Source organism: Triticum aestivum, chromosome 5D (genome assembly GCF_018294505.1).
Source record: "Triticum aestivum cultivar Chinese Spring chromosome 5D, IWGSC CS RefSeq v2.1, whole genome shotgun sequence".
In the NCBI taxonomy this organism is placed as follows: Eukaryota; Viridiplantae; Streptophyta; class Magnoliopsida; order Poales; family Poaceae; genus Triticum; species Triticum aestivum.
The window spans coordinates 23597970-23742148 of NC_057808.1; the positions used below are offsets into that span (position 1 = coordinate 23597970).

At 41.4% G+C, this 144179-nt stretch overlaps 1 protein-coding gene across 1 annotated transcript; it reads right to left on the reverse strand.

Moving 5' to 3' along the window:
- Positions 1 to 11477: 11477 nt before the first annotated feature.
- On the reverse strand, positions 11478 to 14480 carry LOC123119179 (phytoene synthase 2, chloroplastic). Its single transcript, XM_044538887.1, has 6 exons — positions 13989 to 14480; positions 13184 to 13234; positions 12883 to 13055; positions 12511 to 12746; positions 12036 to 12228; positions 11478 to 11884 (listed from the first exon to the last, which is right to left on the reverse strand). The coding sequence occupies exons 1-6, from the start codon at positions 14377 to 14379 to the stop codon at positions 11735 to 11737; spliced, it is 1194 nt and encodes a 397-aa protein (XP_044394822.1). The 5' UTR covers positions 14380 to 14480; the 3' UTR covers positions 11478 to 11734.
- Positions 14481 to 144179: the final 129699 nt, after the last annotated feature.

A 144179-nucleotide genomic window follows, 5' to 3' on the forward strand; every position in this document is an offset into this window, starting at 1 on the left:
AATTGTTGAGGGAAACAATAGTCTCGACTTTCATCTATGTTACCACGCCCAATGCTCTTAGGTGCTCATTTTCTTTCTCTTCCTTTCTCACCTTTACTTCCTCATCATCTATATGTGCATAACATTTTGTAAGATAGTTATGCAAGTTAAAAGGAAGAGGAAGGAGCACATAAGAACAATAGACATGGGAGACAATGGGAAAACACCAAAACAATTCTTGACCCCTGAATATAGAGGGGGAAGAGTTTGGCCTCTCCCCCATGTTATGATGCCTACTGCCCTTAGATACTAATTTCTTTCTTTTTTCTAACTCACTCTCATGGCCACATCACCTAACTAATAGTCTAATGCATGAGTACTTTTTTAGTTTTAATCACTTAGAGAATTGTGTGTGGTAAACTAATTGGGAGAGGAAGGAGCACCTAAAAATGATAGGAATGGGAGGCATTACAAAGCACGGGAAAAAAATCCACATCAAGTTCTAGACTTCTGGATGGATACCTTGGGACTTCCTCCATGTTCCCGTTCCTAATGCTCTTAGAGTATCTCTTTTTTCCTCTTCCTGGCTCATCTTCAAGACCTGTGCCTATGCTTCAAAACATTTCAGAGTAAGAAGCCTGAACTAATGAATGATGTGTGATGTGTTTCGATGTTTATAGTCCCCTTATGATGTTCAAAAGATATTTGCTTGTTACGCACTAGTTCAGTCTACTCTAGATTTTGTTAGATGTGTCAATTCTCTATCTAAAGCATTGATATAGACTGCACAATAATTTTAGGGCTCTCTCAAGACTAATTATGAGTTTGTGACAAGATTGATATACTAGCTGCCTGAGTTCCTACCTTCTTTTTTGGTTGGTTAAAAATATTAGTTTGAACAATCTGATCTTAATTTAGATCTCACCAGACTAATGCAATTTTCTTTCCACAATGGAGCCTTTCCAACGGTTGAAATGAGCTTAAAGCTGGATTGAAGCCCGTGCGGGGACGGCAAGGATCCCCTTCCATGGCGGAGGCGAGGATCTCCCCCATCGTGGCGGCGGTGGATCATGTTCTTCTACGGTGGCGTGTGGATAGGCGGTGATGTCTGATCTGGAAAGGCGCCTGTGAGGGACGGCGGCATCCGGCGCTCTTCGACTGGGACTCCGTGGCTGCTGCAGCCTCGCTCTGGGATGGGCTTGGGCGAGCCTATGGAGTGACGGTGAAGTGGCCGACAGTGCGGCGGTGGCGGTTGCCTCCTACTGCACGCTTGCGTGGTGGTGGCCCTAGCAGATCGCGGCTAGTCTGCCTTCTACTCTGTCGGCCATGCTGCTAGTGGGGAGATTGGGAGGCCGATCCCATTGGGAGCTAGCAGTTGGTGGCCTGGGGGCTTGTGTGGCTTTGACAAGACCATGACGCGTGGTTGGTTCAAGATGGTGCACATGGGAGTTTCAAGTTGATGGGGCGCCAGGGTGGACTAGTCATCTACCATGGAGTACGTTCAAGGTTGAGCTGGAGTCTGGTAAAGAATTCACTCGGTCTAGATTGAGGGGCTACGGTGTAAGGATCCGTAGAATCGTAGCCTATTCAACGGGGAAAAAGAGAGACACGTGGTTCAGACTGGAGCCCACTAGTCTGATGGAAATGTGGAACTCATCATCGATCGGTGATGATCGGTTGTACTTTGCAGTAAGGGTCGAGTGGTGTGGGTTCGTGACCCTTGAGACTCGACTAGGACAGCAGGGGCCTAACGCAGTAATAGCGGCAAGGCATGCTGTTAGCATGGGACATGGAGACGAGCCAGAGCTCTAGTGGTCATACATGTGGTGAGACAACTACGAATTTAGTTCGGGGTGACTACAAGCAATGGTAAAATTCCTTTAAGTTTCAGACTCATGGTCAAGAAAGAGTGAGATGTTGAATTCAGCTAACTCTAATGTGTGACACCTGATAAGTGAGTTGTTCACATTCACGCAGATCAGTGGTCGCTGTGTGATGGTGTTGAACGGATACTCCGGAAGTGAAGAGCATAGATTTTATTCTAAAAGAAGATCAGTGAAAATTAGCTTAGTTACATCCCCATAAAAAAGCTTAGCTTAGTTACATTATTTTGCAACATTCAGCGCCAAAAAAACTGTTTGCACTATAGTATTTTTATCTCTATACTACCAAAAAGAACCGTAAGGTTCCGTTTCCTGTCTTACATCGCGCGAATTGCCAATCCCTCCGCCCACCCGATCGCGTTCTCACCCACGTTGGTTTTCCACTGAAAAAATACTGAACGTGAGACAATGCAATCTCGCTCTCTCTCGCTCCCAAACGTACGCACTCCAATCGTTTCCCCTGGCCCTACCCCTCCCGATCTCGTCGCCGCCGAATCCGGTGTCGCCCACCCCCTTCTCTTCCAATCCTATGCTGCTGGTGAGATCGATCTGCCACTTGCGACGGACCGAGCCCGCCGAAGCGGGCGACCAAAGGATTCGAAGCAGGTTCGCCCTCGACCGTCGAGGAGGGCGTGGACCTGAGCTCCTGGCCTCCCAAGGGTCGCCGCCGTTCGGAATGGCTTGTCAAGGAGCATTTCTTCAGCGAGGAGTTTTTGGTAATTTCTCATGTTGCCTCTTAATTTTCAACCATTTGTGCAGTTGACAACATAATCCTCTATAATTGTAGAAAAAGAGCAATAGAAACACCCAAAACAAAGCTAACTTCAAAACGCTTCATTGATCTAGCAATAAACCCTTTAGGTAGATAATTTGGGACATGGTATATGCTTTAACTTATCTTGTTTCTGATTTCACATAATATAAAATCAGTCTGAATTGTCGTGCCATTTTATTTCAACCAATAATAGCATGTAAGAAGGGTACAACCTTTGCTGATTCCACAACCCCTGCCAAACATGTAAGACTTAATCTAACTGGTATACTTGTAGAATGAACAACAAGTGTACAATTCCTCCTTGGAGATATAAGTTGATGCAAATAACTTACTGTTGGCGCTTCAGGTACAAATTAAGAACATAGTTCAGTTGAATCCTGGTCTTTCAAATGATGAAGTCATGCCGAAATGTGACTCATCTAAGCGGTGTGATCGTGTAGTTGACTTTGGTTGTGGAATTAGAGCAAGAGTTTTGTGAGGACCAACATTAAGTAAGGTTGAATTTATTTATAAACTTCAAGCTTCCGAGCAAGTGAAACAAGTACTCAAAGAAAAGTTCAATGGCACGGTGCAAGAAGTCTCAGAACTTTAGCGTCTTGTGTCTGGTAGATCTCTAAGTGATAGTTCTCATGAAATGCCAACATGATCAAGTTAGTTGTTCCCATACATTGTTTTTATATGTTACTATACTTTGTGCCAATTTATTTACATGGACTGACTTACATAAACTACTCAACAATTTGTAGGACTAATGGTCCACCTTAATATATAGAAGTAACAGGAGGCATTGTAATCGCTGATCTAGAATGATATCGGCTCAAACAGTGATGGTGTCCCTTGATTGAAGATTAACAAATATTATATTTTCCAGTTGTCTCATTTTCCAGATAGATATGATCAAGTACATTGGTCATATAAAGAGTGCTTTGACTCAAATTTCTTAAATGATTTTTTTCTAGAATTGTATGTCTGAATATTGGTATTTCCATTAATAAAATAGGCTATGACCCTTTCAATTCAGATTCTCTTGTGTCTATATTAATGTGGATGTTAATATTGAAATGTGGGATGATGCATAAAGTGATCACTAAACGAAAAGGTATACTAAATATAAGTGGTTCAGAAAGATAAGTGTGAAGAGAGTGGTCGGTAATGATACTATGGTCAGCATGATAACATTATTAGCAATGGCAAAAATGGTCGTTAATACTATATTGTGGTCATTATTGCCTTGGGATTGACGACGACACACCATCCCGTCGTTACAAGAATGACAACCACAAAAGGTGTGTGGTCGTTATACTATTAAAGACGGAGCCTACAACGACTGGCAAATTGTGGTCGTTAATGACCATTAACGACCACAATCCGACCTATAACGTATATCGTAGTTAAAGATCATTTTCCTAGTATCACTTGTTCTTTTCTCCATTATCCCATTCCAACAACTCTTGGACCCGGTTTTCTTCCTCTTCCTTGCCTATCGTCAAGGTCATGTCATCTAAATTTACACATAGACTGTTTGCTTCCCCTCTGTGCCATAGCCATCATCGACGTACGCCCCAGGCTAGCCTTATGGACAGAGTAGGAACTGTAGCTACAGTATGCTACTGTAGCTGCAGTCAACAAAGAAAACACTATCCCCGTCACAGGCCATGGCCTTGGTAGCCTGGGCCTGGCTACACCCCTGCTTCCCTTAGTATTTAACATGAATGTGCAAGCTAAAAAGAAGGGGAAGGAGCACCCAAGAACAATAGGAATGGGAGGCATCGGAAAAACACAAAACTAGATCTCTCCTCTGTTAGGAGGGTATATCTAGAAAGCTCATGCTTTCCTTGATGTTCCCATTCATACTATTCTTGGGCACTCTCATTCTTCTTCTTCCTAGCCCTCCTGCCACAACTAACTATAGAAACTTGAGAACTTGGTAAAGCATCTTGAGCTGTTGCACGATAGCACTGGAGTATATACATTGATAGAGGTGCATAGTTATTGGTGTAGGTGTTTATATGAGTTATGCACACACCTACAAGGTGCACCATGGGACACAACACTAAGTGATAGTGGGGCCATGGAACCTGAGTGCTTTGTTCTCGAGACACATGGAACATGTGTTGTAATGGTGGACCAACACTTGTGGTTGTAGGGAGTTGATCTTCTTCAATTGCTTATATATCAGCATATCCAAAAACCCAACAGTTTAACAAAGCCATGATGTGATAATTTAGGAAATGGGAAAGAAAACGTGGCCACATTCATCATTCATGTATGGAAAATGTAGACTGTCACATCTGAGGTTACTACCATTATCATTTGATTGGCGCCTAGAAGATGAATACCCATGTAGTGCAGTAACAGTGATGCTCAATCTTTCTCTACCCACTACCCAATAAATTCTTCAAAAAGCAAAACTCTACCCAATAATTGATGGGAAAGGAAAAAACTAGGTACTACGAGGAAGTATCATGTTCAAATACAATCCCGTGGAGGAAAAGAAATTTCTTATACTGTATAATCCATGCTAAACTCTTTCATGTCTGTTCAGCATGCTTGAAGAGGCATCTTCTGCTAAAAAACTTTTCCTAGAGAGAACACAGAGCCAAATACGTCTTCCTAGTGCCACTTAATTTCCTTTTTTTGTTACATATATGTTTTTTATTTGCACACACCATGATGACCGTAGTGTCAAGGTATTCCTTTCCAAGCTGAAGGAACATTGTGAAGGAAGTATTCAACATGCAGGTAGTTAAATGAAGTTAGATAATATTAACCGTGTGTTTGGACTCTCCTTTACAACAATTTATATCTTATTCTTTTTTATAAAAGGGAGAGCTTTACTACACCATGGACTGCATCCAAAGCACACAAGTGTATATTATTTTACTTAATGGAATGTAAATGGGCTTCTTTGCTTAGTGTGATCTCAATAAGTTAATTTTGGGACTATGTGTCCATTTGAAACTAATAAAGGAAGGTGAACACAATTTAGTATTTGTTTACATGGGTTTTACTAAAAACTGTTATTGAACACCCTTGGCACAATTTTATAGAGGTTGTGCATGTATATGTGTAGGCCAAAGGAAAAGGTAAAGAGCATCCACAGACAATTTGAAAGCTGGTTTGTAGATACGGTCAGAGTCGGTTTGAGTTCAGAGCGTTGAAAGTGTTGTCCATTTATTTTAGTTTGGTAGTTATAGTTTTGGAACTAATGAAGAAAGGTGGACGCTACTTACAATTGATTTCATGGGTTAATCAAAACTAGTATTGAACAACCTTAATCACAAAGTATTAAAGATGGTGTACATGTGTATGTGCAAGCCAAAAGGAAGAGAAGGAGCATCTAAGAACATTATGAATGTGACATGCATAAAGAAAAATACAATGTTATATCTCAACTGCAAATTGTAGTGGAGGAAAAAGAATTATAGTTTTCCTCGTGTCCATTGATTCTAAATTTGTCCTCCTTCCGACTCACTATTGAGACCCCTCACAACCATCCATGTAGGATTGTTTGTTCTCTTTCTTTCTTTTGTAGGGAGGATTATTTTTAACCAAGTAACTTATACGAGCAAAGAGTAAGAGGAAGGAGAACCGAAGATCCATAGGAATGGGAGGCATCAGAAACATCAGACCATTTCTCCCCTCCAATACTAGAGGAGGCATTACAGTTGATTTTCTTCATGTTCCCATTCCTACACTTCTTAGACCCACTTCTTTCTCTTCCTTGCTCGTGCTCCTTGTGTACGAGTACAAGATTTCTTATTTGGAAGTGTGGATCGTCGAACAATTTATAGAGATATTTGGTGTACCACATACTGACATCCATTGTCCAAGTGACATGTTGTGAACAATGAAGTTCACGTGGGGTGGTGCCTTGAGGGCACACACAAATGCAAGTTGGTTATATGTGGTTTTATTAGAAACATTACAACTGCCCCCACAAAAAAAACATTACAACTGCGCAGTTTTTCAGCCCTCTCAGACCACTAGCAATTTCAATCATCGGATCCACCGTATTGAGCATTTTCAGCTATCATATACTCTTCCAATCCTACACAGAGCGTTACACATCATAGCCCGATGCTCCCATAATGATTTCAGGCAGCTTCTATTTAAATTTGGCCTAATGGGCTCGCGTGTGTACATCCTTCTCCGTTCACTAGATTGGTAGAGGAGGGAAACAGTGTCCTTGTTTTGTCCGCCCAAGTGCAGCCTTTGAGCGACGCGAGCGACAGAGTCACGGGATGGTGGGGGCGAAGCAAACCGTCGGTTGTCGATTGAAATCCACTCGCCGTCGATTGACTGATTGAGGAAGTGAATCACACATCATTAATTGCAATTGAGGTGCGCCACTCACAGGTCAATTATCATGTTGATCCATGCTTTTCCGCGTGCATATAATCCATGCTTTTCCTGTACTCCATGCCTAATGCTTTTAGGTGCTCATTATCTTTCTTTTCCTTACTCGTCATTTCTTCCTCGTCATCTATATGTGGATAACATTTTGGTAAGATACTTATGCAAGCAAAAAGGAAGAGGAAGGACCACATTGGGAAAACACTAAAACAAAATTTGACCCTTGAATATAGAGGGGAGAAGAGCCTGGGCTCTCCTCAATGTTACAAATTCAAAAAATGTTCGTGAATTCAAAAGATGTTCATGGTGTTTGTGAACTTAAAAATGTTCATGATTTTAAAAATATGCTCATGGATTCCAAAAATGATTTTGAATTTGGAAACTGGTCACGAATTCAGAAAAATGTAGTTGAATCTGAAAAGAATGTTCGCGAAAAGACAATCACAAATTGAAAAAATGCTCACCAATTTTAAAAATGTTCGCAAATGTGTTAAATGTTTGTGAATTTGAAAAAACATTCACAAATTAGAAAGTGAAAATAAAATTATAAAGGGAGAATAAAAACAAAAATAAATAAAAGGAAAGAAATGGAGGAAAACAGAGAACAAAAAGGCAAAAGAAAACCTGAAAACCAGGGCAGAAAAATAAAGAAAAAATAATAAAAGGATGAAAAAAATAAAGTACCAAAGAAAACGAAAATAAAAGTAACAAAAAAATAAAATACCAAAAAACCAGAAAATCAGGGAAGAAAAAAAGAAAAAAAAAAGAATGAAATAAACCGGAGGGAAGGTTCAGAACCTTCCCAAAATTAGACGGAATGTTGTGAAAACAACCTTTTTTTAGCAACAGTGATAACTACCTAAAACCACTTAACGCTTCTGTGTGAACTTCCTCTAATGGGCCGGCCCAAGAGTGCGCCCGGCGTAGGCGAGCACTACATTACTGCTCGGAGCATGCGATATATAGCAGTCCCATAACAAGTGTTTCGATGACGAGCACTCGTGGTGGGTTTCCCGGCGATGCGTTGAACACGTCCTCCCCTTTCTCGCTTCCTTAAGACTTTTGTGCTGGATTCGGACGGTTGTATTTTTGTTATTCAGTTAGCAGAAAGGGGTTATGCCCGATTGAAGAAAAAAATTTGCTATTGAATTTTAACCCACCACCTTCCAGTTTTATCTGGCTAATTGTTACTTTCATATCCGCCCAAAGAAAGGTGCCTAATATAAATTAAAAAAATCTAGTTCTGCTCCCTATATATGAGAACTAGTTCTGTTCTCATATAAATAAAAAAAATCTAGTTTTGTTCCCTAGATAAATAAATAAAAAATCTAGTTCTCAAAATGAAGCAACGAAAACTTATTGTAAAAAAAAGATGAGCGGAAAAACTGTTTGCACTATATAATATATATATATATATATATATTGATTGATGAAGAACTATGTATTGTTTTGGGGAGCAATCCGGTGGGGCACTGGATGACGAAGGCTGTACCTCCGCTTTGATTTTGCCGGGCGTCCCCCCAAAAGACGAGCATAGAGTAACTCGGAGGCATCTTGGAGATTTAGGTGCTTCATATATCCCATCTATTTCTCGCACCGCATCGAATGGACCGCTCCCAGGCCTAAAAAAACGAAAAATAGAGAGAGTGTCGGGGATGAAAATGCACAGGCAGAGGGACAAGAGGCAGGTCAGCACCACGGTAGAATCGAGACGACAGCGAACGGAACCAAAACTCAGATCGGCTTCTTCTTCTTTTCCACTTGTCCCATGTTTGCATTGCAACAGTCCAGTCCAGTCCATTGCAAACGCAACCTGAGGTGGAAAGAAGGTGTGACTTGTGAGTGTTATCACCATCTCGTATAGTTTTCCTCATGTCCGTTGATTATAAATTTTTCCTCCTTCCAACTCACTATTGAGACCCCTCACAACCATCCATTTAGGATTGTTTGTTTTCTTTCTTTCTTTTGTAGGGAGGATTATTTTTGAACCAAGTAAATTATACGAGCAAAAAGTAAGAGGAAGGAGAACCTAAGATCCATAGGAATGGGAGGCATCAGAAACATCAGACCATTTCTCCCCACCAATACTAGAGGAGGCATTACAGTTAATTTTCTTCATGTTCCCGTTCCTACACCTCTTAGACCCACTTCTCTCTCTCTCTCTTCCTTGCTCGTGCTCCTTGTGTACGACTACAAGGTTTCTGATTTGGAAGCGTGGATCGTCGAACAATTTATAGAGATATTTGGTGTACCACATACTGATATCCATTGTCCTAGTGTCATGTTGTTAACAATGAAGTTCACGTGGGGTGATGCATTGAGGGCATGCATAAATGCAAGTTGGTTATACACGGTTTTATTAGAAACATTACGACTGCCCCCGCAAAAAAAAAATTACAACTGCGCAGTTTTCCAGCCCCCTCAGAACCCACTAGCAATTTCAGCCATCGGATTCACCGTATTGAGCATTTTCAGTTGTCGGATACTCTTCCAATCCTACATAGAGCACTACACATCATAGCCCGATGCTCCCATAATGATTTCAGCCAGCTCCTATTTAACTTGGCCTAATGGGCTCATGTGTGTAGTATATCCTTCTCCATTCACTAGATTGGTAGAGGGAAAATCAATGCCCTTGTTTTGTCTGCCCAAGTGCAGCCTTTGAGCTACGTGAGCGATAGGGTCACGGGATGGTGGCAGGGGAAGCGAATCGTCGGTTGTGTACTAGAATCCACTCGCCGTCGATTGACTGATTAAGGAACTGAATCACACCCGATTAATGGCAATCAATGTGCGCCACTCGTAGGCCATGCTTTTCCTGTACTCCATGCCTAATTCTTTTAGGTGCTCACTTTCTTTCTCTTCCTTACTCGCCATTTCTTCCTCATCATCTATATGTGGATAACATTTTGCTAAGATACTTATGCAAGCAAAAAGGAAGATGAAGGACCACATTGGGAAAACACTAAAACAAATTTTGACCCTTGAATATAGAGGGAAGAAGGGCCTGGGCTCTCCTCAATGTTTCAAATTGAAAAAATGTTCGCGAATTCAAAAGATGTTCATGGTGTTTGTGAACTTAAAAATGTTCATGATTTTAAAAATATAATACTCACGGATTGAAAAAATGCTTGTGGATTTGAAAAATGGTCACGAATTCAGAAAAATGTTGTTGAATTTGAAAAGAATGTTGGCGAAAAAACAATCACAAATTAGAAAAATGCTCACTAGTTTAAAAAATGTTCGTAAATGTGATATATGTTTGTGAATTTGAAAAAACATTCACAAATTAAAAAGTGAAAAATAAAATTATAAAGGGAGAACAAAAGCAAAAAAAAGGATAAAAGGAAATGGAAGAAAACAGAGAACAAAAAGCCAAAAGAAAACCAGAAAACCAGGGAAGAAAAATAAAGAAAATATAATAAAAGGATGAAAACAAAAACTAAAATACCAAAGAAAACCAAAATAAAAAGGAAATAAAAGTAACCAAAAAATAAAATACAGAAAATCAGGGAAAAAAATAGAAAAAAAAATAAAGAATGAAAAAAACCGGAGGGAAGGTTCAGAACCTTCCCAAAATCAGACGGAATGTAGTGAAAACAACCTTTTTTAGCAACAGTGATAACTACCTAAAACCACTTAATGCTTCTGTGTGAACTTCCCCTAATCCCATCTATTTCTCGCACCACACCGAATGGACCGCTCCCAGGCTTCAAAAAAAAAAAATGGACCGCTCCCGCACACATGCATACGGCGAAAACGAAAAATGGCGACCGCGATGGGCAAGAAAATGCAGAGGCACAGGGACAAACAGGCAGGTCACCACCACAGGCAGAATCGAGAGGACAGCGAAGGGAACCAGAGCGCAGATCGCCTCACTCTTCTTTTCCACTTGTCCCATGTTTGAATTGCATTGCAAACACATCCTGAGGTGGAAAGAAGGCGTGCGTGTTATCACCATATCGCCGGGATGTGGCTCAGCTTCGCCACGGCCGCAGGAGCTTGCTGACATGGCCGCTGGCCGCTGCTAGGAACGAGACGACTGAGTCCATAAAGCGTCCAAAAGGGCTGCCTACAGGACCGCAGGCCGGATGTGGCTATCCTTCCTTCTTCAGGCCTCACACACAAGATGATGATGCTGAGCTGATGCCACTTGTACATGCACTTGGCCAACACTTGCTCACCAGAACATCATCATCACCATCACCAGTTCAACAACTCGAGGCGAACTCCGTTTACCGACGACGGTTTCGGGATCGGGATTACCTCCCAAGCTTTACTGTACCACTGACTCCCATATCGAGTACTGTATGTATTAGCAGCATCAGAGAGGGCTCTGGAGCAAGCTCTGCTCAGCTCTGGGTTCAGTGTTAGCCTCCTAGCCGAATGCAAGTATGCCTGAAGATTGTTAATTTGTAACCAAAAAAGAGAAAAGGATTTGCAGAGGTGAACTCTGAATCTGAGTGATTTTGATGGTCCTGCTCTTTAGGAAGAAAGAGTGTTTGTTTCTTCTTCATTCAACTGGAGCAATTTTGATTCTCCACTGTGTGGTAACAACAAGTGTTTCAGACTTCAGTACAGCGGGGCCCGACGTCGGTCCCTTGACCTAAATACCGCGGCGGGCGTATGGCAAACATATAGCTGAGTATATACAACAGCCAACAAAAATCATTGTAGGGTGACAGGACAAAAAGAAAGAAAAAGAAGAAGAAAAAACATCTGATCTACGGGATTGCTTTGCTCATGGCGAGAGAGCCGCCCTCGCGTACGCGGCCGGTAGAGACAGGAACTTCTTTGCCTTGCCCACGTACGCGCGCTTGGTGAAGTTGTTGTAGTCGTTGGCCTCGATGGCGTCCAGGATCTGCCTGTACAGCCACAGCGATGCCAGGACCTGCGAGGAAACAACAGTCCCATGGTACTTGAGTCAACAATGCTTGCAATACATATTTTGCAATGATAATTTTCTTATTTTGCCCCGCAATTTTTTTTTCTTATTTTGTTTGACAGCATCTCAAAGTGCAGGATTCTGTAGCCTCTCTTACCGGCCATCTGCTCGCGGAGTCTAGATGCATGACGCCCTTCTCGGCCTCGTCAAAGAAGAGCCTGGCGCGCTGGATTTGCCCCTTCATGAACCTCCTCCATTTATCCGTCACTTTCCCTCTGAATATGTCCTCTTCTGTCAGACCCGCCTGTGCCAGTTCGTCCAGTGGAAGGTATATTCTCCCCCTTCTTGAGCTGCAATTTTCATCCATAAAGACAAAAACATTAGATTACAAACTTACAAACAAATAACAACAAAATATTCTGAACAGTGACAGGTTGGTTAGCCTGATAGATACAAGAGTAGTAAAATACAGTAGTCCTACTTGCAGCCTAAAAAATGATGCCTTACTTGGTACGTTTTACGCAAGATTTCAAAGGACAGAGTGTTTAATGTATTATTAGTTTCCACATCCAAAACTTACTGAGACAGGAATACACGTGGCTTGTAATAATGGAGTAAAAATTGGTGCTTACTCTTCTCCTACGTCTCGGAGGATGTTTGTGAGCTGGTTGGCAATGCCAAGGGCCAGTGCGGCATTGTACACGCTCTCTGCTGAGGCCTTTGAGTCCGGAGCAATCCCCATCACCGGTACCGTCATGAGACCGACAGTGCCAGCGACGTAGTAGCAGTAGAGGTAGAGCTCGTCAAAGGTCCTATACCTCGATTTCCAAAGGTCGAGCCTCATCCCTTCAATCATGTCTCTGAATGGCTGTAAAGAAAAGAGGTCATGATGTTACAGAAACAACGGACAAAAATGAACCTTGCTAATTTACTGTACAGTAACTTCTATCCAGCGGCGTTTCATACACCATTTCACAGTAACTTATCTCTTCAGCTTATCTTACCTGGATATCAATTGGAAACTTTGACGCTGTATCTGAGAGGGCTGCATCATACATATCATATGGGCGGCCTTCGAAGAGATCCTCTAATCTCTTCTCCCACCGATCGAGCGCCTTGGGCGTGATGTAAGATGAGTTAGGGCCATCCACTAGCTCATCAGTTCTCCTGCACCATACTGCAAAAACGCAAAAGGAGAAAGTGTTAGTTACGAATCGGTAAGGTCAGAAGCAAAAATTTCATATTCAGTCACATAAACTGCAGTAATAATAATAACTAAAACTGCAGTTCAGACTTCAGACGTACCATAGATTGCCCAAACGGCTTTGCGCCTTTCAGGAGTCATAAGCTGTGTGCCTGCCACAAAAACAAACATCTGGGATGAGAAACAAAAGACCATAAAGTCGACTTTTCGGATAAGATCTTATCAGCGATCCATTAAGCTACTACCAGCTCAGCTGTAGGCTCATACCAATAGAGGATGATTTCTCACAAGTTAAGAGATCCATGTGTGGGAACAGAAACACAAATTAAGTAAAGCTAGGATAGAAGCCATCTGTCTTAAATCAAGCCCTTGGATCTCCACATCATGTCAACCCCACCACCAACTAGTCTATCTAGTTCCCCTAACCTCCATCCAAGAAAGCTATAACTAATTAATATCGGCGACGATTCTCCGTGGTGGACGACGAGACACCGCCTTTACTGATTGCTTCCCTGAGATTGGCCAAGATATGCATGGCACGTAGCATCTTCACCTACCAAAGTCGGCAGATCCGATCGCCTTTTATATCCGTGTATGTACTACAGCTGCTGGTTAGACTCTAGATAAGCTTCAGGCTGTGGTTGCCTGGCTAGGAGTCATCCTCTCGTGAGGATTCTGGAGCAGAAGAGCTGCTGCTCAGGTAGTGGGAGGGGAGCATCGTGTTTTCTATGAGATGATGGAATATCACGAACGATCTTTTATTCGTTGAATTGATCCTACGCTTAAATTACTCGTTGCAATTTTGAACTGAATGTGGTGAGACGGATGGTTCAACTAGTACAGTAGCATCATCAGAGTTGCAGAGTAGTGAGTGACGGACGGACGGGGCGTGAGGGAGGGGCTCACCGAGGTAGAAGGTCTTGGCGTACTCGGCGCAGACCTCGCCGCAGCGGTCGTAGGCGTCGTCGAGGAGGCCCCAGCCGAGCTCGGCGTCGCCCTCCTGCTCCACCTGCTCGTCCCGCCAGCGGCGGCGCCGGCCGGCGTCGGCCTCCCGCCGCCCCTGCAGGTCCTCCACCAGCGCGGCCTGCCGCAGCACCACCTCGTACACCGCCTCCTCCGTCGCCGTCCGCGCCGCCACCAGGCTGGCCCTCGGCACGGCCGCGCCGCCCCTCCTCCACGCCGCGGCGGGGAGCAGGCCGGGCAGCCCGCCGCCCCGCTGGGCCTGGTCGGCCGGGTGGTGGTGGAAGGCGCGCGCGTGCGGCCTGCAGGAGGTGTACACGGCGGAGGATCCCGCCATCGGTTGCGCTCGCCGCTCGCTCGGATGGGTGGATTGGTTTTGGTGGGACGAGAGAGAGGCGAGCTGCTGCTGCCGTGTGTACTCGTGTTGGAGCAAAAGGGTGTGGGCTGGGCTTTTAAACGGGGCGCTCGAGCTTTTTTATCAGTAGCCGTTTTGGCGTGGACGTGGCCCCGCCAAGCCCAAGCAACACTTTCCACTCTACAGTAGGCCAGCTACTGGATGTGGATGGTAAAGAATTCGTCAATCTCAACCGGAAAATGAAGACACAACTTGGCAGTCTATGCTCTGCGTCGTGTACATTATTTTTACCGGTGCTTATCGAATCGACCACTACCTTTTACATAGATAGTGGAGGAGCTGCTTAATTTCTCCTTCATCCCTCTCTTCGGACAAAGAGTTTTACCTAGCCTCTCCTAGTACATCTCAAAACAACTTTGTTGCTAGTGCCGCGGTGCTCGACATGTCCCATGATGGTTGCTTCGGTTTCGTTCAATTATCGTTTACTATTTAATTGTGTAATGTTCCTCTCCCCTCTTGTAAATAAATGGAGACCCTTTGGACTCCAATTTTTAAGGAAACAAAAAACTTTACCTAGTCGAGCCGTATCCTTTCCACGTGGTCATCTAGGACCACAAGGCGTGGACGGCGGTATAGTCATCCATCTTACCGCTCCACAAGTCTACGATCATATATGGTTCTAGACGGTGGTTTTATTAATATTTGGCATGTTGATCACACAACGAAATGTACCGACGGTTCGTGAAGCATCAGGCTTACCAGTCATCTAAAGGCTAGGATGAAATGAGTAAGAGCAACTCTAGCAGACCCGCATCCGTCCCCGACCCGTAAAATAACGGCCAAAATGCGGGTAGGGGCAAAAAAACCTGCCCGTTCAGACCCCGCATCCTGCCCCGGCTCGCAAAAAATTTTGAGGGACGCGGCAAAATCCCGATCCCAATCCGGGAATACGCGGGTTTCCCCCTCGCGGCTGCGGTGCCCTGCATCACAGAGAAGCAGTTGGCGGGAGGGACATTTTAGCCCGCGCGCTTTCCCCCCTCGTTCTGCCGCCGACCGCCCTTGCTTCCGCCCACCCGCCGCCGGTGATTTCGGCCAAATCTGCAGGCGGAATCGGTCCGCGGGGCCGCCCCACACCCTCCTTCGCCGAGACGCTGCACCGACCCTCCCAGATCTGGCGAGAAGAGCCGCCCTCGTCGCTGCCGCCGACGGCCCGCCACCGGCGATTCTGGCCAAATCTGCGGGCGGAATCGGTCCGCGGGGCCGCCCCACACCACTAGTAGAAAAAGGACCTAATGTGAGACACATTAGTCCCGGTTTGATTTTGGCCCGGTACTAATGGTACCATTAGTGCCGGTTCGTGTTGAACCTTTAGTACCGGTTCGTGCCACGAACCGGTACTAAAGGGGTGGTGGCAGGCTAGCGTCAGGCCGGGACCCCACGATCACCTTTAGTACCGGTTCGTGGTACAAACCGGTACTAAAGGGCTAACCTTTAGTACTGGTTCGTGCCATGAACCGAGACTAAAGGGGTCTGACCTATAGTCCCGGTTGGAGACACAAACCGGGACTATAGGGCAATTTTCAAACTCTACCCCCCCCCCCTTATCGCCATTTCAGTTTTGAAAAAATCAAAAGAAAATGATAAAAACTTCGACAAATAAAATCCTTCGAGAGGTAGTTATATTACTACATCTACTAGTTAGGAAAATTTGAAAACTTCAATTTGGACATGTTTTGCAAAAAGTGTAGGGAAAATGTAAAACGGCTATAACTTTTGCATACGATGTCAGAAAAAAACGTATAATATATCAAAAAATTCAGCACGAAAATCCGCCTACGGCCTGTTTGCAATTTTTTAGAATCCACAAATTCCAAAAGGAAAAAAAGATATGCTCAAATTTCAGTTTTTTTGGTTAAATCTGGTCAAACTATGGTCAAACTACTTATTCAAGAAGTATTAATGTTACTACATAATTATTCAAGAATATTAGTGTTACTAAATAATTATTTCAATTTTTTGAATTTTGGTCAAATCTGGTCAAACTATGGTCAAACTTATTCAAAAAATATTAGTGTTACTAAATAATTACTGTTTTTTAGGATAATAGTTTCAAACACAAACGGTGAAACGTGTGACCTAATGCTCAAGCTAAACTGCTGAGGGTTAATAGGATTGTCAGCTTACATTTGTCAGGAAAACAACAAGTGCAGACTTGGAAAGTAGAGGGAATAGAACTTCGAAGTTAAGCGTGCTCAGGCTGGGGGAGTGAGAGGATGGGTGACCGGCCGGGAAGTTAGACGATTTAGAATGAGTGATCCACACTTGAGTAGTTAAGAGGGGTGATTAGAGACTAAATCATCAAATAATTCAGAAAATTGAAAATCAAAAAAAATTCAAAAAAAAAATTCCAAAATTTTCAGAAAAAAAACTTTAGTACCGGTTGGTAACACCAACCGGTACTAAAGGTCCCCCATACCACAGCGCGAGCTCACGCCACGTGGTGGGCCTTTAGTGGCGGTTCATGCCGAACCGGTACTAAGGGGGAGGGGCCTTTAGTCTCCACTCTTTAGTGCCGGTTGCAGAACCGGCACTAAAGGCCCTTACGAACCGGTGATAAAAGCTTCGTTTCCTACTAGTGCATCCTCCTGCGTCGAGACGCTGCACCGACCCCCCGGATCCGGCGAGAAGAGCCGCCCTCGTCGCTGCCGCCGCTGGGGATCGACCACCATCGGGCCCGCCTCTTCGCCGTCGCCCGAGATCACCCGCCTGCGTCTGCCACCGGTTAGTGCGTTTTTGTTGTGATTTTTGCGAGCGGTATAGTTAATTTGACGCGCTGGTGCGCATGTAGATGGAGTTGAGCCCGTGCGAGAAGTTCTTACTCTCCGATTCGTCCGAACTCGGATGTTGAGACCATGCTTGCGAACTTTCGACAGCAAACATTGGTCATGGCACTTGCCGTGAAGGAGCACGAAGACGAGAACCAGAAGAGGAGGCGAGGATCGACCGTCGGGCATCTTTGCATTCCCCGGAATCGTCATCTTGGGAACGAGATGTTGATGCAAGACTACTTCGCGGAGAATCCTACACATCCACCGCACCTCTTCCGGAGAAGGTACCAAATGCACCGATCCCTCTTCGTCAAAATTGTTCAAGCTTGTGAGGCAAATTGCCGGTATTTTACTCAAAGAAGAAATGTTGCGGGCTTAAAGGAATTTAGTGCATATCAAAAAATCTCCGCGACAATGCGGGTGATTGCATATGGTGTTCTGGCTAACTATGCCGATGAGTACCTTCGCATTGGTGAAGATACTACAATTGAGTCTGTGCGTAGGTTTGCAAAGGTGATCATCCATGTCTTTGGTCCTGAGTATCTTCGGGCACCCAACGAAGATGACACAAAGAAATTGATGGCAACTAATGAGAGGAGATGTTGGCCTGGCATGCTAGATAGCATTGATTGTACGCATTGGACTTGGAAAAATTGCCCCAAGGCATGGCAAGGAATGTATTGTGGCAAGTCTCGTGATGCAACAATTGTGCTAGAGGACGTAGCATCCGAGGATTTATGGATTTGGCATTGCTTTTTTGGTATTGTTGGGGAACGTAGTAATTTCAAAAAAATTCCTACGCACACGCAGGATCATGGTGATGCATAGCAACGAGAGGGGAGAGTGTGTCCACGTACCCTCGTAGAGCGAAAGCGGAAGCGTTATGACAACGCGGTTGATGTAGTCGTACGTCTTCACGATCTGACATATCCAAGTACCGAACGCACGGCACCTCTGAGTTCAGCACACGTTCAGCTCGATGACGTCCCACGAACTCCATCCAGCAGAGCTTCGAGGGAGAGTTCCGTCAGCATGACGGTGTGATGACGGTGATGATGATGCTACCGACGCAGGGCTTCGCCTAAGCACCGCTACGATACGATACGATCGAGGTGGATTATGGTGGAGGGGGGCACCGCACACGGCTAAGAGATCAATGATCAATTGTTGTGTCTATGGGGTGCCCCCTGGCCACGTATATAAAGGAGTGGAGGAGGGGGGAGGGCCGGCCTAGCTATGGCACGCCCTGGAGGAGTCCTACTCCCATCGGGAGTAGGATTCCCCCCTTCCATGTAGTAGGAGTAGGAGAGAAGGAAAGGGAAAAGAGAAGAGAAGGAAGGAGGGGGCGCCGCCCCTCCCCTTAGTCAAATTCGGACTAGGCCTTGGGGGGGCGCGCAGCCTCCCATCTCTCTTTCCCCTAAAGCCCAATAAGGCTCATATACTCCCCGGCGAATTCCCGTAACTCTCCGGTACTCCGAAAAATACCCGAATCACTCGGAACCTTTCCGATGTCCGAATATAGTCGTCCAATATATCGATCTTTACGTCTCGACCATTTCGAGACTCCTCGTCATGTCCCCGATCTCATCCGGGACTCCGAACTACCTTCGGTACATCAAAACACATAAACTCATAATACAAATCGTCAACGAATGTTAAGCGTGCGGACCCTACGGGTTCGAGAACTATGTAGACATGACCGAGACACGTCTCCGGTCAATAACCAATAACGAAACCTAGATGCTCTTATTGGCTCCTACACATTCTACGAAGATCTTTATCGGTCAAACCGCATAACAACATACGTTGTTCCCTTTGTCATCGGTATGTTACTTGCCCGAGATTCGATCGTCGGTATCATCATACCTAGTTCAATCTCGTTACCGGCAAGTCTCTTTACTCGTTACGTAATGCATCGTCCCGCAACTAAATCATTAGTTACAATGCTTGCAAGGCTTATAGTGATGTGCATTACCGAGAGGGCCCCGAGATACCTCTCCGACAATCGGAGTGACAAATACTAATCTCGATCTATGCCAACTCAACAAGTACCTTTGGAGACACCTGTAGAGCACCTTTATAATCACCCAGTTACGTTGTGACGTTTGGTAGCACACAAAGTGTTCCTCCGGTAATCGGGAGTTGCATAATCTCATAGTCATAGGAACATGTATAAGTCATGAAGAAAGCAATAGCAACATACTAAACGATCAGGTGCTAAGCTAACGAAATGGGTCAAGTCAATCACATCATTCTCTAATGATGTGATCCTGTTAATCAAATGACAACTCATGTCTATGGCTAGGAAACTTAACCATCTTTGATTCAACAAGCTAGTCAAGTAGAGGCATACTAGTGACACTCTGTTTGTCTATGTATTCACACATGTATCAAGTTTCCGGTTAATACAATTCTAGCATGAATAATAAACATTTATCATGAAATAAGGAAATAAATAATAACTTTATTATTGCCTCTAGGGCATATTTCCTTCAGTCTCACACTTGCACTAGAGTTAATAATCTAGTTCACATCGCCATGTGATTTAACACCAATAGTTCACATCACCATGTGGTTAACACCCATAGTTCACATCGGCATGTGACCAACACCCAAAGGTTTACTAGAGTCAATAATCTAGTTCACATCGCTATGTGATTAACACCCAAAGAGTACTAAGGTGTGATCATGTTTTGTTTGTGAGAGAAGTTTAGTCAACGGGTCTGCCACATTCGGATCCGTATGTATTTTGCAAATTTCTATGTCAACAATGCTCTGCACGGAGCTACTCTAGCTAATTGCTCCCACTTTCAATATGTATCCAGATTGAGACTTAGAGTCATCTGGCTCAGTGTCAAAACTTGCATCGACGTAACCCTTTACGACGAACCTTTTGTCACCTCCATAATCGAGAAACATATCCTTATTCCACTAAGGATAATTTTGACCGCTGTCCAATGATCTACTCCTAGATCACTATTGTACTCCCTTGCTAAACTCAATGTAGGGTATACAATAGATCTGGTACACAGTATGACATACTTTATAGAACCTATGGCTGAGGCATAGGGAATGACTTTCATTCTTTTTCTATCTTCTGCCGTGGTCGGGCTTTGAGTCTTACTCAATTTCACACCCTGTAACACAGGCAAGAACTCTTTCTTTGACTGTTCCATTTTGAACTACTTGAAAATCTTGTCAAGGTATGTACTCATTGAAAAAACTTATCAAGTGTCTTGATCTATCTCTAGAGATCTTGATGCTCAATATGTAAGCAGCTTCACCGAGGTCTTTATTTGAAAAACTCCTTTCAAATACTCCTTTATGCTTTCCAGAAAATTCTACATTATTTCCGATTAACAATATGTCATTCACATATACTTATCAGAAATGTTGTAGTGCTCCCACTCACTTTCTTGTAAATACAGGCTTCACCGCAAGTCTGTATAAAACTATATGCTTTGATCAACTCATCAAAGCGTATATTCCAACTCCGAGATGCTTGCACCAGTCCATAGATGGATCGCTGGAGCTTGCACATTTTGTTAGCACCTTTAGGATCGACAAAACCTTCTTGTTGTATCATATACAATTCTTCTTTAAGATATCCGTTTAGGAATGTAGTTTTGACATACATTTGCCAGATTTCATAAAATGTGGCAATTGCTAACATGATTCGGACAGACTTAAGCATCGCTACGAGTGAGAAAATCTTATCGTAGTCAACACCTTGAACTTGTCGAAAACCTTTTTCGACAATTCGAGCTTTGTAGATAGTAACACTACTATCAGCGTCTGTCTTCCTCTTGAAGATCCATTTATTCTCAATGGCTTGCCGATCATCGGGCAAGTCAATCAAAGTCCATACTTTGTTCTCATACATGGATCCCATCTCAGATTTCATGGCCTTAAGCCATTTCGCGGAATCTGGGCTCATCATCGCTTCCTCATAGTTCGTAGGTTCATCATGGTCAAGTAACATGACCTCCAGAATAGGATTACCGTACCACTCTGGTTGACCTACGAGGTTCGGTAGTATCTTGATCTGAAGTTACATGATCATCATCATTAGCTTCCTCACTAATTTGTAGGAGTCACAGGAACAGATTTTTGTGATGAACTACTTTCCAATAAGGGAGCAGGTACAGTTACCTCATCAAGTTCTACTTTCCTCCCACTCACTTCTTTCGAGAGAAACTCCTTCTCTAGAAAGGATCCATTCTTAGCAACGAATGTCTTGCCTTCGGATCTGTAATAGAAGGTGTACCCAACTGTCTCCTTTGGGTATCCTATGAAGACACATTTCTCCGATTTGGGTTTGAGCTTATCAGGATGAAACTTTTTCACATAAGCATCGCAACCCCAAACTTTAAGAAACGACAACTTTGGTTTCTTGCCAAACCACAGTTCATATGTTGTCGTCTCAACGGATTTAGATGGTGCCCTGTTTAACGTGAATGCAACTGTCTCTAATGCATAACCCCAAAACGATAGTGGTAAATTGGTAAGAGACATCATAGATTGCACCATATCTAATAAAGTACGGTTACGATGTTCGGACACACCATTATGCTGTGGTATTTTAGGTGGCGTGAGTTGCGAAACTATTCCGCATTATTTTTAAATGAAGACCAAACTCGTAACTCAGATATTCTTCTCCATGATCAGATCGTAGAAACTTTATTTTCTTGTTACGATGTTTTTCCACTTCACTCTAAAATTATATGAACTTTTCAAATGTTTCAGACTTATGTTTCATCAAGTAGATATACCCATATCTGCTCAAATCATCAGTGAAGGTCAGAAAATAACGATACCCGCCGCGAGCCTCAACACTCATCGGATTGCATACATCAGTATGTATTATTTCCAATAAGTCAGTTGCTCGCTCCATTGTTCCTGGAGAATGGAGTCTTGGTCATCTTGCCCATAAGACAGGGTTCGCAAGCATCAAGATCAAGTGATTCATAATCAAGTGATTCCAAAATCCCATCAGCATGGAGTTTCTTCATGCGCTTTACACCAATATGACCTAAACGGCAGTGCCACAAATAAGTTGCACTATCATTATTAACTTTGCATCTTTTGGCTTCAATATTATGAATATGTGTATCACTACGATCGAGATCCAACAAACCATTTTCATTGGGTGTATGACCATAGAAGGTTTTATTCATGTAAACAGAACAACAATTATTCTCTAACTCAAATGAATAACCTTATTGCAATAAACATGATCAAATCATATTCATGCTTAACGCAAACACCAAATAACATTTATTTAGGTTCAACACTAATCCGAAAGTATAGGGAGTGTGCGATGATGATCATATCAATCTTGAAACCACTTCCAACACACATCGTCACTTCACCATTGAACTAATCTCTGTTCATTCTGCAACTCCCGTTTCGAGTTACTAGTCTTAGCAACTGAACTAGTATCAAATACTAAGGGGTTGCTATAAACACTAGTAAAGTACACATCAATAACATGTATATCAAATATACCTTTGTTCACTTTGACATCCTTCTTATCCGCTAAATACTTGGGGCAGTTTTGCTTCCAGTGACCAGTCCCTTTGCAGTAGAAGCACTTAGTCTCAAGCTTAGGTCCAGACTTGGGCTTCTTTACTTGAGCAGCAACTTGCTTGCCGTTCTTCTTAAAGTTCCCCTTCTTCCCTTTGCTCTTTTCTTGAAACTAGTGGTCTTGTCAACCATCAACACTTGATGCTTTTCTTGATTTCTACCTTCGCCGATTTCAGCATCACGAAGAGCTTGGGAATTTCCGTTATCCCTTGCATATTATAGTTCATCAGGAAGTTCTAGTAACTTGGTGATAGTGACTAGAGAACTCTGTCAATCACTATCTTATCTAGAAGATTAACTCCCACTTGATTCAAGTGATTGTAGTACTCAGACATTCTGAGCACATGCTCATTAGCTGAGCTATTCTCCTCCATTTTGTAGGCAAAGTACTTGTCAAAGGTCTCATACCTTTCGACATGGGCATGAGTCTGAAATATTAATTTCAACTCTTGGAACATCTCATATGCTTCGTGGCGTTTCAAAAACGTCTTTGAAGCCCCGATTCTAAGCCGTAAAGCATGGTGCACTAAACTATCAAGTAGTCATCATATCGAGCTTGCCAAACGTTCATAACGTCTGCATCTGCTCCTGCAATTGGTCTATCACCTAGCGGTGCATCAAGGACATAATTCTTCTGTGCAGCAATGAGGATAATCCTCAGATCACGGATCCAATCCGCATCATTACTACTAATATCTTTCAACTTAGTTTTCTCTAGGAACATATAAAAAAAATAGGGAGCTACATCGCGAGCTATTGATCTACAACATAGATATGTTAATACTATCAGGACTAAGTTCATGATAAATTAAAGTTCAATTAATCATATTAGTTAAGAACTCCCACTTAGATAGACATCTCTCGAATCATCTAAGTGATCACATGATCCATCTCAACTAAACCATGACCGATCATCACGTGAAATGGAGTAGTTTTCAATGGTGAACATCACTATGTTGAGCATATCTACTATATGATTCACGCTCGACCTTTCGGTCTCAGTGTTCCGAGGCCATATCTGCATATGCTAGGCTCGTCTAGTTTAACCTGAGTATTCTGCGTGTGTAAAACTGTCTTACACCCGTTGTAGATGAACGTTGAGCTTATCACACCCAATCATCACGTGGTGTCTCGGCACGACGAACTTTGGCAACGGTGCATACTCAGGGAGAACACTTTTACCTTGAAATTTAGTGAGAGATCATCTTATAGTGCTGCCGTCAAACAAAGCAGAATAAGATGCATAAATGATAAACATCACATGCAATCAATATAAGTGATATGATATGGCCATCATCATCTTGTGCCTTTGATCTCCATCTCCAAAGCACCGTCATGATCACCATCGTCACCGGCGCGACACCTTGATCTCCATCATAGCATCGTTGTCGTCTCGCCAACTATTTCTTCTACGACTATTGCTACCGCTTAGTGATAAAGTAATGCAATTACAGGGCGATTGCATTGCATACAATAAAGCGACAACCATATGGCTCCTGGCAGTTGCCGATAACTTCGTTACAAAACATGGTCATCTCATACAATAAAATATAGCATCATGTCTTGACCATATCACATCACAACATGCCCTGCAAAAACAAGTTAGACATCCTCTACTTTGTTGTTGCAAGTTTTACGTGGCTGCTATGGGCTGAGCAAGAACCGTTCTTACCTACGCATCAAAACCACAACGATAGTTTGTGAAGTTAGTGCTGTTTTAACCTTCTCAAGGACCGGGCGTAGCCACACTCGGTTCAACTAAAGTTGGAGAAACTGACACCCGCCAGCCACCTGTGTGCAAAGCACGTCGGTAGAACCAGTCTCGCGTAAACGTACGCGTAATGTCGGTCCGGGCCGCTTCATCCAACAATACCGCTGAACCAAAGTATGACATGCTGTTAAGCAGTATGACTTGTATCGCTCACAACTCACTTGTGTTCCACTCGTGCATATAACATCTACGCATAAACCTGGCTTGGATGCCACTGTTGGGGAACGTAGTAATTTCAAAAAAAATCCTACGCGCACGCAGGATCATGGTGATGCATAGCAACGAGAGGTGACAGTGTGTCCACGTACCCTCGTAGACCGAAAGCGGAAGCGTTATGACAACGCGGTTGATATAGTTGTACGTCTTCACGATCTGACCGATCCAAGCACTAGTAGAAAACAGAGCATAGGTCACAGGGCAGTTTTCACATTAGCCCCGGTTCAGTCACGAACCGGGACCCATGGGGGCATTCGTCCCGGTTCGTGAGCCCAGGGGGCCGGCCGGGGCCTCGTGGGCATTGGTCCCGGTTCGTATGGAACCATTTGTCCCGGTTCGAGCCACGAACCGGGACTAATGGTCCTCGCTCCTGGCCCACAACCATTTGTCCCGGTTCTTGGCATGAACCGGGACAGAAGGCCCGGATTTAGTACCGGTTCATGCCATGAACCGGGACAAATGAGGTGCCTATATATACCCCTCGCCCGCGAGCAGAGCACTCCAGTGCTCTGTTTTTCTCTGGCCGGCGAGGGGAGGGCTTTGTGGTGCTCTAGCTCACCTCCTATGCACATGAGGTGTTCGATGAAATGCCCGAGCCACACTAGTTAAGCTTTGTCCTCTCGAAGCTCGACCTCAAAGCTCCATTTTCCTCGAGATTTGTCTAGGTTTAGCGGCCCGTCACGTCCCATTCCCGTCTTCACCGCCATCGACCGCCCGCGCCGATCTCGTCGCCGGCAACACCGTGGTGAGCCTCTTGTTCTTATCTTCTTTTTGAAAGAAAAAAATTCTTACTTTAGATAGATACTTGTCTAATTTTCTTACTATTTTATTCCTTCTTATTACATAGTGCGATGGTTTTGGTATCCGCCCCCGTCGGCCCTCGTCCTGTCTATGATTCGGATGTGGTATATATTATCTTTTTATAACTATTTGATTCATTTATTGTTTATGACAAATATACCGACCAGCGTGACATAGATTTTAATTATCTAGGAGGTGGTTGAACCAGAAATTCTAACCAACCCTATTGTCGAGAGGTTAAATTTAGTTGAAGAAGAAAACAATTACTTGAAGGAAAAAATAAAAAAAAATTGAGGAGGAGAAGATGATATTGGAGTTGCATGTTGCGGATGTCGTCGATGATCACAAGATCAAGATGGATGCAATGCGCTTGAAGATTAGAAAGATTAGAAAATATGCCATTCATACCGAGGCTTGGTATCATTATGCCGTTGGATCAATTGTTACCTTGGTTGCGATTATGATCGCATTTGTTTTCGCATTGAAATGTTTTACATAGTTTCAATGTATGGTTTAATTAATTAGATGCTCTGGAGAGCTATATATATGTTGTTAGATGAGAACTATGTATGTACTTTGGTTCTAATGTGATGATGAACTTCTATTAATTTGGTCACTTAATTATCTATTCATGATGTTCTGTAATGGTTTTTGACACACTTAATTATATATAATGCACGCAGATGAACCGGCAATGGATGTATGGTGACAGACACACCTCCGAGTACATTAAGGGCGTGCATGATTTTCTCGAAGTGGCTGAGGCAAACAAGCAGAATGGTTTTATGTGTTGTCCATGCCCTACATGTGGGAATCCGAAGTCTTACTCTGACCGGAAAATCCTTCATGCCCACCTGCTTTACAAGGGTTTCATGCCACACTATAATGTTTGGATGAGGCACGGAGAAATGGGGGTTATGATGGAAGACGGCGAAGAAGAAGAGGACGATGACAACTATGTGCCCCCTGAATACGGTGATGCTGCAACGGGGGAAGCTGCTGAAGATCAAGAGGAACCAAACGATGTGCCCAATGATGCTGCAAGGGGGGAAGCTGCTGAAGATGAAGAGGAACCAGTGCCCGATGATGATGATCTCCGCCGGGTCATTGTCGATGCAAGGACGCAATGCGAAAGTCAAAAGGAGAAGCTGAAGTTCGATCGCATGTTAGAGGATCACAAAAAAGGGTTGTACCCCAATTGCGAAGATGGCAACACAAAGCTCGGTACCGTACTGGAATTGCTGCAGTGGAAGGCAGAGAATGCTGTGCCTGACAAAGGATTTGAGAAGCTATTGAAAATATTGAAGAAGAAGCTTCCAAAGGATAACGAATTGCCCGACAGTACATACGCAGCAAAGAAGGTCGTATGCCCTCTAGGATTGGAGGTGCAGAAGATACATGCATGCCCTAATGACTGCATCCTCTACCGCGGTGCGTACAAGGATCTGAACGCATGCCCGGTATGTGGTGCATTGCGGTATAAGATCAGACGAGATGACCCTGGTGATGTTGACGGCGAGCCCCCCAGGAAGAGGGTTCCTGCGAAGGTGATGTGGTATGCTCCTATAATACCACGGTTGAAACGTTTGTTCAGAAACGAAGAGCATGCCAAGTTGATGCGATGGCACAGTGAGGACCGTAAGAAAGACGGGAAGTTGAGAGCACCCGCTGATGGGTCGCAGTGGAGAAAAATCGAGAGAAAGTACTGGGCTGAGTTTGCAGCTGACCCAAGGAACGTATGGTTTGGTTTAAGCGCGGATGGCATTAATCCTTTCGGGGAGCAGAGCAGCAATCACAGCACCTGGCCCGTGACTCTATGTATGTATAACCTTCCTCCTTGGATGTGCATGAAGCGGAAGTTCATTATGATGCCAGTTCTCATCCAAGGCCCTAAGCAACCCGGCAACGACATTGATGTGTACCTAAGGCCATTAGTTGAAGAACTTTTACAGCTATGGAATGGAAACGGTGTACGTACGTGGGATGAGCACAAACAGGAGGAATTTAACCTGCACGCGTTGCTGTTTGTAACCATCAACGATTGGCCCGCTCTCAGTAACCTTTCAGGACAGACAAACAAGGGATACCACGCATGCACGCACTGTTTAGATGACACTGAAAGTATATACCTGGACAAAAGCAGGAAGAATGTGTACCTGGGCCATCGTCGATTTCTTCCGACCAACCATCAATGTCGAAAGAAAGGCAAGCATTTCAAAGGCGAGGCAGATCACCGGAAGAAGCCCGCCATGCGTACCGGTGATCACGTACTTGCTATGGTCAATGATTTACACGTAATCTTTGGAAAGGGTCCCGGCGGACTAGCTGTTCCGAATGACGTTGAGGGACACGCACCCATGTGGAAGAAGAAATCTATATTTTGGGACCTACCCTACTGGAAAGAGCTAGAGGTCCGCTCTTCAATCGACGTGATGCACATGACGAAGAACCTTTGCGTGAACCTGCTAGGCTTCTTGGGCGTGTATGGGAAGACAAAAGATACACCTGAGGCACGGGAGGACCTCCAACGTTTGCACAAAAAAGACGGCATGCCTCCGAAGCAGTATGAAGGTCCTGCCAGCTACGCTCTTACGAAAGAAGAGAAAGAAATCTTCTTTGAATGCCTGCTCAGTATGAAGGTCCCGACTGGCTTCTCATCGAATATAAAGGGAATAATAAATATGCCAGAGAAAAAATTCCAGAACCTAAAGTCTCATGACTGCCACGTCATTATGCTGCAACTGCTTCCGGTTGCATTGAGGGGGCTTCTACCGGAAAACGTCCGATTAGCCATTGTGAAGCTATGTGCATTCCTCAATGCAATCTCTCAGAAGGTGATCGATCCAGAAATCATACCAAGGCTAAGGAGTGATGTGGCGCAATGTCTTGTTAGTTTCGAGCTGGTGTTCCCACCATCCTTCTTCAATATCATGACGCACGTCCTAGTTCATCTAGTCGACGAGATTGTCATTCTGGGGCCCGTATTTCTACACAATATGTTCCCCTTTGAGAGGTTCATGGGAGTCCTAAAGAAATATGTCCGTAACCGCGCTAGGCCAGAAGGAAGCATCTCCATGGGCCATCAAACAGAGGATGTCATTGGGTTTTGTGTTGACTTCATTCCTGGCCTTAAGAAGATAGGTCTCCCTAAATCGCGGTATGAGGGGAGACTGACTGGAAAAGGCACGCTTGGAGGGGGGAACTCAATAATATGGAGGGACGGATATTCTTGGTCTGAAGCACACTACACAGTTCTACAGAACTCTACCTTGGTGACCCCGTATGTCGATGAACACAAGAACAGTCTGCGCTCCAAACACCCGGAGCAGTGTGACGACTGGATTACATGTGAACACATGAGGACTTTCAGCAGTTGGTTGGAAACACGTCTCAGAGGTGACACCACTGTTTGTGATGAGTTGTACTCGTTGTCCAGGGGACCATCTTCGACTGTATTGACTTACAAAGGATACGAGATAAATGGGAATACATTTTACACGATCGCCCAAGATCAAAAGAGCACCAACCAAAACAGCGGTGTCCGCTTTGATGCAGCAACCGAGAGGGGAAAGGACACATATTATGGTTATATAATGGACATATGGGAACTTGACTACGGACATGATTTTAAGGTCCCTTTGTTTAAGTGCAAATGGGTCAATCTGTCAGGAGGCGGGGTACAGGTAGACCCACAGTACGGAATGACAACAGTGGATCTGAACAATCTTGGGTACACTGACGAACCGTTCGTCCTAGCCAATGATGTGGCACAGGTTATCTATGTGAAGGACATGTCTACCAGACCGAGGAAAAGAAAAGATAAGGAAGCGAATACATCATACGATGAGCCAAAGCGGCACATAGTTCTTTCAGGAAAAAGGGACATTGTGGGAGTGGAGGGCAAGACAGACATGTCTGAAGATTATGAAAAGTTTCATGAAATTCCTCCCTTCAAAGTCAAGGCTGACCCAAGCATCCTGATAAACGATGAAGATTATCCATGGTTACGGCGCAATAAGCAAATGACACAAGCGAAGAAAAAGTGAAGACTTTCTCCCGCAACTATTATGATGATAGCATGCCAACTTTGTAATAGACGAGTATGATACCATTGTCCGTTTTGTACAAGAAGTGCATCTAGTTTTTGCCGTAACCCTCTCAACTTTATTGCACATGCTATGTGGATGAAATGATGATACCATGCCAACTTTCAACCTTTTCAGAGTTCATTTGAAATGCTTTATAAGCCCTGAGTGCAGAGAGGTTAGGCCCCGTAAGCCTGCTTTAGAGAGGAGCTCGATAGCTCAAGCGCACCGCACCTTATAAACAGGTGCTGCTCTCTCTTAGCTAGCGAGGTGGGACTAAACTCACCACCACGCCGCTGTGCAAGGCCATTGGTCCCGGTTGGTGGCACGAACCGAGACCAATTCCACCCTTTGGTCCCTGTTGGTGCCACGAACCGGTACTAATGAGGCTGTGGCCCCACGAGCACCTTTAGTACCTGTTCGTGGCACGAACCGGTACTAGAGTTTCTTACTAGCTAAGCAGTTTTTAGTCCCACCTCGCTAGCTGAGAGGCACTAGGAGCGGTTTATAAGCCCTGAGTGCAGAGACGATGAAGAACAAGCGCAATGCTCACGTTGCTTAGCTTCAAGCCTTGAGGAATAAGGTAGACTGCATCGAGCTATGTGCAGTGCAGTCTACACTATTCCGAAAGGCTTGAAGCAAATCAACGCGCATTGCGCCTCTTTTTTATTTTTAATCATTAAACGCAAAAAGAATTTTCATAAAGAACTTTTTTTGATAGAAACTTTAATACCAGAAAGAATTATCATAAAGTAAAATAAATAAGTAATTAGAAACAAAATAAAATAAAATAAATAAGTTTTTTGTTGTAAGTAGAAATAAAACAAAATAAATATAGCAAAAAAGAAAATAAAAAAACTAAATACAGCAAAAAGAATTTTCATAAAGAACTAATGGCACTAATAGAAAGTTTATATGTTTTCTAAAACTAATGGCACTAACAGACAGTTTATAATTTTGCTGACCTAAAAGCAAAAAGAATTAAAATATAAAGCAAAAAACAAAAGAAAATAAATAATGCAAAACATTTAAAAAACTGCCACCTATTGGGCCACCATGGCCTGAATACGACTAGAAACCCAACCTGGGCCAGGATTCAGGCCCGCAGAAGGCCCAATAGGCCAACAGACAGCACAGTGTGACATTAGGCCCGTAAGCCTGCATTTGAGAGGAGCTCGAGAGGGCAGCCGCAGTGGAGCTTATAAACCACTCCGAGCCCCTCTCAACTAGCGAGGTGGGACTAAACTTTTGGCCGCGGGCAGCGCAAGGCCTTTGGTCCCGGTTGGTGGCACCAACCGGGACCAATGCCCCCCCTTTAGTCCCGGTTGGTGCCACCAACCGGGACCAAAGGCCGCCGCTTCCCGCCCTTTGGGCTGCTGAAAAGAGGCCTTTGGTCCCGGTTGGTGGCACCAACCGGGACTAATGCCCACCTTTAGTCCCGGTTGGTGCCACGAACCGGGACTAAAGGCTTTGCTATATAAGTCCACACTTAGGAAATTTTCGACATACCTCGCCAGTTGCCCCCGACGCCGCCAGGCTGCCCGTGCTCGCCGTCGCCGCCCGCTCCTCATCGCCGTCGCCCCGCGCCCTTGCCTTGACGGGTCGCCGCCCGGTGCTCGTCGTCGTCGCCCTGCCCCCACGCGCCACCCCGCCTCGTGCTCCCCTGCTCGCGCGCGCCGCCTCGGCGCCCCGAGCCCCCCTGCCCGGCCCGCGCGTGCTCGCCGGCGCCCTCGCCGCCCCCGCCCCGTCCCGGCCCCGTGCGCCGGCGCCCTCGCCGCCCCCGCCCCCGCCGTCGCCATCGTCCTAGCCGCCCCCGCTGTGAGAGCCGCCGCCCCGGCTCTGTTTTTTTATTTTTATTAGTTTAATTTTTTTGTTCATATGTGATGTATATGTGTATGTGGCTATAATGTATATGTGAAAAAAATTGTATGTATGTAGATGTTCAAAATGTATGAATATATATGTCAAAAATGTTTTTTTCTTCATAGAAAGTTTTTTGTTCATATATAGAAAGTTTTTATATATGACAATGGATATATATTCGATATATATGAGAAATGATGATCCACATGGAAAAGTTTTATATATGCAAAAGTTACAATTTTAGAAAAGTTCTATATATCTAGCTAGGAAGGGAAGAAGAAGAAAAAGAAGGATAGGAAAGAAGAAAATAAGAAGAGGAAAGAAAGAAGAAGAGGAGAGGAAGAAGAGGAGATATAAATAAGAAGAGGAAAAAAGAAGAAAAAGAAGAGGAGAAGAAGAAAGGAATAATATTCTATTTTTTCTTCTTCTCCTCTATTCCTTTCTTCTTCTCCTCTTTTTTTTTTCTTGTTTTTTTTCTTTTTTTTCTTCAATCCTCTCCTCTATTCCTTTCTTCTTCTCTCCTCTTTTTATTTCTTCTTCGTTTTCTTATGTTTTATCGGGTCTGTCGTTGTCGATATATACCCCTCCCGATAACTTCAACACGAGGGGGATAACTTCAACACGAGGGGGGGGGGTCGATATACCCCCTCCCCGATAACATTATTTTCCCGTGTATATATGTCGTCGTTGTCGATATAACCCCCTCCTGATAACTTCAACACGTGGGGGGGGGTCGATATACCCCCTCCCCTCCCCGATAACATTATTTTCCCGTGTATGTATGTTGTCGTTGTCGATATTACCCCCTCCCGATAACTTCAACACGAGGGGGGATAACTTCAACACGAGGGGGGGTCGATATACCCCCTCCTCGATAACATTATTTTCCCATGTATGTATGTCGTCGTTGTCGATATAAAACCCCCTCCCGATAACTTCAACACGTGGGGGGGGGGGTCGATATATACCCCCTCCCCGATAGCATTATTTTCCCGTGTATGTATGTCGTCGTTGTCGATATATATAACTCCCTCCCAGATAACTTCGACATGATGGACGGTCGATATGTATACCCCCTCTCGACCGTGATAACTTATACCACGGGAGCACCCCCCGGCCCTCTCGCTCGACCAGAACTCTCGAGGACACCCAACCCTAGAAAAAAACGATGTCGGTCTCCTACCCCCTCCCGCCGCTCCCCTACCCTTGAAGCGTTGCCTAGGCCACCCCAAACCCGGAATAAGCTCGGTCTACGTTTGCACTAATATATCCACCTGCTGTCATGTTTGTGTAATAATTGCCATGTTGTAATATTTGCAGAAACAATGGAGCACGGACAAGATGAGCAAGCAGAAGAGGTGTTGGGGGACATAATCTTAGCCGGAGGTGATATCTTGTCGTATCTTAACGACAATGATGGTCTGGAAGAACAGGGTGAAGAAGCAGGTTGCGGTGATCGAAGAGTGGAGGAGGAAAGACATGATTATGATGGCTCCGGTGACCCAATGCTGGTGCAAGAAGGAGCCCGTGGTGATGGCTCCGGTGACCGAACAGAGTCCGGCTAGGTAAATATATTAGTTAAGCCTGTGCTGACTAGCTAATTGATGCATTCATTGTTTTGGTATGTACACATATTAATTAACACTCGTCTTTCTTCTTTTTTCTAGCCCTCCGGATCGAGCACAACTGCGGTAAAGAGACGAGGCCCGAAGAGAAAGTTGCGCTCGGATGAAAGGTTTGAGATCACAGCAATCGCGCGCGACGGCCAACCGATTGAACCCCTCCGGACAAAGGATGCTTTTGCTGCTCAGTGCGGGGTTTTAGTTAGGGACAAGATCCCGATCAGCATCCACCAATGGTATAAGCCTAAGAAGGAAGACCCTGAGGTGTCTTATGTCAATGATATGCAGAAAGATGATCTTTGGACTGAGCTGAAAGCAAATTTCACCCTACCGCCAGAGGAGGATCCGGAGAAGCCAGTTATAGAGCAATTAATCAAGTCTCATGCTCTTAAGAAGATGGCAGACCTATTCAGGAGGTGGAAGAATGAGCTGAAAACATTTGTCGACAAAGAAGAGACACCTGAATTCATCGGCCGGTATGAGAAGATCAGAGATCACTGGCCCGCATTTGTGCCCACAAGACATCGGAAAAGAGTAAGAAGATGTCAGCGACAAACAAGATGAATGCTGCGAAGAAGAAGCTTCACCATCGCACGGGGTCAGGTGGCTACCTCAAAGCCCGGCCTAAGTGGGCCAAGTCTGAGAGGGATCTGCTTGATAAAGGGATCGAACCACAGACAATGAACTGGCCAGACCGTTGCCGGACTTGGTTCTTCGGGGCTGGCAGAACCTTGGACCCTATATCAGGGAGGTGTCGTTGGACGGACGAGCAACTTGCAATACCCGTCAAGAAGATTCAGCACTATACCGATGCAGCGCAGCAAGGGACGTTCGTTCCAGACAGAGAGAACGACGAGCTCACAATGGCCCTCGGGAATCCTGAGCACCCTGGACGGACACGAGGCACGCCAGGCTCTGTTCCGTGGAAGGCTGGTTTCCCGGACGCGGGCGGTTACAAAACCCAGGAGAGGAGGAAAAAAGTGGAGCAGATCCAAATTCAGCGTCTGCACGAAAGGGTTCAAGTGCTAGAGGAACGAGACGGCAATAGAGATGCCGAAACTGCCCCCGAAGCTACACCGCCATCTCAGCGTAGAAGCAGCGTGGCTTCCACCGAGCTGCCTCAGCTGGAGCATGCGGCTACTCCTAGCTACCCCGTGGATGCTATCACGGAGTCTCAACATTGCCACCTTATGGCGGAATGGCAGAACTTGAAAGTCAAGGCGGCTGTTGGCTCTGTTTTACCTACTGAACCCGGCGCAACCTACCACTGCCGGCAGATTCCAGAAGGATATGCTAGGGTGATGGTGGATGAAATAACGGAGGGATTTGAGGACCTCCAGCTTGACCACCCTACCGGTGAAGCGGAGACTCGGCTGGGTTTAGCTCTAAAGACTCCATGCCTATGGTGGAAGGAGCTCATCAAGCTTCCGAACTGGACGGCTCCAGCGAGTAAGGGCACTCCGCCTCCTCCTCCGCCTCCTGCTCCGGCGAGTGATCAGGGCACTCAGCCTCCTTCTCTGGCGCGTGGCGGCACTCCGCCTCCTCCTCCGCCTCCTCCTCCGGCGAGTGATCAGGGCACTCAGCCTCCTTCTCCGGCGCGTGGCGGCACTCCGCCTCCTTCTCCGCCAGCGCCGGCGCGCCAGAGCAGCCAGCCTCCTCCTTCTCTGCCTCGTCAGCAAGGGCGGAAGAGACCCGCCGCCGCTGCGGCTGCTCCGGCGCGTCGTAGTCCTTCTCCTCCGCCTTGTAAGCAAGGAAAGAAGACAGCCGCAGCCACTCCGTCTGCTCTGCCGGCGTCTAGCAGTACAGCTGCCAGAGGCAGGAGGCAATACAGATTCGGTCCTTCTATGAAGACTCCAGAGAAGTTACCATATGAGAGGACCGAGGAGGAGAACGCGAAGATCGTGCGAGCCGAAGTGAAGAACTTCTTTGAAGGGGTCAAAGCAAAGAAACATCCACCTCCGGAGGAGAAGGTAGATAACCACCAAAGTCTCCGCCAAAAGGCAACTATGAGTGCGTTCTTGCAAAGGCATATGCCGAAGCGGAGCGGTCGGGAAGTACTGTTAGTGATAAAAGGATGAAAGAACGACGAGCTGGGAAAAAAATTGCTCAGCTCGGCGAACAAGAGAACCAATCGTGCCCCCCGCTCAAGGTGTCAAAAGACATCATCGCTAATGATCCAGGTATGGTGCCCGGTTATACCGATCTTGGAGATTACCTGCCCGACGATGTACATTATGAAATCATGGAGGTGGATGAACACAAATACCATTACGAGAAGCCTCTCGTCAAAGATGTCAAATCTCTAAGCACGATGATGCGAAGACTACATGATTGGTACATGAAAACCTGCAGAGAGTCTGATGGGATGAGTACTTTAACGCTGAGAGTTAAACCGGAGCATGACCTCGTTGGAATTGAACTGCTGAATGTTCCATTTGAGGATTTCTTCCAGTTTTACAATCTAAAGTCCCTCGATAAAACAACGATCAGTTGCTACTGTTTGTAAGTAGTACTACTTCTGTCATTAAGTCTCTCTATATAGGTCAGCTCTTTCATTGCATGTATTTATACTTATCCTCACTATATTATGCAGATTGAAGATCGCCGAATTGAAGAAAAGACAAATCGGTGATATTGGGTTCATTAACACAAATCTCATAGATGATTATCAGGTTAAATTTCATGCCAAAGATACCGAGGCCAACTTGCTACAATCGTTGGTAATAAATCAAAACAAAGATATAATACTCTTTCCTTACAACTTCAAGTGAGTGTTACTGTCTTCTGCATATTCGGTTTCCCTTATTAGTCCAGGTTATGGTAATGTAATTGATGACTTATGCATGCATGCGCAGCTTCCACTATATTCTCCTAGAGATTAAGCTTGAGCCGGGAGTAGTAACCGTCTTAGACTCGAGACGAAAAGATCCCCAGGACTATGCAAACATGACTCAAATGCTCCAGAAGTAAGTTAAATCGATCATTATCCACCATATCAGAAACTTTGTTCATTTCCTGATATCAAGTAATTGTTTTCTTTGTCTGGAAGGGTTTGGAGAAAATTCACCTCAAAAGCCTCGGGACTGCCGAACCAGCTGCAATTTAGACACCCGAAAGTAAGTACTATAGTAGCATGTTCCGCGCATCTCCTAGTGATTCAAGCGCTAGTTTGATCAATACCATTTAGCATGCTTGCTTATCAGTTTGATTGACCTCTATTTCTTGTAAAGTGGTTGTGGCAGCAACCCGGGAATAATTACTGTGGATACTACATTTGCGAGTCCATCCGCTACCATACCTGTGAGCGGGGCTACACTGAAGAACAATATGAAGTGCGTAAGCAATAATATTCACAATTTTATTTTATTACCATCATTTGTGTTGAGTTTCATTTATTCATATATATATGTATTGACCCCCTTCTTCAAATTAGATTTTTTGGAAGCGGGATCAACTCCTAGCACTAGATCGTATGCGAGGAATTCAAGAGGAATTGGCGGCATTCTTCCTTGACCACGTGATCGCTGAAAACGGAGAATACTATGTGGACCCTGTGTTCCTACAATATAATTAGGAGATTTTATTGTAAGAGATAATTATTGTATATATGTAGCCGGTAGTGTCGGATAGATATACGAGAACTTGTTGTTTGACCAATATCTCGGAGAAGGAGAGGTGGTCGATATCACTTCTCTCTGTATGCATATATATATGTTCATGATGATCTTCTGTTTCCTTCATTTGATTACTAGCTAGCGTGTCTACTCCTCTCCATACGTATATAGTACGTAGCGTCGACAAAGCACGGAGATAAGAGAGGACACTTCTCTCTATTCATTAGCTAGCTAACACAATATATGAAACACCTAAATTAACCCCCCAAAACCCCTAAACCACCCCCTTTCAAAAAAAACAAAAACCTCAGCTCCTGCCAGGTGCTGACGCGTGGATGCCTATTGGGCCCTCCTGCCTGGGCTCCCCGCACCGGCCACGTGGACGGCCTTTAGTCCCGGTTCGTGTAAGAACCGGGACTAAAGGGCTAGGGCATTAGTAACGACCCTTTAGTCCCAGTTCCAGAACCGGGACTAAAGGCCCTTACGAACCGGGGTAAAAGCCCCTTTTCCTACTAGTGAAGTATCGAACGCACGGCACCTCCGAGTTTAGCACACATTCAGCTCGATGACGTCCCATGAACTCCATCCAGCAGAGCTTCGAGGGAGAGTTCCGTCAGCACGACGGCGTGATGACGGTGCTGATGATTGATACGTCTCCAACGTATCTATAATTTTTGATTGCTCCATGCTATATTATATTCTGTTTTGGACATTATTGGGCTTTATTATTCACTTTTATATTATTTTTGGGACTAACCTATTAACCGGAGGCCCAACCCAGAATTGCTGTTTTTTTGCCTATTTCAGAGTTTCGCAGAAAAAGAATATCAAACGGAGTCCAAACGGAATGAAACCTTCGGGAACGTGATTTTCGGAGCGAACATGATCCAGAGGACTTGGACCCTACGTCAAGAAACAAAAGAGGAGGCCACGAGGTAGGGGCGCCCCTACCCCCCCAGGCGTGCCCTCCACCCTCGTGGGCCCCTTGTTGCTCCACCGACGTACTCCTTCCTCCTATATATACCTACGTACCCCCAAACGATCAGAAACGGAGCCAAAAACCTAATTCCACCGCCGCAACCTTCTGTACCCACGAGATCCCATCTTGGGGCCTGTTTCGGAGCTCCGCCGGAGGGGGAATCGATCACGGAGGGCTTCTACATCAACACCATAGCCTCTCCGATGATGTGTGAGTTGTTTACCTCAGACCTTCGGGTCCATAGTTATTAGCTAGATGGCTTCTTCTCTCTTTTTGGATCTCAATACAATGTTCTCCCCCTCTCTCGTGGAGATCTATTCGATGTAATCTTCTTTTGCGGTGTGTTTGTTGAGACCGATGAATTGTGGCTTTATGATCAAGTTTATCTATGAACAATATTCGAATCTTCTCTGAATTCTTTTATGTATGATTGGTTATCTTTTCAAGTCTCTTCGAATTATGAGTTTGGTTTGGCCTACTAGATTAGTTTTTCTTGCAATGGGAGAAGTGCTTAGCTTTGGGTTCAATCTTGCGGTGTCCTTTAGCAGTGACAGCAGGGGCAGCAAGGCACGTATTGTATTGTTGCCATCGAGGATAACAAGATGGGGTTTTTATCATATTGCATGAATTTATCCCTCTACATCATGTCATCTTGCTTAAGGCGTTACTCTGTTCTTATGAACTTAATACTCTAGATGCATGCTGGATAGCGGTCGATGTGTGGAGTAATAGTAGTAGATGCAGGCAGGAGTCGGTCTACTTGTCTTGGACGTGATGCCTATATACATGATCATACCTAGATATTCTCATAACTATGCTCAATTCGGTCAATTGCTCAACAGTAATTTGTTCACCCACCGTAAAATACTTATGCTCTTGAGAGAAGCCACTAGTGAAACCTATGGCTCCCGGGTCTATCTTCATCATATTAATCTTCCAACACTTAGTTATTTCCGTTGCTTTTTACTTTGCTTTTATTTTACTTTGCATCTTTATCATAAAAATACCAAAAATATTATCCTATCATATCTATCAGATCTCACTCTCGTAAGTGACCGTGTAGGGATTGACAACTCCTTATCGTGTTGGTTGCGAGGATTTATTTGTTTTGTGTAGGTGCGAGGGACTCGTGCGTAGCCTCCTACTGGATTGATACCTTGGTTCTCAAAAACTGAGGGAAATACTTATGCTACTTTGCTGCAGCACCCTTTCTTCTTCAAGGGAAAACCAACGCAGTGCTCAAGAGGTAGCAAGAAGGATTTCTGGCGCCGTTGCCGGGGAGGTCTACGCAAAAGTCAACATACCAAGTATCCATCACAAACCCTTATCTCCCGCATTACATTATTTGCCATTTGCCTCTCGTTTTCCTCTCCCCCACTTCACCCTTGCCGTTTTATTCGCCCTCTCTTTTCCGTTTGCCTCTTTTCGCTCGTCTTTCCCTCGCCATGTCGGAACCAAAAAGAGTTGGGGTTTCTCTCCCGAGTTTTAGCGCTTTAGACAATCCTGCTATCTTATCTAAACTCATAAATAAAAATACTATGGAAAAACCTGCCAGAGTTATCAATGAAAACCTTAGCAATTTTGATGAAGAAGATTCTGGAATATTTCGTTATTTACTTGATGAATCTTTGAAAGATGCTTGGGATAGGCTATTAAGGATCCGGGCTAGCTATGTACCTCAATACCAAATTGAGGTTTACTTAAAGAGCTTTTATGTTGGGGACCCCATAGATTCTATTTTTGAAGAGGGTTTTCTTGAAGGGGACCCCATAGATACCTATGAAAAGATGAAAACTATATTTGGGCACCCCATTAACGAGAAAGTTGAAATCACATCTCTTTTGCTTTCTTATCAAAACGAATCTATCAAAGAGATAAAAGCTAGCCTAGATGCCAATTTCCGCAACATACTTAATCTTTATTCTACCATTAATGGCCATGTACTTTGTAAAAATAGAAGGATTAATTCCTTAGATAACAAGTTTGCTCTCTTTTTCCCTAAACCCAAAGATGGCAATACCTAGATCTATCCTTGCTTTTATGCCTAGCTAGGGGCGTTAAACGATAGCGCTTGTTGGGAGGCAACCCAATTTTATTTTTAGTTTTTTTTGCTTTTTGCTTCTGTTTAGGAATAAATATTTGTTCTAGCCTCTGGTTAGATGTGTTTTTATGTTTAAATTAGTGTTTGTGCCAAGTTAAACCTATAGGATCTTCTTGGATGATAGTTATTTGATCTTGCTGTAATTTGCAGAAACTTTCTGTTCACGAAAATAATTGTTAAAAATCACCCGAACGTGATAAAATATTGATTCCAATTGCTGATGATCAATAAACAAATTGTCTAGGTCTTCCTATTTTGGCTGATTTTTTGGAGTTCCATAAGTTTGCGTTAGTTACAGATTACTACAGACTGTTCTGTTTTTGACAGATTCTGTTTTTCGTGTGTTGTTTGCTTATTTTGATGAATCTATGGCTAGTAAAAGAGTTTATAAACCATCGAGAAGTTGTAATACAGTAGTTTTAACACCAATATAAATAAAGGATGAGTTCATTACAGTACCTTGAAGTGGTCTTTTGTTTTCTTTCGCTAACGGAGCTCACGAGATTTTCTGTTAAGTTTTGTGTTGTGAAGTTTTCAAGTTTTGGGTTCAAGATTTGATGGATTATGGAACAAGGAGTGGCAAGAGCCTAAGCTTGGGGATGCCCATGGCACACCCAAGATAATCTAAGGACATCGAAAAGCCAAAGCTTGCGGATGCCCCGGAAGGCATCCCCTCTTTCGTCTACTTCCATCGGTAACTTTACTTGGAGCTATATTTTTATTCACCACATGATATGTGTTTTGCTTGGAGCATCTTTTATTATTTGAGTCTTTATTTGTTAGTTTACCACAATCATCCTTGCTGTACACACCTTTTTAGAGAGACACACATGATTCGGAAATTATTAGAATACTCTATGTGCTTCACTTATATCTTTTGAGCTCTATAGTTTTGCTCTAGTGCTTCACTTATATCTTTTAGAGCACGGTGGTGGATTTTTTTTATAGAAACTATTTATGTCTCATGCTTCACTTATATTATTTTGAGAGTCTTAAAATAGCATGGCAATTTTCTTTAATTAATATCATGAAAAATTTGATGCTTGATAATTGTTTTGAGATATAAAGGTGGTAATATCATAGTTGTGCTAGTTGAGTAATTGTGGAATTGAAAAATACATGTGTTGGAGTTTGTGATTCCCGTAGCATGCACGTATGGTGAACCATTATGTAACGAAGTCGGAGCATGAATTATTTGTTGATTGTCTTCCTTTGTGTGGCGGTCGGGATCGCGCGATGGTTAACTCCTACCAACCCTTCCCCTAGGAGCATGCGTAGTAGTACTTTGCTTCGAGGGCTAATAAATTTTTGCAATAAGTATATGAGTTCTTTATGACTAATGTGAGTCCATGGATTATACGCACACTTACCTTTCCGCAATTTTCTAGCCTCTTCGGTACCGCGCATTGCCCTTTCTCACTTTGAGAGTTGGTGCAAACTTTGCCGGTGCATCCAAACCCCGTGATATGATACACTCTATCACGCATAAACCTCCTTATATCTTCCTCAAAATAGCCACCATACCTACCTATCATGGCATTTCCATAGCCATTCCGAGATATATTGCCATGCAACTTTCCACCATTTCATTTATCATGACATACTCCATTATTGTCATATTGCTTTGCATGATCATGTAGTTGACATTGTATTTGTGGCAAAGCCACCGTTCATAATTCTTTCATACATGTCGCTCTTGATTCATTGCATATCCCGGTACACCGCCGGAGGCATTCATATAGAGTCATACTTTGTTCTAAGTATTGAGTTGTAATTCATGAGTTTTAAGTAAAATAAAAGTGTGATGATCATCATTATTAGAGCATTGTCCCAAGTAAGGAAAGGATGATGGAGACTATGATTCCCCCACAAGCCGGGATGAGACTCTGGACTAAAAAAATAGGCCATAAAAAAGAGAAAAGACCCAAATAAAAAAAATGAGAGAAAAAGAGAGAAGGGACAATGTTACTATCCTTTTACCACACTTGTGCTTCAAAGTAGCACCGTGATCTTCATAATAGAGAGTCTCTCATTTTGTCACTTTCATATACTAGTGGGTAATTTCATTATAGAACTTGGCTTGTATATTCCAATGATGGGCTTCCTCAAAATGCCCGAGGTCTTCGTGAGCAAGCAAGTTGGATGCACACCCACTTAGTTTCTTTTTGAGCTTTCATACACTTATAGCTCTAGTGCATCCGTTGCATGGCAATCCCTACTCCTCGCATTAACATCAATTGATGGGCATCTCCATAGCCCGTTTATTAGCCTCGTTGATGTGAGACTTTCTCCTTTTTTGTCTTCCCACATAACCCCTACCATTATACCTTATTCCACCATAGTGCTATATCCATGGCTTGCGCTCATGTATTGTGTAAGAGTTGAAAAAGCTGAAGCGCGTTAAAAGTATGAACCAATTGCTTGGCAAAAACCGGGGTCGTACATGATATGAATACTTTGTGTGGGGAAGATGGAGCATAGCCAGACTATATGATTTTGTAGGGATAACTTGCTTTGGCTATGTTATTTTGATAAGACATAATTGCTTAGTTAGTATGCTTGAAATATTATTGTTTTTATGTCAATATTAAACTTTTATCTTGAATCATATCAAATCTGAACATGCATGCCACAATGAGAAGAATTACATTGAAATTATGCCAAGTAGCATTCCGCATCAAAAATCTGTTTTTATCATTTACCTACTCGAGGACGAGCAGGAATTAAGCTTGGGGATGCTTGATACGTCTCCAACGTATCTATAATTTTTGATTGCTCCATGCTATATTATATTCTATTTTGGACATTATTGGGCTTTATTATTCACTTTTATATTATTTTTGGGACTAACCTATTAACCGGAGGCCCAGCCCAGAATTGCTGTTTTTTGTCTATTTCAGAGTTTCGCAGAAAAAGAATATCAAATGGAGTCCAAACGGAATGAAACCTTCAGGAACGTGATTTTCGGAACGAACATGATCCAGAGGACTTGGACCCTACGTCAAGAAACAAAAGAGGAGGCCACGAGGTAGGGGGGGCGCCTACCCCCCCAGGCGCGCCCTCCACCCTCGTGGGCCCCCTGTTGCTCCACCGACGTACTCCTTCCTCCTATATATACCTACGTACCCCCAAACGATCAGAAACGGAGCCAAAAACCTAATTCCACCGCCGCAACCTTCTGTACCCACGAGATCCCATCTTGGGGCCTGTTCCGGAGCTCCGCCGGAGGGGGCATCGATCACAGAGGGCTTCTACATCAACACCATAGCCTCTCCGATGATGTGTGAGTAGTTTACCTCAGACCTTCGGGTCCATAGTTATTAGCTAGATGGCTTCTTCTCTCTTTTTGGATCTCAATACAATGTTCTCCCCCTCTCTCGTGGAGATCTATTCGATGTAATCTTCTTTTGCGGTGTGTTTGTTGAGACCGATGAATTGTGGCTTTATGATCAAGTTTTTCTATGAACAATATTCGAATCTTCTCTGAATTCTTTTATGTATGATTGGTTATCTTTGCAAGTCTCTACGAATTATGAGTTTGGTTTGGCCTACTAGATTGGTTTTTCTTGCAATGGGAGAAGTGCTTAGCTTTGGGTTCAATCTTGCGGTGTCCTTTCCCAGTGACAGCAGGGGCAGCAAGGCACGTATTGTATTGTTGCCATCGAGGATAACAAGATGGTTTTTTTATCATATTGCATGAATTTATCCCTCTACATCATGTCATCTTGCTTAAGGCGTTACTCTGTTCTTGTGAACTTAATACTCTACATGCATGCTGGATAGCGGTCGATGTGTGGAGTAATAGTAGTAGATGCAGGCAGGAGTCGGTCTACTTGTCTTGGACGTGATGCCTATATACATGATCATACCTAGATATTCTCATAACTATGCTCAATTCTGTCAATTGCTCAACAGTAATTTGTTCACCCACCGTAAAATACTTATGCTCTTGAGAGAAGCCACTAGTGAAACCTATGGCCCCCGGGTCTATCTTCATCATATTAATCTTCCAACACTTAGTTATTTCCGTTGCTTTTTTACTTTGCTTTTATTTTACTTTGCATCTTTATCATAAAAATAACAAAAATATTATCCTATCATATCTATCAGATCTCACTCTCGTAAGTGACCGTGTAGGGATTGACAACCCCTTATCGCATTGGTTGCGAGGATTTATTTGTTTTGTGTAGGTGCGAGGGACTCGCGCGTAGCCTCCTACTGGATTGATACCTTGGTTCTCAAAAACTGAGGGAAATACTTACGCTACTTTGGTGCAACACCTTTTTCTCTTCAAGGGAAAACCAACGCAGTGCTCAAGAGGTAGCAATGATGCTACCTACGCAGGGCTTCGCCTAAGCAGCACTACGATATGATCGAGGTGAATTATGGTGGAGGGGGCACCGCACACGACTAAGAGATCAATGATCAATTGTTGTGTCTATGGGGTGCCCCCTGGCCACGTATATAAAGGAGTGGAGGAGGGGGGAGGGCCGACCTAGCTATGGCGCGCCCTGGAGGAGTCCTACTCCCATCGGGAGTAGGATTCACCCCTTCCATGTAGTAGGAGTAGGAGAGAAGGAAAGGGAAAAGAGAAGAGAAGGAAGGAGGGGGCGCCGCCCCTCCCCTTAGTCAAATTCGGACTAGGCCATGGGGGGGGGGGGGCGCAGCCTCCCATCTCTCTTTCCCCTAAAGCCCAATAAGGCCCATATACTCCCCGGCGAATTCCCGTAACTCTCCGGTACTCCGAAAAATACCCGAATCACTCGGAACCTTTCCGATGTCCGAATATAGTCGTCCAATATATCGATCTTTACGTCTCGACCATTTGGAGACTCCTCGTCATGTCCTCGATCTCATCCGGGACTCCAAACTACCTTCGGTACATAAAAACACATAAACTCATAATACAAATCGTCACCGAACGTTAATCGTGCGGACCCTACGGGTTCGAGAACTATGTAGACATGACCGAGACAAGTCTCCGGTCAATAACCAATAGCGGAACCTGGATGCTGATACGTCCATTTTGCATCATGCTTTTATATCGATATTTATCACATTATGGGCTGTTATTACACGTTATGTCACAATACTTATGCCTATTCTCTCTTATTTTACAAGGTTTACATAAGGAGGGAGAATGCCGGCAGCTGGAATTCTGGGCTGGAAAAGGAGCAAATATTAGAGACCTATTCCGCACAACTCCAAAAGTCCTGAAACTCCACGAAAGTCATTTTTGGAAATAATAAAAAATAATGAGCGGAAGAAATACGTCAAGGGGGGCCACCACCCGTCCACGAGGGTGGGGGCGCGCCCTACCCCCCAGGGCGCGCCCCCTGCCTCGTGGGCCCCCTGTTGGCTCTCCGGTGGCCATCTTCTGCTATATGAAGTCTTTCGTCCAGGAGATAATAATAAGCAACCTTTCGGGACGAGACTCCGCCGCCACGAGGCGGAACCAATCTAGGGCTCCGGCAGAGCTGTTCTGCCGGGGACACTTCCCAACGGGAGGGGGAAATCATCGCCATCGTCATCACCAACGCTCCTCTCATCGGGAGAGGGTAATCTCCATCAACATCTTCACCAGCACCATCTCCTCTCAAAACCCTAGTTCATCTCTTGTATCCAATTCTTGTCTCCAAGTCCGGGATTGGTACTAGTAGGTTGCTAGTAGTGTTGATTACTCCTTGTAGTTGATGCTAGTTGGTTTATTTGGTGGAAGATCATATGTTCAGATCCTATATGCATATTAATACCCCTCTGATTATGAACATGAATATGCTTTGTGAGTAGTTACGTTTGTTCCTGAGGACATGGGAGAAGTCTTGCTATTAGTAGTCATGTGAATTTGGTATTCGTTCGATATTTTGATGAGATGTATGTTGTCCATCCTCTAGTGGTGTTATGTGAACGTCGACTACATAACACTTCACCATTATTTGGGCCTAGTGGAAGGCATTGGGAAGTAATAAGTAGATGATGGGTTGCTAGAGTGACAGAAGCTTAAACCCTAGTTTATGCGTTGCTTTGTAAGGGGCTGATTTGGATCCATATGTTTCATACTATGGTTAGGTTTACCTTAATACTTTTGTTGTAGTTGCGGATGCTTGCAATAGAGGTTAATCATAAGTGGGATGCTTGTTCAAGTAAGAACAGCACCCAAGCACCAGTCCACCCACATATCAAATTATCAAAGTACCGAATGCGAAACATATGAACGTGATGAAAACTAGCTTGACGATAATTCCCATGTGTCCTCGGGAGCACTTTTCTCTATATAAGAGTTTTTCCAGGCTTGTCCTTTGTTACAAAAAGGATTGGGCCACCTTGCTGCACTTTATTTACTTTTGTTACTTGTTGCTCGTTACAAATTATCCTATCACAAAACTATCTATTACCTCTTATTACAGTACTTGCAGAGAATACCTTGCTGAAAACCGCTTATCATTTCCTTCTGCTCCTCGTTGGGTTCGACACTCTTACTTATCGAAAGGACTACGATAGATCCCCTATACTTGTGGGTCATCAAGACTCTTTTCTGGCACCGTTGCTGGGGAGTGAAGCGCCTTTGGTAGGTGGAATTTGGTAAGGAAAAATTTATATAGTGTGCTGAAATTTACTGTCACTTGTTACTATGGAAAGTAATCCTCTGAGGGGCTTGTTTGGGGTATTTTCACCCCGGCCAGTAGAGCAAAGAGTTGCTCCTCAACCTACTGAACCTACTGAAAATGAAAATGTTCCCTTTGAAGTTCCTTCGGGTATGTTAGAAAAATTGCTAGCTAATTCTTTTGCAGGAGATGGAACAAAGCATCCTGATGAGCACCTAATCTATGTGGATGAAGTTTGTGGATTATTTAAGCTTGCAGGTATACCCGGTGATGTTATTAAGAAGAAGGTCTTCCCTTTATCTTTGAAGGGAGATGCATCGACATGGTATAGGCTATGTGATGATACGGGGTCATGGAACTACAAACGACTGAAATTGGAATTTCATCAGAAGTTTTATCCTATGCATCTTGTTCATCGTGATCGCAATTATATATATAATTTTTGGCCTCGCGAAGGAGAAAGCATCGCTCAAGCTTGGGGGAGGCTTAAATCAATGTTATATTCATGCCCCAATCATGAGCTCCCAAGAGAAATAATTATTCAAAGTTTTTATGCTCGGCTTTCTGATAACAATCGCACCATGCTCGATACTTCTTGTGCTGGCTCTTTTATGATGAAGACTATTGAATTCAAATGGAATTTATTGGATAGAATTAAACGCAACTCTGAAGATTGGGATCTCGATGAAGGTAAGGAGTCAGGTATGACACCTAAGTTTGATTGTGTTAAATCTTTTATGGATACCGATGTTTTCAGTAAATTTAGCACTAAATATGGACTTGACTCTGAGATAGTAGCTTCTTTCTGTGAATCTTTTGCTACTTATGTTGATCTCCCCAAGGAGAAGTGGTTTAAATATCATCCTCCCATAGAAGTAAAAGTAGCTGCACCTATTAAAGTTGAAGAAAAGACTATTACTTATAATGATCCTATTGTTCCTACTTCTTATGTTGAGAAACCACCTTTCCCTGTTAGAATAAAGGATCATGCTAAAGCTTCAACTGTGGTTCGTAAAAGCAATATTAGAACTTATACACCTCCTGAGCAAATTAAAGTTGAACCTAATATTGCTATTGTTAAAGATCTCTTGGCTGATAATATTGATGGGCATGTTATTTATTTCTGCGGTGAAACTGCTAGAATTGCTAAACCCTGTGCTAAAGATAAACATAGACCTATGGTAGGCATGCCTGTTATTTCTGTTAAAATAGGAGATCATTGTTATCATGGCTTATGTGATATGGGTGCTAGTGCTAGTGCTATACCTCATGACTTATACAAAGAAATTATGCATGAAATTGCACCTGCTGAGATAGAAGGTATTGATGTTACCATCAAACTTGCTAATAGAGATACAATATCACCCATTGGAATTGTTAGAGATGTTGAAGTCTTGTGTGGGAAAACTAAATTCCCTGCTGATTTTCTTGTTCTTGGTTCCCCACAAGATAGCTTTTGTCCCATTATATTTGGTAGACCCTTCTTGAACACAGTTAATGCTAGGATAGACTGCGAAAAGAGTGTTCTTACTATTGGCTTGGGTGATATGTCTCATGAGTTTAATTTCTCTAAATTTAGTAGACAACACCGTGAAGAAGAATTGCCTAGTAAGGATGAAATTATTGGTCTTGCTTCTATTGCCGTGCCTCCTAGTGATCCTTTAGAACAATATTTGCTAGACCATGAAAATGGTATGTTTATGAATGAAAGAAGGGAAATAGATGAAGTATTCTTTAAACAGGAACCCATTCTGAAACACAATTTGCCCGTTGAAATCCTAGGGGATCCTCCTCCACCCAAGGGTGATCCCGTGTTTGAGCTTAAACCGTTGCCTGATACTCTTAAATATGCTTATCTTGATGAAAAGAAGATATATCCTGTTATTATTAGTGCTAACCTTTCAGAGCATGAAGAAGAGAGATTATTGAAAACTCTGAAGAAGCACCGTGCTGCTATTGGATATACTCTTGATGATCTTAAGGGCATTAGTCCCACTCTATGCCAACACAAAATAAATTTGGAGCAAGACGCCAAACCAGTTCATGATCATCAACGACGGCTGAATCCTAAGATGAAGGAAGTGGTAAGGAAAGAAATACTAAAGCTCCTTGAGGCAGGTATAATTTATCCCGTTGCTGATAGTCAGTGGGTAAGTCATGTCCATTGTGTTCCTAAGAAGGGAGGTATTACCGTCGTTCCTAATGATAAAGATGAGTTGATCCCGCAAAAAATTATTACAGGTTATAGGATGGTAATTGATTTCCGTAAATTAAATAAGGCCACTAAAAAGATCATTACCCCTTACCTTTTATCGATCAAATGCTAGAAAGATTATCTAAACATACACATTTTTTCTTTCTAGATGGTTATTCCGGTTTCTCTCAAATACCTGTGTCAGCCAATGATCAATCAAAGACTACTTTTACTTGCCCTTTTGGTAGTTTTACTTATAGACATATGCCTTTTGGTTTATGTAATGCACCTGCTACCTTTTAAAGATGCATGATGGCTATATTCTCTGACTTTTGTGAAAAGATTTGTGAGGTTTTCATGGACGACTTTTTCGTCTATGGATCCTCTTTTGATGTTTGCTTGAGCAACCTTGTCGAGTTTTGCAGAGATGTGAAGAAACTAATCTTGTCTTGAATTGGGAAAAGTGCCACTTTATGGTTAATGAAGGTATTGTCTTGGGGCATAAAGTTTCTGAAAGAGGTATTGAAGTTGATAAAGCCAAGGTTGATGCTATTGAAAAGATGCCATGTCCCAAGGACATCAAAGGTATAAGAAGTTTCCTTGGTCACGCTGGATTTTATAGGAGGTTCATTAAGGACTTCTCAAAAATCTCTCGGCCTCTGACTAATTATATTACAAAAAGATATACCATTTGTCTTTGATGATGATTGTGTAGAAGCATTTGAAATACTTAAGAAAGCATTGATCTCTGCACCTATTGTTCGGCTACCTGATTGGAATTTACCCTTTGAAATTATGTGTGATGCTAGTGATTATGGTGTAGGTGCTGTTCTAGGGCAAAGAGTTGATAAGAAATTAAATGTTATTCAATATGCTAGTAAAACTCTAGATAATGCTCAGAGAAATTATGCTACTACTGAAAAAGAATTCTTAGCAGTCGTATTTGCTTGTGATAAGTTCAGACCTTATATTGTGGATTCTAAAGTAACTATTCACACGGATCATGCTGCTATTAAATATCTTATGGAAAAGAAAGATGCTAAACCTAGACTTATTAGATGGGTTCTCTTGCTACAAGAATTTGATTTGCATATTGTTGATAGAAAGGGAGCTGAGAACCCCGTTGCAGACAACTTGTCTAGGTTAGAAAATGTTCTTGATGACCCACTACCTATTGATGATAGCTTTCCTGATGAGCAATTAAATGTCATAAGTACTTCTCGTACTGCTCCATGGTATGCTGATTATGCTAATTATATTGTGGCTAAATTTATACCACCTAGTTTCACATACCAACAAAAGAAAAAGTTTTTTGATGATTTGAGACATTACTTTTGGGATGACCCACATCTTTATAAAGAAGGAGTAGATGGTGTTATTAGACGTTGTGTACCTGAGCATGAACAGGAACAGATCCTACGCAAGTGTCACTCCGAAGCTTATGGAGGACACCACGCTGGAGATAGAACTGCACATAAGGTATTGCAATCCGGTTTTTATTGGCTCGCTCTCTTCAAGGATGCCCGTAAGTTTGTCTTATCTTGTGATGAATGTCAAAGAATTGGTAATATTATTAGACGTCAAGAAATGCCTATGAATTATTCACTTGTTATCGAACCATTTGACGTTTGGGGCTTTGATTATATGGGACCTTTTCCTGCCTCTAATGGTTATACACATATTTTAGTTGCTGTTGATTACGTTACTAAGTGGGTAGAAGCTATTCCAACTAGTAGTGCTGATCATAACACCTCTATTAAGATGCTTAAAGAAGTTATTTTTCCGAGGTTTGGAGTCCCTAGATATTTAATGACTGATGGTGGTTCACATTTTATTCATGGTGCTTTCCGAAAAATGCTTGCTAAGTATGATGTTAATCATAGAATTGCATCTCCTTATCACCCACAGTCTAGTGGTCAAGTAGAATTGAGTAATAGAGAGCTCAAATTAATTTTGCAAAAGACTGTTAATAGATCTAGAAAGAATTGGTCCAAGAAACTTGATGATGCATTATGGGCCTACAGAACTGCATATAAAAATCCTATGGGTATGTCTCCGTATAAAATGGTTTATGGAAATGCATGTCACTTACCTCTCGAACTAGAACATAAGGCATATTGGGCTATTAAAGAGCTCAACTATGATTTCAAACTTGCCGGTGAGAAGAGGTTATTTGATATTAGCTCACTTGATGAATGGAGAACCTAAGCTTCTGAAAATGCCAAGTTGTTTAAAGAAAAGTTAAAAGATGGCATGGCAAAAGGATACAAAAGCGTGACTTTAATGTAGGTGATTATGTATTGCTATACAACTCTCGTTTAAGATTTTTTGCAGGAAAACTTCTCTCTAAATGGGAAGGCCCCTACGTTATCGAGGAGGTCTATCGTTCCGGTGCCATAAAAATCAACAACTTCGAAGGCAAAAATCCGAAGGTGGTGAACGGTCAAAGAATTAAACATTATATCTCAGGTAATCCTATAAATGTTGAAACCAATGTTATTGAAACCGTAACCCCGGAGGAATACATAAGGGACACTTTCCGGAACGTTTCAGAATCCAAAAAGGAATAGGTATGTGGTACGGTAAGTAAACCGACTCCAAAACAGTTTTTAAGGCAATATTTCTCCGTTTTGGAATATTTAGAAAAATAGAAAAATAAGAGGCAGTCCGGGAAGGACACGAGGCCTCCACGAGGGTGGAGGGCGCGCCCCCTACCTCGTGGGCACCTCGTGTGCTCTCCGGACTCCGTTTTCTTGCACGATACGTATTTTGATCGGTAAAAATTCATTATATAATCTCCCGAAGGTTTTGACTCCCGTATCACGCAAATATCTTCTGTTCTTGTTTCGAGCTGTTTTCTGTCAGGGTTATCAAGGCCAGGCATCATGTCGTCCCCCTCCTCCAACAATGGTGACAACGATGCTTGGCTAATGAAGATAGAGCTGAAGAGGGAAGAACCCATGGAGATTAACAAGGATGAAGGAATCAAGAAGGCCTCGGAGGATCAAGCTCTGGCAGCAGAAGACATCCTTCAACTTCATCATAATCTTCTTACCCCAACTGAAATCGAAGCTTTCAAGATGATTGAGTTAGCTCGTATACAGGGCAAGTATCTCACACGTGAAAATATTTTGTTGAGGGAGCATATTGTTGCACTCAAGGGCATTATCCGCAAGCTGGAGGACCTCTTATGCTTGATGTGCGACTATCCATCATCACCACCATCCTCATCACCATCAAAAAAGAAGGAGATATAATCACATGGGTATGGGCACTCCCCTTGGCAACTGCCAAGCTTGGGGGAGATGCCCCGGTATCGTATCACCATCACACTCCTATCTTTACCGTTTTTCTTAGTTTGATCCCATTAGTAGTATCTTTATCTAGTAGAATAAAAGTTTATGGCATGATCTAGTTTTGAGTTTTGCTTTATGATCTCTCTATGTCATCGAGTCCATGAGCTATATAATAAAGATTAGTATTGAGTAAAGGGCTTGATTATTTTGCCATGATCTTGAGTGAATAAAAGAAAAGAATAAAAAGAAATAAAGAGATCATATTGATCCTATGGAGAGTACTGACTTCACATAGAAAGAGTATGCTGATTAAAAGTTGTTGGGAGTTGGCAAACATAGCTTTGGTCATCGTTGCAATTAATAGGAAGTAATAAAGAAAGAGAGGTTTCACATGTAAATATACTATCATAGACATCTTTTATGATTGGGAGCACTCATTAAAATATGACATGCTAAAGAGTTGATGTTGGACAAGGAGACAACGTAATGGTTTATGTTTTCTTATATCTGAGATAAAGTATATTGTCATGGATCATCCAACATGTTGAGCTTGCCTTTCCCCCTCATGCTAGCCAAATTCTTTGCACCAAGTAGAGATACTACTTGTGCTTCCAAAAACCCTTAAACCAGTTTTGCCATGAGAGTCCACCATATCTACCGTGGATTGAGTAAGATCCTTCAAGTAAGTTGTCATCGGTGCAAGCAATAAAAATTGCTCTCTAAATATGTATGATTGATTGGTGTGGAGGAAATAAGCTTTATACGATCTTGTGATGTGGAAGAAATAAAAGCGATGGACTGCATAATAAAGGTTCATATCACAAGTGGCAATATACAGTGACGTTCTTTCGCATTAAGATTTTGTGCATCCAACCCTGAAAGCGCATGGCAACCTCTGCATCCCTCTGCGAAGGGCCTATCTTTTATTATTATCTTCTACCTTATGCAAGAGTCATGGTGATCTTCACCTTTCCTTTTTACATTTTATCCTTTGGCAAGCACAGGGTGTTGGAAAGATCCCGATAGATATATCTAATTGGATGTAAGTCAGCATGAGTTATTATTGTTGACATTACCCTTGAGGTAAAAGGTTGGGAGGCAAAACTATAAGCCCCTATCTTTCTCTGTGTCCGGCTAAAACTCCGTAACCACAAGTATTGCGTGAGTGTTAGCAATTATGAAACACTAAATGATAGTTGAGTATGTGGACTTGCTAGAAAGCTCTGACATAGACTCTTTCTGATGTTATGATAAATTGCAATTGCTTCAATGACTGAGATTATAGTTTGTTAGTTCTCAATAAAGTTTCTTATTCGTACTTTTCATTGTGAATAGATTATTACTTGAGCATAAGAAATCATATGACAATATCCATCTATGTTGTTGTTATGAAAATAATCATGATGCCCTCATGTACGTATTTTATTTTACCGACACCTCTACCTCTAAACATGTGGACATATTTATCGTTATCAGCTTCCGCTTGAGGACAAGCGAGGTCTAAGCTTGGGGGAGTTGATACGTCCATTTTGCATCATGCTTTTATATCGATATTTATCACATTATGGGCTGTTATTACACGTTATGTCACAATACTTATGCCTATTCTCTCTTATTTTACAAGGTTTACATAAGGAGGGAGAATGCCGGCAGATGGAATTCTGGGCTGGAAAAGGAGCAAATATTAGAGACCCTTTTTGGAAACAATAAAAGATACTGAGCGGAAGAAATACGTCAGGGGGGCCACCACCCGTTCACGAGGGTGGGGGGCGCGCCCTACCCCCCAGGGCGCGCCCCCTGCCTCGTGGGCCCCCCGTTGGCTCTCCGGTGGCCATCTTCTGCTATATGAAGTCTTTCGTCCAGGAAAAAATAATAAGCAACCTTTCGGGACGAGACTCCGCCGCCACGAGGCGGAACCTTGGCGGAACCAAGCTAGGGCTCCGGCAGAGCTGTTCTGCCGGGGACACTTCCCTCCGGGAGGGGGAAATCATCGCCATCGTCATCACCAACGCTCCTCTCATCGGGAGAGGGCAATCTCCATCAACATCTTCACCAGCACCATCTCCTCTCAAAACCCTACTTCATCTCTTGTATCCAATTCTTGTCTCCAAGTCCGGGATTGGTACTAGTAGGTTGCTAGTAGTGTTGATTACTCCTTGTAGTTGATGCTAGTTGGTTTATTTGGTGGAAGATCATATGTTGAGATCCTATATGCATATTAATACCCCTCTGATTATGAACATGAATAGGCTTTGTGAGTAGTTACGTTTGTTCCTGAGGACATGGGAGAAGTCTTGCTATTAGTAGTCATGTGAATTTGGTATTCGTTCGATATTTTCATGAGATGTATGTTGTCTATCCTCTAGTGGTGTTATGTGAATGTCGACTACATAACACTTCACCATTATTTGGGCCTAGAGGAAGGAATTGGGAAGTAATAAGTAGATGATGGGTTGCTAGAGTGACAGAAGCTTAAACCCTAGTTTATGCGTTGCTTTGTAAGGGGCTGATTTGGATCCATATGTTTCATGCTATGGTTAGGTTTACCTTAATACTTTTGTTGTAGTTGCGGATGCTTGCAATAGAGGTTAATCATAAGTGGGATGCTTGTTCAAGTAAGAACAGCACCCAAGCACCGGTCCACCCACATATCAAATTATCAAAGTACCGAACGCGAATCATATGAACGTGATGAAAACTAGCTTGACGATAATTCCCATGTGTCCTCGGGAGCGCTTTTCTCTATATAAGAGTTTGTCCAGGCTTGTCCTTTGTTACAAAAAGGATTGGGCCACCTTGCTGCACTTTATTTACTTTTGTTACTTGTTGCTCGTTACCTATTATCCTATCACAAAACTATCTGTTATTTCTTATTTCAGTACTTGCAGAGAATACCTTGCTGAAAAGCGCTTATCATTTCCTTCTGCTCCTCGTTGGGTTCGACACTCTTACTTATCGAAAGGACTACGATAGATCCCCTATACTTGTGGGTCATCAGATGCTCATATTGGCTCCTACATATTCTACGAAGATCTTTATCGGTCAAACCGCATAACAACATACGTTGTTCCCTTTGTCATCGGTATGTTACTTGCCCGAGATTCGGTCGTCGGTATCATCATACCTAGTTCAATCTCATTACCGGCAAGTCTCTTTACTCGTTCCGTAATGCATCATCCCGCAACTAACCCATTAGTTACAATGCTTGCAAGGCTTATAGTGATGTGCATTACCGAGAGGGCCCATTGATACCTCTCCGACAATCGGAGTGACAAATCCTAATCTCGATCTATGCCAACTCAACAAGTACCTTCGGAGACACCTGTAGAGCACCTTTATAATCACCCAGTTACGTTGTGACGTTTGGTAGCACACAAATTGTTCCTCCGGTAATCGGGAGTTGCATAATCTCATAGTCATAGGAACATGTATAAGTCATGAAGAAAGCAATAGCAACATACTAAACGATCAGGTGCTAAGCTAACGGAATTGGTCAAGTCAATCACATCATTCTCTAATGATGTGATCCCGTTAATCAAATGACAACTCATGTCTATGGCTAGGAAACTTAACCATCTTTGATTCAACGAGCTAGTCAAGTAGAGGCATACTAGTGACACTCTGTTTGTCTATGTATTCACACATGTATCAAGTTTCCGATTAATTCAATTCTAGCATGAATAATAAACATTTATCATGAAATAAGGAAATAAATAATAACTTTATTATCGCCTCTAGGGCATATTTCCTTCAGGTATGCAGGGCACTCTCAATGATATGAATGTGTGGCAACGGTCTCATTTGTTTGCTAGGCTTGCTAGTGGTGATGCTCCTGCTTGCAACTACACTATCAATGGGCATGAATACACAAAGGGGTACTATCTTGCAGATGGTATATACCGTCCTTGATGCACATTTGTCAAAAGCATCAAAGAACCCAAAACTAAAAATCAATGTGAATTTGCAAGGGTGCAAGAGGCAGCCCGAAAAGACATTGAAAGAGCATTCGGTGTTTTACAATCTAGGTTTGCCATTGTCCGTGGTCCTGCTTATTTTTGGGATAAGAAAACCTTGAAAAATATTATGACATGCTGTGTTATCCTGCACAATATGATTCTTGAAGATGAGAGAGGAATGAACTTGGAATTCTTCTATGACAATGTGGGTAGTCGTGTCAAACCAGCTAGAGACCCTAACCGCATTAGAGCTTTTCTTCAAACATACAAGGAGATTGAAAATGCAAACACCCACTTTCAACTTCAGGAGGATCTAATTGAGCACCATTGGCAAAGGGCTGGACAGTGACTCATTTTTATATTCATTTGTATTTGTATTCATGACAAGTTTTGTATTGCATTATTTAAGTTTGCTATGGTGATTTGAATAATTATTTGTAATGTGGATGATTATTGTATTATGTTTGATTTGAATAATTTAGTTTTACTTTCGATTGTTGTATTATGTTGGATTTGATATTTGCGGGCCAATGAGATGCGGGATGCAGAGGCGCAAAGAGCAGACCCCGCATAGCCGACCCGTAAAAAAGCATATTCCGCGAATATGTTTTTTTACGGGTCCGTTTGAGGTGTCTGATTCTGTGGCCGTCCAAGCCGGCCCGCAAAAGTGGTTTTGCGCGAATTGCAAACTCGTTTTGCGGGCCGGCAGGATGCGGGGTCTGCTAGAGTTGCTCTAAGTGACGCACTTCTACATTCATGGTGACGGGCTATTGGTAAAAAAAAATGATACTTCACATGCATCCACATTTGCTTTTTCCCTCGGGACACGTCACATGATGTAACACGTGTGCCTCCGGGCAAGAACATTTACCATGTCCTCTATTGTAGCTAACTTACTACTACTCCACTTTTTTTTAATTACCCACAACACTCATGTAGAGCAATTACGCGTCGTTATAATGGATGGCTGGGTCCTTCGAGACCCTGCCATTGTTAAAAAATCCAAAAATATAAGCTAAGGTTTGTCAGACGAGAGATTGTATGTTTGTTTAGAAGAACAAAGATTGTATACGCACATCAAAAACAAGAAATTCATATTGCTGAATTTATCATTAAGTATGCTCTTATTGTTGTGTGCATTGCAATTATGCAGAGGCCGGGGATTCCAACTAGCTTTAAGAAAACAAATTAAGTATGCTATTACATTGTATAATTATTTTTATGAGTTTGATGCACGGTTAGACAAAACGAAATCGCTGATCATCAACCATCAAAGAACCATACATATCAAAGACTATATTACCTGCTGAAAGTAATATGTGCATTTTGAGATTGAAGAAGCAAGTAACCAACATTTTTTACACCAAGTGAGATACTTAGGCCTTATACAATGCAAGGTTTTTAGAAGAGGTAATAAATACTTTTTTCTTAAGCATCGATGCTTATGTATAGATGGTATACACATAACCAGGCACCCCTCCTACAGAAATAAACGCTGGTGCTTGAGAGAAATTGATTTATTTTACCAAATATCTTATCTAAGCATCTAGAAAGCCTAATAGGAGCCTAATACGACTCCATAGAGTTAATCATTTGGCCTGGCGTGGCACGTCATGCATGTGGCGTGCCGTGGAGGCGACAAGGCGCCGTCGTCACGTGGAGGTAGGGCGAATATGCCCCCAATGATGCATCGTCCGTGGCGGTCTTAACTTCTTGATTCATCGGTCAATCTGTCACTTGTAATATATTACTGCGTACTACACTTAATTAACCTGTCACCGTTACATGCAACATGAGTATGTTGTGTGGGACAAATACTAAACTTCAGGAGGCCACGTTCCGACACGCCGTGGAATCATCAGCTCCCAAGATTCCCTCTATAGCAATCTGAGAAGAAGAAAAAGATACTCTCTGGCTGACAATCTTTACTAATATATTCTTTCTATCTCTGAAAATTGCTTTTGGAGGCCGAGCTCTATGAAGGCCTCCATTTGCAATTTTTAAAATTCATCAAAATTTATATTTTTATGTTTTAAAAAACATTGAAAAAAATGCAGATATAAATGGAGGCATAAGACACATATGTGTAAATTTTCAGGAGAAAATATGTTGAGATGAGGGCCGTGCAAAAAAAAAATTGGGCTTTTTAGCCCATGATATTTATTATTCATCCTCAAAGTCCATCAATTTTTTTTGTACGGGACACATTTCAAGGTATTTCATTCTGAATTTTTACACACATACACATCATATCCTTGTATTCTTGTACAATTTTTTTTCCAGGTTTTCTGTAAGCTGGAAATTTTGAATTTTCATTTTTTTTTCAACTTTCCGGCCTCCATGGAGACCGAGCTCCAAAACGACCCACTCATCTATCTAATCTAGAGTAGTTAAAAAACATATTATGCGATGCATTATACTCAGATTGCATTGTCCTAAAATTATGGGTGGTTGAAATTAAACTAGAAAACGTGTAAATGGGAGAAGACATCTAGTAATGGGAGAAATGCCTTATCTTTCATATTAAGAGATAATCTCTTAGTTTAAATAAGGCAAGTCTCATTTTGTTTCTCTTTTGCTATTTAAATTAAGCGTGTTGATAATTAGGTGAGGGGTGGGACGACATGTTGGTGTGTTTCTTTTTCTGGTGCTAGAAAAAGTTGTCCCACGCACCCCTCCTTCATGGTGGTGTTAATCCATTGTCACTAGCAATATGGTACTAGAGGCTTTCACATATGCTTTGAAATTAATGAACATCTCAATTTTCATGAATCATATATTGAGCATTGGCCCAATATTCGTAACATCAAGTACCTGGTAGTTAGTACTGCTAATTGTTGCTCTGCTTTTTGATCTAGTGGCGAAAGCGGTGCTCGTCGGCCTTTTACATGTTGTTTGATTTATGTCTTTTTTGCTCTCCTTGCAGGTGTTGTGTCCCTCTCATTCGCATCCAGTTGCCACCATTGTCATTACATGATCCACACCTATCTATTATAGTATTAAAGCAATATGAATTCTATGGTATAGGATTTTATGAAGTAGATGTATGCTTTTGTTTCTTTCACGCAAAGGTTTTGCACATTAGATAATTTGGTGTAGGATTGTTCTTGATCTTATGCATTTGCCCATTGATTTCTAAAGGGTCATGTTCTTAAGCACTGGAGGGGTGACTATGTAGTGATGGGTTGCATAGCGAACTGATTTTCTAAACGGATTGGAAGATCCGGCCATATAGGGGAGGAGAAACGGTGCCGCTACTCACACTATGATGGTTGAGGGAGATGAGCGCATAGAGCTTTGCTGTACCTATGAAAATTAGTTACAAAAATTAACGTAAGGGGTTAATTGGCAGGATTTGATTAGAGGGGAGAGGAGGGCAACCTAAAATTCAGGGGGTGGGGAGATTGATGTGAGCAAGACACGTACTTATGTAAGTCAATTTTCGTAGCTATTCCGTGGGTGTAGGATTTTCGGAGCGCATAATAGCCGGGCTTATGTCTTTGTCTCTGTATTTTTTTCGCACTATGCCCCGCTCATCTGCATCCAGAGGACACAATTTCCTCTATAGGATCCACATTCCTACAATGACGGCTCAATTCGTATGTTGGTCTATGGTAGCTTGAGGAAGGAGGGGGCCATTGCCCCTACCCCTCAAAGTAAAAAAAATCTCGGTACCCTTCTAGATCACTTTTTTCCTAATTTAGCACCACATAAATACCTCTCATGACCCTTGACAAGATTTCACGGCTCATCATAAATCAAGACATTTTGTAGCCACCCATGACAAAGCGATGACATCATGCACAACACATGGCTCTTTTCCACTTTTTTACATGTCAATGAAATTCGTGTGATTGTTCCTGATCTTACTTATTGATTTGCCCACCTGCAAGTGTTCTTAATCACCGGGGTGAGTTACTAGCTAGGTAGCTAGAGATAATGAGCAATGATATGGTTGAGAAAAAAAATGGATGGGCATGTTTCTGTTTGGTCACGCTCTAGTCTGTGCGGGAGCTCCCACTTTCTCTCTAACTACATGCAATGTCTCCGTGATGGACATCTTTGTACTCATGATTTTCTGAAAAAACGTTGGTCGGAATTGGCATATTGTGGGTTGTGTTGACGCCTCAAATGAAAGCTATATAATGGTACACTTTTAATCCATGTGGTGCGCACACCATGGTTGATGGAGCATCGGCAGTGGGCTATGCCACGTTGCTGGTCGCCGTCTCTCTACCTCGCCATCTCGCTAGTGTCCAACTTACTTTTTCTTCCGTGCTTGTTCTTTCAAAGAAGAAGAAGAATCCGAGATCGACTTATCAAAGACTGAGTCCTCGTCTTAAACATAAGCAAGAAATGGTGTTGTTCCTTCCCGGTTCACACAAAAGGTGGTGTACACACGACGGGTTGGCCATGGGTTCGGCACGTCGTAGGCCACGTGACCATCGTGTCAAGGCTACCACTGAACAGAGTGGTAAAATGAAAAGTGTTGAACGTCGTCGTCGTCACTGCTCGCGGGTTGATTTGCCATTTACATTTTCCGGCCGAATTCTTCTTTAATTTTCCCTTAACATTTTCCTTTGCAATTCCCCTCTTCCATTTCATAAAATGGGAAATCCTAGGAGAGCAACACATCCGTGTGAGGACTCTTCTGTGACGGTGATCCGCTGTACGTTGCGTTGCTTTCGGTGGCCGGACACTAGTAGGTAGCTCCCAAAGTAAAATGAATCTGCAATGAAGTGGATTTTGCGAGTGATATCAGTGGTTTGGTCGATGAGGTTACTGCCATTTGGTCACCAGGAGACACACACACACGCGCAGTACAACACAACAGTAACTAATCGAAGCAAATTACTAGTAATAAACAAAGTTGCATGCCTGCAGACAAGGTTTTGTGTCGAGGAAGGATTGGCCGGAGTACGCAAGGCAGTGATCGAGTCTAGGAGCGGTCGCGACCATTGTCTTAACAATGGTTACCATCACACTCGGCTATGGCGGACTCATTCATGTGCCTGTTTAGCCAATCGAGTCTAGGAGTAATCGTCTGCATGCATCGATCTCACTCGGCTTGATTAGCAGGCTCGTTATTCCCTATACTTGTTTAACCCAGCGTTGGATCGACAGCGACTAGAGCGAGCGTGACACCATCATCAGGGCTGGCTGACTGGCTTCAATTGGCACCTGTTGACACGGCCTCTCAATCTAGCTAGTGGAATACTCCTGTATTAATTAGTACAGTACTTCTCTTAATAGTAACGTGACAGAATGTAGCACTATTAATTACGTTTGTCCATCTAAAAAGAAGACCAAAATATCTAATGAACGTATCATGGCAAATTATGTTTGAAGAGGGTGGCAAGTTTAGTTTGCGAGCATGGCAAATTCGCCTCAGTTTATTTTTTGTCAGAAAGTTGCCATGCTTACAAACTAAATCTGCCATCCTCCGCATCAATATAAATTGCCATGAAAACACTCGATTTATCATGCCTAAAAAATTGGACTTCAGATTTTTGGCACTTCCGAAAAAAATCTCAAGTTTTTTAGAACAGCACCATACAATTAGCAAAGTAGTGTCAAGTGGGTTATCCATCGAGCCATCTGCCATATCATCAACGGGACAAAACTATCGGGGCGTACGGACGATGGCATCAATGACTGTGGAATAATCATGATTAGCTAGCTAGCTCGATCGACGAAGAAACCCATGAGCTGATTACCAGCGGAAGCCGACTAGTTATGCTAGTGCTCTCTGCTCGCTCGCCAAGGATGATTTGTAGCCTAGTAATCACATGATAGATAGATCTCGTCTCACTGTATGATGATTAGATACTTAAGCAGGGAGAGAGATGAGATCGGTATCTGTCCAGACATGGGTCGGTCATCGGCATATCAAGGACCAAGGCCGCGAGATGGTAGCAACTTCATTAATAATTTTTTTTTCAATTGTTGATGCGAGTTTTAAATGCTCGACTCCCGCTATTTCAAATACCTTGCATATTAGTTTTGCATTGAGACAGACTTTCTAAAATTTGCTCAAGTTTACAGAAAAAAACCACAACATTTGAAATACCAAATCAGTATCTCGATATCATCGTTAACTGTGTGTGGCTCGTATGTTTTGAAATACTAATAACCTACCTGGTGAGATGAAAAGCCAGTGCTTTTGGAGCTTTCCACTCTCCTCGTTTAGTCGTTTTCATGGGAATATGTTGTGCGATCGAGCGAGACCCGGTTATGGCATCAGCTTAGTTAACTTAGCCAGCGTCTTTGTTAGCTACATTTTGTTGACGTGGTTCAAACACTCTACTAACTGTTTTGCTTTCTCCAAAAAAAAGAAGGAAGAAAAAAAAAACCCTATATGAAGTTGTTTCTCTCTTACCAAGGCCCTCCCCAAGTAGATTGTATCGTTGAGTCTTAGTTTGTCAACCTTGGCTTCTTCTTTTTCTGTTGTTCCCTCTTTAATCATCTTGTCTATGTAATCTCTGTAATTTTCTGGCTCCGCCAGTTCTTAATGAATGAAATGTAGTCACCATGCCTGGCAACTGTTCGATGAATCGCCGGAGCCAAAGACAGTTTTCCCTTCTTCTTTCTAGCAATGGATTCCGATTTTGAAGTACATATATGAGCACTATGTTGAGTCGTCTGACGAGGAGGAGTACTCCGATGAGACGGCGATGATGCGGGCAGTCCTTGAAGACGTGGAGCGTGCGGAGGAACATATTCTCAATTTCAAGGGCTTGATCAAGGGTCATCGAGTGCTCAACCGCAACAGGGCGCGCGACCATTTGAGGTCGATGACTGACTACTTTGCCACGGATGCACTCTTCGCTGACCATTTTTGCTGGCGTTTTCGGACGCGCAAGACTGTGTCCGATCGTTTGTATAATGGTGGCCAGTCCTACGATGACTACTTCACCCTGGAGAAGGACACCATGGGAACGATTGGCTTCTTTGGTTACTAGAAGTGCACGGCCGCACTCCGGGTGCTTGCATATGGCACAACCGCTTATTCATGGGACAAGTACCTACGGATGTCTGAGATCACATGCGGAGATGCCATGGTTAGGTTTGCAACTGTCGTGGTCGAGGTGTTTTGACCTCAGTACCTTAGAGAATCAATTATGGCAGACACCGAGAGGCTCTTGGCAATCTTAGAAGCAAGAGGGTGGCCAGGTTTGTTTGGATCTCTTGACTGCATGCATTGGAAATGAAAGAACTACTCGAAGGATTTACAAGAACAATATCAGGGTCATGTTAAGAAGCCCACCATCATTCTTGAAGCACTTGCATCACAGGATCTTTGAATTTGGCACACTTTCTTTGGCAATGCCCGGGTCTCACAATGACATGAATATGCTGCAGCGATCGTCTTGTTTGCGAGGCTGACTGAAGGAAAATCTCCTCCTTGGCACTACACTAGTAGAAAACAGGGCTTAGGTCACAGGGCAGTTTTCACATTAGCCCCGGTTCAGTCACGAACCGGGACTAATGTGAGCATTGGTCCCGGTTCGTGAGCCCAGGGGGCCGGCCGGGGCCTCGTGGGCATTGGTCCCGGTTCGTATGAACCCTTTGGTCCCGGTTGGTGGTACAAACCGGGACCAATGGGCCACGCTCCTGGCCCACCACCCTTTAGTCCCGGTTCATACCACAAACCGGGACTAAAGGGCTGGTCCTAGTTGCGGCCAGTGTTTAGTCCCACCTCGCCAACCGAAGGGCGCTCACACCAGTTTATAAGCCCGTCCCTCTATGCCTTGTTGAGCTTCTCTTAAAGTGAAAATAGATGCCCTTATACAGGAAATTTGACCTAAATTCATAGTAAATTTCATAGAAATTTATTATGAATTTAGGTTGAATTTTCTCTATAAGTGCATCTATGTTCATTTTTTATATTTATAAAATAAATAAACCTTAATAAAATAAATAAAACTAAATAAACCTTAATAAAATAAAATAAAATAAACTATAGTAACTACAATAAATAAACCTTAATAAATTAAGTAAAAATAGCAGCAGTAAAATAAATAAAATAGCAGCAGTAAAATAAATAAAAATAAAATAATTAAAGTAAAATACATAAGTAATTAGAAATAAAATAAATAAGTTTTTTGTTGTAAGTAGAAACAAAACCTTTTCAGAGTTCATTTGAAATGCTTTTCAATTTTAGGGTCTTATAGCTCAAAATAATTAGTAATGCATGAAAAATAAAAAATGAAGTGAGAAAGGATTGAAAAATGATGATGTGGCTTTGAATGGTGCATTTTGAACACACAAAAAGTCAGGAGTTCAAATAAGTTTTAAAAAATGAAATCCCTTTGTAACAGACGAGTTTCCGGATGAAATCCTGATACTTTGAAAGAGATTGTCCGTTTTGTACACGAAGTGCATCCAGTTTTTGCCGTAACCCTCTCAACTTTCTTGCACATGCTATGTGGATGAAATGATGATATCATGCCAACTTTCAACCTTTTCAGAGTTCATTTGAAATGCTTTTCAATTTTAGGGTCTTATAGCTCAAAATAATTAGTAAATGCATGAAAAATAACAAATGAAGTCAGAAAGGATTGAAAAATGATGATGTGGCTTTGAATGGTGCATTTTGAACACACAAAAAGTCAGGAGTTCAAATAAGTTTTAAAAAATGAAATCCCTTTGTAACAGACGAGTTTCCGGATGAAATCCTGATACTTTGAAAGAGATTGTCCGTTTTGTACACGAAGTGCATCCAGTTTTTGCCGTAACCCTCTCAACTTTCTTGCACATGCTATGTGGATGAAATGATGATATCATGCCAACTTTCAACCTTTTCAGAGTTCATTTGAAATGCTTTTCAATTTTAGGGTCTTATAGCTCAAAATAATTAGTAAATGCATGAAAAATAACAAATGAAGTCAGAAAGGATTGAAAAATGATGATGTGGCTTTGAATGGTGCATTTTGAACACACAAAAAGTCAGGAGTTCAAATAAGTTTTAAAAAATGAAATCCCTTTGTAACAGACGAGTTTCCGGATGAAATCCTGATACTTTGAAAGAGATTGTCCGTTTTGTACACGAAGTGCATCCAGTTTTTGCCGTAACCCTCTCAACTTTCTTGCACATGCTATGTGGATGAAATGATGATATCATGCCAACTTTCAACCTTTTCAGAGTTCATTTGAAATGCTTTTCAATTTTAGGGTCTTATAGCTCAAAATAATTAGTAAATGCATGAAAAATAACAAATGAAGTCAGAAAGGATTGAAAAATGATGATGTGGCTTTGAATGGTGCATTTTGAACACACAAAAAGTCAGGAGTTCAAATAAGTTTAAAAAATGAAATCCCTTTGTAACAGACGAGTTTCCGGATGAAATCCTGATACTTTGAAAGAGATTGTCCGTTTTGTACACGAAGTGCATCCAGTTTTTGCCGTAACCCTCTCAACTTTCTTGCACATGCTATGTGGATGAAATGATGATATCATGCCAACTTTCAACCTTTTCAGAGTTCATTTGAAATGCTTTTCAATTTTAGGGTCTTATAGCTCAAAATAATTAGTAAATGCATGAAAAATAACAAATGAAGTCAGAAAGGATTGAAAAATGATGATGTGGCTTTGAATGGTGCATTTTGAACACACAAAAAGTCAGGAGTTCAAATAAGTTTTAAAAAATGAAATCCCTTTGTAACAGACGAGTTTCCGGATGAAATCCTGATACTTTGAAAGAGATTGTCCGTTTTGTACACGAAGTGCATCCAGTTTTTGCCGTAACCCTCTCAACTTTCTTGCACATGCTATGTGGATGAAATGATGATATCATGCCAACTTTCAACCTTTTCAGAGTTCATTTGAAATGCTTTTCAATTTTAGGGTCTTATAGCTCAAAATAATTAGTAAATGCATGAAAAATAACAAATGAAGTCAGAAAGGATTGAAAAATGATGATGTGGCTTTGAATGGTGCATTTTGAACACACAAAAAGTCAGGAGTTCAAATAAGTTTAAAAAATGAAATCCCTTTGTAACAGACGAGTTTCCGGATGAAATCCTGATACTTTGAAAGAGATTGTCCGTTTTGTACACGAAGTGCATCCAGTTTTTGCCGTAACCCTCTCAACTTTCTTGCACATGCTATGTGGATGAAATGATGATATCATGCCAACTTTCAACCTTTTCAGAGTTCATTTGAAATGCTTTTCAATTTTAGGGTCTTATAGCTCAAAATAATTAGTAAATGCATGAAAAATAACAAATGAAGTCAGAAAGGATTGAAAAATGATGATGTGGCTTTGAATGGTGCATTTTGAACACACAAAAAGTCAGGAGTTCAAATAAGTTTTAAAAAATGAAATCCCTTTGTAACAGACGAGTTTCCGGATGAAATCCTGATACTTTGAAAGAGATTGTCCGTTTTGTACACGAAGTGCATCCAGTTTTTGCCGTAACCCTCTCAACTTTCTTGCACATGCTATGTGGATGAAATGATGATATCATGCCAACTTTCAACCTTTTCAGAGTTCATTTGAAATGCTTTTCAATTTTAGGGTCTTATAGCTCAAAATAATTAGTAAATGCATGAAAAATAACAAATGAAGTCAGAAAGGATTGAAAAATGATGATGTGGCTTTGAATGGTGCATTTTGAACACACAAAAAGTCAGGAGTTCAAATAAGTTTAAAAAATGAAATCCCTTTGTAACAGACGAGTTTCCGGATGAAATCCTGATACTTTGAAAGAGATTGTCCGTTTTGTACACGAAGTGCATCCAGTTTTTGCCGTAACCCTCTCAACTTTCTTGCACATGCTATGTGGATGAAATGATGATATCATGCCAACTTTCAACCTTTTCAGAGTTCATTTGAAATGCTTTTCAATTTTAGGGTCTTATAGCTCAAAATAATTAGTAAATGCATGAAAAATAACAAATGAAGTCAGAAAGGATTGAAAAATGATGATGTGGCTTTGAATGGTGCATTTTGAACACACAAAAAGTCAGGAGTTCAAATAAGTTTAAAAAATGAAATCCCTTTGTAACAGACGAGTTTCCGGATGAAATCCTGATACTTTGAAAGAGATTGTCCGTTTTGTACACGAAGTGCATCCAGTTTTTGCCGTAACCCTCTCAACTTTCTTGCACATGCTATGTGGATGAAATGATGATATCATGCCAACTTTCAACCTTTTCAGAGTTCATTTGAAATGCTTTTCAATTTTAGGGTCTTATAGCTCAAAATAATTAGTAAATGCATGAAAAATAACAAATGAAGTCAGAAAGGATTGAAAAATGATGATGTGGCTTTGAATGGTGCATTTTGAACACACAAAAAGTCAGGAGTTCAAATAAGTTTTAAAAAATGAAATCCCTTTGTAACAGACGAGTTTCCGGATGAAATCCTGATACTTTGAAAGAGATTGTCCGTTTTGTACACGAAGTGCATCCAGTTTTTGCCGTAACCCTCTCAACTTTCTTGCACATGCTATGTGGATGAAATGATGATATCATGCCAACTTTCAACCTTTTCAGAGTTCATTTGAAATGCTTTTCAATTTTAGGGTCTTATAGCTCAAAATAATTAGTAAATGCATGAAAAATAACAAATGAAGTCAGAAAGGATTGAAAAATGATGATGTGGCTTTGAATGGTGCATTTTGAACACACAAAAAGTCAGGAGTTCAAATAAGTTTAAAAAATGAAATCCCTTTGTAACAGACGAGTTTCCGGATGAAATCCTGATACTTTGAAAGAGATTGTCCGTTTTGTACACGAAGTGCATCCAGTTTTTGCCGTAACCCTCTCAACTTTCTTGCACATGCTATGTGGATGAAATGATGATATCATGCCAACTTTCAACCTTTTCAGAGTTCATTTGAAATGCTTTTCAATTTTAGGGTCTTATAGCTCAAAATAATTAGTAAATGCATGAAAAATAACAAATGAAGTCAGAAAGGATTGAAAAATGATGATGTGGCTTTGAATGGTGCATTTTGAACACACAAAAAGTCAGGAGTTCAAATAAGTTTAAAAAATGAAATCCCTTTGTAACAGACGAGTTTCCGGATGAAATCCTGATACTTTGAAAGAGATTGTCCGTTTTGTACACGAAGTGCATCCAGTTTTTGCCGTAACCCTCTCAACTTTCTTGCACATGCTATGTGGATGAAATGATGATATCATGCCAACTTTCAACCTTTTCAGAGTTCATTTGAAATGCTTTTCAATTTTAGGGTCTTATAGCTCAAAATAATTAGTAAATGCATGAAAAATAACAAATGAAGTCAGAAAGGATTGAAAAATGATGATGTGGCTTTGAATGGTGCATTTTGAACACACAAAAAGTCAGGAGTTCAAATAAGTTTAAAAAATGAAATCCCTTTGTAACAGACGAGTTTCCGGATGAAATCCTGATACTTTGAAAGAGATTGTCCGTTTTGTACACGAAGTGCATCCAGTTTTTGCCGTAACCCTCTCAACTTTCTTGCACATGCTATGTGGATGAAATGATGATATCATGCCAACTTTCAACCTTTTCAGAGTTCATTTGAAATGCTTTTCAATTTTAGGGTCTTATAGCTCAAAATAATTAGTAAATGCATGAAAAATAACAAATGAAGTCAGAAAGGATTGAAAAATGATGATGTGGCTTTGAATGGTGCATTTTGAACACACAAAAAGTCAGGAGTTCAAATAAGTTTTAAAAAATGAAATCCCTTTGTAACAGACGAGTTTCCGGATGAAATCCTGATACTTTGAAAGAGATTGTCCGTTTTGTACACGAAGTGCATCCAGTTTTTGCCGTAACCCTCTCAACTTTCTTGCACATGCTATGTGGATGAAATGATGATATCATGCCAACTTTCAACCTTTTCAGAGTTCATTTGAAATGCTTTTCAATTTTAGGGTCTTATAGCTCAAAATAATTAGTAAATGCATGAAAAATAACAAATGAAGTCAGAAAGGATTGAAAAATGATGATGTGGCTTTGAATGGTGCATTTTGAACACACAAAAAGTCAGGAGTTCAAATAAGTTTTAAAAAATGAAATCCCTTTGTAACAGACGAGTTTCCGGATGAAATCCTGATACTTTGAAAGAGATTGTCCGTTTTGTACACGAAGTGCATCCAGTTTTTGCCGTAACCCTCTCAACTTTCTTGCACATGCTATGTGGATGAAATGATGATATCATGCCAACTTTCAACCTTTTCAGAGTTCATTTGAAATGCTTTTCAATTTTAGGGTCTTATAGCTCAAAATAATTAGTAAATGCATGAAAAATAACAAATGAAGTCAGAAAGGATTGAAAAATGATGATGTGGCTTTGAATGGTGCATTTTGAACACACAAAAAGTCAGGAGTTCAAATAAGTTTAAAAAATGAAATCCCTTTGTAACAGACGAGTTTCCGGATGAAATCCTGATACTTTGAAAGAGATTGTCCGTTTTGTACACGAAGTGCATCCAGTTTTTGCCGTAACCCTCTCAACTTTCTTGCACATGCTATGTGGATGAAATGATGATATCATGCCAACTTTCAACCTTTTCAGAGTTCATTTGAAATGCTTTTCAATTTTAGGGTCTTATAGCTCAAAATAATTAGTAAATGCATGAAAAATAACAAATGAAGTCAGAAAGGATTGAAAAATGATGATGTGGCTTTGAATGGTGCATTTTGAACACACAAAAAGTCAGGAGTTCAAATAAGTTTTAAAAAATGAAATCCCTTTGTAACAGACGAGTTTCCGGATGAAATCCTGATACTTTGAAAGAGATTGTCCGTTTTGTACACGAAGTGCATCCAGTTTTTGCCGTAACCCTCTCAACTTTCTTGCACATGCTATGTGGATGAAATGATGATATCATGCCAACTTTCAACCTTTTCAGAGTTCATTTGAAATGCTTTTCAATTTTAGGGTCTTATAGCTCAAAATAATTAGTAAATGCATGAAAAATAACAAATGAAGTCAGAAAGGATTGAAAAATGATGATGTGGCTTTGAATGGTGCATTTTGAACACACAAAAAGTCAGGAGTTCAAATAAGTTTTAAAAAATGAAATCCCTTTGTAACAGACGAGTTTCCGGATGAAATCCTGATACTTTGAAAGAGATTGTCCGTTTTGTACACGAAGTGCATCCAGTTTTTGCCGTAACCCTCTCAACTTTCTTGCACATGCTATGTGGATGAAATGATGATATCATGCCAACTTTCAACCTTTTCAGAGTTCATTTGAAATGCTTTTCAATTTTAGGGTCTTATAGCTCAAAATAATTAGTAAATGCATGAAAAATAACAAATGAAGTCAGAAAGGATTGAAAAATGATGATGTGGCTTTGAATGGTGCATTTTGAACACACAAAAAGTCAGGAGTTCAAATAAGTTTTAAAAAATGAAATCCCTTTGTAACAGACGAGTTTCCGGATGAAATCCTGATACTTTGAAAGAGATTGTCCGTTTTGTACACGAAGTGCATCCAGTTTTTGCCGTAACCCTCTCAACTTTCTTGCACATGCTATGTGGATGAAATGATGATATCATGCCAACTTTCAACCTTTTCAGAGTTCATTTGAAATGCTTTTCAATTTTAGGGTCTTATAGCTCAAAATAATTAGTAAATGCATGAAAAATAACAAATGAAGTCAGAAAGGATTGAAAAATGATGATGTGGCTTTGAATGGTGCATTTTGAACACACAAAAAGTCAGGAGTTCAAATAAGTTTTAAAAAATGAAATCCCTTTGTAACAGACGAGTTTCCGGATGAAATCCTGATACTTTGAAAGAGATTGTCCGTTTTGTACACGAAGTGCATCCAGTTTTTGCCGTAACCCTCTCAACTTTCTTGCACATGCTATGTGGATGAAATGATGATATCATGCCAACTTTCAACCTTTTCAGAGTTCATTTGAAATGCTTTTCAATTTTAGGGTCTTATAGCTCAAAATAATTAGTAAATGCATGAAAAATAACAAATGAAGTCAGAAAGGATTGAAAAATGATGATGTGGCTTTGAATGGTGCATTTTGAACACACAAAAAGTCAGGAGTTCAAATAAGTTTTAAAAAATGAAATCCCTTTGTAACAGACGAGTTTCCGGATGAAATCCTGATACTTTGAAAGAGATTGTCCGTTTTGTACACGAAGTGCATCCAGTTTTTGCCGTAACCCTCTCAACTTTCTTGCACATGCTATGTGGATGAAATGATGATATCATGCCAACTTTCAACCTTTTCAGAGTTCATTTGAAATGCTTTTCAATTTTAGGGTCTTATAGCTCAAAATAATTAGTAAATGCATGAAAAATAACAAATGAAGTCAGAAAGGATTGAAAAATGATGATGTGGCTTTGAATGGTGCATTTTGAACACACAAAAAGTCAGGAGTTCAAATAAGTTTAAAAAATGAAATCCCTTTGTAACAGACGAGTTTCCGGATGAAATCCTGATACTTTGAAAGAGATTGTCCGTTTTGTACACGAAGTGCATCCAGTTTTTGCCGTAACCCTCTCAACTTTCTTGCACATGCTATGTGGATGAAATGATGATATCATGCCAACTTTCAACCTTTTCAGAGTTCATTTGAAATGCTTTTCAATTTTAGGGTCTTATAGCTCAAAATAATTAGTAAATGCATGAAAAATAACAAATGAAGTCAGAAAGGATTGAAAAATGATGATGTGGCTTTGAATGGTGCATTTTGAACACACAAAAAGTCAGGAGTTCAAATAAGTTTAAAAAATGAAATCCCTTTGTAACAGACGAGTTTCCGGATGAAATCCTGATACTTTGAAAGAGATTGTCCGTTTTGTACACGAAGTGCATCCAGTTTTTGCCGTAACCCTCTCAACTTTCTTGCACATGCTATGTGGATGAAATGATGATATCATGCCAACTTTCAACCTTTTCAGAGTTCATTTGAAATGCTTTTCAATTTTAGGGTCTTATAGCTCAAAATAATTAGTAAATGCATGAAAAATAACAAATGAAGTCAGAAAGGATTGAAAAATGATGATGTGGCTTTGAATGGTGCATTTTGAACACACAAAAAGTCAGGAGTTCAAATAAGTTTAAAAAATGAAATCCCTTTGTAACAGACGAGTTTCCGGATGAAATCCTGATACTTTGAAAGAGATTGTCCGTTTTGTACACGAAGTGCATCCAGTTTTTGCCGTAACCCTCTCAACTTTCTTGCACATGCTATGTGGATGAAATGATGATATCATGCCAACTTTCAACCTTTTCAGAGTTCATTTGAAATGCTTTTCAATTTTAGGGTCTTATAGCTCAAAATAATTAGTAAATGCATGAAAAATAACAAATGAAGTCAGAAAGGATTGAAAAATGATGATGTGGCTTTGAATGGTGCATTTTGAACACACAAAAAGTCAGGAGTTCAAATAAGTTTTAAAAAATGAAATCCCTTTGTAACAGACGAGTTTCCGGATGAAATCCTGATACTTTGAAAGAGATTGTCCGTTTTGTACACGAAGTGCATCCAGTTTTTGCCGTAACCCTCTCAACTTTCTTGCACATGCTATGTGGATGAAATGATGATATCATGCCAACTTTCAACCTTTTCAGAGTTCATTTGAAATGCTTTTCAATTTTAGGGTCTTATAGCTCAAAATAATTAGTAAATGCATGAAAAATAACAAATGAAGTCAGAAAGGATTGAAAAATGATGATGTGGCTTTGAATGGTGCATTTTGAACACACAAAAAGTCAGGAGTTCAAATAAGTTTTAAAAAATGAAATCCCTTTGTAACAGACGAGTTTCCGGATGAAATCCTGATACTTTGAAAGAGATTGTCCGTTTTGTACACGAAGTGCATCCAGTTTTTGCCGTAACCCTCTCAACTTTCTTGCACATGCTATGTGGATGAAATGATGATATCATGCCAACTTTCAACCTTTTCAGAGTTCATTTGAAATGCTTTTCAATTTTAGGGTCTTATAGCTCAAAATAATTAGTAAATGCATGAAAAATAACAAATGAAGTCAGAAAGGATTGAAAAATGATGATGTGGCTTTGAATGGTGCATTTTGAACACACAAAAAGTCAGGAGTTCAAATAAGTTTAAAAAATGAAATCCCTTTGTAACAGACGAGTTTCCGGATGAAATCCTGATACTTTGAAAGAGATTGTCCGTTTTGTACACGAAGTGCATCCAGTTTTTGCCGTAACCCTCTCAACTTTCTTGCACATGCTATGTGGATGAAATGATGATATCATGCCAACTTTCAACCTTTTCAGAGTTCATTTGAAATGCTTTTCAATTTTAGGGTCTTATAGCTCAAAATAATTAGTAAATGCATGAAAAATAACAAATGAAGTCAGAAAGGATTGAAAAATGATGATGTGGCTTTGAATGGTGCATTTTGAACACACAAAAAGTCAGGAGTTCAAATAAGTTTTAAAAAATGAAATCCCTTTGTAACAGACGAGTTTCCGGATGAAATCCTGATACTTTGAAAGAGATTGTCCGTTTTGTACACGAAGTGCATCCAGTTTTTGCCGTAACCCTCTCAACTTTCTTGCACATGCTATGTGGATGAAATGATGATATCATGCCAACTTTCAACCTTTTCAGAGTTCATTTGAAATGCTTTTCAATTTTAGGGTCTTATAGCTCAAAATAATTAGTAAATGCATGAAAAATAACAAATGAAGTCAGAAAGGATTGAAAAATGATGATGTGGCTTTGAATGGTGCATTTTGAACACACAAAAAGTCAGGAGTTCAAATAAGTTTTAAAAAATGAAATCCCTTTGTAACAGACGAGTTTCCGGATGAAATCCTGATACTTTGAAAGAGATTGTCCGTTTTGTACACGAAGTGCATCCAGTTTTTGCCGTAACCCTCTCAACTTTCTTGCACATGCTATGTGGATGAAATGATGATATCATGCCAACTTTCAACCTTTTCAGAGTTCATTTGAAATGCTTTTCAATTTTAGGGTCTTATAGCTCAAAATAATTAGTAAATGCATGAAAAATAACAAATGAAGTCAGAAAGGATTGAAAAATGATGATGTGGCTTTGAATGGTGCATTTTGAACACACAAAAAGTCAGGAGTTCAAATAAGTTTTAAAAAATGAAATCCCTTTGTAACAGACGAGTTTCCGGATGAAATCCTGATACTTTGAAAGAGATTGTCCGTTTTGTACACGAAGTGCATCCAGTTTTTGCCGTAACCCTCTCAACTTTCTTGCACATGCTATGTGGATGAAATGATGATATCATGCCAACTTTCAACCTTTTCAGAGTTCATTTGAAATGCTTTTCAATTTTAGGGTCTTATAGCTCAAAATAATTAGTAAATGCATGAAAAATAACAAATGAAGTCAGAAAGGATTGAAAAATGATGATGTGGCTTTGAATGGTGCATTTTGAACACACAAAAAGTCAGGAGTTCAAATAAGTTTAAAAAATGAAATCCCTTTGTAACAGACGAGTTTCCGGATGAAATCCTGATACTTTGAAAGAGATTGTCCGTTTTGTACACGAAGTGCATCCAGTTTTTGCCGTAACCCTCTCAACTTTCTTGCACATGCTATGTGGATGAAATGATGATATCATGCCAACTTTCAACCTTTTCAGAGTTCATTTGAAATGCTTTTCAATTTTAGGGTCTTATAGCTCAAAATAATTAGTAAATGCATGAAAAATAACAAATGAAGTCAGAAAGGATTGAAAAATGATGATGTGGCTTTGAATGGTGCATTTTGAACACACAAAAAGTCAGGAGTTCAAATAAGTTTTAAAAAATGAAATCCCTTTGTAACAGACGAGTTTCCGGATGAAATCCTGATACTTTGAAAGAGATTGTCCGTTTTGTACACGAAGTGCATCCAGTTTTTGCCGTAACCCTCTCAACTTTCTTGCACATGCTATGTGGATGAAATGATGATATCATGCCAACTTTCAACCTTTTCAGAGTTCATTTGAAATGCTTTTCAATTTTAGGGTCTTATAGCTCAAAATAATTAGTAAATGCATGAAAAATAACAAATGAAGTCAGAAAGGATTGAAAAATGATGATGTGGCTTTGAATGGTGCATTTTGAACACACAAAAAGTCAGGAGTTCAAATAAGTTTAAAAAATGAAATCCCTTTGTAACAGACGAGTTTCCGGATGAAATCCTGATACTTTGAAAGAGATTGTCCGTTTTGTACACGAAGTGCATCCAGTTTTTGCCGTAACCCTCTCAACTTTCTTGCACATGCTATGTGGATGAAATGATGATATCATGCCAACTTTCAACCTTTTCAGAGTTCATTTGAAATGCTTTTCAATTTTAGGGTCTTATAGCTCAAAATAATTAGTAAATGCATGAAAAATAACAAATGAAGTCAGAAAGGATTGAAAAATGATGATGTGGCTTTGAATGGTGCATTTTGAACACACAAAAAGTCAGGAGTTCAAATAAGTTTTAAAAAATGAAATCCCTTTGTAACAGACGAGTTTCCGGATGAAATCCTGATACTTTGAAAGAGATTGTCCGTTTTGTACACGAAGTGCATCCAGTTTTTGCCGTAACCCTCTCAACTTTCTTGCACATGCTATGTGGATGAAATGATGATATCATGCCAACTTTCAACCTTTTCAGAGTTCATTTGAAATGCTTTTCAATTTTAGGGTCTTATAGCTCAAAATAATTAGTAAATGCATGAAAAATAACAAATGAAGTCAGAAAGGATTGAAAAATGATGATGTGGCTTTGAATGGTGCATTTTGAACACACAAAAAGTCAGGAGTTCAAATAAGTTTTAAAAAATGAAATCCCTTTGTAACAGACGAGTTTCCGGATGAAATCCTGATACTTTGAAAGAGATTGTCCGTTTTGTACACGAAGTGCATCCAGTTTTTGCCGTAACCCTCTCAACTTTCTTGCACATGCTATGTGGATGAAATGATGATATCATGCCAACTTTCAACCTTTTCAGAGTTCATTTGAAATGCTTTTCAATTTTAGGGTCTTATAGCTCAAAATAATTAGTAAATGCATGAAAAATAACAAATGAAGTCAGAAAGGATTGAAAAATGATGATGTGGCTTTGAATGGTGCATTTTGAACACACAAAAAGTCAGGAGTTCAAATAAGTTTTAAAAAATGAAATCCCTTTGTAACAGACGAGTTTCCGGATGAAATCCTGATACTTTGAAAGAGATTGTCCGTTTTGTACACGAAGTGCATCCAGTTTTTGCCGTAACCCTCTCAACTTTCTTGCACATGCTATGTGGATGAAATGATGATATCATGCCAACTTTCAACCTTTTCAGAGTTCATTTGAAATGCTTTTCAATTTTAGGGTCTTATAGCTCAAAATAATTAGTAAATGCATGAAAAATAACAAATGAAGTCAGAAAGGATTGAAAAATGATGATGTGGCTTTGAATGGTGCATTTTGAACACACAAAAAGTCAGGAGTTCAAATAAGTTTAAAAAATGAAATCCCTTTGTAACAGACGAGTTTCCGGATGAAATCCTGATACTTTGAAAGAGATTGTCCGTTTTGTACACGAAGTGCATCCAGTTTTTGCCGTAACCCTCTCAACTTTCTTGCACATGCTATGTGGATGAAATGATGATATCATGCCAACTTTCAACCTTTTCAGAGTTCATTTGAAATGCTTTTCAATTTTAGGGTCTTATAGCTCAAAATAATTAGTAAATGCATGAAAAATAACAAATGAAGTCAGAAAGGATTGAAAAATGATGATGTGGCTTTGAATGGTGCATTTTGAACACACAAAAAGTCAGGAGTTCAAATAAGTTTAAAAAATGAAATCCCTTTGTAACAGACGAGTTTCCGGATGAAATCCTGATACTTTGAAAGAGATTGTCCGTTTTGTACACGAAGTGCATCCAGTTTTTGCCGTAACCCTCTCAACTTTCTTGCACATGCTATGTGGATGAAATGATGATATCATGCCAACTTTCAACCTTTTCAGAGTTCATTTGAAATGCTTTTCAATTTTAGGGTCTTATAGCTCAAAATAATTAGTAAATGCATGAAAAATAACAAATGAAGTCAGAAAGGATTGAAAAATGATGATGTGGCTTTGAATGGTGCATTTTGAACACACAAAAAGTCAGGAGTTCAAATAAGTTTAAAAAATGAAATCCCTTTGTAACAGACGAGTTTCCGGATGAAATCCTGATACTTTGAAAGAGATTGTCCGTTTTGTACACGAAGTGCATCCAGTTTTTGCCGTAACCCTCTCAACTTTCTTGCACATGCTATGTGGATGAAATGATGATATCATGCCAACTTTCAACCTTTTCAGAGTTCATTTGAAATGCTTTTCAATTTTAGGGTCTTATAGCTCAAAATAATTAGTAAATGCATGAAAAATAACAAATGAAGTCAGAAAGGATTGAAAAATGATGATGTGGCTTTGAATGGTGCATTTTGAACACACAAAAAGTCAGGAGTTCAAATAAGTTTTAAAAAATGAAATCCCTTTGTAACAGACGAGTTTCCGGATGAAATCCTGATACTTTGAAAGAGATTGTCCGTTTTGTACACGAAGTGCATCCAGTTTTTGCCGTAACCCTCTCAACTTTCTTGCACATGCTATGTGGATGAAATGATGATATCATGCCAACTTTCAACCTTTTCAGAGTTCATTTGAAATGCTTTTCAATTTTAGGGTCTTATAGCTCAAAATAATTAGTAAATGCATGAAAAATAACAAATGAAGTCAGAAAGGATTGAAAAATGATGATGTGGCTTTGAATGGTGCATTTTGAACACACAAAAAGTCAGGAGTTCAAATAAGTTTTAAAAAATGAAATCCCTTTGTAACAGACGAGTTTCCGGATGAAATCCTGATACTTTGAAAGAGATTGTCCGTTTTGTACACGAAGTGCATCCAGTTTTTGCCGTAACCCTCTCAACTTTCTTGCACATGCTATGTGGATGAAATGATGATATCATGCCAACTTTCAACCTTTTCAGAGTTCATTTGAAATGCTTTTCAATTTTAGGGTCTTATAGCTCAAAATAATTAGTAAATGCATGAAAAATAACAAATGAAGTCAGAAAGGATTGAAAAATGATGATGTGGCTTTGAATGGTGCATTTTGAACACACAAAAAGTCAGGAGTTCAAATAAGTTTAAAAAATGAAATCCCTTTGTAACAGACGAGTTTCCGGATGAAATCCTGATACTTTGAAAGAGATTGTCCGTTTTGTACACGAAGTGCATCCAGTTTTTGCCGTAACCCTCTCAACTTTCTTGCACATGCTATGTGGATGAAATGATGATATCATGCCAACTTTCAACCTTTTCAGAGTTCATTTGAAATGCTTTTCAATTTTAGGGTCTTATAGCTCAAAATAATTAGTAAATGCATGAAAAATAACAAATGAAGTCAGAAAGGATTGAAAAATGATGATGTGGCTTTGAATGGTGCATTTTGAACACACAAAAAGTCAGGAGTTCAAATAAGTTTAAAAAATGAAATCCCTTTGTAACAGACGAGTTTCCGGATGAAATCCTGATACTTTGAAAGAGATTGTCCGTTTTGTACACGAAGTGCATCCAGTTTTTGCCGTAACCCTCTCAACTTTCTTGCACATGCTATGTGGATGAAATGATGATATCATGCCAACTTTCAACCTTTTCAGAGTTCATTTGAAATGCTTTTCAATTTTAGGGTCTTATAGCTCAAAATAATTAGTAAATGCATGAAAAATAACAAATGAAGTCAGAAAGGATTGAAAAATGATGATGTGGCTTTGAATGGTGCATTTTGAACACACAAAAAGTCAGGAGTTCAAATAAGTTTTAAAAAATGAAATCCCTTTGTAACAGACGAGTTTCCGGATGAAATCCTGATACTTTGAAAGAGATTGTCCGTTTTGTACACGAAGTGCATCCAGTTTTTGCCGTAACCCTCTCAACTTTCTTGCACATGCTATGTGGATGAAATGATGATATCATGCCAACTTTCAACCTTTTCAGAGTTCATTTGAAATGCTTTTCAATTTTAGGGTCTTATAGCTCAAAATAATTAGTAAATGCATGAAAAATAACAAATGAAGTCAGAAAGGATTGAAAAATGATGATGTGGCTTTGAATGGTGCATTTTGAACACACAAAAAGTCAGGAGTTCAAATAAGTTTAAAAAATGAAATCCCTTTGTAACAGACGAGTTTCCGGATGAAATCCTGATACTTTGAAAGAGATTGTCCGTTTTGTACACGAAGTGCATCCAGTTTTTGCCGTAACCCTCTCAACTTTCTTGCACATGCTATGTGGATGAAATGATGATATCATGCCAACTTTCAACCTTTTCAGAGTTCATTTGAAATGCTTTTCAATTTTAGGGTCTTATAGCTCAAAATAATTAGTAAATGCATGAAAAATAACAAATGAAGTCAGAAAGGATTGAAAAATGATGATGTGGCTTTGAATGGTGCATTTTGAACACACAAAAAGTCAGGAGTTCAAATAAGTTTAAAAAATGAAATCCCTTTGTAACAGACGAGTTTCCGGATGAAATCCTGATACTTTGAAAGAGATTGTCCGTTTTGTACACGAAGTGCATCCAGTTTTTGCCGTAACCCTCTCAACTTTCTTGCACATGCTATGTGGATGAAATGATGATATCATGCCAACTTTCAACCTTTTCAGAGTTCATTTGAAATGCTTTTCAATTTTAGGGTCTTATAGCTCAAAATAATTAGTAAATGCATGAAAAATAACAAATGAAGTCAGAAAGGATTGAAAAATGATGATGTGGCTTTGAATGGTGCATTTTGAACACACAAAAAGTCAGGAGTTCAAATAAGTTTTAAAAAATGAAATCCCTTTGTAACAGACGAGTTTCCGGATGAAATCCTGATACTTTGAAAGAGATTGTCCGTTTTGTACACGAAGTGCATCCAGTTTTTGCCGTAACCCTCTCAACTTTCTTGCACATGCTATGTGGATGAAATGATGATATCATGCCAACTTTCAACCTTTTCAGAGTTCATTTGAAATGCTTTTCAATTTTAGGGTCTTATAGCTCAAAATAATTAGTAAATGCATGAAAAATAACAAATGAAGTCAGAAAGGATTGAAAAATGATGATGTGGCTTTGAATGGTGCATTTTGAACACACAAAAAGTCAGGAGTTCAAATAAGTTTTAAAAAATGAAATCCCTTTGTAACAGACGAGTTTCCGGATGAAATCCTGATACTTTGAAAGAGATTGTCCGTTTTGTACACGAAGTGCATCCAGTTTTTGCCGTAACCCTCTCAACTTTCTTGCACATGCTATGTGGATGAAATGATGATATCATGCCAACTTTCAACCTTTTCAGAGTTCATTTGAAATGCTTTTCAATTTTAGGGTCTTATAGCTCAAAATAATTAGTAAATGCATGAAAAATAACAAATGAAGTCAGAAAGGATTGAAAAATGATGATGTGGCTTTGAATGGTGCATTTTGAACACACAAAAAGTCAGGAGTTCAAATAAGTTTAAAAAATGAAATCCCTTTGTAACAGACGAGTTTCCGGATGAAATCCTGATACTTTGAAAGAGATTGTCCGTTTTGTACACGAAGTGCATCCAGTTTTTGCCGTAACCCTCTCAACTTTCTTGCACATGCTATGTGGATGAAATGATGATATCATGCCAACTTTCAACCTTTTCAGAGTTCATTTGAAATGCTTTTCAATTTTAGGGTCTTATAGCTCAAAATAATTAGTAAATGCATGAAAAATAACAAATGAAGTCAGAAAGGATTGAAAAATGATGATGTGGCTTTGAATGGTGCATTTTGAACACACAAAAAGTCAGGAGTTCAAATAAGTTTAAAAAATGAAATCCCTTTGTAACAGACGAGTTTCCGGATGAAATCCTGATACTTTGAAAGAGATTGTCCGTTTTGTACACGAAGTGCATCCAGTTTTTGCCGTAACCCTCTCAACTTTCTTGCACATGCTATGTGGATGAAATGATGATATCATGCCAACTTTCAACCTTTTCAGAGTTCATTTGAAATGCTTTTCAATTTTAGGGTCTTATAGCTCAAAATAATTAGTAAATGCATGAAAAATAACAAATGAAGTCAGAAAGGATTGAAAAATGATGATGTGGCTTTGAATGGTGCATTTTGAACACACAAAAAGTCAGGAGTTCAAATAAGTTTTAAAAAATGAAATCCCTTTGTAACAGACGAGTTTCCGGATGAAATCCTGATACTTTGAAAGAGATTGTCCGTTTTGTACACGAAGTGCATCCAGTTTTTGCCGTAACCCTCTCAACTTTCTTGCACATGCTATGTGGATGAAATGATGATATCATGCCAACTTTCAACCTTTTCAGAGTTCATTTGAAATGCTTTTCAATTTTAGGGTCTTATAGCTCAAAATAATTAGTAAATGCATGAAAAATAACAAATGAAGTCAGAAAGGATTGAAAAATGATGATGTGGCTTTGAATGGTGCATTTTGAACACACAAAAAGTCAGGAGTTCAAATAAGTTTAAAAAATGAAATCCCTTTGTAACAGACGAGTTTCCGGATGAAATCCTGATACTTTGAAAGAGATTGTCCGTTTTGTACACGAAGTGCATCCAGTTTTTGCCGTAACCCTCTCAACTTTCTTGCACATGCTATGTGGATGAAATGATGATATCATGCCAACTTTCAACCTTTTCAGAGTTCATTTGAAATGCTTTTCAATTTTAGGGTCTTATAGCTCAAAATAATTAGTAAATGCATGAAAAATAACAAATGAAGTCAGAAAGGATTGAAAAATGATGATGTGGCTTTGAATGGTGCATTTTGAACACACAAAAAGTCAGGAGTTCAAATAAGTTTTAAAAAATGAAATCCCTTTGTAACAGACGAGTTTCCGGATGAAATCCTGATACTTTGAAAGAGATTGTCCGTTTTGTACACGAAGTGCATCCAGTTTTTGCCGTAACCCTCTCAACTTTCTTGCACATGCTATGTGGATGAAATGATGATATCATGCCAACTTTCAACCTTTTCAGAGTTCATTTGAAATGCTTTTCAATTTTAGGGTCTTATAGCTCAAAATAATTAGTAAATGCATGAAAAATAACAAATGAAGTCAGAAAGGATTGAAAAATGATGATGTGGCTTTGAATGGTGCATTTTGAACACACAAAAAGTCAGGAGTTCAAATAAGTTTTAAAAAATGAAATCCCTTTGTAACAGACGAGTTTCCGGATGAAATCCTGATACTTTGAAAGAGATTGTCCGTTTTGTACACGAAGTGCATCCAGTTTTTGCCGTAACCCTCTCAACTTTCTTGCACATGCTATGTGGATGAAATGATGATATCATGCCAACTTTCAACCTTTTCAGAGTTCATTTGAAATGCTTTTCAATTTTAGGGTCTTATAGCTCAAAATAATTAGTAAATGCATGAAAAATAACAAATGAAGTCAGAAAGGATTGAAAAATGATGATGTGGCTTTGAATGGTGCATTTTGAACACACAAAAAGTCAGGAGTTCAAATAAGTTTTAAAAAATGAAATCCCTTTGTAACAGACGAGTTTCCGGATGAAATCCTGATACTTTGAAAGAGATTGTCCGTTTTGTACACGAAGTGCATCCAGTTTTTGCCGTAACCCTCTCAACTTTCTTGCACATGCTATGTGGATGAAATGATGATATCATGCCAACTTTCAACCTTTTCAGAGTTCATTTGAAATGCTTTTCAATTTTAGGGTCTTATAGCTCAAAATAATTAGTAAATGCATGAAAAATAACAAATGAAGTCAGAAAGGATTGAAAAATGATGATGTGGCTTTGAATGGTGCATTTTGAACACACAAAAAGTCAGGAGTTCAAATAAGTTTTAAAAAATGAAATCCCTTTGTAACAGACGAGTTTCCGGATGAAATCCTGATACTTTGAAAGAGATTGTCCGTTTTGTACACGAAGTGCATCCAGTTTTTGCCGTAACCCTCTCAACTTTCTTGCACATGCTATGTGGATGAAATGATGATATCATGCCAACTTTCAACCTTTTCAGAGTTCATTTGAAATGCTTTTCAATTTTAGGGTCTTATAGCTCAAAATAATTAGTAAATGCATGAAAAATAACAAATGAAGTCAGAAAGGATTGAAAAATGATGATGTGGCTTTGAATGGTGCATTTTGAACACACAAAAAGTCAGGAGTTCAAATAAGTTTTAAAAAATGAAATCCCTTTGTAACAGACGAGTTTCCGGATGAAATCCTGATACTTTGAAAGAGATTGTCCGTTTTGTACACGAAGTGCATCCAGTTTTTGCCGTAACCCTCTCAACTTTCTTGCACATGCTATGTGGATGAAATGATGATATCATGCCAACTTTCAACCTTTTCAGAGTTCATTTGAAATGCTTTTCAATTTTAGGGTCTTATAGCTCAAAATAATTAGTAAATGCATGAAAAATAACAAATGAAGTCAGAAAGGATTGAAAAATGATGATGTGGCTTTGAATGGTGCATTTTGAACACACAAAAAGTCAGGAGTTCAAATAAGTTTTAAAAAATGAAATCCCTTTGTAACAGACGAGTTTCCGGATGAAATCCTGATACTTTGAAAGAGATTGTCCGTTTTGTACACGAAGTGCATCCAGTTTTTGCCGTAACCCTCTCAACTTTCTTGCACATGCTATGTGGATGAAATGATGATATCATGCCAACTTTCAACCTTTTCAGAGTTCATTTGAAATGCTTTTCAATTTTAGGGTCTTATAGCTCAAAATAATTAGTAAATGCATGAAAAATAACAAATGAAGTCAGAAAGGATTGAAAAATGATGATGTGGCTTTGAATGGTGCATTTTGAACACACAAAAAGTCAGGAGTTCAAATAAGTTTTAAAAAATGAAATCCCTTTGTAACAGACGAGTTTCCGGATGAAATCCTGATACTTTGAAAGAGATTGTCCGTTTTGTACACGAAGTGCATCCAGTTTTTGCCGTAACCCTCTCAACTTTCTTGCACATGCTATGTGGATGAAATGATGATATCATGCCAACTTTCAACCTTTTCAGAGTTCATTTGAAATGCTTTTCAATTTTAGGGTCTTATAGCTCAAAATAATTAGTAAATGCATGAAAAATAACAAATGAAGTCAGAAAGGATTGAAAAATGATGATGTGGCTTTGAATGGTGCATTTTGAACACACAAAAAGTCAGGAGTTCAAATAAGTTTAAAAAATGAAATCCCTTTGTAACAGACGAGTTTCCGGATGAAATCCTGATACTTTGAAAGAGATTGTCCGTTTTGTACACGAAGTGCATCCAGTTTTTGCCGTAACCCTCTCAACTTTCTTGCACATGCTATGTGGATGAAATGATGATATCATGCCAACTTTCAACCTTTTCAGAGTTCATTTGAAATGCTTTTCAATTTTAGGGTCTTATAGCTCAAAATAATTAGTAAATGCATGAAAAATAACAAATGAAGTCAGAAAGGATTGAAAAATGATGATGTGGCTTTGAATGGTGCATTTTGAACACACAAAAAGTCAGGAGTTCAAATAAGTTTTAAAAAATGAAATCCCTTTGTAACAGACGAGTTTCCGGATGAAATCCTGATACTTTGAAAGAGATTGTCCGTTTTGTACACGAAGTGCATCCAGTTTTTGCCGTAACCCTCTCAACTTTCTTGCACATGCTATGTGGATGAAATGATGATATCATGCCAACTTTCAACCTTTTCAGAGTTCATTTGAAATGCTTTTCAATTTTAGGGTCTTATAGCTCAAAATAATTAGTAAATGCATGAAAAATAACAAATGAAGTCAGAAAGGATTGAAAAATGATGATGTGGCTTTGAATGGTGCATTTTGAACACACAAAAAGTCAGGAGTTCAAATAAGTTTTAAAAAATGAAATCCCTTTGTAACAGACGAGTTTCCGGATGAAATCCTGATACTTTGAAAGAGATTGTCCGTTTTGTACACGAAGTGCATCCAGTTTTTGCCGTAACCCTCTCAACTTTCTTGCACATGCTATGTGGATGAAATGATGATATCATGCCAACTTTCAACCTTTTCAGAGTTCATTTGAAATGCTTTTCAATTTTAGGGTCTTATAGCTCAAAATAATTAGTAAATGCATGAAAAATAACAAATGAAGTCAGAAAGGATTGAAAAATGATGATGTGGCTTTGAATGGTGCATTTTGAACACACAAAAAGTCAGGAGTTCAAATAAGTTTTAAAAAATGAAATCCCTTTGTAACAGACGAGTTTCCGGATGAAATCCTGATACTTTGAAAGAGATTGTCCGTTTTGTACACGAAGTGCATCCAGTTTTTGCCGTAACCCTCTCAACTTTCTTGCACATGCTATGTGGATGAAATGATGATATCATGCCAACTTTCAACCTTTTCAGAGTTCATTTGAAATGCTTTTCAATTTTAGGGTCTTATAGCTCAAAATAATTAGTAAATGCATGAAAAATAACAAATGAAGTCAGAAAGGATTGAAAAATGATGATGTGGCTTTGAATGGTGCATTTTGAACACACAAAAAGTCAGGAGTTCAAATAAGTTTAAAAAATGAAATCCCTTTGTAACAGACGAGTTTCCGGATGAAATCCTGATACTTTGAAAGAGATTGTCCGTTTTGTACACGAAGTGCATCCAGTTTTTGCCGTAACCCTCTCAACTTTCTTGCACATGCTATGTGGATGAAATGATGATATCATGCCAACTTTCAACCTTTTCAGAGTTCATTTGAAATGCTTTTCAATTTTAGGGTCTTATAGCTCAAAATAATTAGTAAATGCATGAAAAATAACAAATGAAGTCAGAAAGGATTGAAAAATGATGATGTGGCTTTGAATGGTGCATTTTGAACACACAAAAAGTCAGGAGTTCAAATAAGTTTAAAAAATGAAATCCCTTTGTAACAGACGAGTTTCCGGATGAAATCCTGATACTTTGAAAGAGATTGTCCGTTTTGTACACGAAGTGCATCCAGTTTTTGCCGTAACCCTCTCAACTTTCTTGCACATGCTATGTGGATGAAATGATGATATCATGCCAACTTTCAACCTTTTCAGAGTTCATTTGAAATGCTTTTCAATTTTAGGGTCTTATAGCTCAAAATAATTAGTAAATGCATGAAAAATAACAAATGAAGTCAGAAAGGATTGAAAAATGATGATGTGGCTTTGAATGGTGCATTTTGAACACACAAAAAGTCAGGAGTTCAAATAAGTTTTAAAAAATGAAATCCCTTTGTAACAGACGAGTTTCCGGATGAAATCCTGATACTTTGAAAGAGATTGTCCGTTTTGTACACGAAGTGCATCCAGTTTTTGCCGTAACCCTCTCAACTTTCTTGCACATGCTATGTGGATGAAATGATGATATCATGCCAACTTTCAACCTTTTCAGAGTTCATTTGAAATGCTTTTCAATTTTAGGGTCTTATAGCTCAAAATAATTAGTAAATGCATGAAAAATAACAAATGAAGTCAGAAAGGATTGAAAAATGATGATGTGGCTTTGAATGGTGCATTTTGAACACACAAAAAGTCAGGAGTTCAAATAAGTTTTAAAAAATGAAATCCCTTTGTAACAGACGAGTTTCCGTATGAAATCCTGATACTTTGAAAGAGATTGTCCGTTTTGTACACGAAGTGCATCCAGTTTTTGCCGTAACCCTCTCAACTTTCTTGCACATGCTATGTGGATGAAATGATGATACCATGCCAACTTTCAACCTTTTCAGAGTTCATTTGAAATGCTTTTCAATTTTAGGGTCTTATAGCTCAAAATAATTAGTAAATGCATGAAAAATAACAAATGAAGTCAGAAAGGATTGAAAAATGATGATGTGGCTTTGAATGGTGCATTTTGAACACACAAAAAGTCAGGAGTTCAAATAAGTTTTAAAAAATGAAATCCCTTTGTAACAGACGAGTTTCCGTATGAAATCCTGATACTTTGAAAGAGATTGTCCGTTTTGTACACGAAGTGCATCCAGTTTTTGCCGTAACCCTCTCAACTTTCTTGCACATGCTATGTGGATGAAATGATGATACCATGCCAACTTTCAACCTTTTCAGAGTTCATTTGAAATGCTTTTCAATTTTAGGGTCTTATAGCTCAAAATAATTAGTAAATGCATGAAAAATAACAAATGAAGTCAGAAAGGATTGAAAAATGATGATGTGGCTTTGAATGGTGCATTTTGAACACACAAAAAGTCAGGAGTTCAAATAAGTTTTAAAAAATGAAATCCCTTTGTAACAGACGAGTTTCCGTATGAAATCCTGATACTTTGAAAGAGATTGTCCGTTTTGTACACGAAGTGCATCCAGTTTTTGCCGTAACCCTCTCAACTTTCTTGCACATGCTATGTGGATGAAATGATGATACCATGCCAACTTTCAACCTTTTCAGAGTTCATTTGAAATGCTTTTCAATTTTAGGGTCTTATAGCTCAAAATAATTAGTAAATGCATGAAAAATAACAAATGAAGTCAGAAAGGATTGAAAAATGATGATGTGGCTTTGAATGGTGCATTTTGAACACACAAAAAGTCAGGAGTTCAAATAAGTTTTAAAAAATGAAATCCCTTTGTAACAGACGAGTTTCCGTATGAAATCCTGATACTTTGAAAGAGATTGTCCGTTTTGTACACGAAGTGCATCCAGTTTTTGCCGTAACCCTCTCAACTTTCTTGCACATGCTATGTGGATGAAATGATGATACCATGCCAACTTTCAACCTTTTCAGAGTTCATTTGAAATGCTTTTCAATTTTAGGGTCTTATAGCTCAAAATAATTAGTAAATGCATGAAAAATAACAAATGAAGTCAGAAAGGATTGAAAAATGATGATGTGGCTTTGAATGGTGCATTTTGAACACACAAAAAGTCAGGAGTTCAAATAAGTTTTAAAAAATGAAATCCCTTTGTAACAGACGAGTTTCCGTATGAAATCCTGATACTTTGAAAGAGATTGTCCGTTTTGTACACGAAGTGCATCCAGTTTTTGCCGTAACCCTCTCAACTTTCTTGCACATGCTATGTGGATGAAATGATGATACCATGCCAACTTTCAACCTTTTCAGAGTTCATTTGAAATGCTTTTCAATTTTAGGGTCTTATAGCTCAAAATAATTAGTAAATGCATGAAAAATAACAAATGAAGTCAGAAAGGATTGAAAAATGATGATGTGGCTTTGAATGGTGCATTTTGAACACACAAAAAGTCAGGAGTTCAAATAAGTTTTAAAAAATGAAATCCCTTTGTAACAGACGAGTTTCCGTATGAAATCCTGATACTTTGAAAGAGATTGTCCGTTTTGTACACGAAGTGCATCCAGTTTTTGCCGTAACCCTCTCAACTTTCTTGCACATGCTATGTGGATGAAATGATGATACCATGCCAACTTTCAACCTTTTCAGAGTTCATTTGAAATGCTTTTCAATTTTAGGGTCTTATAGCTCAAAATAATTAGTAAATGCATGAAAAATAACAAATGAAGTCAGAAAGGATTGAAAAATGATGATGTGGCTTTGAATGGTGCATTTTGAACACACAAAAAGTCAGGAGTTCAAATAAGTTTTAAAAAATGAAATCCCTTTGTAACAGACGAGTTTCCGTATGAAATCCTGATACTTTGAAAGAGATTGTCCGTTTTGTACACGAAGTGCATCCAGTTTTTGCCGTAACCCTCTCAACTTTCTTGCACATGCTATGTGGATGAAATGATGATACCATGCCAACTTTCAACCTTTTCAGAGTTCATTTGAAATGCTTTTCAATTTTAGGGTCTTATAGCTCAAAATAATTAGTAAATGCATGAAAAATAACAAATGAAGTCAGAAAGGATTGAAAAATGATGATGTGGCTTTGAATGGTGCATTTTGAACACACAAAAAGTCAGGAGTTCAAATAAGTTTTAAAAAATGAAATCCCTTTGTAACAGACGAGTTTCCGTATGAAATCCTGATACTTTGAAAGAGATTGTCCGTTTTGTACACGAAGTGCATCCAGTTTTTGCCGTAACCCTCTCAACTTTCTTGCACATGCTATGTGGATGAAATGATGATACCATGCCAACTTTCAACCTTTTCAGAGTTCATTTGAAATGCTTTTCAATTTTAGGGTCTTATAGCTCAAAATAATTAGTAAATGCATGAAAAATAACAAATGAAGTCAGAAAGGATTGAAAAATGATGATGTGGCTTTGAATGGTGCATTTTGAACACACAAAAAGTCAGGAGTTCAAATAAGTTTTAAAAAATGAAATCCCTTTGTAACAGACGAGTTTCCGTATGAAATCCTGATACTTTGAAAGAGATTGTCCGTTTTGTACACGAAGTGCATCCAGTTTTTGCCGTAACCCTCTCAACTTTCTTGCACATGCTATGTGGATGAAATGATGATACCATGCCAACTTTCAACCTTTTCAGAGTTCATTTGAAATGCTTTTCAATTTTAGGGTCTTATAGCTCAAAATAATTAGTAAATGCATGAAAAATAACAAATGAAGTCAGAAAGGATTGAAAAATGATGATGTGGCTTTGAATGGTGCATTTTGAACACACAAAAAGTCAGGAGTTCAAATAAGTTTTAAAAAATGAAATCCCTTTGTAACAGACGAGTTTCCGTATGAAATCCTGATACTTTGAAAGAGATTGTCCGTTTTGTACACGAAGTGCATCCAGTTTTTGCCGTAACCCTCTCAACTTTCTTGCACATGCTATGTGGATGAAATGATGATACCATGCCAACTTTCAACCTTTTCAGAGTTCATTTGAAATGCTTTTCAATTTTAGGGTCTTATAGCTCAAAATAATTAGTAAATGCATGAAAAATAACAAATGAAGTCAGAAAGGATTGAAAAATGATGATGTGGCTTTGAATGGTGCATTTTGAACACACAAAAAGTCAGGAGTTCAAATAAGTTTTAAAAAATGAAATCCCTTTGTAACAGACGAGTTTCCGTATGAAATCCTGATACTTTGAAAGAGATTGTCCGTTTTGTACACGAAGTGCATCCAGTTTTTGCCGTAACCCTCTCAACTTTCTTGCACATGCTATGTGGATGAAATGATGATACCATGCCAACTTTCAACCTTTTCAGAGTTCATTTGAAATGCTTTTCAATTTTAGGGTCTTATAGCTCAAAATAATTAGTAAATGCATGAAAAATAACAAATGAAGTCAGAAAGGATTGAAAAATGATGATGTGGCTTTGAATGGTGCATTTTGAACACACAAAAAGTCAGGAGTTCAAATAAGTTTTAAAAAATGAAATCCCTTTGTAACAGACGAGTTTCCGTATGAAATCCTGATACTTTGAAAGAGATTGTCCGTTTTGTACACGAAGTGCATCCAGTTTTTGCCGTAACCCTCTCAACTTTCTTGCACATGCTATGTGGATGAAATGATGATACCATGCCAACTTTCAACCTTTTCAGAGTTCATTTGAAATGCTTTTCAATTTTAGGGTCTTATAGCTCAAAATAATTAGTAAATGCATGAAAAATAACAAATGAAGTCAGAAAGGATTGAAAAATGATGATGTGGCTTTGAATGGTGCATTTTGAACACACAAAAAGTCAGGAGTTCAAATAAGTTTTAAAAAATGAAATCCCTTTGTAACAGACGAGTTTCCGTATGAAATCCTGATACTTTGAAAGAGATTGTCCGTTTTGTACACGAAGTGCATCCAGTTTTTGCCGTAACCCTCTCAACTTTCTTGCACATGCTATGTGGATGAAATGATGATACCATGCCAACTTTCAACCTTTTCAGAGTTCATTTGAAATGCTTTTCAATTTTAGGGTCTTATAGCTCAAAATAATTAGTAAATGCATGAAAAATAACAAATGAAGTCAGAAAGGATTGAAAAATGATGATGTGGCTTTGAATGGTGCATTTTGAACACACAAAAAGTCAGGAGTTCAAATAAGTTTTAAAAAATGAAATCCCTTTGTAACAGACGAGTTTCCGTATGAAATCCTGATACTTTGAAAGAGATTGTCCGTTTTGTACACGAAGTGCATCCAGTTTTTGCCGTAACCCTCTCAACTTTCTTGCACATGCTATGTGGATGAAATGATGATACCATGCCAACTTTCAACCTTTTCAGAGTTCATTTGAAATGCTTTTCAATTTTAGGGTCTTATAGCTCAAAATAATTAGTAAATGCATGAAAAATAACAAATGAAGTCAGAAAGGATTGAAAAATGATGATGTGGCTTTGAATGGTGCATTTTGAACACACAAAAAGTCAGGAGTTCAAATAAGTTTTAAAAAATGAAATCCCTTTGTAACAGACGAGTTTCCGTATGAAATCCTGATACTTTGAAAGAGATTGTCCGTTTTGTACACGAAGTGCATCCAGTTTTTGCCGTAACCCTCTCAACTTTCTTGCACATGCTATGTGGATGAAATGATGATACCATGCCAACTTTCAACCTTTTCAGAGTTCATTTGAAATGCTTTTCAATTTTAGGGTCTTATAGCTCAAAATAATTAGTAAATGCATGAAAAATAACAAATGAAGTCAGAAAGGATTGAAAAATGATGATGTGGCTTTGAATGGTGCATTTTGAACACACAAAAAGTCAGGAGTTCAAATAAGTTTTAAAAAATGAAATCCCTTTGTAACAGACGAGTTTCCGTATGAAATCCTGATACTTTGAAAGAGATTGTCCGTTTTGTACACGAAGTGCATCCAGTTTTTGCCGTAACCCTCTCAACTTTCTTGCACATGCTATGTGGATGAAATGATGATACCATGCCAACTTTCAACCTTTTCAGAGTTCATTTGAAATGCTTTTCAATTTTAGGGTCTTATAGCTCAAAATAATTAGTAAATGCATGAAAAATAACAAATGAAGTCAGAAAGGATTGAAAAATGATGATGTGGCTTTGAATGGTGCATTTTGAACACACAAAAAGTCAGGAGTTCAAATAAGTTTTAAAAAATGAAATCCCTTTGTAACAGACGAGTTTCCGTATGAAATCCTGATACTTTGAAAGAGATTGTCCGTTTTGTACACGAAGTGCATCCAGTTTTTGCCGTAACCCTCTCAACTTTCTTGCACATGCTATGTGGATGAAATGATGATACCATGCCAACTTTCAACCTTTTCAGAGTTCATTTGAAATGCTTTTCAATTTTAGGGTCTTATAGCTCAAAATAATTAGTAAATGCATGAAAAATAACAAATGAAGTCAGAAAGGATTGAAAAATGATGATGTGGCTTTGAATGGTGCATTTTGAACACACAAAAAGTCAGGAGTTCAAATAAGTTTTAAAAAATGAAATCCCTTTGTAACAGACGAGTTTCCGTATGAAATCCTGATACTTTGAAAGAGATTGTCCGTTTTGTACACGAAGTGCATCCAGTTTTTGCCGTAACCCTCTCAACTTTCTTGCACATGCTATGTGGATGAAATGATGATACCATGCCAACTTTCAACCTTTTCAGAGTTCATTTGAAATGCTTTTCAATTTTAGGGTCTTATAGCTCAAAATAATTAGTAAATGCATGAAAAATAACAAATGAAGTCAGAAAGGATTGAAAAATGATGATGTGGCTTTGAATGGTGCATTTTGAACACACAAAAAGTCAGGAGTTCAAATAAGTTTTAAAAAATGAAATCCCTTTGTAACAGACGAGTTTCCGTATGAAATCCTGATACTTTGAAAGAGATTGTCCGTTTTGTACACGAAGTGCATCCAGTTTTTGCCGTAACCCTCTCAACTTTCTTGCACATGCTATGTGGATGAAATGATGATACCATGCCAACTTTCAACCTTTTCAGAGTTCATTTGAAATGCTTTTCAATTTTAGGGTCTTATAGCTCAAAATAATTAGTAAATGCATGAAAAATAACAAATGAAGTCAGAAAGGATTGAAAAATGATGATGTGGCTTTGAATGGTGCATTTTGAACACACAAAAAGTCAGGAGTTCAAATAAGTTTTAAAAAATGAAATCCCTTTGTAACAGACGAGTTTCCGTATGAAATCCTGATACTTTGAAAGAGATTGTCCGTTTTGTACACGAAGTGCATCCAGTTTTTGCCGTAACCCTCTCAACTTTCTTGCACATGCTATGTGGATGAAATGATGATACCATGCCAACTTTCAACCTTTTCAGAGTTCATTTGAAATGCTTTTCAATTTTAGGGTCTTATAGCTCAAAATAATTAGTAAATGCATGAAAAATAACAAATGAAGTCAGAAAGGATTGAAAAATGATGATGTGGCTTTGAATGGTGCATTTTGAACACACAAAAAGTCAGGAGTTCAAATAAGTTTTAAAAAATGAAATCCCTTTGTAACAGACGAGTTTCCGTATGAAATCCTGATACTTTGAAAGAGATTGTCCGTTTTGTACACGAAGTGCATCCAGTTTTTGCCGTAACCCTCTCAACTTTCTTGCACATGCTATGTGGATGAAATGATGATACCATGCCAACTTTCAACCTTTTCAGAGTTCATTTGAAATGCTTTTCAATTTTAGGGTCTTATAGCTCAAAATAATTAGTAAATGCATGAAAAATAACAAATGAAGTCAGAAAGGATTGAAAAATGATGATGTGGCTTTGAATGGTGCATTTTGAACACACAAAAAGTCAGGAGTTCAAATAAGTTTTAAAAAATGAAATCCCTTTGTAACAGACGAGTTTCCGTATGAAATCCTGATACTTTGAAAGAGATTGTCCGTTTTGTACACGAAGTGCATCCAGTTTTTGCCGTAACCCTCTCAACTTTCTTGCACATGCTATGTGGATGAAATGATGATACCATGCCAACTTTCAACCTTTTCAGAGTTCATTTGAAATGCTTTTCAATTTTAGGGTCTTATAGCTCAAAATAATTAGTAAATGCATGAAAAATAACAAATGAAGTCAGAAAGGATTGAAAAATGATGATGTGGCTTTGAATGGTGCATTTTGAACACACAAAAAGTCAGGAGTTCAAATAAGTTTTAAAAAATGAAATCCCTTTGTAACAGACGAGTTTCCGTATGAAATCCTGATACTTTGAAAGAGATTGTCCGTTTTGTACACGAAGTGCATCCAGTTTTTGCCGTAACCCTCTCAACTTTCTTGCACATGCTATGTGGATGAAATGATGATACCATGCCAACTTTCAACCTTTTCAGAGTTCATTTGAAATGCTTTTCAATTTTAGGGTCTTATAGCTCAAAATAATTAGTAAATGCATGAAAAATAACAAATGAAGTCAGAAAGGATTGAAAAATGATGATGTGGCTTTGAATGGTGCATTTTGAACACACAAAAAGTCAGGAGTTCAAATAAGTTTTAAAAAATGAAATCCCTTTGTAACAGACGAGTTTCCGTATGAAATCCTGATACTTTGAAAGAGATTGTCCGTTTTGTACACGAAGTGCATCCAGTTTTTGCCGTAACCCTCTCAACTTTCTTGCACATGCTATGTGGATGAAATGATGATACCATGCCAACTTTCAACCTTTTCAGAGTTCATTTGAAATGCTTTTCAATTTTAGGGTCTTATAGCTCAAAATAATTAGTAAATGCATGAAAAATAACAAATGAAGTCAGAAAGGATTGAAAAATGATGATGTGGCTTTGAATGGTGCATTTTGAACACACAAAAAGTCAGGAGTTCAAATAAGTTTTAAAAAATGAAATCCCTTTGTAACAGACGAGTTTCCGTATGAAATCCTGATACTTTGAAAGAGATTGTCCGTTTTGTACACGAAGTGCATCCAGTTTTTGCCGTAACCCTCTCAACTTTCTTGCACATGCTATGTGGATGAAATGATGATACCATGCCAACTTTCAACCTTTTCAGAGTTCATTTGAAATGCTTTTCAATTTTAGGGTCTTATAGCTCAAAATAATTAGTAAATGCATGAAAAATAACAAATGAAGTCAGAAAGGATTGAAAAATGATGATGTGGCTTTGAATGGTGCATTTTGAACACACAAAAAGTCAGGAGTTCAAATAAGTTTTAAAAAATGAAATCCCTTTGTAACAGACGAGTTTCCGTATGAAATCCTGATACTTTGAAAGAGATTGTCCGTTTTGTACACGAAGTGCATCCAGTTTTTGCCGTAACCCTCTCAACTTTCTTGCACATGCTATGTGGATGAAATGATGATATCATGCCAACTTTCAACCTTTTGAGAGTTCATTTGAAATGCTTTTCAATTTTTCGGTCTTATAGCTCAAAATAATTAGTAAATGCATGAAAAATAACAAATGAAGTGAGAAAGGATTGAAAAATGATGATGTGGCTTTGAATGGTGCATTTTGAACACACAAAAAGTCAGGAGTTCAAATAAGTTTTAAAAAATGAAATCCCTTTGTAACAGACGAGTTTCCGGATGAAATTCTGATACTTTGAAAGAGATTGTCCGTTTTGTACACGAAGTGCATCCAGTTTTTGCCGTAACCCTCTCAAGTGTGCACCACATAGAAGAGTGCTATTAGTAACAAATTTTTTTCAAATAGAAGTGTGCCATTAGTAACAAATTTTTTTCAAATATTTTTTCAGAAATGTTTTTTTCAAAAAAAAATTTAATTTTTTTGGGTCAATATGCTTAATCTCAAGTCAAATCGCACTAAGTGGTCAAACTTCCTGGAAGGTCACCCATCCTCACACTACTCCAACCCGAGCACGCTTAACTTCACAGTTCTATCCAACCCCATCACCACCTCACTTAACAGGCACTTGTTGATATATCTACCATATCAATCCTATTAAACCTTGTTGATGTCTAGGACTTTGTTCATGTTCATGAGTATGATGAAATTTTGAAAAATATTTCAAACTTCCCGGTCATATTACGTATCATTTTTTGAAAAAAAAAATCAAAAAAAAATTCAACACCAATTTTTTTTTCTGTTACTAGTGGCGCACCTAGCAAACGGTGCGCCACTAGTAAGTTTGAAATTTTTTAAATTTTTTTGCCTCTAGATCTTGAAAGCCCCGTAACTTTTTTTCTGTTAGGTTTTGAGGATTTTGAAAATGTTTAACGGGGTTTGCAAATGTTTAACGGGATTTTGAAAATTCCAGAGAGATTTTGCAAATAAAGTCGAAAAATTCATATTTGTAAATTTTTCCAACAACTACACCACATATCACATGGGAAACTTATTTTCTTTTAATTTTTTTGACATTTTCATTATTTTCTTTTATTTTTTTAAATCTAAAAAGGCGGTCCACGAGGGGGGGGGGCGCATTCGGTGGAATTTTTGGGTCAAGTTAGTAATGGCGCACCGTGGGACTAGTTCAACTAGTAATGGCGCACCACTCCCACGGTGCGCCATTACTAGTTTTGAAAAAAAAAATTGAAAAAAATTACTAGTGGCGCACCGTGGATGTGGTGCACCATTACTAGTTTAACTAGTAATGGCGCACTATCCCCTGGTGCGCCATTACTAGTTTGGAAAAAAAATTGAAAAAAATTTACTAGTGGCGCACCGTGGATATGGTGCGCCATTACTAGTTTAACTAGTAATAGCGCACTATCCCTTGGTGCGCTATTACTAGTTTTGAAAAAAAAAATTGAAAAAAAAATACTAGTGGCGCACCATGGATGTGGTGCGCCATTACTAGTTTAACTAGTAATGGCGCACTATCCCCTGGTGCGCCATTACTAGTTTTGAAAAAAAAATAAAAAATTTTGTTACTAGTGGCGCACCGTGGATGTGGTGCGCCATTAGTATTGGCGCACCACATGTCTGGTGCGCCATTAGTGTCCATATCATCTATAACCCTTTTCCTAGTAGTGCATCTCTAACCGAGTTGACCAAAAAAAGGCTCACTTTGCCCAAAGACAAGGAGTTAGAAAGGATGACCAGAGGGCATTTGTAGTTCTGCAGGCCCATTTTGCAGTTGTTCGTGGATTTGCTAGACAATGGGATCCGAAAACCTTGTGGGAGGTGATGACATGTTGTGTGATCATGCACAACATGATCGTCGAGGATGAGGATAACGATGCTGTCGTAACTCTAAAATTTGAGAACACGGGTGATCCTATCCAACTTCCACACTAGAATCCGGCCCCATTTGAAGAGTTTATTGAAATGCATCAACAAATTCGGCATCAACCAACTCACAAGCAGCTGAAGGAAGATCTGATTGAGCATCAGTAGGCGGTTAAAGGGGAAAAACAATGTCGGGATGTAATATTTGAACCTTTTTAAATATGAACTACTGATGCTTCCATTTGTGCGTCTGTATCGTTTGTATGCGGCTATTTGAACGTCTGTACGCTTTGTATACGGCTATTTGATCGACTTAAAAAATTGAGGAAGGCCGGATGTATGCGGCTAAGGTTGGATGGCGGCCTCTCGCATCCGTGTCCGCGGATTGACCCCCCTATTCGCGGACAGATGCGGGAAGAAATTTGCGGGTTGCCGTTGGAGATGCTTTAGCTAATAACTTGGGGACGGATGGGTGGACGGATGGATGGATTGATTTTGATGGGACGAGCTGCTGCCCTGTGTACGCGGGTGTATGATATGTAATTTCTTTGTGAAACTTCATACGCGGGTATAGTTGACTAAGTATCTTACAAAACATATTCAGATTTTTTTTTCTAGTATTTTTTATGAATTTACTATTTATAAAGGATGGACGTGGAACCATATTCACCAAATCCGCGTCCAGTAATTTCCCTCTTCTCACTTATAAATAGAAGGAGGTCCTTTGGACTCCAGTTTTGAAAAAAGAATCTTTACCTGGTCGGGCCGTATCCTTTCCATGTGGTCATCTAGGACCACAAGACGTGGATGGCTTATATTCATCAATCTTTTGGCTCCATTAAACTGTGGTCATGTATGACTCTAAACGGTGGTTTTAATGACAATTGGCATGATGATCACACAACGAAATGTACCGAAGGGTGAAATGAATAAGTGGCGCGCTTCTAAATTCATGCATGGTGACGGCTATCGGCAAAAAGAAAGGATGCTTCACATCCATCTAATTTTTTTTTACTCTGAACACATGTAACACGTGTGCCTTCGGGCAAGAACATGTATGTCGGTGTAGAAATTGGCAGACCTCGGGGTAGAGGTTTCCGAGCTGTGGATCTTGGACGGATGGTAACAGAAACAGAGGAGACGATGTTTACCCAGGTTCGGTCCTTTTAATGTAGGTAAAACCCTATGTCCTGCTCTTGTTGATATTATGGGAGATGTATCAAGTACAGAGTTGATCTACCTCGAGATCGTAGATGTGTTCTAACTCTAGGGCTAGGTGAATGCAATTGTGTTGAAGTCCTCCCGGAGGAGATACACGTCAGGTAAGGCATCTAGGGTTATGAGGTCGGTATCCAGGCGTGGAGGCGGTTGGAGAAGTCTTAGAGTATACGTCAAGTATTCAGCAGAGGCAATCTCAATCTTGCTTCCAACGTGCGGCTCCCGGAGTTCACCTTTAGGGAGAATATGGGCCCACTGACCCAGCCCGAGGAATACAGACCGACTAGACTAGTACCCCCTAGTTCAGGACACCGCCAATGTACATGTCCTTTACTGTAGCTAATTTACTACTCCATTGTTTTAAATTACCCACCACACACATGTAGTGCAATTACCCGTGGACTCTTTAGAAACTGGTTATAATGGATGACTGGGTCCTTCGACACCCTACTCTTGTTTAAAGAAAATCTAAAAATAAAAGGTAAGTTTTGTCTGACGAAAGTTTGTATGTGTTTTAGAATAACAAAGATTGTATATGCTCATCAACAACAAGAAAATAATTTTTACCACATTTATCATTAACAAGTATACTCTTACATTGTATAATTGTATAATCATCTTTATGTAGTTAACGTATGTTTGGACAAAACATAGTCGATGGTCAGCCATATCGAAGAACCATATAGATCAAGTGAGAAAATAAATTGTCTGCTGAAATAAATATATACATTTTGAGATCTATTGAGTATATTGATTATTAGAAAAAACGAGATAGAGGATTTGTTCTGGCTTGTCTTGTACTCTAATTAGATCATTGTAGGCTCAAGCAATACAACGAACTATTCCACCAATCCCTCTATTCTCTTCTAACATGGTATCAGTTTCCGGGTTCTAAACCCTAACCTATCGCTTCCGCTCCATGCGTCGCCCCGGGGGCGGCCGGCCTTCATGACCGCCGCCGGGGTCGCGCCGCCCGTGCCTAGGGTTCATCCGCCGATCGTGTCGACCGGCTGCCCTAGAGAGTCTTTTTTCCCCGATCCTTTGATCCAGGTTTTCTCTCTCTCGCCGGTCGCTTTGATCGGCGTCTACCTTTTGGTTTTCCGATCTACGTGATCAGGTTTGCGTCACCCACCGTCGTCGTCGACCCATGCACCGGCGCGACCGGCTGGCCTCTTCACTGACCCGGCGGCCTCGCGTGACAGGCGGCCCCTCACGGCCATCATCCGCGCGTCTGCCTGCCAGTCACCCCGACCAGGCGGCCTCGCGCAATGCGGCGGCCCATCATGGCCGTCGTCCGTGCACCGGCCCCGCCCGTCGATCTACGCCGACCGTCACCGCCTTGCTCCGACCGGGACACCTGCATCGCCCCGACCCGTCGGCCTCGCGCCATACGACGGCCAATCATAGCCGTCGTTCGCGCGCCGGCCCACCCATCGATCCACGTCACCCGCCTCCGCCGCGTCTGCATGGCGGCCTGGCGGTCTACCTCGCCGGCCTCGTCCTCGGCTGCTTCGGGACGGCTGCGTCAAGCTCGTCGGATGGCTCAAGTCAGGCGCCGCTGCTCCGTTGGTCGCTCGGCCCTTGCTGCCCGGGCGCCGGCGCTGCTTTGGCAGCTCGGGTGTCAGTGCTGACACGCTCGTCCGCACGACGTCCCACGCCATCCGTCGTCGCCGGCCTCATCCCGGACTCCGCCGCCGCCACGCCTACCGAGCGGTGTCCCCGACCTAGCGCGCGATCGGCTTGATCACCCGCTCGCCATGATCCGCCCCATCTACGCCGCGCGACCAACCTGGCCCGTCGGTTGCGCGCGCCTCCGCAGGTTTTGTGAAGATTGTCCCCGAGTTCAGCGCACCCCTCCGTCGATCGAGCAACGGGCTGCCGCTGCGTCGCCCCGTCGGGCGGCAGCGCCGCCTCCCCGTGGTTCTCCTCGCGGCTGCATCGACTCGTGAGTCGCCGCTGCGTCGCCCCTACGGGCCGTAGTGCCGCGATACGCGGTCCCAGCCGCCGCCCCGAGGTCGTCCCCGCGGTTGCACCGACCCGCGCTCCGCCGCTGCACCGCTTCTTCGGGCCATAGCGCCACGGCCCGCGGTCCCCGCCACCGCCCCGAGGTCTTCCTGCCGTCGCCCCGACCTGCCCGCCGCCGTTGCGTCGCCCCTTCGGGCCGTAGCGCCGCGGCCCGCAGTCCACTCCACCGGTCTTCGTCACGCTGTCAGGGTTCTTCGCCTACTTCGAGCACCGCCGCCGCTACCTCTGTAGCCGCCGCCGCCCGTCCATCCACTTCTTCTTCGTCCAAGCACCAGCCCGTCGCCGGCGTCGCCGTGATCTACCCCGACCACTTCGTCTACTCCAACCGCCGTTGGTGACATCGGCCCGGCGCGGATGGACGCCGCAGTTGTCGTCGAGTTCTTCTCTGCTGGCCCCTCCGACTTCTCCGACATGGCGTACAGCTCGTGCAGGTCCCTCATCTACGCATGCCCGGTGCTGGCAATACCGATGCGTGCCTTTATCCACAACGTGTCCCTGGGCCTGGCAAGCCTGGTCGGCGCTTCGTCAACTTCGTCTTCGTCCGTCTACGCATGCCTGGTGCTGGCAACACCGGTGCGTGCCTTCGTCCATGATGTGTCCGTCGGCTTGGCAAACCCGCCGCGACGCGTTGTCAACAGCATTTTCTTCCCGGCGCACCACTACTTCGACACCACTGCGCCCATGCTAACTCGGCGCCCCCTTGCGCCCGTGGCTCCACAGCGACTTTCTCGACACCGGCCACCCCGACTCGACATCGACCACGGCATTCTTCACACGGCTACCTCAACCACGGCTCCACCACCCACGCTCTCGGCTACCTCGACAACGACACAAAGGGCTACCGCCTTGCTTGAGCAACCTCGTCAATTTCCACTCCAGCCGCGACTCCACGATGCATCGACCGTTACGACTGTGGGGGGTGTGTCCGTCGGCTTGCCTTCGGATTCTTCTTCAGTCTCACCGTCTGCGTCACTACCGTTGTGACTTCGGGGGATGTTGAGTATGTTGATTATAAGGAAAGACGACATAGACTAGGATTTGTTCTGGCTTGTCTTGTACTTCAAATAGATCATTGTACTCCTATATATATGCCCACGAGGCTCAAGCAATACAACGAACTATTCCACCAATCCCTCTATTCCCTTCTATCAAGATCGAAGAAGCAAGTAACCAATATTTTTTTACACCAAGTGAGAAACTTAATGGCCAGAATAGGAGCCTAATACGATTCCATGGAGCTAATCATTTTGGCCTGCCATGCAAGGTCATGCATGCATGTAGTGTGGAGGCGACAAGGCGCCGTCGTCACGTGGAGGTAGAACGAATATGCCCCCCGGCTATACGTGCATCGGTGCATGCATGATGTATCGTTCGTGGCGGTCAATCCGTCACTTGTAGTACAGGAGTACATTATATTACTGCCTACACGCACTTATAATTAACCTGTCACCGTTACGTGTCAACATGTGTATATTGTGTGTGACAAATACTAAACTCCAGGAGGCCACGTTCCGACACGCCGCGGAATCTCAGCCCCCAAGATTCCCTCTCTATAGCTAGCAATCTGAGAAGAAGAAAAAGGTCCTCTCTAGCTTACAATCTTTTCTTCTAAATCATGTTATGCAATGCATCTCGGTGTTACCTTTAGCAATTATTAGTTTCACGATCCTAAAATTATGGATGGATGAAAGTAAATTAGAAAACACGTAAATGGGAGAAGACATCTAGTAGTACCCTTATCTTTCGCCCTGTTCAAGAATTCGTCCGATTAACCAGTTAACTTGCCGATTAATCCCTACTTGTAGGGTCATCGAGTAGCCGATAAACCGATAAATCATTCGATTAATTGATTAAATGGCCGATTAACTTGCCGATTAGCCTATTATTCCCCTACTCGCCAGGCAACCGAGCAGCTACCAGTTAACGACCATTTTGTTCTAGTGTCGGAAGTGGTGCTCGTCCGCCTTTACATGTTTGATTTATGTATGTGTGCTCGCCTCACAGGTGTTGTGTTTCTCTCGTTCGCATCTAGGCGCTACCGTTGTCATTATATCATCCACAGCTATCTACTCCGTTGGTCCCATAATATAAAAACGTTTTTGACACTACATAATATACTATTAAAGCAATATGAATTATATGGTCTAGGATTTTATTAAGTAAATGTATGCATCCGTTTCTTTCATAGAAAGGTTTTGCACAATTAAGAATTTGGTGTAGGGTTGTTCTTGATCTTATTCATTTTCCCATTGATTTCTAAAGGGTCCTGTTCTTAAGCACTGGAGGTTCTGGTCGTATAGGGGAGGAGAAATGAAACTGCTCCTCACGCTGTGACATTTGAGAGAGATGAGTGCATAACAACCGGGTTTATGTCTTTGTTTCTATTTTTTGGGTACTATGCCCTGTTTGTCTGCATCCAGTGGACACAGTTTTCACTACAGGATCCACATTCCTACAATGACGACTCAATTTGTATGTTGGCCTGCCGTAGCTTGGGGAGGGAGGGGGGCCATTGCCCCTACCCCTTAAGGTACAGATTTTGGTACCCTTGTGGATCACTTTCTTCCTCATCTATCACCACATAAATCCCTGGTGTCACCCCTGAGATTAGTTCACGGCTCACGGTAAATTCCGACATTTTGTAAAGAGAAAAGTATGTTTTTAGTCCCTCAAGTTCTCAAAAAGTACAGACTTGGTCCCTCAAGATTTTTTGGTATACATTTGGTCCCTCAAGTCTCAAAACCGGACAAATTTAGTTCAAAACCAGATTTTGACCGGGTTTGACCGCGCAGACTTTGACCGGGTTTGACCGATGAACAGTAAATTCATAAAAAAATTCGAGAACAGTTCAAAAAATCTGAAATTTTTGGTCATGCAACATGCTTACATGCGCAAGGTGCGTGCCAATTTTTCTGGTATTTCGACACTCGAGGCGCCCGTGGGAAAAAAACAAAAAATCTACTCTTGATGAACAGTAAAATCAAAAAATAGCAAAAAATATATCACAAAAACCTGAAATTTTGTGGGTTCAATATACTGGTGTGCCCAAGGCCCGTGCAAAATTTTGGCATCTTTCGACATTCGAGGAGCTCGTGGCAGAAAAAACAAATTTTCGCTTATTTTTTTAAGCGAAAATTTGTTTTTTCTGCCACGAGCTCCTCGAATGTCGAAAGATGCTAAAATTTTGCATGGGCCTTGGGCACACCAGTATATTGAACCCCACAAAATTTTAAATTGTTTTGATTTTTTTTTGTTATTTTTTCAATTTTACTGTTCATCTGGAGTAGATTTTTATTTTTTTTACCACGGGCGCCTCGATTGTTGAAAGACCCGGAAATTTGGCACGCACCTTGAGCATGTAAGCATGTTGCATGAAAAAAAAATTCAGATTTTTTTGAACTGTTTTTGAATTTGTTTACGAATTTACTGTTCATCGGTCAAACCCGGTCAAAGTCTGCGTGGTCAAACCCGTCAAACCCAGTCAAAATCTGGTTTTGGACTAAATTTGTCCGGTTTTGAGACTTGAGGGATCAAATGTATACCAAAAAATCTTGAAGGACTAATTCTGTACTTTTTGGGAACTTGAGGGACTAAAAACATACTTTTCTCTTTTGTAAATACTCACGACAAAGCAAAGACATCGTGCACAACACATGGTTCGTTTCCCCCTTTTTGCTTTTAAACGAAATTTTTGTGGTTTTTCTTGATCGTACATATTGATTGGCCCATTTGCAAGTGTTCTTCATCGACGGGGTGGAGGGGTTACTAGCTAGGTAGCTACCAATAATGAGCGACGATATGGTTGGGCAAAAAATGAACGGATGGGTATGCTTCTATTTATTCGTGCTCCGGTCCGTGAGGGAGCTCCCATTTCTCTCTAACTATTTAGCAACGTCTCCTCGACGTCTAAGCATATCTTTTTACTCATCGTTTTATGAAAAAACATCTGCCGGGAATTGACATATTGTAGGTTGTGTTGACGCGGGAAACAAAAGCTAAATGGAACACTAACAGTTTTACTCCATGTGGTGTGCACACGATGGTTGATGTGTCATCGGCAGTGGGCTCTGCCACGTTGCTGGTCGCCGTCTCTCTACCTCACCATCTGGCAAGTGTCCAACTTACTTTTCTCTTTTGTACTCTCGTTGTTTTCGCAAAAAAGATAAAAGCCAAAAACGACCTATCAAAGACTGTGTCCTCGTCTAAACCTAAGTGACAAATAACGTTGTTCCATCTCGGTCCACACAGAAGGCGGTGTGGCGTGCGGGGGCCCTCCTACCAGCCATGGCCATGGGTTCAACCACGTCGTTGGCCATGCGACCAACGTGTCAAGGTTACCACTGTCCACTGAACAGAGTGGCCGCGGCGATCATGTGGCTGATATTGCCCCCGTGCTCCTCCACGGCGAGGGAAAGCTTTGAACGTCGTAGTCGTCACTGCTCGCGTGTTGAATTTTCTTTTTCCGCGCGAATTCTTCTTCGATTTCCCCTTAAAAAAACATTTTCCCTCCAAATTATCTCTTCCATTTCAAAAATTGGGGAGGCCTAGGAGAGCAACACGTCTATGTGAGGGCTCCTGTGTGACGGTGGTCCATCGTACGTATGTTACGTTGCGTTGCTTTCGACGGACGGACACTAGCTAGCTAGCTCCCAACAACAACAAAAAAGTGAATCGGCAACTAACTGAATTTGTCAAGTGATGGTTATGGCTTAGGTTGATGCCATTTGGACACCTGCATGACCAAGTAGTCCCGGGCCCCTGATCGCTGGACAACAGTAACTAATCGTACCAAAATAGTTAACAAAGTTGCATGCCTGCAACGCAAGATTTTTTGTCGAGGAAGGATTGGCCGGAGTACGCAAGAGAATGATCGCAACCATTATTGTCTTAATATAACAATGGTTGCCATCACCAGCTAGCTAGAGCATATCTCAGCTACGTATAGCGGACTATTTCATGTGCTGCTGGTTTAACCGATCGATGAATCCAGCCCAGGAGTGATGGTCACCATGCAGGCATGTCGTTAACTAGAGCATACATCGATCTCACCCTGCCTCATTGGTAGACTCGGCGTTTTGACAGCGACCAGAGCGAGCGTGACACCATCGTCAGGGCTTCTAGAACCCCTTTAATCACCACTTGGTGACACGGCCTCTCAATCCAGCCAGCACACTAGCTAGTTGATATATAATTATAATTAAGTACTGGCTCTCAAAATAGTAACGTGACAGCACGTAGCACTATTAGTTAAGTAGGTGTTGAGTGGCTTATTGATTGGCCACATCATCGACGGGACAAAACCCTCGGGCGTACGGACGGTGGCATCAATGGCCCTGGAATAATCATGATTGGCTCCGTCGATCTCCATGACATACATGCGACGAAGAAACCCATGAGCCCATTAGCAGCGGCATCGGCCGACTAATTGCACTAGTAGTTAATTAATCGGTCCGTGCGTGTCGCCATCTCCGCTCAATCTCAGGTCACTATAACCATATGATGATTGATTAAGCAGATGCAGATGGGGTTAGTCATTAGTGTATGCCTTGATGTCACCGTCGACATCATTCATCGGCATATCCAAGGACCAAGGGCGCCAGATGCCTATTGTCACCCCGCCAAAAGGCTCCAAATACTGAAAATTAGTTAACCTCCTTGCTGCCGTGAAAAGTGAGTGTTTGGAGCTTTCTCCCCTCTTCGTTTTCGTGGGAATATGCTATGCGACCGAGCTAGACCCGGCCGGTTACGGCGTCAGCCTTAGCTTAGTTAGCGTCTTAGTTAATTACATTTTCGTTGACGTGGTTCAAACACTCTACTAACTCTACATCTTCGTTATAGTTTTCCAACCGCAGATCGGATCGCTTTAGGGCTTTTTTTTTTGCTTTTTTTGCTTACCGGTCTCATATGACTTTGCTACTTACCGGCATGTTTTCTTGTGTGTGTAAGTTGATGTTGGATGTCTGCATCCTAACTATGTAGAGGCCAGGTGTATGCCCATTGTGTTGTGTATCTTCTTCACGCGAGAGGAAGGAGCTCTTGCCCGAGGCATCCATAGTAACAGAGTGGCCCATTAGCGAACACTCGAACACTTCAAATAAATAGAGAAGAGAAAGGGAAAAGCCATGGATGGAACCCAGGTCTCCAGGTAAAGAGTCACGCCACAAACCACCAGCTGACTATAGGGATTGTGATAAACAGTAGGGCGCGACCAAGTAAATGTAAAAGCGGCGGTCATTCCACTGGTTTTTTGGGTTTTTTCTGTATTGTTTTCAAAAATAGTTTTCATCGATTTTCTCTGTTTTTACTAGGTTTTATTATTTTCTTTGGTTTTCTTTGTTTTTTCGTAATTTTTCACCGGCCTTTTTTCTATACTTCTTCAGTTTTGTTTGATTCTTTCTCATTTTCATCGTTTTTCTGTTTTTCTTGTTTTCACAGTTTTTTCATACACATTTTCGGTATATATCTAATGCATTTTTCTAATACACATTTAATAAGTTTAGATAGAATATTAATATTTTTGAATACCTGGTCAACATTTTTTCTATACATATTTAATATTTTCAAATGCTTGATTGACATTTTATAAATACAAGATTAACGTTTTTAATGCATCCTTGCCATTATTTCTATGCACAATTAACATATTCAAATGGTCGATTAATATTTTCTGAATACATGGCCAATATTTCTTCTATACACATTTAACATTTTTATGCTTACTAACATTTTTTAAATGATAGTTTAATATTTTTTTGGAATGCTTGGATTAACATTTTTCAAATAGAAGTTTTATATTTTTTTAATACATGGTCGACATGTCATCTATACACATTTAACATTTTATAAATGCATGATTTATTTTTTAAATACTTCTTTAACATTTTGTCACATGCTTGGATTAATTGATTTAAGTACATGTTCAACTTTTTTCACACACATTATATATTTTTGTGTATATTTTTTTCAAAAAGGGGGGTTCGCCCCAGCCTCTGCATCTGAACGATGCATACGGCCAATATTATTAATAAGCAAAAGGTCCAACAAAAGTCACCAAGTCTCGAACAAAGAAATACAAAAAAGGCTCACGAAGAGCTAAGCAGTAAATAAAAAGCCACAACCAGCTGGCATAAAAAGATATGAGCACTACATGCCTATCCTATTACATGACCGCCATCCAAACCGGTTGAAAATAACCCGTGCTACCATCTCCCATCAGGTAGACCCAGTAACCAAACACTCCCTGGCCTCTGTCGGATATATTTTTGTGTACATGAGAAACATTTTCTCTATACACATATTTGAAATGCTTGGTTAACAGTTTCTTCAAATGTTTGACGCAAACTGTTTTTCTAAAATATTTATTTCAAATATTTGGAAGCATGAAAAAAATGAAGAAATAAAAACTAAAACAAAAGCGTGAAAAAACCATGGTTGTGTCCTTCCGCTCGTTTGGGCCGGTACATTAGTGTCTTGTTTAATGTGAGGCTTTCCTATGTCTCGTTGTAAGCGATATATAGGGGCCCTCACGATACGCGGCATGTGTACGTACCACCCGTACACGGCCCGACGCACTTGGCATACCCAAACCCAATTTGGAGCCCTCAACTGTTTTTTCTCTTTCTTTTTAATCTTCAAAAAGTGTGCGCCACGGGAGATTTAACTCCAGCCCTCAAGGTTTGTTCATCTTTTTTTATACTGTATTATGTTTTCTTTTATTTTGCAATCTTTCTTCTTTTATCAAATGCATGAACTTCCCAAAACAATTAAAAAAAATCTAACTTTGGGGTTTTACATTCTTTTCTCAATTTTGTGAATCTTTTACAGTTTCTCGAACATTTTTTTGCAACTGTTTTTAGTGAAATTTTCTTGAAAATCTGCAAAGTTTTGAAATCCGTGAACATTTTTTAAAAATTAATCACATTTTTTCAATCTTTAATTTAATTTTCTCGTTTTGAGATTTATTATTCTTTTTGAAACATATTCAAAAATTTGAAATATTTTTTAATACCAAAAATGGTTCCTTTTTTCATACATTGTTTTAAATTTTAAGAAATATTCTGGAATTTCGAAAAAATTACTGTATTCAAAAAATTATCCACAAATTTATGAAATTATTAAGTTTTGAAAAAGTTCAGAATTTTTTTAAAAGCAGGTGGTATGCAAATTTTGTTCAAAATTTTCATCAGTTGTTTGTAATTTGTTAACGATTTTGAATAAAGTGTTCAAGTTTTTAAAATTTTGGTACACAATTTGAAACTAAAAAATTGTAGAGAAATTAAAAAAAAGCCCAGGACACGAGAAGTACATGTTCAAAAATTTGAGTGATAATGAAAAAAATTGCAGATAACAAAAAAGTTCAAATTAAGAAACTATACATGTTCACCGATGCACCCATGTGGCTTAATCTTGCATCCTCCTCTTAATTGGTGATTTTTTGGGCTATGGATAAATGACCTCAATTTTTTCAAGCAGATGGGCATGCCCATGGTAGGCATGCATGCAGGTTTGGACGAATTCCGACACCGTTTGCACAGTGCGTCATGTCCGACCATGAAAACTTGTCAAAAACCAAAAAACATGGCATGACCCCTTGAATTGCTCATACAAGGTCATGAAAATATTGGGGCCATTTCACGGACGTCGAGAAACAACGTGCTCTTAAGACGGAGCCATCCGACACTCTTTGATGAACATGGTGTATTTTTGGACATCCTTGAAACGACCTCAATTTTTGCAAGTAGGTGGGAATGCCCCATGGTACGCATCCATGTTAGGTTCGAACGATTTTCCGACACCACATGCAAGTTGCGACACGTCTAGCCATTTATCGGTATTTTTTGAACAAAAAAAACTCTAGAAAATATCAAAATTTTCAAAAATCTATACAGCTTGGAATTGTGCCTAGAATTGGTAATACAAAGCCATGGAAAAAAAATTAGGGTCAATTCAAGGATTTTAAGAAATAATGTGCTCTTACACAGAGCCTTCTAATCTACTCGCACACCCTCCGTTCAACATGGTCAATTTTTAGACATAATTGAAATGACCTCAACTTTTTCAAGAAGGTCGGCATACCCATGGGAGCCATCTATGTCAGGTTTGAACGATTTCCGACACCGTATGCAAATTGCGACACGTCCAGGCATTTATCGGCCTTTTTTGACCGAGAAAACTCCAAAAAATACAAAATTTTTAAAAAACCAAAACAACTTTCCATGGTGCCTGGAATTGGTCATAAAAGGCCATGAAAAAAATTGAGGTCATATCAAAGATGTCAAGAAACAACATGCTCTGAGACGGAGCCTTGTGGCCTACCTGAACACCCTTCGTTAAACATGATCTATTTTTGGACATCCTTAAAATGACTCCAACTTTTGCAAGCAGGTAGGCATGTTCATGGTAGGAATCCATGCTAGGTTTAAACAATTTCTGGTAATATATGCAAGTTACGACATGTCCGGCCATTTATCTGGCTTCTTTGACCGAGAAAACTCTAGAAATTGCAAAATTTGTCGAAAACTAAAACAATTTGGCATAGTGCCTTCAATTGGTCATACAAGTCAATGAAAAAAAATTGGGGTCGTTTGACGCAAGTCGAGAAACATCGTGTTCTCAAACAGAGTTTATGCCCTACCTGGAGCCCTACATCGAACATGATGTTTGTTGTGACATTCTTAAAATGACCCCAGCTTTTGCGCCCAGGTGGGCATGCCCATGGTAGGCGTCTATGGCATGTTTGAATTATTTCCAACACAATATGAAAGCTGCGACACGTCTGGCCATTTATCAGTCTTTTTTGACCAATAAAACTCCAGAAACTACAAAATTTGTCAAAAACCAAAACAACTTGAAATGGTGCCTTGAATTGGTCATACAAACTAATGAAAAATTGGGATAATTTGATGCATGTTGAGAAACAATGTTCTCTCAAACAGAGCTTATGGCCTACCTGAACACCGTACCCTATGTTGATTGTGGTGTTTTTTTGGACATTCTTAAAATGACCTCAACTTTTACGAGAAGATGGGCATGCCCATGGTAAGCGTTCATGCCAGGTTTAAAGAAAAATATATGTAAATCATAATTTAAACAGATAATTAAAAGTATTATTTTAAATATTTAACATAACTAATAAATACCAAGAGTTAAAATTGGAAACGGTAAATGCTTTTTTTACAAAGCTATAAATAAATATGTGAAGAAAAAAAGAATTTAAAATCATAATCTAAAATGGTTACTTAAAACTGTTATTTTTGTATTCCAACCAATATTTCAATTTTTGGGCAGGTTTTAAAATGAATAATTAAATTCAAAAGGGAGAATAATTAATTTACAACAAAGAGTAGAAAAAAGGAAAACAAAAACTTAGGCCTTGACCGGACTAGGCGACGACTCGCTCCTGTCGGGTGCCTGTTGGGCCGGTCCAAGCACTCACTGATTCAGAAAAAAATCGTTGATTTGAAACTGACTATATTTTCATAATTTGATCAAAAATTTAAAAAATCTTCCCATTTTTCAAACTTTTTCAGAAACTAAAAAAAATGTTCGGGGAGTTTCGAATTATGTTTGTGCTTTCAAATTTTATTTTGAATTTTAAAATGTTCTTGTTTTCAAAAAGTTCTAGAGAAATAAAAAATATTTGGAGAAATTCATAAAAAATATTTAGTTTTTATAGTATTTTTTGGAGTTTTCTTTGGAATTTCAATTTTCTTAGTGTTTTCAAAAGTTGTTTGAAAATTACAAAAAAAATCGCGTTCAAAATTGTGTTTGCTCTTTTAAGAAAAATTCATTCAATTATTTAAAATGCCAATATTTGATTTTTTAACAAAATTTGAAAAGCGAATATTTTTTGAACTTTCAAACATATTCTAATGCATGGTGCCATCTTTTTGGGGAGCTCCTCGCTTTAAGTGTCTGTTAGGAAGTCGGTGCTTGGGTGCATGCTAGTGGGTTGCGGCCCACTATTGTGCCATTTATACGTTTAATGGGGATGACAGTGTACCAAAGCAGGGCTCTTGCAAGATTTATCTCGCAGTCCTGTCTATTAGACATTCGTTCTTCACAAAATACTCCCTCCTAACTAATATAAGAGTGTTTAGATTACTATTTAGTGATCTAACGTCTTATATTAATTTACAGAGGGTACCTTTTTAAGTACTCCCTCTGATTGTGGTCTTATATTTCTTTACATAGGGAGTACACATACTATCATTGTGTCGACGAGAAGAAGTAACCTAGACACTACATTAATCAATTTTATGAGCACTCAACCGTACAGGTAGTTACAGAGTGAGAATGTGAGGGGAAACCTTTTCATCATCTGCTGCTCCATCAACTGAGGGTTAATTAGCAACCTTTTTCCACCGTCTCAGCTGATCTTGAATGCCGGCCGCTTTGCCATCTGCTTCCAGTAGGAAGGAGGTACTGTACATCCAAGGCGAGAAGGCCAGTCAGGAGCTCGCGCCCGGCTTGCGAGAGCTCCTCGAAGAGCTCCAGCGCTGGTCTCGCAGCTTGGTATGCCGCCCTCCGTGTCCGCCACGAACAGGGTCTCACCGGCCGGGAGCTCCACCATCACAAGCACCCGAGACCCCACATTTCCACGGCCTGGCCGTGACACTGGCTGCCCTCCAGCTGCTCGGGTGAGCTGTAGATCATGGCGCCATTGGTCGACATGAGCCAAGAACGTGCACCTAGAGCAGAGCAGATAGGCAGGGCTGCAGGCGCTGTTGGCAGTGGCCGGAACCGCCGGTGTGATCCCGTTCCGTTCGTGCGGTAGCTAACTGGATCGACCGGCGGGGCTGGAAGAAAGCATGCATGACATGAAGCTTATGCTAAACGATTCTCTGATCCTCTTCTCCCTGACCTTGACCGAGGATCCGGTTAGTGCAAGATGTTTTCAGGATGCTTGCCATAGTCACGTCGAGATGATAACGTAAAAGGAAGAAGCACGATGGTCGATGAAACCCACAAGTGCATGTTAACATTCCAGCTATCCATTGGCAAATCCTGGTGCCTTCTATGCCTATGCCTATCTCGAATCCCTACTGTGCAGAGACACACCACACAATGCACAGACTAATAGTAGATAATTCTATGGTGGAAACAATTGACAAAGAAGGTATTCGTCTTTTGCTTAGAAAAGCCTTGATATTTATAAGAGACTTTAGTGTGTGGTAGGCAAATGATATGAACTCACTAGCTTTCTGGCAGATTAATAGCTGCAAACTCTTGTTTTGTGAGCTTGGTACTTGGTTAGGTGGGAGATTCACTTGCCTCTTTTCTTTTCTTTTCTGAAAAGACATGATTTCATTGATCTTCTGATCTTCTTTAAAAAAAAAATTTGATCTTCTGATCTTAGCATCAAAGTGCATATATGGAACAATTGAGTCGCTTCCGCGAGCAACCTCAGGGGCAACCCTAGCTGCCACTGCACTGGCCTCACCTCTCGGCCTCCCTTCCCCACCGCCGCTGCGAGGCGCCGCCGGGCAAAGCTCAGCCAACGTAGGTGGCGACAGGGAGCTTCTTCCTCCCAGCGTGTTTGGCGGCCGGCGCGGGATATCACGATGCCCGGGGGGCGTCAGGCTGCCGCTGGGCTTGGCGACGCGACGCTAGGCATGCAGAGTGGCGGCTGCGTGGCCTGGCGGCGTCCTGGGGCCTTGACGGCATGTGGCGGTTGCGGTGCCTCTCCTCCATCGCGTGGCGACGCGTGTTGCAGCCCCGGCCAGATCCGGCCGGATTCCGCCGCCACCGTCCGTGGTGGCTGGGTGGATGTGGCTGCGGCGTGGTGGTGGTGGCGCTTGGCCAGCGGCATTTGGTGGCGGTGACAACCCTCGACTGCGGGCGCGTGGTGGCTGGGTGTTGTATATTAGAGCGGCGAACCTCGATTTTGGCGCAAAGGGGGCGGATCGAGACGCGGGGAGCCGATGGAGTTGGGTGATTTGTGGCCGGAGGTACCGGCTACCTCCTGGTGGCGGATGTGGGTTTTGGCCACCGGTGTAGGGGTTTGACTTGGTCCCCCGACCGCAGGTTTGTTGCTCTCCTGCACATGTACCGGCCTTCTCTGGCCAGATTTTGGCCGAATTTCGGCCATCTTGGCCTGGGGCGGAATATACTTTCCGGCGAAAAAATAGATTTTGGTCAAATTCCAGCCAAATTTTGGCTGAAATTTTTGAAAATTGGCCTGGGGTGAAAAAAAATCACAAACGGAAAATCAAAGCCTTGCTTCTGAGTATAAGAGATTCCTTTGTCTCCTTGCCCACGCTCACCTCCACTTGCTGCTTGCATCGCTGCATGTCGTCGCACCAACCAGCATACGCCCAGATTATATTGGGAATGGAACCACCGCACCCTCTGCACGCCCGGTGACACCTCCAGCTGACGTCAACCTACGCGCCCGCCACACCAAGAAGCTTCTTTGGACAATGAGGGGTCATGCACTCTGCCGCGCCGCCCACAAAGACCGATGGTAAGGATGCACCGATGGTAAGGATGCACCTTGCATGAAGACCGGCCACCCTCCGATTGCTCTAGCTGATGGCAAGGGGAATCGAAAGTCGACATCGGCAGGCAAGGTCATCGTCGAGGAAAGATTGAGGAAAATAACACTATGGAAATTCTGATGGAACGACATCAATCCGGATTAGTTTCATTCAAATCATGCAAATTAGAAGATAAAATAATATTTAAAAAGTAGATACGTTTGAGACATATCAGCTCCGTCATGCTTAGCTCATTGCTTGTCCTCAAGCAATCCAGTTGACAAACTGAATGGGACAAACAAAAGTTTGACAAACTCATTTATTTTTGTGGATGTAAAGAAATTATAACAAAGACAGAGCAACCATATGCATGATAACACTTAACAATCATGTTTACTCATGGCCAGATCATAACGGACTAGAAGATAATAATACAATATCTCAAACATCATATCAAAGTGACCACAATGCCATATGATAGAATGGTATCTCGCTAGGCCTTTTTGAAACCGCAAAACATATTACAGAACACCCCTCAAGTTCAATCAGACTAAACATTATAATTCAACATAAAGAACATGCGGTTATGCTCCCACTAGTAGAAAAAGGGCCTATTGTCCCGGTTCGTGAGGGCCTTCTGTCCCGATTTGTGAACCGGGACTAAAAGGTCGTTACTAATGCCCTTGGCCTTTAGTTCTGGTTCTTACACGAACCGGGACAGAAGGTCCTCCACGTGGCCGCTGCGGCCAGCCCAGGACGGAGGGCCGTTGGTCCTGGTTGGTGACACCAACCGGGACCAATAGGCATCCACGCGTCAGCATTTCAGGGGCTGGGGTTTTTTTTTGAAAGGGGGGGGGGGGGTTTTGGGGGTTTTGGGGGGTTAATTTAGGTTGTTATTAGGTAGCTATTAGCGAGAAGTGTCCTCTCTTATATCTCCGTGCTTGGTTTACCAACGCTACGTACTGCTATGCCTAAACATGCCTTAGATTGAAGTGAAGGCAACATGTGGTGCATGTCGAAAATAATACTAATCCTAACTTGATCAAGTTTGGATTGTACTACTTTCGACATGCACCACATGCATGTTGCCTTCACTTCAATCCAATCCATGTTCAATTCACCCGCTGATATATAATAACTCTTCATGCGCGCATCATGCATCATTATATATAATAACAAGTCCTACTAATCATCATCATACAACTTCTACTCGTTATTAATAACAAGTCATACGATCATCATCCTCACAGTCATCGAACCAACCCTACTTAACTGTTCTTAGCACATGATCATCAGTATTAGGTAGGACCGAAATACCCTCTTTAAGGTAAAATAGCATAAAACAATATAGACCCTGACTCTCCATTATGGAGAATGGAGATCATCCTGTCTCCAATTCTTGCGCTTCGCTTCCTTTTGCTTCCAAGAACCTCCTTGCGACTGTCCATACATTTTTTCTATTCTTTGATTTGCATGTCTCCACTTCTTTTAGAAATCCGGTATGGACAGTTGAGATTCGTAGGATGACCTGGTTGTATATTCAAAACATCATGTGACGCCCGGATAATTAGGCTACAATAATCCCGCGTTAACGATGCCACGTCACCTCGGTTACTGTTGATAAACTCGAGTTAGTTCAAAAACGATTCAAATTAAAATTTAAAATATAGGCAAACAATAAAAGTTTTCAAATATTAAAATTTAAATGTTCGGAGTGAACCAAATAATACATAGGTAATTATGGTGGAGGAACCACACTCTTATAAAATGTGTAATTATTCTAAAATGAATAAAACAGTAGCAAAACCGATATTTAAATGCTTTTATAAATAAATAAAATACTAAACTAAATTGTTTTGGGATAAAACCTTTTGTGGCAGTGGTTTCATGGTATTACTAATTTGGGGATCATTTTAATATTAATTAAAAAGTAAACTTAAAAGAAAGTAAAATAAAAACAAAGAGAAAATAAATAGAAAGAAAAGAAAACACAAAACCAGAAAAGAAAACTAACAAAAAAAAAGGGAAGAAAGACCCCCCCCTGCTGGGCCAAGTGGCCCAGCTGGCCTCCACCGGCCCAGCCGGCCGGCCCACTCCCTCCCCTTAACCCCCGAACCCTAGCCCCCACGCAACCCACTCCCCCCCTGCTCGCTCCACTCCCCCTCCCCACGACCGCACGCCCCTCCCCCCTTCCCCGATCCAGATCGGGATCGGGGGGACGAACCTCCCCACGGCGCTCGGACCCCGTCGCCTCCATCTCGCCCCCGCCGACCGCCACCACCTCGACCCCGCGCGCCCTCTCCTTCCACGCGGCGCTGCCCGACCCGAAGCCGCTCGGCGCCCCGTCCCCATCGCCAACCACCGCCATCGTCCGACGCCGCCCGAAGCTACCTCGCCGTCGCCGGATCTCGCTTCCCCGACTCCTCCCCGAGCCCACTGCCTAGTCCCCACGATCGCCGGTGAGGCCCCCGGCCTCTTCTCTCTCTCTGTCGCCGGCGTCGTCCTTCCCCCCCCCTGTAGCGCCCGCGTACCGGAGCTCACGCTTCGGGCCGCCCTCGCCGCGCCGGCCACGCCCGACGCGCGCGCCCGCGCTCACCGCCGCCCATCCTCCGCGCCCCTCCTCTCTCTCCCACTCGCTGGCGCACCGGCACACGCGCCCCGCCTCTGTCCCCGTTGGCCGCGGCCACGCTCGCCGATGCCCGCTCTCGCGCGCTCCGTCCCAGGACTCCACTCCGCTGCGGTGGCCGCCGGCGCTGCTGCCCCCACCTACCGCGGCCGTCGCCGCCGGCTGTGGCCCGCGCTGCTCGCGCCCGCTCCGGCCCCGAACCGGCCTCGCCTTGCTATCGGGCAGGGGTGCGGCTTCGCCCGCACCATCCTGCCCGTATGCCCGTTAAGGGCCTTGGCCCTATGACAAGTGGGGCACACCCCCCAGAACGTTTCTGTTAAAAAAAAAAGAAAAAAAAGAATTAAATAAATAAATAAGTAGATAAATAATGAAAATAATTAATTAATTAATTAACTAATTAATTAACTTAATTAATTCTGATTAAATTAACCAATTAAAATTAATTAACCTAATCATTAATTAACTTAATTAACTACTGTTAATTAGCTAATTAATTAGTATGACAGTGGGGCCCACCCCCCTTAATTAATTATGATTAGTTTAATTAACCTGTTAATTAAAATGTGTCACTGACCAGTGGGACCCACTGGTCAGGTTGACCAGTCAACTCTGTTGACTGCTGATGTCAGCATGACATCATGCTGATGTCATTAATTCATTTTCGAATTAATTAAATAATTAATTAAATTCCAGAAATTAATAAAATCTTTAGAAAATCATATCTTTTAATCCGTAACTCGGATTAAAATACTTTCTACATGAAAGTTGCTCAGAACGTCGAGACGATTCCGGATACGCAACCCGTTCGTCCGCCACACCCCCCTAACCTATCGAACTCGCAACTTTCCCCCTCCGGTTCCTCTGCCCGAAAACGCGAAACTCCGGGAATACTTTCCCGGATGTTTCCCCCCTTCGTCGGTATCACTTACTACCGCGTTAGGGCACACCGCACACCGCGTATTGCCTTGTTATATTTTGTGATGCTTTGTTTGCTCTGTATTCATTATTTCTTCCCCCTCTTCTCTCCGGTAGACTACGAGACCGACGCTGCTGCTGACCAGTTCGACTACGGAGTTGACGACCCCTCTCTCTTGCCAGAGCAACCAGGCAAGCCCCCCCTTTGATCATCAGATATCGCCTACTCTTCTCTATACTGCTTGCATTAGAGTAGTGTAGCATGTTACTGCTTTCGTTAATCCTATTCTGATGCATAGCCTGACATTGTCGCTACATCTGTTGATACCTTACCTGCAATCCTAAATGCTTAGTATAGGATGCTAGTTATCATCATTGGCCCTACATTCTTGTCAGTCTGCCTTGCTATACTATCGGGCCGTGATCACCTGGGAGGTGATCACGGGTATATACTATACATACATACTATACAGATGGTGACTAAAGTCGGGTCAGCTCATTGAGTACCCGCAAGTGATTCTGACGAGGGGGCTGAAAGGACAGGTGGCTCCATCCAGGTAGTGGTGGGCCTGAGTTCCCGACGGCCCCCGACTGTTACTTTGTGGCGGAGCGACAGGGCAGGTTGAGACCACCTAGGAGACAGGTGGGCCTGGCCCTGTTCAGCGTTCGCGGATACTTAACACGCTTAACGAGATCTTGGTATTTGATCTGAGTCTGGCTACGAGCCTATACGCACTAACCATCTACGTGGGAGTAGTTATGGGTATCCCGACGTCGTGGTATCAGCCGAAGCACTTCAGACGTCAGCGACGGAGCGGCGCGCGCCGAATTGGACTGGAACGCCACTAGGCTAGGTCTGCTTTCGGCCGCCCTCGCAACGTGCAGGTGTGCTCAGGGCGATGGGCCCAGACCCCTGCGCGCTTAGGTTTAGACCGGCGTGCTGGCCCCTCTGTTTTGCCTAGGTGGGGCTGCGACGTGTTGATCTTCCGAGGCCGGGCATGACCCAGGAAAGTGTGTCCGGCCAAATGGGATCGAGCGTGTTGGGCTATGTGGTGCACCCCTGCAGGGAAGTTAATCTATTCGAATAGCCGTGATCTTCGGTAACAGGACGACTTGGAGTTGTACCTTGACCTTATGACAACTAGAACCGGACACTTAATAAAACACACCCTTCCAAGTGCCAGATACAACCGGTGGTCGCTCTACCTCAGGGATATGAGGAGGGGATCGCCGGGTAGGTTTATGCTATGAGATGCTACTTGGAGATGCTACTTGGAGATGCTACTTGGAGGACTTCAATCTACTCTCTTCTACATGCTGCGAGGCGGAGGCTGCCAGAAGCGTAGTCTTCGACAGGACTAGCTATCCCCCTCTTATTCTGGCATTCTGCAGTTCAGTCCACTGATATGGCCCTTTACACATAAACCCATGCATATGTAGTGTAGTTCCTTGCTTGCGAGTACTTTGGATGAGTACTCACGGTTGCTTTCTCCCCCCGTTTTCCCCTTTTCCTTCCTTTCTGGTTGTCGCAACCAGATGCTGGAGTCCAGGAGCCAGACGCCACCGTCGACGACGACCCCTACTACACCGGAGGTGCCTACTACTACGTGCTGCCCGCTGACGACGACCAGGAGTAGTTAGGAGGATCCCAGGCAGGAGGCCTGTGCCTCTTTCGATCTGTACCCCAGTTTGTGCTAGCCTTCTTAAGGCAAACTTGTTTAACTTATGTCTGTACTCAGATATTGTTGCTTCCGCTGACTCGTCCATGATCGAGCACTTGTATTCGAGCCCTCGAGGCCCCTGGCTTGTATTATGATGCTTGTATGACTTATTTTATCTGTAGAGTTGTGTTGTGATATCTTCCCGTGAGTCCCTGATCTTGATCGTACACATTTGCGTGCATGATTAGTGTACGATTGAATCGGGGGCGTCACACATCAAGCCTACCATTCTGATACATCAAATGAGGCACACAATCCTCTGGGATTATCTGTTGAAAAACATAGTAATAACTTCATAGTTAGCAATGATGTACTAGTTTTAGAACTATGCAAAATATGCACGGATGTCGTAATAGTAAGAAATCTTACCAGGGTATCTCCATAGTAGTTACCGTAGTTCAACACGTGCACTAGTGGCACGTATTGACCATAATGCGGAGGAGTTTTACAATAGATATTGTAATTCTAAAGATCAGTACAAAATCCGACCAAATGAGTTTTCTCCTTATAAGTTAACTCAGAGCCATCGGTGTAGTAGGTTCTGTCTACCATGTTCCGCACATTGTTTGAACAATCAAAATAAGCTGTCAATGAAAATAAGCTGTCAACTATTTTGAAATGAACAATATAAATTAGCTAATAACTATGTTTGAGAAACTCACATAGCGGTAGAATTGGAGGCGTATCAACAAGGACCCAAATGTCCATATTGTCTTGCTCGATGTCAGGATCACCAAGATCCATGGTGACAAGCATACCCTTATCAAAACCATACGTCTTGCAAAATGCTTCCCAATTTTTGCAACCAAAATGGGTTACGCTCTCAGAATTATACAGCTTTACTTCAAAATCTATATCATGATGGGTCCTTAGGTGAATTTTCTTTGTTTCCATACTTTCATGGTCTTCAAAACCCATCCTCTCCAAGACGTAGCGTCTTGCATGGCATGGGATAAGCTAGCCGAATTGTAAAAGATGAAAAGTACACGTTGAAATAGTTGAAGTCGTGCTTAATTACGAAAAAATAACACTTGTCGTCGTTGCGTACCGTTTCAACATCGAAGGTCTCCTCCAGCTTAATACTGAAGCGCCGATCTTCGTCCAGGTGAGGCCTGTCGCACTGACCTCAGTCGTCGTGGCACCAGTCGCACTCCCCCGGGAGACTTTCGTCGTCCGAGTACGACATTTCCTATGTTCATAATTCAAATATTAAACATCTAGAATTAAATATATGTACTAAAAAACCTAAGTTAGATCATTATTATTCATCACGGGTTGACTATCGGTTTGTCGAGTCTTTTCTTGAAAACTCTCAACTCACGTGGTGTATACATTCGACCGTTGGTGATGGTCGCTCCTCCATTTGTCCCCGTGTGCATTACACCAAAATATCTAGCACACGGGAACAAAGGAGAAGCGACCCCCACGACAACAGTCGGGATTCTTCGTCCTCTCATATATATATGGTGGAACTCTCCCTCACTGATTCCTCTCTGACATTTGCGACCGTCGGTGATGGTAGCTCCTCCTTTCGTTCTCGAGTGCATTACACCAAATTGTCTAGCACACGGGAACGAAGGAGAAGCTACCCCCACGACAACAGTCGGGATTCTTCGTCCTCTCATATATGGTGGAGACTCGACAGACTTACAGTCAACCCGAAATATCATTTAATTATCTTTCTAAAAGAGGATTTGGCTGGTCTCACCTCGATGTCGGAGGGGGCGGTGACGGGGACGACGGTGGGGATGATGGAGGGGCCGGGGGCTCCTAGATTTCTGCGAAAACAAAAACCCTATAAGCTATCAACTAATCATAGTGCTCTCCAATTTTAGCATTCAAAGTAGGATCGGAGTAGTTTTCCACTTTGAGCATTCAATAAGCATAATCAAATCACAAAATAAAGTAGTATTCAAATTAGGATGCATTCAATTATAAGCAAAACTACATCATCTCCATGCGTCCGTACATCGTTGAATATTATCACTAATATACCTCGAATACTATCATACATATAGCATCGCTAGTACAGCTAGAACAGTAGCGCCCGACGGGTATCGGCGCGGGCGGTGGACACCCAAAGGGACGGAACCATCACAGGATCATAGCTCCAGTGAGATCCCTGAAGAACCTGCCAGGTATTGTCGAACCTGCCCTCCAACGCAACCATGTAGCGATGGACGTGCTGGTCCTCCACGCTGACACGGTGACGTACCACCTCCGCGGTGTCCGGAAGCCTCAGCACCGTCACTGGCCCACGCGAGCGCCACCAAACAAGGATCGGGTCAACGACGGGCTGGTTCCTCACCAACCTACGCCCACCGGAAGGTAGCACCTCCCAAAACCAGCCCGGCGGAGCCCAGTCCCGGACATGGCCCCTCTGATCAAGCCGGCCTCCTCCGCCGAGTCGACGACGAGGATGCGGGATAGGCATCGTCGACGTCGATGCGGGAATAATTGCTTTAACTAAAAAAACAAACTAGTTCTATTAATTTCCTTGCTAAAAATAAACTACTTCTATAGTAAAATAAACTAGTTTTGTTAAATCAACTAGTTCAACTACTAATTAAGCACTTACTATAATAAAATAAAGTAGTTTTATTAATTAATCAACTAGTTCAACTACTAAGCACTTACTATAAATAAATAAAATAAAGTAGTTCTTACTAAAAATAAACTACTTCTATATATAGTAAAATTTAATAAAATAGTTCTATTAATTAATCAACTAGTTCAACTACTAAGCACTTACTATAAATATATAAAATAAAGTAGTTCTTACTAAAAATAAACTACTTCTATATATAGTAAAATTTAATAAAATAGTTTTATTAAATCAACTAGCTAGTTCAACTACTAAGCACTAACCTAAAATCGATATGTACTAATAATTTAACCTCAATAAAAAATTAATACATATATGAAAAAAACGTATATAAACAAAAAAATTGTATGAACATTATATTCATACATACATAGCCACATCGATTCATCATATAGCTACCACATACATATATATATATATACATTATATATATAAAAAATGCAATGAACAAAAAAATAATACAAATTATATGAAAAAAATAAACAGAGCCGTGGCGTGGCGGCGGCTCACATCGGGCGACGGAGGGCGACGACGTGGGCGGCGGAGGGCGACGGCGTGGGTGGCGGAGGGCGACGGCGACCGCGGCGGGCGACGGTGACGTACGGGTGACGGCTCGGGGGCGCGCGGCGGAGGTCGACGACGACGGCGGCGGGGGGCGGAGGACGACGGCGACGGGCGATGGCGTGGGCTCGGGGGCACGGGCGACGGCGACGGCGGCGGGGCAGCCTGGCGGCGTAGATCGAGCTCGCGGCGTCGTCGGGCGGTGGGAAACTGGCGATGGAAATCTGAAAATTTCCTAAGTGCTGGCTTATATAGCAAAGGCTTTGGTCCCGGTTCAACGCACAAACCGGAACCAATGCCCACCCTTTAGTCCCGGTTGGTGGCACCAACCGGGACGAAAGGCCTCTTTTCACCAGCCCAAAGGGCGGGAAGCAGAGGGCTTTGGTCCCGGTTGGTGCCACCAACCGGGACCAAAGGGGAGCATTGGTTCCGGTTGGAGGCACCAACCGGGACTAATGTGCTGGCGCGGTGCGGTGGAAAGTTTAGTCCCACCTCGCTAGCTGAGAGAGCTCAGCACCTGTTTATAAGCTGCGTTGCAGCTCAGGTGCTGAGCTCGTCTCTAATATGCAGGCATTACATGCCTACCCTTGTCACTGCCATGTTGGGCCTATTGGGCCTGCGGGCCTGCATCCTGGCCCATGTGCAGATGGGTTTTTAGTCGTATGCAGGCCGTGTGGCCCATTAGGCAGCATTTTTTTATTTTTTCCAGTATTTTTTTGTTTTTTGAATTATTTATTTTCTTTTGATTTTTGCTTTATTTTTTATTCCTTTTGCTTTTAGCTCAGAATAATTATAAACTTTCTGTTACTCCATTAGTTTCCAAATTTGAATAGTTTAAATTTTAATTCTTTACGTAAATACTAGAGGTTTATAAAAGCTTTTTAGTTGATTCCTTTTGCTATTAGAGTTTATAAAAGCATATCAAATGAACTCTGAAAAGGTTGAAAGTTTGCATGGTATCATCATTTCATCCACATAGCATGTTCAAGAAAGTTGAGAGGGTTACGGCAAAAACTGGATGCACTTCGTGTACAAAACGGACAATCTCTTTCAAAGTATCAAGATTTCATACGGAAACTCGTCTGTTACAAAGGTATTTCATTTTTAAAACTTATTTGAACTCCTCACTTTTTGTGTGTTTAAAATGCACCATTCAAAGCCACATCATCATTTTCCAATCCTTTCTGACTTCATTTGTTATTTTTCATGCATTTACTAATTATTTTGAGCTATAAGACCCTAAAATTGAAAAGCATTTCAAATGAACTCTGAAAAGGTTGAAAGTTGGCATGGTATCATCATTTCATCCACATAGCATGTGCAAGAAAGTTGAGAGGGTTACGGCAAAAACTGGATGCACTTCGTGTACAAAACGGACAATCTCTTTCAAAGTATAAGGATTTCATCCGGAAACTCGTCTGTTACAAAGGGATTTCTTTTTTAATACTTATTTGAACTCCTGACTTTTTGTGTGTTCAAAATGCACCATTCAAAGCCACATCATCATTTTTCAATCCTTTCTGACTTCATTTGTTATTTTTCATGCATTTACTAATTATTTTGAGCTATAAGACCCTAAAATTGTAAAGCATTTCAAATGAACTCTGAAAAGGTTGAAAGTTGGCATGATATCATCATTTCATCCACATAGCATGTGCAAGAAAGTTGAGAGGGTTACGGCAAAAACTGGATGCACTTCGTGTACAAAACGGACAATCTCTTTCAAAATATCAGGATTTCATCCGAAAACTCGTCTGTTATAAAGGGATTTCATTTTTTAAAACTTATTTGAACTCCTGACTTTTTGTATGTTCAAAATGCACCATTCAAAGCCACATCATCATTTTTCAATCCTTTCTAACTTCATTTGTTATTTTTCATGCATTTACTAATTATTTTGAGCTATAAGACCCTAAAATTGAAAAGCATTTCAAATGAACTCTGAAAAGGTTGAAAGTTGGCGTGGTATCATCATTTCATCCACATAGCATGTGCAAGAAAGTTGAGAGGGTTACGGCAAAAACTGGATGCACTTCGTGTACAAAACGGACAATCTCTTTCAAAGTATCAGGATTTCATCCGGAAACTCGTCTGTTACAAAGGGATTTCTTTTTTAATACTTATTTGAACTCCTGACTTTTTGTGTGTTCAAAATGCACCATTCAAAGCCACATCATCATTTTTCAATCCTTTCTGACTTCATTTGTTATTTTTCATGCATTTACTAATTATTTTGAGCTATAAGACCCTAAAATTGTAAAGCATTTCAAATGAACTCTGAAAAGGTTGAAAGTTGGCATGATATCATCATTTCATCCACATAGCATGTGCAAGAAAGTTGATAGGGTTACGGCAAAAACTGGATGCACTTCGTGTACAAAACGAACAATCTCTTTCAAAGTATCAGGATTTCATACGGAAACTCGTCTGTTACGAAGGGATTTCATTTTTTAAAACTTATTTGAACTCCTGACTTTTTGTGTGTTCAAAATGCACCATTCAAAGCCACATCATCATTTTTCAATCCTTTCTGACTTCATTTGTTATTTTTCATGCATTTACTAATTATTTTGAGCTATAAGACCCTAAAATTGAAAAGCATTTCAAATGAACTCTGAAAAGGTTGAAAGTTGGCATGGTATCATCATTTCATCCACATAGCAAGTGCAAGAAAGTTGAGAGGGTTACGGCAAAAACTGGATGCACTTCGTGTACAAAACGGACAATCTCTTTCAAAGTATCAGGATTTCATCCGAAAACTCGTCTGTTATAAAGGGATTTCATTTTTTAAAACTTATTTGAACTCCTGACTTTTTGTGTGTTCAAAATGCACCATTCAAAGCCACATCATCATTTTTCAATCCTTTCTGACTTCATTTTTTATTTTTCATGCATTTACTAATTATTTTGAGCTATAAGACCCTAAAATTGAAAAGCATTTCAAATGAACTCTGAAAAGGTTGAAAGTTGGCATGATATCATCATTTCATCCACATAGCATGTGCAAGAAAGTTGAGAGGGTTACGGCAAAAACTGGATGCACTTCGTGTACAAAACGGACAATCTCTTTCAAAGTATCAGGATTTCATACGGAAACTCGTCTGTTACGAAGGGATTTCATTTTTTAAAACTTATTTGAACTCCTGACTTTTTGTGTGTTCAAAATACACCATTCAAAGCCACATCATCATTTTTCAATCCTTTCTGACTTCATTTGTTATTTTTCATGCATTTACTAATTATTTTGAGCTATAAGACCCTAAAATTGAAAAGCATTTCAAATGAACTCTGAAAAGGTTGAAAGTTGGCATGGTATCATCATTTCATCCACATAGCATGTGCAAGAAAGTTGAGAGGGTTACGGCAAAAACTGGATGCACTTCGTGTACAAAACGGACAATCTCTTTCAAAGTATCAGGATTTCATCCGGAAACTCGTCTGTTACAAAGGGATTTCATTTTCTAAAACTTATTTGAACTCCTGACTTTTTGTGTGTTCAAAATGCACCATTCAAAGCCACATCATCATTTTTCAATCCTTTCTGACTTCATTTGTAATTTTTCATGCATGTACTAATTATTTTGAGATATAAGACCCTAAAATTGAAAAGCATTTCAAATGAACTCTGAAAAGGTTGAAAGTTGGGATGGTATCATCATTTCATCCACATAGCATGTGCAAGAAAGTTGAGAGGGTTACGGCAAAAACTGGATGCACTTCGTGTACAAAACGGACAATCTCTTTCAAAGTATCAGGATTTCATCCGGAAACTTGTCTGTTACAAAGGGATTTAATTTTTTAAAACTTATTTGAACTCCTGACTTTTTGTGTGTTCAAAATGCACCATTCAAAGCCACATCAATCCTTTCTGACTTCATTTGTTATTTTTCATGCATGTACTAATTATTTTGAGCTATAAGACCCTAAAATTGAAAAGCATTTCAAATGAACTCTGAAAAGGTTGAAAGTTGGCATGGTATCATCATTTCATCCACATAGCATGTGCAAGAAAGTTGAGAGGGTTACGGCAAAAACTGGATGCACTTCGTGTACAAAACGGACAATCTTTTTCAAAGTATCAGGATTTCATACGAAAACTCGTCTGTTACAAAGGGATTTCATTTTTTAAAACTTATTTGAACTCCTGACTTTTTATGTGTTCAAAATACACCATTCAAAGCAGAGACTGATTTTGAATGGTGCATATTCAACACATAAAAAGTCTGTAAAGATCGCCAACCCCAATATAAAAAAAATGAGCATAGATGCGCTTATAGAGAAAATTCAAGCTAAATTCATAATAAATTTCTATGAATTTCAGAGAAACTCACTCTGAATTTAGGCCAAATTCCCTGTATAAGGGCATCTATTTTCATTTTGAGAGGAGCTCAACAAAGCAGAGAGGGACGTGTTTTTTTTTCTCTTTTGCTTTATTTGTTTTGTTTTGTTTCTACTTACAACAAAAAACTTATTTATTTTATTTCTAATTACTTATGTATTTTACTTTAATTATTTTATTTTTATCTATTTTACTGCTGCTATTTTTATTTATTTTACTGCTGCTATTTTTACTTAATTTATTAATGTTTATTTATTGTAGTTACTATAGTTTATTTTATTAAGGTTTATTTAGTTTTATTTATTTTATTAAGGTTTATTTATTTTATAAATATAAAAAATGAACATAGATGCGCTTATAGAGAAAATTAAACCTAAATTCACAGTAAATTTCAATTTAATTTACTGTGAATTTAGGTGAAATTCCCTCTATAAGGGCATCTATTTTCACTTTAAGAGAAGCTCAACAAGGCATAGAGGGACGGGCTTATAAACTGGTGTGAGCGCCCTTCGGTTGGCGAGGTGGGACTAAACACTGGCCGCAATTAGGACCAGCCCTTTAGTCCCGGTTTGTGGTATGAACCGGGACTAAAGGGTGGTGGGCCAGGAGCGTGGCCCATTGGTCCCGGTTTGTCCCACCAACCGGGACCAAAGGGTCCGGACGAACCGGGACCAATGCCCCCACGAGGCCCCGCAGGCCCCTGGCAGCACGAACCGGGACCAATGCTCACATTAGTCCCGGTTTGTGACTGAACCGGGGTTAATGTGAAAACTGCCCTGTGACCTAAGCCTTGTTTTCTACTAGTGTCCTCTTAAAATTAATTAGATCCAATGCATGTTATACTAAGAATGACAATTATGTTCTCTATGTTGGTGCTTGAATAAGGATGCGATGACTCAAATTAAAAATGAAAAAAAGAAAAAAAAAGAGACCTTTGCGGAGGAAAACAAAGATTAACACGTGTCAGAGCTCATAAGGCTAAAAAATGATGAATTTATTTTGAGAGGTGTATTTTCCATCAATGATTTAATGACAAAGATTTCCGTTATCTTCCATGCTAAACACATCAGAGTGGTTCCCATGTTTTAACACTCCTCCACCGTAACTAACACAAACTATCGCTATCCGACTCCATGGGTGCCTGCCAACATCCAAATTTTCTGGAGTAGTGTCTTTTATAAATGATTTAGGATTGAGCATCCCTATAACAACTCTCTCATAAATTAAACAAGCACAGATTTCATGCTCATTGGGAGAAGAACACATTTAGTATAGACGATAATGACTTCCTCCACCGCTTTCATGAGCTGTATTGGCACACACAACATATATTTTTTTAAAGGTTTAGAGGTGGCAAATGTAATTTACTTGGAATGGAGAGACGTACCATGTATAGGTAGGTATATTGGAGTCTTATTTACAATACTGGGTTTAAAGGAATTGGATGCACAAGCATCATTTTTTGCTTAGTATAGGCAAAGGCTAGCAATAGACTTGCAGCGACTAATTAGACAGAGACAATGGTCATAATCATGCATTTTAAATAACCAGCATTAAACGGTCGAATGCGGAGGATATAAAATACATTGAACTTAAATATCATCAAAGGCAAGATTAGATTTAAATCAATTAAATGCGTGAACATGTACCAAGTCAAGCCACATGAATTCTTTAGAGAAGGATACCATCCTAACATACCACATTATGAATAATTTAATACATGTTGACACTCAAGATAACATATTACACAATCCTATCTAATTAAGACAAACATAAAAAACATGAACACTAATCATCATCATACACATGTTTATCCATAATATGCTATAACAAAACCACTGAGATAAACATTTATACAAAAACAAAAGTAAATAGAGTTCATACCAACTTTCTTTACCGTGTCCCCTTCATCAAGTAAATCGTCATTATAGCCTTGTCACTTGCACCATCGAATGATGTGGATAATAGAAAACATAATGCAAGTGTCACCGTGGATTAAGCTGAAATCTGCAAGCAACTGTACATAAAAGAGAAGACATAAAATAATTTTGGTCCTTTTATTAGTTCAATTATAAAGCACATAAGAGCCAAAATAAATTATTTTTAGTGTTTTGTCTTTTTAAACAAAGACTCAATAAGACACAAAGAAGAGAGAAAATGAACAAAAGACAAAATCAAAACAGAAGATAAAAAAGAAGCCAAAAAAGAATGAAATGAAAAATATAAGAAGCAAGCAAAGAGAAGTGTTTTTGGTATTAGCGGTCTTTGGGTTGCCTGGCCATGGAAAGTGAAGAAGTAACCATGATTCCAAACCAAATTTACTGATGACGACCTTAGGCAGAGAAAGATCTTTTGCTAGGGACAATGCTTCTCGGCAAGCTAGCATCTCAAGGATAGTCGGGTCTGTAACTCCTTGAATATCAACCGAAGAAGATCCCAAGGAGCTTCCATCTTGCCATATGCATACCGCCGCTACCGCTCCTACGTCGTCGTTTTGGGACATGCCTCCATCAACATTTATATTAACATGGCCATCTGCTGACGGTTTCCAAGTGGATGTAGTAGTTGGCGGACGAACCACATTCCTAGTAGCCGAAGAAACAGGCATCACCTTGATGCAGTCGAGCTCGCCGATGAAGCGATCAACGAAGAGATGGGTCAACATGGGGATTTGAAACATGCCATCATGGATCGCTTTCCTCCTAGATGTCCATATTGCAAACAACGTTACGGCTAGCTTGACAAATTGAGCACACGATAATATCTCATCTAGTTCAAAGATCAACCATTTGGTGCTAGGATCGCTCGACTCGACCAGCTGCTCCACTAACTCGTCATCGACCAGCGCCCAAACACATTTGGCAGATGTGCACTCAACTAAGGAGTGCTTCCATGAATCGGCATCACCAGAGAATTGGCATTTTTCATCATTACTCATATTTCAGTGATGTTGAACATCTTCTGTTGGAAGTGAATGCCTCGCAAGGTGCCACAGAAAAGTTTTAATCTTGTCAGGGATCTAGATATTCCAAAGAGATGTCCAACTCTTCTGTTCTAGCAACACATTGGAAGTAGCAGGTCGACCCTCCAACAGCATGTCCCTACTGTTCTAATGGTTACCAATAATATGGCTGATCTTACCAAAAAATCCCTTTTTTCTCAAAACGCCAAGCCCAAAAGTCCTCAACAGACTAGTGCACAAGGGAATATCTTTTGTTTCTTGAACATATGATGGCAAGAAGAACTTCTCAAGAACAACATTGCGCCAAGAAGCAGATGTGCTATCAATCAATTCACTAACCAATACATGATGATTTTGATCCAGGCATACTAGAGGTCGCATGGAGGAGTTCCTCATAATCCAATTCTGGTCCCACACGTAAGTTGAGATCCCATCGCTGATCCTTTGAATAATTCCTTCTGTGAGAATGTCCCTGCCCTCCATAACTTCATGACAAATTTGCAATGGGCATGATCCCAATTCAACATGAATAATGCATGTGTTTGTGAAATGAATCGCCTTTAGTATCCGGGAGCTCAAGGCCTCTGGACTTACAAGAATCCTCCATGCTTGCTGTGCTAGGAATGCAAGATGAAAAAGTTTGAGATCTCTGAAGCCAAGTCCCCCATACTTCTTTGGTTGGGTCATAGCTCTCCAGATGGGTGCACTTTGTTGCATGGCCTAGCATTGCAGCAGGCCAACGGTGCAATCGATCAGTGTTCATTCATGTGTATCATATATAGTGAAGTCAAAAGCCCACTCTGATGGGCCACGAGCATGGGCCATCAGCAACGAGGCACATTAGGCAGACACGACTCAGTTTAAAGATGTATTGGGCTAGTATATTGCATATGTACTTGCCCCATCATTGGTGTCTGAGTTAATTGATGCGTCGTCAGGTGCTTGGAAGGAGGAACTCGTTTGGCAAACTTTTGTCCCCTACAACGTGGAAGCAATCCTGGGAATTCCCCTTTGCACTAGGCGAATATCTGATTTTTGGGCATGGTCAGCTGATCACAAGGGCAGGTTCTCAATTCGATACGTATACATATGATCTTGAAAACAAAGATTCAAAGGGAAGAGTGGTTGGATGAACATCAAGGGTTCATTTCGAACAAACAACAAGATAATGATGGGTGGCCTGCTCTCTGGAATTTGCGGGTTCCCTCAAAGCTTAAAGTGTTTGCATGGGGATTAGCTCGGCAGTCCATTCCCACTGGCGATTTACTTCACCACCGCAACCTGGCCACAACCTTGTTTTTGCGCTTTGTGGTGTGACTGATAGCTGGCGACACAACTTACTTGAGTGCAGTATGGCACGAAGTGTTTGAAGGGACATGGTCACACCTGGACATCACAGCAGGAGGGAGATTCATGACGGTTGTTAAGGGGAAGGATTGCATCTTGTAATTATGGTTATCGATTGCCATTGGTACTTCATGATGCCTTCTATACCTATGTCTACAACATTTGCATCACTAGCATGCAGGGACACAAGAAATAATGCAATAATATGTTGTTGGACTATTCTAATACAAAGAAATAAAATGACTAATAAGTTGATATCCTTTTTCTTATGGAAGCCATTCTCCTTATAAGAGACTTCGGTTCGTAGGTAGTGCTCGGGTAGATCAATAGTTTGGAACCCTTTGTTATGAGCTTTGTCCTCGGTAGGTCAGAGGCAATGAGATCTAAAACAAATGATGCATGTACTTGCCTTTTCGTTTGCAAAGGCATACTTTCATTCATGTCCCAACCAGTGCATCAAGATGATGTACTTGGCCAGCACACATTTATGCGTACACAGTTCATGAAAATCGAATCCCAGCCACTAACCTTCCATCATCAGAGAGAGCTAAGTAAAACCAACAACATCGCCTAGTAAATTATCATGTGGAGGTTGCGTCAGTGCTCAGGGCAAAAAGTCAGAACCTTTTTGCTACTTGAAGGATTCCATTTGCATTTAGGCAGTGCATGCCCTTCTGTTTGTAGCTAGTAGGAGTGCCACCACGGAACATGAACAGTAACATATCACCCATCACCAATGTTAAGATTTATTTTCGTAATAAATAAGAAAAACCATTGGGTAGTGCCTGAGAAATAAGAGGCCCTACAACGAATATGGAATTAGGACCTAAGTGAGCCACATAGTGCAATAGCTTTACTATTCATTAACAGTAATGTTGTTGTTGTTGTTGTTGTTATTATTATTATTATTATTGTTATTATCTTTTAAAACTACTAAAAAAATCTAAAAATAGAGCAGAATCAACAGTTAGTCCACCACTTTGAGAAGTCAACATGTAGCTCCACTAGATGCTCGATCATGTATGTTGCAATAGGAAGCATAATCAATGGGAGGAAACCCATGGCTTGCGATTCTTGTTGTTCATTTCTGTAGTGTTTGTAAAAAGCCTTTTCAACAACTACTCCAAATGATAAATCGTTGCATCAATATCATCTTTTGTGAAGGTTAAAAACTTGGTTTGGGTTTAAATAATAAATCACTGGATCGACAAAAAAAATCTCAAAAGCGAACCTAAAGAACAAAAGTTGTCAAAGGAGCAGTGACTCTATGAGGTAGGATATATGAGAACAATCAGCGATGGTTATGGCAGCGATGCGCGTGAAAGGTGCATCGGAGGGGGTGCAAGGTGTACATGGTGGTGGAGGATAAGATGTACTTTTCAGAGCATGAGATCCCCCCCAAAACAAACAGATTGAGAAAAATGGTCATATCGATTTTAAGGAGTGATTTGTTTTTTTGAATTATTATTATTATTTTAATATTTTAGATGTATAATTATAAATTTTAACAACCTTATATCCTATGTTCCTTCTATCTTTGCAGCTACTCCCTTCCGGTTCACATGAGAATAATGCTTTACGAGTTGACATGTTCTTTAGAATACATTTTTTATCACTATTTTGAGTTGTAATATATGTATGATGCCAGATAAAATTTTAATATTTAAACAATCATATTTGATAATAGTGCAATTTGTAATTGTAAGTTTTAAATATAGAACGAAAACTTTGTTGCTGATTCAAAGTTCAGTAGAATGCGAGTGAAGCTATGTCTAAGATGCCACTTTTTGGTGAACTTGAGCTAGCATTTTATTAGCTTTTTAAACACTAGGGAATGTTGTTGTGGCATGATCACTTAGAGAGTGGCACACCAAATTTTCTCTCGTGCCATCCAACTTCCCATCATGATCTTGACTGGGCGGTAGCGCAAGACAATCTGACGATGCATGCCATAGTTACATCAAGATGACAAAGTAGGAGCAAGATGCACGATGGTTGATGCCAGCGGCAAGTGCATGTTATCCCCCCACTAGTAGAAAACTGGGCTTTGGTCACAGGGCAATATTCACATTAGTCCCGGTTCAGTCACGAACCGGGACTAATGTGAGCATTGGTCCCGGTTCGTGCGGCCAGGGGCCTGCCGGGCCTCGTGGGGGCATTGGTCCCGGTTCGTCCAGACCCTTTGGTCCCGGTTGGTGGGACAAACCGGGACCAATGGGCCACGCTCCTGGCCCACCACCCTTTAGTCCCGGTTCATACCACAAACCGGGACTAAAGGGCTGGTCCTAGTTGCGGCCAGTGTTTAGTCCCACCTCGCCAACCGAAGGGCGCTCACACCAGTTTATAATCCCGTCCCTCTCTGCCTTGTTGAGCTCCTCTCAAAGTGAAAATAGATGCCCTTATACAGGGAATTTGACCTAAATTCACAGTAAATTTCTTTGAATTTCATAGAAATTTATTATGAATTTAGGTTGAATTTTCTCTATAGGTGCATCTATGTTCATTTTTTTATAGTAAATAAAAATAAATAAACCTTAATAAAATAAAATAAAATAAACTATAGTAACTAAAATAAATAAACATTAATAAATTAAATAAAAATAGCAGTAGTAAAATAAATAAAAACAGCAGCAGTAAAATAAATAAAAATAAAATAATTAAAGTAAAATACATAAGTAATTAAAAATAAAATAAATAAGTTTTTTGTTGTAAGTAGAAACAAAACCAAACAAATAAAGCAAAAGAGAAAACAAAAAACAGAGAAAAAAAATTATGCCACCTACTGGGCCACCACGGCCTGAATACGACTTGAAACCCATCCGTGGGCCAGGATTCAGGCCCGCAGAAGGCCCGGTAGGCCCCACAGGCAAAGAGAACGGTCAGGCCCGAAAGCCTGCAGTTGAGAGGAGCTCGAGAGGGTGGGCGCAGCAGCGCTTATAAACCACTCTCGAGCCCTCTCAACTAGCAAGGTGGGACTAAACTTTTGACGCGGGGCAGCACAAGGCCTTTGGTCCCGGTTGGTGCCACCAACCGGGACGAAAGGGGGCATTGGTCCCGGTTCGTGGCACCAACCGGGACCAAAGGCCTTTAGTCCCGGTTGGTGCCATGAACCGGGACCAAATAGTTCCCTATATATACCCCATCGCCACAGCAGAGCACTCCACAATGCTCTGTTTTTTCTGGTCGGCGAGGGGAGGGCATTTGGGTGCTCTAGCTCACCTCCTATGCACATGAGGTGTTCGATGAAATTTCTGAGCCACACTAGTTAATCTTTCTCCTCTCGAAACTCGACCTCCGAGCTCCATTTTCCCCGAGATTTGTCTAAGTTTAGCGGTCCGTCACGTCCCGTCCCCGTCTTCACCGCCGTCGATCGCCCGCGCCGATCTCGTCGCCAGCACCACCGTGGTGAGCCTCTTGTTCTTATCTTCTTTCTGAAAGGAAAAAATTCTTACTTTAGATAGTTACTTGTCTAATTTTGTTACTTTTATTATTCCTTCTTATTACATAGTGCGATGGTTTTGGTATCCGCCCCCGTCGGCCCTCGTCCTGTCTATGATTCGGATGTGGTATATATTATCTTTTTATAACTATTTGGTTCATTTATTGTTTATGACAAATATACCGACCAACGTGACATAGAATTTATTTATCTAGGAGGTGGTTGAACCGGAAATTCTAACCGACCCTATTGTCGAGAGGTTAAATTTAGTTGAAGAAGAAAACAATTACTTGAAGGAAAAAATAAAAAAATTGAGGAGGAGAAGATGATATTGGAGTTGCATGTTGCGGATGTCGTCGATGATCACAAGATCAAGATGGATGCAATGCGCTTGAAGATTAGAAAGATTAGAAAATATGCCATTCATACTGAGGCTTGGTATCATTATGCCGTTGGATCAATTGTTACCTTGGTTGCGATTATGATCGCATTTGTTTTCGCATTGAAATGTTTTACAAAGTTTCAATGTATGGTTTAATTAATTAGATGCACTGGAGAGCTGTATATATGTTGTTAGATGAGAACTATGTATGTACTTTGGTTTTAATGTGATGATGAACTTCTATTAATTTGGTCACTTAATTATCTATTCATGATGTTCTGTAATGGTTTTTGACACACTTAATTATATATAATGCACGCAGATGAACCGGCAATGGATGTACGGTGACAGACACACCTCCGAGTACATTAAGGGCGTGCATGATTTTCCCGAAGTGGCCAAGGCAAACAAGCAGAATGGTTTTATGTGTTGTCCATGCCCTATATGTGGGAATACGAAGTCTTACTCTGACCGGAAAATCCTTCACACCCACCTGCTTTACAAGGGTTTCATGCCACACTATAATGTTTGGACGAGGCATGGAGAAATAGGGGTTATGATGGATGACGGCGAAGAAGAAGAGGACGATGACAACTATGTGCCCCCTGAATACGGTGATGCTGCAAGGGGGGAAGCTGCTGAAGATCAAGAGGAACCAGACGATGTGCCCAATGATGCTGCAAGGGGGGAAGCTGCTGAAGATCAAGAGGAACCAGTGCCCGATGATGATGATCTCCGCCGGGTCATTGTTGATGCAAGGACGCAATGCGAAAGTCAAAAGGAGAAGCTGAAGTTCGATCGCATGTTCGAGGATCACAAAAAAGGGTTGTACCCCAATTGCGAAGATGGCAACACAAAGCTCGGTACCGTACTGGAATTGCTGCAGTGGAAGGCAGAGAATGCTGTGCCTGACAAAGGATTTGAGAAGCTATTGAAAATATTGAAGAAGAAGCTTCCAAAGGATAACGAATTGCCCGACAGTACATACGCGGCAAAGAAGGTCGTATACCCTCTAGGATTGGAGGTGCAGAAGATACATGCATTCCCTAATGACTGCGTCCTCTACCGCGGTGCGTACAAGGATCTGAACGCATGCCCGGTATGCGGTGCATTGCGGTATAAGATCAGACGAGATGACCCTGGTGATGTTGACGGCCAGCCCCCCAGGAAGAGGGTTCCTGCAAAGGTGATGTGGTATGCTCCTATAATACCACGGTTGAAACGTCTGTTCAGAAACGAAGAGCATGCCAAGTTGATGCGATGGCACAGTGAGGACCGTAAGAAAGACGGGAAGTTGAGAGCACCCGCTGACGGGTCGCAGTGGAGAAAAATCGAGAGAAAGTACTGTGCTGAGTTTGCAGCTGACCCAAGGAACGTATGGTTTGGTTTAAGCGCGGATGGCATTAATCCTTTCGGGGAGCAGAGCAGCAATCACAGCACCTGGCCCGTGACTCTATGTATGTATAACCTTCCTCCTTGGATGTGCATGAAGCGGAAGTTCATTATGATGCCAGTTCTCATCCAAGGCCCTAAGCAACCCGGCAACGACATTGATGTGTACCTAAGGCCATTAGTTGAAGAACTTTTACAGCTGTGGAATGGAAACGGTGTACGTACGTGGGATGAGCACAAACAGGAGGAATTTAACCTGCACGCGTTGCTGTTTGTAACCATCAACGATTGGCCCGCTCTCAGTAACCTTTCAGGACAAACAAACAAGGGATACCACGCATGCACGCACTGTTTAGATGACACTGAAAGTATATACCTGAACAAATGCAGGAAGAATGTGTACCTGGGCCATCGTCCATTTCTTCCGACCAACCATCAATGTCGAAAGAAAGGCAAGCATTTCAAAGGCGAGGCAGATCACCGGAAGAAGCCCGCCATGCGTACCGGTGATCACGTACTTGCTATGGTCAATGATTTACACGTAATCTTTGGAAAGGGTCCCGACGGACTAGCTGTTCCAAATGACGCTGAGGGACACGCACCCATGTGGAAGAAGAAATCTATATTTTTGGACCTACCCTACTGGAAAGAGCTAGAGGTCCGCTCTTCAATCGACGTGATGCACGTGACGAAGAACCTTTGCGTGAACCTGCTAGGCTTCTTGGGCGTGTATGGGAAGACAAAAGATACACCTGAGGCACGGGAGGACCTGCAACGTTTGCACGAAAAAGACGGCATGCCTCCGAAGCAGTATGAAGGTCCTGCCAGCTACGCTCTTACGAAAGAAGAGAAAGAAATCTTCTTTGAATGCCTGCTCAGTATGAAGGTCCCGACTGGCTTCTCGTCGAATATAAAGGGAATAATAAATATGCCAGAGAAAAAGTTCCAGAACCTAAAGTCTCATGACTGCCACGTGATTATGACGCAACTGCTTCCGGTTGCATTGAGGGGGCTTCTACCGGAAAACGTCCGATTAGCCATTGTGAAGCTATGTGCATTCCTCAATGCAATCTCTCAGAAGGTGATCGATCCAGAAATCATACCAAGGCTAAGGAGTGATGTGGCGCAATGTCTTGTCAGTTTCGAGCTGGTGTTCCCACCATCCTTCTTCAATATCATGACGCACGTCCTAGTTCATCTAGTCGACGAGATTGTCATTCTGGGCCCGTATTTCTACACAATATGTTCCCCTTTGAGAGGTTCATGGGAGTCCTAAAGAAATATGTCCGTAACCGCGCTAGGCCAGAAGGAAGCATCTCCATGGGCCATCAAACAGAGGATGTCATTGGGTTTTGTGTTGACTTCATTCCTGGCCTTAAGAAGATAGGTCTCCCTAAATCGCGGTATGAGGGGAGACTGACTGGAAAAGGCACGCTTGGAGGGGACTCAATAATATGTAGGGACGGATATTCTTGGTCTCAAGCACACTACACAGTTCTACAGAACTCTACCTTGGTGACCCCGTATGTCGATGAACACAAGAACAGTCTGCGCTCCAAACACCCGGAGCAGTGTGACGACTGGATTACATGTGAACACATCAGGACTTTCAGCAGTTGGTTGGAAACACGTCTCAGAGGTGACACCACTGTTTGTGATGAGTTGTACTCGTTGTCCAGGGGACCATCTTCGACTGTATTGACTTACAAAGGATACGAGATAAATGGGAATACATTTTACACGATCGCCCAAGATCAAAAGAGCACCAACCAAAACAGCGGTGTCCGCTTTGATGCAGCAACCGAGAGGGGAAAGGACACATATTATGGTTACATAATGGACATATGGGAACTTGACTACGGACATGATTTTAAGGTCCCTTTGTTTAAGTGCAAATGGGTCAATTTGTCAGGAGGCAGGGTACAGGTAGACCCACAGTACGGAATGACAACAGTGGATCTGAACAATCTTGGGTACACTGACGAACCGTTCGTCCTAGCCAATGATGTGGCACAGGTTATCTATGTGAAGGACATGTCTACCAGACCGAGAAAAAGAAAAGATAAGGAAGCGAATACATCATACGATGAGCCAAAGCGCCACATAGTTCTTTCAGGAAAAAGGAACATTGTGGGAGTGGAGGGCAAGACAGAAATGTCTGAAGATTATGAAAAGTTTCATGAAATTCCTCCCTTCAAAGTCAAGGCTGACCCAAGCATCCTGATAAACGATGAAGATTATCCATGGTTACGGCGCAATAAGCAAATGACACAAGCGAAGAAAAAGTGAAGACTTTCTCCCGCAACTATTATGTTGATACCATGCCAACTTTGTAACAGACGAGTATGATACCATTGTCTGTTTTGTACATGAAGTGCATCTAGTTTTTGCCGTAACCCTCTCAACTTTCTTGCACATGCTATGTGGATGAAATGATGATACCATGCCAACTTTCAACCTTTTTAGAGTTCATTTGAAATGCTTTTCAATTTTAGGTCTTATAGCTCAAAATAATTAGTAAATGCATGAAAAATAACAGGTCAAAAATTAAAAATTATGCCACCTACTGGGCCACCACGGCCTGAATACGATTAGAAACCCATCCATGGGCCAGGATTCAGGCCCGCAGAAGGCCCAGTAGGCCCACAGGCATGTACAAAGAGGTTAGGCCCGTAAGCCTGCTTTAGAGAGGAGCTCGACAGCTCAGGCGCACCGCACCATATAAACATGTGCGGCTCTCTCTCAGCTAGCGAGGTGGGACTAAACTCCCACCACCACGCCGCTGTGCAAGGCCATTGGTCTCGGTTGGTGGCACGAACCGGGACCAATTCCATCCTTTGGTCCTGGTTGGTGCCACGAACCGGTACTAATGAGGCTGTGGCCCCATGAGCACCTTTAGTACCGGTTCGTGGCACGAACCGGTACTAGAGTTTCTTACTAAGCAGTTTTTTAGTCCCACCTCGCTAGCTGAGAGGCACTAGGAGCGGTTTATAAGCCCTGAGTACAGAGACGATGAAGAAGAGGCGCAATGCTCACGTTGCTTAGCTTCAAGCCTTGAGGAATAAGGTAGACTGCATGGAGCTATGTGCAGTGCAGTCTACACTATTCCGAAAGGCTTGAAGCAAATCAACGAGCATTGCGCCTATTTTTTATTTGTAATAACTTATTACAACTCCGGACTTCTTGTGTTCCGACAAAATAAAATAAACTTTAATAAAATTTATGAAACTAAAATTAACAAAGTATTTTCTGTTCAAAACATTATAAGAACCTCTAGTATTATTGAAACTAAAATCATATAAAATTGATGCAACTAAAATTATCGAAGTATTTTCTGTTCAAAATCATTAAAAGCAAAAAGAATTTTCATAAAGAATTTTTTTTGATAGAAACTTTAATAGCAAAAAGAACTATCATAAAGTAAAATAAATAAGTAATTAGAAACAAAATAAAATAAAATAAATAAGTTTTTTGTTGTAAGTAGAAACCAAACAAAATAAATAAAGCAAAAAAGAAAACAAAAAAACTAAATACAGCAAAAAGAATTTTCATAAAGAACTTTTTTTGATAGAAACTTTAATAGCAAAAAGAATTATCATAAAGTAAAATAAATAAGTAATTAGAAACAAAATAAAATAAAATAAATAAATTTTTTGTTGTAAGTAGAAACAAAACAAAATAAATAGAGCAAAAAAGAAAACAAAAAAACTAAATACAGCAAAAGAAATTGTTGGGGCGCTGCCCGCTGGGCCCTCCAACCCTCGGGTTTGCAAATACAGGCCCAGAAGGGCTAGAGGGCTCAACGGGCAGCTCGCCAAAGTTAGGCCCAGAAGCCTGCTATAGAGAGGAGTTCGAGACAGCACCCGCAGCGGGGCTTATAAACCACTCCGAGCCCCTCTCAACTAGCGAGGTGCGACTAAACTTTTGGCCGCGACGCGGGCAGCAAGAGGCCTTTGGTCCCGGTTGGTGGCACCAACCGGGACTAAAGGGGTGCATTGGTCCCGGTTCGTGGCACCAACCGGTTCCAATGCACCCCTTTAGTCCCGGTTGGTGGCACCAACCGGGACCAAAGGCCGCCGCTTCCCGCCCTTTGGGCTGCTGAAAAGAGGGCTTTGGTCCAGTCCCGGTTGGTGCCACGAACCGGGACTAAAGGCTTTGCTATATAAGCAAACACTTAGGAAATTTTTCAGAGTTCATCTGCAGTTTGCCCCGACGACGCCGACGCCGCCAGGCTGCCCCGACGCCGCTCGCCGCCCCGACGCCGCCAGACTGCCCCGACGCCGCCCGCCGCCACGCCGTCGCCGTCGGCCGTGCCCGTCGTCGCCGTCGCCGTTGCTCGCGCCCTTGCCATCAGCCGCGCACTTGCCCCGACGCGCGCCGCCCCGGCCCGTCCCCGTCGTCGCCGTCGCCCTGCCCCGCCCTTCGCCGCCGACGCCTCTGCCCCTGCCCCGACCACGCCGCCGTCGCCTCTGCCCCTGCCCCGACGCGCCGCCGTCGCCTTGGTTAGGGCCGGCACTGCCCCCTTCCTCCCTGTCTTTTTATTGCATTTTTATAGAAATGTATATATGTATGTTCATGTATATATGTTCTCTGTGTATATATATGTATGTTCATGTATATATGTTCTCTGTGTATATGTTCATGTATATATGCAAAAGATAGATTTTTAGAGAAGTTAGGATTTTTTTTCTGTTCATAGATTTTTTTGGTGATATTAATTATTGTAGAATATGCAAATGTTTGTATATTCATTTGAACAATGCATTAGGCAAACCTTTACTTTTTTCGAAATTTTCTATTTGAACTTTTTTTATGAATGAGAGGAAAAAGGAAAATAAGAAGAGGAAGAAAGGAGAAGAAGAGGAGAGGAAGAAGAGGAGAAATAAATAAGAAGAGGAAAAAAGAAGAAAAAGAAGAGGAGAAGAAGAAAGGAATAGAAGAGAAGAAGAAAAAAGAGAAAAAATTCTATTTTTTCTTCTTCTCTCCTCTATTCCTTTCTTCTTCTCCTCTTTTTTTTTCTTCTTTTTTTTTCTTCGATCTTCTCCTCTATTCCTTTTCTTCTTCTCCTCTTTTTGTTTCTTCTTCGTTTTCTTATGTTTTATCGGGTCTGTCGTCGTCGCTATACCCCTCTCCCGATAACTTCAACACGAGGGGGGGTCGATATACCCCCTCCCCGATAATATTATTTTCCCATGTACGTTCATTGTCGTTGTCGATATAACCCCTCCCGATAACTTCAACACGTGTGGGGGGGGGGTCGATATACCCCCTCCCCGATAACATTATTTTCCCATGTATGTATGTCGTCGTTGTCGATATATATAACTCCCTCCCAGATAACTTCGACATGATGTACGGTCGATATTTATACCCCCTCTCGACCGTGATAACTTATACCACGGGAGCACCCCCCAGCCCTCTCGCTCGACCAAAACTCTCGAGGACACCCAAACCATAGAAAAAAACGATGTCGGTCTCCTACACCCTCCCGCCGCGCCCCTACCCTTGAAGCGTTGCCGAGGCCACCCCAAACCCGGAATAAGCTAGGTCTACGTTTGCACTAACCACCTGCTGTCATGTTTGTGTAATAATTGCCATGTTGTAATATTTGCAGAAACAATGGAGCACGGACGAGACGAGCAAGCAGAAGAGGTGTTGGGGGACATAATCTTAGCCGGAGGTGATATCTTGTCGTATCTTAACGACAATGATGGTCTGGAAGAACAGGGTGAAGAAGCAGGCTACGGTGATCGAAGAGTGGAGGAGGAAAGACATGATTATGATGGCTCCGGTGACCCAATGCTGGTGCAAGAAGGAGCCCGTGGTGACGGCTCCGGTGACCAAACAGAGTCTGGCCAGGTAAATATATTAGTTAAGCCTATGTTGACTAGCTAATTGATGCATTCATTGTTTTGGTATGTACACATATTAATTAACACTCGTCTTTGTTTTTTTTTCTAGCCCACTAGATCGAGCACAACTGCGGTAAAGAGACGAGGCCCGAAGAGAAAGTTGCGCTCGGATGAAAGGTTTGAGATCACAACAATCGCGCGCGACGGCCAACCGATTGAACCCATCCGGACAAAGGATGCATTTGCTGCTCAGTGCGGGGTTCTAGTTAGGGACAAGATCCCGATCAGCATCCACCAATGGTATAAGCCTAAGAAGGAAGACCCTGAGGTGTCTTATGTCAATGATATGCAGAAAGATGATCTTTGGACTGAGCTGAAGGCAAATTTCACCCTACCGCCAGAGGAGGATCCGGAGAAGCCAGTTAAAGAGCAATTAATCAAGTCTCATGCTCTTAAGAAGATGGCAGACCAATTCAGGAGGTGGAAGAATGAGCTGAAAACGTTTGTCGACAAAGAAGAGACACCAGAATTCATCGGCCGGTATGAGAAGATCAGAGATCACTGGCCCGCATTTGTGGCCCACAAGACATTGGAAAAGAGTAAGAAGATGTCAGCGACAAACAAGAAGAATGCTGCGAAGAAGAAGCTTCACCATCGCACGGGGTCAGGTGGCTACCTCAAAGCCTGGCCTAAGTGGGCCAAGGCTGAGAATGATCTGCTTGAAAAAGGGATCGAACCACAGACAATGAACTGGACAGACCATTGCCGGACTTGGTTCTTCGGGGCTGGCGGAACCTTGGACCCTGTATCAGGGAGGTGCGTTTGGACGAACGAGCTTTTGAGAATACCAGTCAAGAAGATTCAGCAATATATCGATGCAGCGAAGGAAGGGACGTTCGTTCCAGACAGAGAGAACGACGAGCTCACAATGGCCCTCGGGAATCCTGAGCACCCTGGACGGACACGAGGCACGCCAGGCTCCATTCCGTGGAAGGCTGGTTTTCCGGACGCAGGCGGTTACAAAAGCCAGGAGAGGGTTCAAGCGCTAGAGGAACGAGACAGCAATCGACATGCCGAAACTACCCCCGAAGCTACCCCGCCATCTCAGCGGAGAAGCAGCGTGGCTTCCACCGAGCTGCTTCAGCTGGAGCATGTCTTGACGGCTCCTGCTAGCTACCCCGTGGATGCTATCACGGAGTCTCAACATTGCCACCTTATGGCGCAATGGCAGAACTTCAAAGTCAAGGCGGCTATTGGCTCTGTTTTACCTCCTGAACCCGGCGCAACCTACCACTGCCGGCCGATTCTAGAAGGATATGCTAGGGTGATGGTGGATGAAATAACGGAGGGATTTGAGGACCTCCAGCTTGACCACCCTACCGGTGAAGGGGAGACTCGGCTGGGTTTAGCTCTGAAGACTCCGTGCCTATGGCGAAAGGAGCTCATCAACCTTCCGAACTGGACGGCTCCGGCGAGTAAGGGCAGTCCGCCTCCTCCTCTGCCTCCTCCTATGGCGAGTGATCAGGGCACTCAGCCTCCTTCTCCGGCGCGTGGCGGCACTCCGCCTCCTCCTCCGGCGAGTGATCAGGGCACTCTGCCTCCTTCTCCGCCTGCGCCGGCGCGCCAGAGCAGCTAGCCTCCTCCTTCTCCGCCTCGTCAGCAAGGGCGGAAGAGACCCGCCGCCGCTGCGGCTACTCCGGCGCGTCGTAGTCCTTCTCCTCCGCCTCGTAAGCAAGGAAAGAAGACAGCCGCAGCCGCTCCATCTGCTCTGCCGGCGTCTAGCAGTACAGCTGCCAGAGGCGGGAGGCAATACAGATTCGGTCCTTCTCTAAAGACTCCAGAGAAGTTACCATACGAGAGGACCGAGGAGGAAACCAGGAAGATCGTGCGAGCCGAAGTGACAAACTTCTTTGAAGGGGTGAAAGCAAAGAAACATCCACCTCCGAAGGAGAAGGTAGATCCGGTGAAAGCAAAGCGCACTCTGGCTGCCCTGACAAAACCACCAAAGTCTCCGCCGAGAGCCAACTATGAGCGCATTCTTGCAAAGACATATGCCGAAGCGGAGCGGTCGGGAAGTACTGTCAGTGATCAAAGGTTAAAAGAACGACGAGCTGGGAAAAAAATTGCCTAGCTCGGCGAACAAGCGAACCAATCGTGCCCCCCGCTCAAGGTGTCAAAAGACATCGTCGCTAATGATCCGAGGATGGTGGCCGGTTATAGCAATCTTGGAGATTACCTGCCCGACGATGTACATTATGAAATCATGGAGGTGGACGAACACAAATACCATTACGGGAAGCCTCTCGTCAAAGATGAAAGATCTCTAACAACGATGATGCGAAGATTACATGATTGGTACATGAAAATCTGCAGAGAGTCTGATGGGACGAGTACTTTGATGCTGAGAGTTAAACCGGAGCATGACCTCGTTGGAATTGAACTGCTGAATGTTCCATTTGAGGATTTCTTCCAGTTTTACAATCAAAA

Coding starts and splice junctions, on each gene's coding strand:
- LOC123119179 (XM_044538887.1), bottom strand. CDS start 14,379: ATGGCGGGATCCTCCGCCGTGTACACCTCCTGCAGGCCGCACGCGCGC. Junction 13,056..13,183: donor AGCCGTTTGGGCAATCTATG/GTACGTCTGAAG, acceptor GCGTTTTTGCAG/TATGGTGCAGGAGAACTGAT. Junction 12,229..12,510: donor CTCCGAGACGTAGGAGAAGA/GTAAGCACCAAT, acceptor TGAAAATTGCAG/CTCAAGAAGGGGGAGAATAT.